Source organism: Mobula hypostoma, chromosome 26 (assembly GCF_963921235.1).
Source record: "Mobula hypostoma chromosome 26, sMobHyp1.1, whole genome shotgun sequence".
NCBI lineage: Eukaryota > Metazoa > Chordata > Chondrichthyes > Myliobatiformes > Myliobatidae > Mobula > Mobula hypostoma.
In genome coordinates, this window is record NC_086122.1 from 13,439,014 (window position 1) to 13,583,192 (window position 144,179).

The window sequence follows — 144,179 nt, forward strand, 5'->3', positions numbered from 1 at the left end:
CTCTATGGCAAAGATGTCTTTCCTCAGATTAGGGGACCAAAACTGCACACAATACTCCAGGTGTGGTCTCACCAAGGCCTTGTACAACTGCAGTAGTACCTCCCTGCTCCTGTACTCGAATCCTCTCGCTATAAATGCCAGCATACCGTTCGCCTTTTTCACCGCCTGCTGTACCTGCATGCCCACTTTCAATGACTGGTGTATAATGACACCCAGGTCTCGTTGCACCTCCCCTTTTCCTAATCGGCCACCATTCAGATAATAATCTGTTTTCCTATTTTTGCCACCAAAGTGGATAACTTCACATTTATCCACATTAAATTGCATCTGCCATGAGTTTGCCCACTCACCCAACCTATCCAAGTCACCCTGCATCCTCTTAGCATCCTCCTCACTGCTAACACTGCCACCCAGCTTCGTGTCATCCGCAAACTTGGAGATGCTGCATTTAATTCCCTCATCCAAGTCATTAATATATATTGTAAACAACTGGGGTCCCAGCACTGAGCCTTGCGGTACCCCACTAGTCACCGCCTGCCATTCTGAAAAGGTCCCGTTTATTCCCACTCTTTGCTTCCTGTCTGCTAACCAATTCTCCACCCACACCAATACCTTACCCCCAATACCGTGTGCTTTATGTTGATTTATTTTGAGCATCTGTTAGCAAGATGAGTTCTAAGGTATCGGAAAAGCCTAAAAGAGCTCTTAAGGGTGTTACACTTAACATAAAACTAGACATAATTAAGTGTTTTGATCATGGTGAACGAAGTAAGGACAAAGTGAGTTTGGCTTGTGGAAGTTGACAAAGATGGTGTTGAAGAGGTTTTGGCATCCCATGACCAAGAACTGATAGATGAAGAGCTGATGCAATTGGAAGAGGAAAGGATAACAATTGAAACCGAATGCAGTAGTGAACGGACCGAAAGTGAAGTTGTCCAGGAAATGAATGTGAAGCAACTGCGTGAGAGTTTTACTGCAATTGACAACAATGATTGCAGAAAAGTACAACTTTAATTTTGAAAGGGTACGTAGGTTTAGGGCATATTTGCAGAATGGTTCGAGTGCTTACAAAGAACTGTATGATAGAAAAATGCGTGAGGCTAAGCAGTCAAGCATACTGTCGTTTTTCAAGCCTTCCACATCAGCCACTGCAGACGACGAACCTGGACCTTCGATATCGAGGCAAGCAGACATAGAAGAAGATGACCTGCCTGCCCTGATGGAAACAGTCGACGACAAAATGACACCCCAGTGTCTCACCACCCCAAACTCTGACAACTCAGCCTAACACATCATCATCAGTGTGCTCGCTGAGTTCCCGGTTCCGGTAAGTGATACTACACTGTAGATACATTATTTCTACTTTATATAGGCTGTGTATTTTTATGTGTTATTTAGTATGATTTGGCAGCTTCATAGCTTAAAGGTTACTGGAGAGTGTTTTTGACGAGAGCGCTTGCATGAGATTTTCGCTACAAAGAACAGTGAGACAATGATTGTAAGAAAGTATTTCTACTTTATATAGGCTGTGTATTTATCATATCACTCCTGCTTTTACTATATGTTATTTTTATTTTAGGTTTCATGTGTTATTTGGCATGATTTGGTAGGTTATTTTTTGGGTCTGTGAACGCTCACAAATTTTTCCCCATATAAATAAATGGTAAGTGCTTCTTCACTTTACGACATTCTGGCTTTCGAACCATTTCATAGGAACACTCTACCTTCGGATGGCGGGGGAAACCTGTATTTCATGGTTCCCATCGGAGCTGACACCATCTCACTTTATCATATTTTTATTTATCACATGTACATCAAGACATAGAGTGGAACATGCTGTTTGCTGCTGGGGGCAGTCTGCAAGTGTTGACACACATTCTGGTACCAAAATAGCATGCTCCGAATATCACAAGTACTACAACAACAATAACAGCAGCAGCAAAACTAGCCCCGTTCCTCCCTCCATCCTACCATCCCTCTCACACACAGATGCAGGCCTCCAATCCCAGAATAGGCAACCTCCAAGCCTTTAAGTGTCCTGGACCCACAGACATACAGGCATCAGGACTCCAGTTTCCAGATGCGCCAGCACAGGGCTTTGACCATCAGGCAGCAACGTCCAGACCCATCAACTTCAGTCTTTGACTTTTGAGCTTCAACCTTTGGTATTGACCCCAGGATTTACTGATAATAGGACTTTGAACTCTGGGCCTCCAACTTCAACTCACATGGACTTCAGACTTTGTAATTTGATGTCCTGGGGTATCACCAGCCCTCCCGATTGACCATGGTGATCACAGGTCTTTGTCCTCCACACCTGCCAACCCAACATTCATTCACAGGGATGACTGGTCTACTACTCCGATCACTGGGTCCTGCCCCTGACTTTTATTTACTATCCCTGATGTCTAACCTCCCCCCCTTATCCCTGTCCCTAAATGTTAACCTGTCCCCTAAGCCCCGCACTGCCCCCAGAACCAGCACTATGAACCCTTAAAGCCACAACCTCAACGGACATGTCAGCTCATCGCCACCTTGACCCGGATTAACCGTGTCATTTGGACACGGGCTAAATCCAGGCAGAGGGCAGGCTCTCCAGCGAAATTCAACTGCAGATTTCAGAATGCTAAAGTAAATAAAAAAATACTGGGAAAAATCTCATCAGGTCAGACAGCATCCATACAAGGAGAAACAGATCTGCAGCAAAATGGTGAAAGATTGCAGACTCTGTTTGTGCAGATGTCACTTGACCTGCTAAGATTTCTCCAGTATTTTCTGTTTTTGTTCTTGACAGCTTGCCACTCCTTGTATTGACTGGAACTTTATACATTCTTATATAGGTCACCAGCAGCCCACACACTGAACACTAACCACACAGTCTCCTTTGTACAGCATAGACAGCACCAGACCATGCACTATGTGCTTTGAGGAGCAAATTCTCTTTCACAACCTGCTCTGTGTTTCTCTACTGGTGTAAGCTGGTTCACCCTACATCAGGGAGCCAGTTGAATGGGTAGGGTTAAGAATGCCACGTGCCGGTGATGTTTGCAGACCCTTTATAAGCTAAACTATATACAGGTAAATATTCAAAATTCAAAATTGTTCATTCTCATTCGTCAGTACACAAGTGTAAGGGAGAACAAAATGATTGTTATTCCAGATCTGATGTAGTATAAAAAACACAATAAGCATAAAGAAAACAGTAATAAAACAATAATATTTACACTATAATTCTCCACGAATGGTGGGTTCTCATTCTCGGACTTACCAGGGAGCCAGACACTTCAATACCTCCAACTGTGGCCTGGAAGACATTCACCTTCGGCGATGACCTGGATCCTCACAGGTGAAGCGTTGCAGGAAACTGAAACATCGAGACAGGTAGAGGGCGGTGCTTCTGGAAGAAGATCCCAGCGCTCGAGCAATTCTTCTCTCTCTTCGAAGGTGAGCGAGAGCTTGTCGGTCCTTGAGTCGAGGGACCCGGAGAAGTGATGCAAAAGATTGTAACATCGAAACTGCAAACTGCTGGTCTCCTGCTCTCATTGTTGTTGCAGGGGCTAGAGAGCCTGGCAGAGATACCGAAGTGTTGGGATGCACTGTAGTCTTTGATGGACTCTGGATCAAGGTCTCTTAGGGAACTTTGCTATTGCTTGCCTGGTGAGGGGGTGGGAGTCAATGTTTTTGTTGCTATTTGTGTGTGGGAGGGAGAGGGGCTTTGGGGTTCTGATGTTTCTGTTGTTCATTCTTTCTTCTTTTTTACTGTTTTGTAGAAGTCTGTGAAAAGTAAGAATTTCAGGTTGTGGACTGTATACATTCACTGATATTGAACTGAACCATTGAACCAATGAACATTAGACTATTTTGTATACACAGACTGAATATTCATGTACATACAGGAAGTTTTGCTAAGAACAGGGATGCCTGTACATAAAGTGACTCTGATGGAAAATGAGAAACCAGTGGTGGTGGGGAGTGTGGTGGATTGGGTTAATGGAATGAAGTGTTGATCAACCAGCCTGACAGCGTATCAAAGCAGCAGGGCCCGGATCCAAAGCAAAGAATGACCTGAGGTTTGAACGATTTAAGCACCGGGTCAGATTGTCAAAGCCGCAGGTGAGGTATGGGCTCGTTCAATCGCTGCTCAAAGAGCTTTATTCATCTCTGCGCCAAATTATGCTAGTAACCTGCAGTTATCAAAGTGCGGACTCACTTTTGTGAACTTCAGATCTGAATGCTATTTGCTTAATTCTATTGTGTGCACATTTTTTTCCTACACATTGGATACTCGACAGCTTCTTTTGTTAATTGGTTCCATTGGGTTTATTTGTTTTGTAGCTGCCTGTAAGAAAATGCATCTCAAGGTCGTATAAAGTACACATACGTTGATAATAAATGAACTTTGAACTTTGAGCTGGATGGCTTAGTATATTGACGACTTAATATCATAGGTAATTTTGTGGAAAACACAATTTGTTCGCTTTGAGCTTGTGGGTAGTGTAAACTGAAAAGCTGTGAGTGTCTGATAGATATATATTATATTGTAAAGTGACTTTTACAGAGCACATCCTCTTTTCTCTTCCTCTCTGGTGTGTGTTTGCTCGGCAGATCAGAGTTAGCTGAACGATGGCTTTAGCTTATGTCTTCCTGCTGAGAAAGCAAAGTTCAGAAGAGACAAGATCTACTGTGACTGGGGAGGAAATATAAATCAAGAAGGGGTTGTTGGGTGAAAATAAATTTTCGATTTAGCAACTTGTAGGTAGAAGGTAAAATACAGTACTGAAAGACAGAGATATTCTCTGACCTGAGTTCTGGTAACAAATGTGTTACTCTCTTATTCAAAATTTGGTTCTGTGCAGATTGTCTCTCATGCTGAGTTTGAACATGCTGAGATCAAACCCCATTTCAAGTCTAGGACATATGCTCTCTGCTTCACTCCAGCGCAGTGCCAAGGGATCACAGTATTACTGGGGAGTTAGCTTTCACCTGTTCTACTAAATAGATATAAAAATTATTTTGATGATGTGCACAGCATCTCCACACATTATGGCCACCATTATTAAGAAAGCAATTTTCTTCTGATTGTCATAATTAGGATCTGGTGTATTTGAATTGAAATGATGCTTCTCTTCATTAGACCCAAATTATGTACAGTGCTGTTAAAGACTGTCTGGAAGTTCTGAAAGGTGATGCATTCTATTAGAATAGAAAATAGTGGGAAGACTCCATAAATCTGGCATCATCTGTGGAGGGACAGCAACATTTCTCGTTGTTGGCAAATGAACTTCAATCAGGGCTAGGGAAAGTGAAAGAATAAGTATATTTTAAACACAGGAGATTCTGCGGATGCTAGAAATCCAGAACAACACACACAAAATGCTGGAGCAACTCAGCAGGTCATGAAGCATCTATCGAGAGGAATAAATAGTCAAAGTTTCAGGCCATGACTCTTCACCAGGACTGGAAATGAAAGGTGAAAAAGCCAGAATACAGAGGTGGGAGAAGAGGAAGGAGTACAAGCTGACAGATGATGAACCAGGTGCGGCGGTTGAGGGGAGGGGTTGGTGAGAAGATGGGTGGGTGGGGGATGAGGGATGAAGTGAGCTGCTGGAACGTGATTGGTGGAAGAGATAAAGAGTTGAAGAAGAAGGCATCTTATTTGAGATAACAGTCATCCATAGGAGAAAGGGAAAATGGAGATGATGGGCAGGGAAGGAGAAAAAAGTGGTAAGAGGGGAGTAGAAAGAGAGAAGGGGGAAAGCAGGATAAGTTACTGGAAGTCAGAGAAATTGCTGGTCACATCATCAGGTTGGAGGCTACCTAGACAGAACATGTGATGTTGTTCCTCCAACCTGAGAGTTGAAAATCGAATTCATTATGACAGTTGAGGAGGCCATATACCGACTTGACCGATTGGGAATGGGTAGTTGAACTGAAATGGGTCCACTGGAAAATCCCGCTTTTTGTGGTGGATGGGGCAAAGGTGCAGGACGAAGCAGGCCCCCAATCTATGTCGGGTTTTACTGACGTAGAGGAAGCCCACACTGGAGGCACTGGATGTGGCACATGACCTCAACAGACTCACAGGTGAAGTGTTACCTCACTTGAAAGGATTGCTTGGGAGCCTAAATGGCGGTGAGGGAGGAAGACTAGGTGCATATGAAGCACTTGACACGCTTGCAGGTTTATTGCTGGGAGAGAGTTTAATGGGGATGGATGAGTAGACAAGAATCTTCCACAGAGAACAGAGAGTGAGGGTGAGGGAGAGATAAGTCTCTTCAAGTTGCGGAAAAAGAAAAGAGTGAAGAGAAAAAAGGGGATGTCTGAACTGAGATGGAGATAAATACATTCCATGGGGTATGGATGGTGTCAGTTCTGTTTCAGTAATGGTAGTGAAGCAGTGTTTGTCATTGTTGAGATCGAAATAGAAGTCAGCAAATGAAAACTGAAAAGAGGAGAAAAAGCAATGTTGGAACTGTGAATTACAGAATACTGCAGACACTAGAAATGTGAAATAAATGAGAATGCTGGAAGCACTGAGCAGGACAGTTCTTTTATCAATCATTTATTAACATTGTTAGTGTTGTTGGAGAGAGGAAAAATGAGTCAAAATTGTAGCTTGATGACCTGACATTGACCATGACATGCCTGAATTCTATATTGAATCCTGAGCACTGTTCAAGCAAAATAAGATGCTGTTTCTTGAATTTACACCAGGTTTCACTGCATCATGGTAAGAGGCCAAAAGCAGAAAGGTCAGATTGGGGGTGGGATAAATTAAAGTTATAGGCAACTTGAAGCTCAGGGTCACCCTTTCAGAATGAGAGAAAAAGACTTGGAAAGAAGTCACACAATTTACTCAGGGGGCTCGTCCGGGATGATGAAGGGTCTCGACCCGAAACGTCAACTGTACTTCTTCCTAGAGATGCTGCCTGGCCTGCTGCGTTCACCAGCAACTTTGATGTGTGTTGCACACAATTTACTTTTGGTTTCTCCGGTGTAAGAGAAGATCAGTTTATGAGCATCAGGCACTAAGTTGGATGAAGTGCGAGTGAATCACTGCTTCACCAGGAAGGACACTTTGAGAACCTGGATTGAGGCAATTTTTTGTGAATTGGGAAGTGGTTGTTAGTGGAGACAAAAGTGAAGCTGGAAGATGCTGAAAAGAATGGGGAAGGGAAGGCAGCATCTCATGAAGAGGTCACAAATTATTATCTATTGAATAGGGAGTTTGGCTGGACTCAATAATGAATTAAACAATTTCAATAACCAACCTTTCCTGTTGAGTGCCAGTGTTGTCAGTTCTGGTAGAAGCTCATCAATAATATTAAGTCTGATTTCTCTCTCTACCAAACTTGCAGAGTATATTTACCATTCGCTCTTTCAGATCGTCTGAACCTGCAAAGTTCTGACGCTTACAGCATCTTTCTTCTCTCTTCTGTTCTATAAGACTGCAGGAAATAGGAGCGGAATTAGGCCATTCGGCACATCATGTCTGCCCCACCATTCCATCATTGTTGATTTATTATCCCTCTCAACCCCAATCTCTGCCTTTCACCCTGTAATCTTTGACAATCTGACAAAACAAAAACCTATCAAACTCCGCTTTAAGTATACTCAATGACTTGGCCTCCGCAGCTGCCTGTGGCAATAACTTACACAGATTCACTACTTCTCTGGCTAAATAAATTCCTCCTCATCTCTGTTGTAAAGGAACATCCCTCTGTTCTGAGACTATGCCCTCTGGTCTTAGACTCACCCGTCTCCCGTGTTCACTGTCTCCTAAGGGTTCCCTTTCCTTAAACTCCCTAATCAAATCTGGTTCATTACACATTACACTTGACCATCCAAGAATTTTCTTTGCCTTAGTAGGCTCAACCACAAGCTATTTAAAAAAGCTATTTATAGGCAGTCTTCAAGTTTCCTCTCTTGGCATCCAGCACCAACCTAATTTTCCTAATCCACCTCCATATTGAAAGCCCCCATTACTGCCGTAACTTTGCCCTTTTTACATACATTTTCTATCTCCCATTATAATTTATATTGCATATTCTGGATGTTATTTGGAGGCCTGTTTATAACTCCCATTAGGGTCTTTTTACCCATCGAGTTTAAATCTACCCACAAGAATTCTACATCTTCCAATCCAGTTTTCTAAGACAAACACGAGGAAATCTGCAAATGCTGGAATTTCAAGCAACACACATAAAAATTGCTGGTGAACGCAGCAGGTGAGACAGCAATTTTTATGTGTGTTGCATCTTTCTAAGGATTTGATTTCATTTTTTACCAATAGAACCACCCCACCCCCTTTGCCTACCTACCTGTCCTTATGATACAATGTGTATTCTTGGATGTTAAGCTCCCTATTACAATCTTCTTTCAGTCTTGATTCAGTGATACCCACAATGTCTGCCAGCCACTCTCTACTGTGCTACAAGATCAGCTACCTTATTCTGTATACTGCGTGCATAGAAATACTACACCTTTAGTCCTGTATTCATCCTTCCTTTCAATTTTCCTCCATGTTACACTTCAACTCATCCCACTGCCTGAAATTTTGCCCAATTGTCCGTTTGCCCTTACTCACTGTCTCACTACACATAATATCTATTTGTATACCAACTGAGCATCCCCAGCCCTATCGTTTCGGCTCACACCCCCTCCCCCACCCTGCCAAATTAGTTTAAACCCTCCCCAACAGCTCTAGAAATCCTCCCTGCAAGGTTATTGGTTCCCCTGTTCAGGTGGAAACCGTCCTTTGTAACTTCCCCAGAGGAGATCCCAATGATCAAGAAATCTGAAACACGGTCCCCTGCACTAATTCACCAACCATGCATTGATCTGCCAAGTGATCCTATTCTTATCATCACTGAAGAGTGGCTCAGGCAGTAATCCAAAGATTGACTGTCCTGGATGTCCTGCTTTCAACTTTCTACCTAACTCCCTACATTCTCTCTTTAGGACCTCCTTCCATCTCCTACATATATAGTCAGTGCCAATTTATATCAAGACTTTTGGTTGCTCACCTTCCCCCTTTAGAATAGTGTAGACCTGATCTGAGATATCCCCGACCCTGATACCTGGGAGACAAAGTACCATCCGGGTGTCTTTTTCAAGTCCACAGAATCTCCTATCTGCTCCTAGAAATATGGAATCCCTTATCACTACTGCACTCTTCTTCTGCCCCCCTTCCTTCTGAACCACAAAGCCAGACTCAGTGCCAGAGACCTGCTTGCTGCTGATTCTCCCCAACCGTATCCTAAATGGTACACTTATAATTGAGGGGAACAGCTACAGAGTTTCTCTGCACTGGCAGCCTATTCCCTTTCTCTCTCCTGACAGTCACACTGGTGCCTGTCTCCTTCCAACTTAGGGGTGATTACTTCCCTGTAGCTCCTATTTATCACTTTTTTATTCTGCTGTCTGACCCAAAGGTTATTGAGCTGCTGCTCCAGTTCACAGTCACTAAGGAGCAGCCGCTTGATGCACTTCACGCATATGTAGTTACCAGGGAGACTGAAGGTCTCCCGGAGTTCCAACCTCTCACACAAAGAACTCTGGATCTACTAATGGACAAAAAAAGAAAATTATCTTTCTGACTTATCTCCCTCTATTCACATCTGCTCCAAGCTGATAAACCAGAAATAACAAGAGTTCACTATCCGTTCTCACGTTTCACCACAGTATTTTTATCTGGATAACCCCGTCCTTCTTGTTATCAAAGTCCTCTGTTAGAGAGGATTTCTTTGCATCTTAAAACATATTTTAAAGGCAAAAGATTCTACAGATGCTGGGAATACAGAGCAAAATACAGAACTGCTTGAGGAACTCAACAGATCAGACAACATCTCTGGAAATACGTAAGAAGTTAACGTTTCAGGCTGAGACTTTTGATCAGCACTTGTACTGCAATAACATCAACCAAATGTTTCTGTTAACTGTTGATCAGTCCGGCACATCAGCTTGGAGGAATCTTAGGCCATTCCTCCTTACAAAACTGCTTCAACTCTGGGATGCTGGTGGGCTTCTTTGAGTGAACTGCTTGCTTTAGTTCCTTCCACAACAATTCTGCAGGATTAAGGTCAGGACTTTGACTAGGCCATTCCAAAACAGGAATTTTCTTCTTTTTAAACAATTCTGTTGTTGATTTACTCTTGTCTTTCAGATCATTGTCCTGTTGCATTATCCAACTTCTGTTAAGCTTTAGGTGACGGAATGCTACCCTGACCTTCCCCTGTAAAAAGTCTTGATAGAATTTTGAATTCCTTGTTCCCTCAACAATTGCTATCTGTCCAGGCCCTGAGGCAGCAAAGCAGCCCCAAACCATGATGCTCCTTCCACCGTGCTTCACAGTTGGGACGAGGTTTTGGTGTTGCTGTGCAGTGTTCTTTTTCTGCCAAAAAGTTCAACCCACACCTCTTACATACCTCTTCCAACAAATACATGCAATATTGGATCATTTTTCTCAATAAATAAATGAACAAGTGCAATATTTTTGTGTTATATATACACACAAGATTATGGAAATATTACTGAAATATTAAATACACACTTCTAAAGTCAACTGTACTTTTTTCCTATAAATGCGGCCTGGCCTGCTGAGTTCCTCCAGCACTTTGTGCATGTTCCTTGGATTTCCAGAATCTGCAGATTTTGTCTTGTTTGTTACACAACACTCTTCCCTACTTAGCTATAAACTCCAGCTCAACAGAGAATGCATTTCACTCATACACACAGTATACTATATAATGCAACTACTATACAGACATTCACAACATGGTAAATTTTAAATTATCCTTTTCACGCCTAAAGATTTAATCGCTGTGGAGGATTTTGTATTCTTGTGGGATAACATCTTTCCTGTCAATGGGGATCACCCTTCTTGGCAGGTAGGACTTGTGGCTGGGAAAACAATCTCATGTTCTGAGGCCACCTTTGTGATGGGTGTAGTTGACTTTGGGACTGCACCTTTATTTTTCTTTTCTCGACTTATCTCTCTAGATCTGCTTGAATCCCTATCTTTTTCTTACTCATGTTCTTTCTCTCTTTCTTGCCTTTCTCTTTCTTGCTCACATTCTTTCTCTGTATCTGTTCTCCCCTTTTCAACTTGTCTTTCTTTTTCTCACCTTTTCTCTTCTTTCTAAGTTGTGCAACTTGATCTTGCGAAGGTGTATTTATTTCACTGGAGTAATCTCTTATTAATCCTTCTATTGCTCCCTTTATGATCTGATATTTCCTCATGGTTTCCTCCTCCACAATATTATCTCATTCCACTGAGATGCAACACTAAGCATCATAGGAGGTCATTCCTGCCTGTGGCCATCAAACTTTACAGCTCCTCCCTTGGAGGGTCAGACACTCTGATCCAATAGGCTCGTCCTGGACTTATTTCCTGGCATAATTTACATACTACTATTAAACTATTTATGGTTTTATTACTATCTAATTATTTATGGTGTAACTGTAACGAAAACCAACTTCCCCTGGAATCAATAAAGTATGACTATGACTATCTGATGAATTACCTGTTTTTGTATCTCCATTGACACCTTTCACTTTGGTCTTCTGTTCATACAGCTGGGCTATGGTCTTCGCACCTACTTTTACAAGCTGTATGATTGCATCTTTCTTGAATCTCCTTGAACTCTCTTCCAGCTTAAATCTAAGCCACATTTTGCAAATAACTTTCTCTTTGATTAATGTATCTGAAGCTTTCACAGATATGTTGCCTACAAAAGCTGTTGCAGTGGGACTACTGCTTTTGTCACCTTCATGCTTTGTTTGAGCAGTTTGGTCCTTACTTGGTCCGATATGCTATCCAACCATGGTTGTCTGAGCCAATCATGCTCCAACAATACTGGTCCTCCTGTTTTCACTACACAGATGCTGAGTATGGCTTGTTGGTTGTTGTATTTCACTGCTACGAACATCATTCCCACAGGAGTTATCTTTTCTCTGGTATAATTTCTTAGTTGGATATCTCTAGGCTTTAGTTCAGTATCTTTGAAGGAAATAGGCAAACCAGTGTCCAATTCTATTTTAATTAATTTGTCATTCTTTCTGTTTGCTTGTCTATGGTTAGCTTTCACATTGTAAATCTCAAGGGTACTCAGTCCTTGTCACTCTTATCATTATCAGATTTTTCATCAACAGCATGCAGATTAGTATTCTTTTTGTTCTCTGTACAGTTCATTTATTTTTGTCTGCTGGCCATGCTCTTTGTATGTGCTTAGAAAGGCTGCTCTGTTACAGGAGTTGAACTGGACACACTGAAGGCTATGGTAGAAAAAGGAACCTACGGAAAATCCTGGCAATTCTGGACAATGTTTCTCACCCTCTGCATGTTACCTTGGCCGAACAGAGGAGCTCTTTTTGTAATAACTAAGCCAACTGCGTTGTTCTAAAGAGTGCTATATGAGGTATTCTTACCCTCAGCTATATATAACCATATAACAATTACAGCACAGAAACAGGCCACCTCAGCCCTTCTAGTCCATGCCAAACTCCTACCCTATCCTAGTCCCACCAACCTGCACTCAGCCCATAACCCTTCATTCCCTTCCTGTCCATATATATATCTAATTTAACTTTAAACGACAACATCAAACCTGCCTCAACCACTTCTGCTGGAAGCTCATTCCACACAGCTACCACTCTCTGAATAAAAAAGCTCCCCCTCAAGTTAACCCTAAACTTTTGTCCTCTAACTCTCAACCTATGTCCTCTTGTTTCAATCTTCCCCACTCAAATAGAAAATGTTTAACCACATCAACTCTATCAATCCCCCACATAATTTTAAACACCTCCATTAAGTTCCCCCTCAACCTTCTATGCTCCAAAGAATAAAGACCTAACTTGTTCAACCTTTCTCTGTAACTTAGGAGATGAAACCCAGGCAACATTTTAGTAAACCTCCTCTGTACTCTCTCAATTTTATTGACATCTTTCCTATAATTCGGTGACCAGAACTGTACACAATACTCCAGACTTGACCTTACCAATGCCTTATACAAATTCAACATTACATCCCAACTCCTGTACTCAATACTCTGATTAATAAAGGCCAGCAAACCAAAAGATTTCTTCACCACCCTATCCACATGAGATTCCATCTTCAGGGAACTATGCACCATTATTCCTAGATCCCTCTGTTCTAAATCATTCTTTAATGCCCTACCATTTACCATGTACGTCCTATTTTGATTAGTTCTACCAAAATGTAGCACCTCACATTTTTCAGCATTAAACTCCATCTGCCATCTTTTAGCCCACTCTTCTAACTATCCTAAATCTCTCTGCAAGTTTTGAAAACCTACGTCATCATCCACAATGCCACCTATCTTAGTATCATCTGCATACTTACTAATAGGCTCTATAATAAGTCAATCTTTCACTGGGGAAGTGATGACTCCCCCCTGTTAGACCATTTGAGGTCACTTATTTTTTGTTCTTTCTTCCTACTCTTCTAATATTCATATCTGTACACTTGTAATGCTACGCTGACAATGTAATTTCCTTTGGGATCAATAAAGCATCTATCTTTCTGCTTTGTTGCATTTTCTCAAAGTTACACCTTTAAATCCACCTTGATCCATATGTAACACAATTTGTTCAGCCATACCACTTTCTGTTTAGATATTGTAGTTTTGTTCATGTTCACTTTCATTCCTGACTGTTTCCATTGATACAGCTATTTCAACTGCTCTTTTAAATGTAAGTTGTGTGTCAGTTAGGGGCTGTTTTTGAGTGCTTTCTGGTAAGTTTCCACAAACTAAATGATTTCTCAGTACATCATTAAGCCCATCACTGAACTGACAATGTTAAGACAATCTTTTTAATTCAGCGATATATGATAAGCTGGTCTTTGCTTCTTTTTGATTCTGCTTATGAGACTTAAAGCATTCTGCAATCAATGATGGTTTTGTTTCTAAATGTTCCTGCATTACTTTCACCATATCAGCAGAACTCATTTCTATTAACACACATAAAAGTTGCTGGTGAATGCAACAGGCCAGGCAGCATCTCTAGGAAGAGGTACAGTCGACGTTTCGGGCCGAGACCCTTCATCAGGACTAATTAAAAGACTAACTGAAAGCTACTTCTTTCAGTTAGTCCTTCAGTTAGTCCTGACAAAACGTCTCGGCCTGCAACATCGACTGTACCTCTTACTAGAAATGCTGCCTGTCCTGCTGCGTTCACCAGCAACTTTTACGTGTGTTGCTTGAAATTCCAGCATCTGCAGATTTTCTCGTGTTTGTGTGTACTCATTTCTATTGGTTTTTTTTGGAATAGTTAACATTTGATGCAAATTACATGCCTTTAAAACCAATGCTCTAAGCAAAATTTGTACTTGTTTCTCATTGGCTATTCCATTCACTTCAAAATACTGTTCAGTTAGCTCAGTATACATGAGCCAGTTAGCCATTAAGCAATTAAACATTTATGATTACTATCACGGGCAATTTATTGTTTTATGAACATGATTTCTTTAATTTTCTGTCTTTTTTAAACTCGATCGTGTCTTCCCTTCTGAAGAACATGCACTGTGGTGCTTTTTTTTAACTCCAATGTCTCACTGCATTTCAGCAGGTCTTGTGTTCATTTTAAAAATACTTTGTCACCACTGTTGCGCTTTGTAACTTCAAAGAATAAAAACAATTCAAAGGAAAACAAGAGAGCTGAGAAATGCCAGTCTTGTTTTGTGTTTACTTTAAGCTAGGCATGCGCTTATAACATGGTAGTGTGATGACATATGCAATTCACATATTTTCATCTATAACCCATAATGGATTATTCAAACAAACAAGAATGCTTAATCAAACAATACATATCAAAGATTACTCAAATACCACTGAAATATCAAATGCACAACAGAACCAGTCTGCCCTTGACAGAAATTAGGATTCAGTTTGAAAGCAAGTATTTTACATGAATCACTAATGGAAGTTCTCATTCGAATATCATTCAAATCAGAGAAATTCTCACAAAGCATATTTTTTGAACCTTTATGCCCTCCTCACAATGTTATATTGCAAACTGAAAAACTGCATATGTGAGAAAACAGGAAAAAAAAAAGAAAACACCGGAAATACTAAGGATCTCATACCTGGGAAGTTTATTTTTCACTCTCCACAGATGATGCTTGAATGGCTGAGTGTTGTGAGATTTCAGGCTATGAGACAAAATGATTTAAAAATAAGAAAAATAAACTCAGCTGATTTCAAGTTATGCGCTTTTGAATTCTAACCCATATATGAATAATCACTTCACAATTTTCAAGTATCTGAAAGGAATTTGCATTCATAGCAGACAGGAGGTTATCACTATGAATTTCTCCAAAATGACTGAGTGGTACTAGATATGTCACAGAGCAAAGATTCTCACTGCTGTCTTTAAGGAATTTGTAGATTCCCCCTGTGACTGTGTGTTTCCTCCAGGTGCTTCAGTTTCTTCCCACATTCCAAAGGTGTACAGTTAGGGTTAGTGAATTGTGGGCGTGTTATAATGGTGTTGGACGCATGGCAATGCTTGTGGGCTGCCCAGCGCAATCCTCGGTGATCTGATTTCTTGCACAACAATGCATTTCATTGCATGTTTCAATAAACATGTGACAAATAAGCTAAATAAGTTTGTGAATGAGAGTGAATTGATGTGTAAGGTATAGCTAGTTGACCACTGGATATGTGATTACAGAGTGTTACGTACCCCGTAACTGGGTTGCCAAACCAGCAGAAATGGACCACTTAGTTGGAGTCTGGATTACTGGAACTAAGAAAGTTTTATTAAACATAGAAACATAGAAACATAGAAAATAGGTGCAGGAGTAGGCCATTCGGCCCTTCGAGCCTGAACCGCCATTTATTATGATCATGGCTGATCATCCAACTCAGAACCCTGCACCAGCCTTCCCTCCATACCCCCGATCCCTTTAGTCACAAGGGCCATATCTAACTCCCTCTTAAATATAGCCAATGAACTGGCCTCAACTGTTTCCTGTGGCAGAGAATTCCACAGATTCACCACTCTCTGTGTGAAGAAGTTTTTCCTAATCTCGATCCTAAAAGGCTTCCCCTTTATCCTCAAACTGTGACCCCTCGTTCTGGACTTCCAAAATAAACAACACAGTACTCTAATCAAAAGGTTATAAATGCAACAGTTTAACAATGATAAAACACACATGTACACAGAACTAGGATAATAGGATCAATCAAGCTCTATCGCAGCCTAGGGTAAAATGATCAGTCATCAAGTGACACAGAGTTCAGTTTAATTCAGTTCGCAGTAGTCGCCATTGTGTCGTTGGGGACAGAGAGAGAGAGAACGAATGAATATGCAAATCGGTTTCCAATCAGACCTTTGATATTCCTCGCAGTTAGCTTTCGGGCGAGCCGTTTGTAATGTCTTCTGAGGTCACCGACTGTGACCCCTCCGTTCCAGACACGATCGTTCTTCTGCAGTGAACCCGGCACTCAGGCAAGGGCGGACACACACACCAGGTTCCCGCCCGACCATATCTTTCCACCCTGTGCATCTATGGCTGGTCCCGCCTCCAAAAACTCCCACCAACTTGTGGGGGGGGGGCCCACCTCTTTCGGGGTCTCGTTACCTCGTGGAGTTGTGTGTCTGTTGCCTTAGCGAACCTGTCCCTTTTTATCCCCCTGCAGGGGTATCGCCTGTCCACCAAACTTCAAGCAGTTCAGGGTTCAAAGCCACCGGTCTCTGACAATACTCGGAACCGTGTCTCCTTTCAGTAATCTCTCTCATCTCTCTCTTATTAGCACCTTGCATGTTCCCCCATTGTCCTCTTATCGGCATCAATCTTCTGATAACTGGTTCTTTTGTCACAAGAGCAACATTCATAAGAATGGCAAACAAGCTGATATAGTATTCAGTAATTAATGAGCTCATTTGCCTTTAATTAAATAATGCTCCCAGAATAAATGAATAAAATGCAGGAAATAGTTACGTTGGAGAGAGAAGGAATTGGGACTGAGGAGAGAACATCTGAAAGCAATTGATAATGTTATGTGGTTCATTGTTGGACTTATTGCCCCTGTTGCATTGAGTGAATAATTCTAACTTGTTTTAGTAAGTCCTGATCAGTGAATCTAATTGACCACAGAGTTCAAGGCTTGCTTGAGTTTGTTACAATTAGCAACTGTGCTCATTTTCTCCTCTTTCAAAGTCTCGAGCAACAGCACGTTATTTTAGAAAGGTTCGGACTGAATGCTACCCCTGACAGTCATAAGGAGGTGCACTGGTGCAGTGCCAGATAACCTCAGCCTCCAAGTTTTCATTTTCCTTCTCACCCACGGGGGGGATCCCAGTTTCTTTTTAATACCTTATTTTATTGCATTATCATGTGGCTATATGGGCCGGATGATCCATAGAGAGGATCCAGCACTGCCCTTCATAGCCATGTGTCTAAATTACTTAGTCTTCTCATACACAATAGAATTAATCACAATCTTTTTCAAATATTTGGTTCGAGCAGAATGTTATTCCAGCAGGGTGTTGATGCAAAGGGTCTCTCTAATCCAAAATTATTAAGATTTTCTGACGTGAAATATTTAGCGACTTTGCTGAGTGTTGTAATTAGCACGGACACATCACAAATTGTCTATTAATTAATAAACATATTGCAATTTTTTTCAGCCTTGTTGGAACTGATTTAACACAATTAGCTCATTAGAATAAACTTTCTGAGTTCATTTTAATAACTTTAAACTTTCATTATACAAGTTTGCCTAAATGCATGTTCCAACACTCAATTTCTCTAGGAAACAGAATAAATCCCAATGTACAGAAGACTAAATAATTGCACACCTTCTCGAGCGTTACTCTTTAATAAAGTCAAACTCCTGATGGAATAAGTCTGTCATACCAAAAGGCGTAGAAAATGACTCAATTATAAAAACCTGATTATTTTGTTTTCCACATATAAGCTGTATATATCCTGTGGGACTTAGTTCGGGTATGGTATTTCAAATTAACAAACTGAAGATTTAATTGATAGGAACTACGTATGTCAATAAAAGCTTTTTACCTGGTTATTGGTGTGATGAGATAGAGCCCCACAGATGTGTCTTGAACCCATTAGAAAACTAGGAAAACCATCAAAACTTTACAACTAAGGAAAGAGCAACTTGCATGCCAGTTTATTAAAACTCAAATAGAGGGTCACCCATTCATTTCACAGTTTATTAAGTAATCTATTCATCTTATTAGCTTCCTCTCAAGTAGTCATCATTGTTCCAGAAAGACAACACACAGTCAAAGATACTTACAGAATTTTCTGATTATCTGGCTAGAATTTGTGTGTCCAGTGAGAGCCTGGCTTTCTAATTATAATATCTAAAAACAATTGGGCATTTGGAGCTTTGGATTTGCTGACCAATTCAATAAGCTGAAGGCCGAGCATCATTTTCCTGACTTAACCCCATATCCCTTGGATCTTGCAACATCCAGAAGTCTACCATATCTGTTTTGAATGCATTCAGTGAATATACTTACAGTATATAGTTTCCTGAAGGCACATCATCCTCTGTCCTTAAATCAGTCCTAAATAGCCTATCTCCTTTTCAAAGATAGTGCCACCCTGGGGTCTAGAATCCTCAATCAAGACAAACAACTTCCCATGTTATGTTTTGCAAGTTTCAGTTAAATATCGATGTCTTCAAATTTCATTATAACAAAAACAGTGGCTATTCATCCCACTGAATTTACTCTAGCTCACGGAACAATCCAATTCCCTCACCAACATTCCAGTGACCTGTTCTCCCTGCAATCTCATCAACTTCTCCTTGGTTTTATCACTCAGCTACACACTGGGGGGAAAATCACGAAGGGCAATTAACCTACCAACCCTTCTACTAGTGGAAGTTGAACTGGAGGAGTTCATAAAAGACTGCGGATGCTGGACGGAGTCCTGACGAAGGGTCTCGGCCTGAAATGTCGACTGTACCTCTCCCTAGAGATGTTGCCTGGCCTGCTGCGTTCACCAGCAACTTTGATGTGTGTTGCTTGAATTTCCAGCATCTGCAGAATTCCTGTTGTTTGCAGGTGCTGGAACCTGCTTACGTTTTGAACCCTGACATTGGATTTGGACCCAAAACATTGACGATCCCTTCCCTCCTACAGATACTGCTCAACATGTTGAGTTCCTCAGAAGGCTGCTTGTTAGGTCTGGAGGAAATGGACAGTCAAATAGACAACATGTAAACTGAACACAAATGATACCACAGGTCAAGATTGGACCTGAGCTGCTGGAGCTGCAATGTAGCAGCTCCACTGAGACACCTAGCTGAGTACTAGAGTAAAGTGGCAAATTCCACTCTTCTCATACAACCCTTACAGCTTTTTAAAATTAAATTTGGAATGCCCACCCTGGATTTTCAGAATTAATGCAGTGACGGTCAACCTGGTATCAGAGGTTATGGGGAAAACCTCACCTCCTTACCAACCTATGACATTCTGCCCAGCAACATCCTGAGGACAACAAATGGTGCAGAGGTTCAGGTTGGTCCATAGCTCACCTGTCAAGTTCAAATGATCCTGGAGCATCTAACGACCAGTCAATGTGTCCAATACAAATGTCCCATAAGAGTCAATGTGTACCATACAGTAGCATATTGCCTCGCGTAATGCTATTACAGCACTAGCAATTTGGGTTCAATTCTGCCTTCTTCTGTAAGGAGTCTGAACATTCTCCTCATGACCATGTGGGTTTCCTCCAGGTGCTCCAGTTTCCTCCCACATTCCAAAAACGTACAGGTTAGTAGGTTAATTTGTTACATGGGTGTAATTGTGTGGCACAGACCTATTGGTTTGGAAGAGCCCGTTATTCTGCTCTATTTTTAAATAATATATATATAAATAACCTGGTAGGCTAGATACTTTTGGAATGGAGATATTGGAAAGTCGAACAGTGAGTCATCAAAATCTCAGAGCTATAATTTTGCAGATGAGAGGTCATAGGAGCAACTTGTTGGATCTACACCTCTGGGTTTTCATATTAACCATGTATGGTCATAGAATTAGATCTGTTCAACACCTAAGCATACCTCCACCCAACTTTGCTTCTGCACCACATTCTGGTATTTCCACTGCCACCTCTACTGGGAGCTGGCGTTCCTCAGGTATTAAGAAGGGAGGCATCAATAGTTGGAGGGACTATCAGTTTACCAGCTATGGCCTGATGCCTAAGACACATTGATCTAATGAGGAATCTTGTACCTGAAATACTAGCTTAGTTTCACCTTCAATAAATGATAACCAACCTACTGAGTGGTTCCAGGATTTTCTGTTTTTATTTCAGATGTCATACATCTGCATTTTTTTTTATTTACAGGACCCAGTACTAGTTCTCACAATGTCACTCCTACACTGGAAGGCGGTATATTGAGTTATATTAATATAAAGAGCTATTATGAAACATAATTAACTTTTAAGAAAATATGCAGAGGTAGGTGATTTCCAAGAAAAATTGTGAGGTTTCACTATTTACTGTACCAACATTCAAGCAATAAAGTAGTTTCTTAGTTGAAAGACAATTAGAGTTGCATTGCAAGAAATGACACATGATGAAAGAATTACATTGGAAATCCAAATCTGTTGTCAATCATTATGAGGCACACACTCAACATGTGCCACAGAAGCCATTTATCGGCTTAGCCTTTCCTATTGTGATGTTTACCTTTACAAGCTGAATCCTGGCTGTGTGAAGAGCACTTAATCAACTCTACCTCCCACTAACTCCATGACAATTTCACAAGCTCCGATGAAGTGTCATTGACAAAACAATTATTTTGATTCTCTCCCTGCAGATGCTGCCTGACTTGGTTAGTTACCAGCATTTTCTGGTTTGATTCCAGCATCTGCAGCATTGTTGCCTTTTCTACCCGTGGAGGGTGTCTGCTTTCAAGGAGGTCGGCCCTGACTGTTCTGGGAGTGTTGGGCATGTGATACAAATGTGGCATGTGAAATAATTCTGCAGAAACCTCAGATTTCACGGGAATACTCATTATAAGTGAATTGAAATATATTTAGGATCAAAACTTTCAAACTAGATTAATGGGCATTTCAAAGTCAGAGATATACAAAGTTCAACAAGCATTCTATGTGTCACGCATTAGATTTGTCTATCTCCTTGTCTCGCTGTGTACTAAATGTGTTAAAAGAGAAAAATTTAACAATAATGTCATGACTTTTCTGTGTGTAGCTAACATCCTCTGTTTCAAGGTGAATGAAGGTGAGGAAGAGACGTCCCTGAGTGCACATAAATATTTATAAAGAAATGCATTTGTTTTTTTTCTAGACATTTGCATCAAGTTTTTTAAGTCATTCTCAGCTGCATGTCGGTGTTTGAAAGTGGTCCTCAAGGTACACGTCAGTGTCCTTGGTCATGATGATGTGTGCTCGTGAATTCAAATAGTTCTCAGCTATGTGATCAGATTTTGTAGGTGGTCTTTATTGGTGTTTCACTGTATGCAGATGATCATCAGGTATAGTTCAGTATTTGCATATGCTCAGGAAGGTAAGTACTGCTGTCTGTAGTTGATTATGAGGTTGTGTGTAGTATTGGAGTTAATCCTTAGTCATTGTTGTCAGACAGCATCAAGGTTTGTCCATGAGACAGAGGTGTGTTTCAATATTCAAGGGGAATTTTCTTCACATATAGGTTTGAAAATTATTAAAGTACCATTGAAGAAACTTCAGAAAAATTATTCACACTCCTTCACTAAAGCTTCTGTGCAAACTCAAAGGATTGAACTGACCAGATTCTGAGCTCACTCAGTTAGATTTACTTCCAGAATAAAAATCAGTGTATCATCCTAATATAGAAAATATATGTAGGACATCATAGAGATGTAATCATGTTAATTAATTTGGCATAATATGAAGAAACATCAGAGAGCAATGAACTCACCAAAGGTAACAAGACTGCACAATATTTTGGTCCTAATGCTGAAGACTTTCACTCCAGGATTTACCATGTCTCCAGTCAAGCTGTTCAGAGTTGCAAACATTTGGTCATTTATCAGTGAATGCAAAAGTTGCCCTGTTATGCTCTAAGCACAGAGGCAGGGCTAGGAAATTATCTCTGCATTGATAGCAGATGTTCAAAATGGTGATTCATCACCATCTTCCCAATGGCACTTGGGAAGAAGCAATAGAAACAAATTTTGTCAAAGGTGTCTCTGTCTGTTAATGAACAAAATGAAGGTCAAACCAAAGCAAGGAGGTAAGCAAATCTAAACCAAGGAGGTAATACCTCTGCCTTAACTATTTTTAAATAATCCTCATCGAGTATAAATTTATCAATGGACAATTCTCTTCCTGTCCTTGAAAACTCCTTCACCCATACAAATGTATGTTCTTCCATTTCTGGTCTATAGTTTTATGGCCCCTCATGACCAACTCCATCTAGATGCAAGTGAAGTCCAATGACTGAACATTTAACTGTGCGTCCTACCTCTCTCAAGTTTAACAGACAGTTTGTGGCTGATGATTCTCCTGTGAAGGATGGGTGATATTGTACTTGTTCAGAAAGCTAAAATGCACTTGTTCAATAAATAATGGGGGTGAATTGGCTTTCAACAAAAAGAATAATGCAAATTTTAATGAGATACTTATTTCAAATAAATTTATACTGTTATAAGTAGAACAATGAATATTGTGTCATTAGTTTATTTTCCAGGCAGGGTTATTTGTTTCTCTATCCCTTGAGTTTTCTAGTCTATATTTAAAGCTCAATTGCAGATTCCCATTTATTTATTTATTAAACTCCTCTTACTCAGTCTCAGATGTGTTTATGTAAAACAATTCAATAACTAGTCAAAGCGAATTAGCTGCATCAAGGTCTTAGATAAGAAAAAAAAATGATAGTTTACAAGTCCTAGGATCGCATGTATCACCTTCCATCAATGTGTTCCAGATAGCATTGTCATCTGGTGCTCTAATTCTGATTGAAAGAAGCAAAGGAAGGAGGAAAGATAGAAAGAGAGAAGTTATAAGAGGAAGTGCAGTGGGATCTGAACCCATTAATGGCAGTGATCCTTACAGTTAAATATTGTCATGACTTTAACAGACATGATCCAAGCAAAAGCCAAACATTTAATTATAGTGGTTGAAATGGCATGGAAGTGGGGACTTTATGTGTCCATCAGTTGAATGCCGCTGATGATACTTTGCTTTTCATCAATGACAGAAGCCCATCAGCACTTAATGAAGCACCAGATAAACAACAGTTCAAACAAAACACACACACACACACACACACACACACACACACACAATTAATGCTATGAAGCTGATTCTTGGAATAAACTGATCTTTCCATTGTTAACAGATCAGCTATTTGATGTGCTAAGTGATAGTATCAATCTAGACTGCAAGGTTCCTTGAACTAAGCAAGTTGGCCAGTGTTGTCTGATTTTTGATTCAAGTGCAATTAAATAACCTTATTATCTTACAGTGCAGTTCTTCAGCCAGTTAGCCAAGTGCTGTGGGCCAGCATCCTGTTCTATATAGACAGTGCTGCTTGTTTGCAAAGCTGTCCTTTTAACTTCATATTGATTATTGCTCTCCATTTACATTAGGAACTGAAGACTGGCTCCTGTTTTCAACAAAATGCTAAACAAAGAATTTTGCTTAGAAGTTTAATTTACTTAAAAACAACCCTTTTATCCAGTGAATATCCAATACAATTGCTGCCATTCTCAGCTGGGTAATGAGGCTGTCGATGTTGATCAGGGACATACTTTTAGTCTCAGCTTCTTCTGCCTTCTCCATGTGCTCCTGTTCCTCTCCAGGTTCCTCCGCATCGACCTTGGATTCGAGATCTCTGAGCTCCTTTTCTTCCTGAAAGCTAATGTTGAATGCAGTAGATGGTGATGAGATCTGCACATTGGCCTGGCATGGACTGCAGGAGACTGCAGGGAACAAAAACCAAGATGTTTCCCACATATTTGTGCAGCTCATGTTGTTTATGCTTTCAGCTGCTGTCAGTGGTGTTAGAAAGCACACTGCAAGTAGTTCTTGACTACCATCCCTCTGAGCAATGTGGCAGTGTGGAAACTCCAGATCCATAATTGTTTGCAGATCAAAGAAGGGAAATTTTTCAAATACATAAAGTGGGTTAATAAAGGAAATATGGTTACGTGGTTACATGCATTGATAGATTTCATAAATTATGTTATTTTAAAGTTGTATAAGATGTTGGTGAGGCCTAATTTGGAGCATTGTGTGCAATTCTGGTCAGCTACGTAGGAAAGATATCAATAATGCCTGTGCTGACCAACTGGCTGGTGTACCTTCAATCTCTGTCCCACTGGCACTTACACCCTCAGTGATAAAGTGTATAGAGAGGCTGGTGTTGAAGCGTATCAGCTCTGGTCTGAATGGTGACCTGGATCCGCTCTAATTTGCCTACCAAAACAACAGGTCTACAGCACAGGCTATCTCGTTGCTCTTCACACAATGCTGGAACGTCTGGACAGCAAAGATGCATACATCATGATGTTCTTTATTGACTACATTTCAGCATTTAACACTATCATCCCCTCAAAGCTAATCAGTAAATTCTAAGTCCTCGGCCTCAATACTCCTTTGTGCAATTGGGTCCTGGATTTCCACACTTGTAGACCCCAATCAGTTCAGATTCTCAGGAACATCTCCTCAACAATCTCCATCACCACAGGAGCATCACAGGGATAAGTACTTAGCCCCGCTCTACTTGCTTTACACCTATGACTGTGTGGCTAAGTACAGCTCCAGAACCATATACAAGTTTGCTGAAGACACCACTGTTGTGGGCTGTATCAAAGGGGATGATGAACCAGTGTACAGGAGGGAGATTGTAAACTTGGCTGAAGGGTGTAATAACAACCCCTTACTCAATGTCAGTAAGACCAAGGAACTGATTGTACACTTCAGGAGAGGAAATCAGCGGTCCATTAGCCAGTACTCATCGGAGGACCAGAGGTGGAGAGGGTCAGTAACTTTAAATTCCTGGGTGTCACTGTCTCAGATGACCAGTCCTGGACCTATCAAATAAATATTATCGCAAAGAAAGCATAACAGCATCTTTACTTCCTCAGGAGTCTGCGGAGGTTTGGCATGCCAATGAAAATAGTGGCAAACTTCTAGGGATGAGTGGTGGAAAGTGTGCTGACTGGCTGAACTACAGCCTGGCATGGGAACACCAATGCCTTTGAGTGGAAAATCCTACAAAAAGGTAGTGGATTCAGCCCAGTACATCACGGGTAAAATCCTCCCAACCATTGAGCACACCTACATAAAACGTTGCCTTAGAAAAGCAGCAACCATCATCAAAGATTCTCACCACCCAGGCCATGTTCTTCTCTCAATGCTGCCATCAAGTAGATGAATCAAGTGCCTCAGGACTGGCACCAGCAGGTTCAGGAACAGTTACTACCCCTCAACAGTCAGGCTCGTGAACAAAAGGAGACAGCTACACTCATTTAAGGACACATTTAAGGACTCTTGTTGTATTATTATTTCATGCTTGTTATTTAGATCTACATTTGTACAGTCTGTTTACAGTTAACAGTTCCTGATATTTACAGTTTACAGTTACTGTTCTATAGATTTACTAAGTATTCCTGCAGAAAAAAAAAGAATCTCAAGGTTGTATGTATCTGATCGGATAATAAGTTTTACTTTGAACTTTGAACTTTAAGATTGAAGGGCACCGAGAAAATTTACAAGGATGTTTCTGGGACTTGAGGACCTGACTTATAGGGAAAGTTTAAATAGGTTAGGGCTTCATTCGCTACAGATCTGATAGAGGTATGCAAAATTATGAAGGGTGCAGATAGAATAAACGGAAACTGAGGTTGGGTGAGACGAGAACTAGAGATCATAGTTTAAAAGTGAACGTTGAAATATTTAAGGGAAATTGAGGGGGGGTAGATTCTTCAGACAGAGGGTGGTGAGAGTGTGTAATGAGTTGCCAGTGGGAGTGGGCGATGTGGGTTCAATGTCGGCATTTAAGAGAAATTTGTGTAAGTACATAAATGGGAGTGGTACGGAGGGCTATGCTCCAGGTGTCGGTCGATGGAACCAGGCAGAGTAATGGTTCATCATTGAGGGCCTGCTTCGATGCTGCAGTGCTTTATGACTCCATTGGAAACTAGTAATATTGCCAAATCCTTTTGCCACCCACTCCCCCCCCCCCCCGAAATCTTCCCAAATGCAATGCCTGGTGAGCTCTCAGATACAGCAGCGAATGACGAACTGGGAAAAGCAGAGGTTTACAATCAGTTGTGAAACTGCTCACTGTCCGGATGGCTGCCGGACAGGAAATCAACCAAGTCCCCTGATGTTTGAGTAGGACTGCTCCACAAAAGACAAGCAATGCACATAAAATGCTGGAGGAACTCAACAGGCCAGGCAGCATCTACAGAAAAGAGTAAACAGCCAATATTTCAGGCTGAGATATCCTTTTCCACAGCTGCCTGGCCTACTGAGTTCCTCCAGTATTTTGTGTGTGTTGCTTGCATTTCCAGCACCGGCAGGTATGTGTTTGGTCCACAAAAGACAGTGTTGAACCTTTAGCTCTACCTTATGTGAATAGTGGTATTATTAGGTATATTCCTGACACTGACCCACAGTGGGTTTATAATGGCAGTGCCTGTCATTGGCATGATTCTACTCCAAAGAAATCACCAGTGAGATCTGCTCCAGATTAAATCCAGAAGTGCATTGCTTTGTGCTGAAGTAAGCAGCTCAAGGCAATCCAATTTCTTTGTTTGTACTGCTGTCCATTAGGATGAAAACAGACCACAGAATAGATTGTAGTTATATTGTTTGAGTAAGAATTTTTTCCTCACTTCCAGGTAGAATTTAAAGTAAAATTTATTTAATAGAGGTAAAAAAGTACTGTCATGCAGTATAAGTATACCACTGCCACTACTATCCTTTATTTCCTCTCTCATATCGACTACATACAAGTTATTTCATATAAATGTATGATGTGACGTGGTGGGAGGAAGTGGTACATGTCTCTGCTGGCAGTGGGAATCTACTTTAGTCATCACTGAGTGAAAGTGGAGGCAGCAATTGTTGAGCTGGGTTGGATATGAGCTGGAAACAAGTCAGTTGTTGTACAATTTGATAACGTATTCTGTGTTTGTTTGGACTGACATTGAATGTCAGATTGGGTAAACTTTGATGTCAAAAGTGAGGCTTGGATTGAAGAGACAGCATGTTGATTACTTGCAATTCAACAGTTCGATTCAGGATGGGCTCAAGTTTATATCTGGATCTGCACTGATTATGAACGTTGCATTGCAAGCAGGGTTCAGGATGGACACATAATGATAGAATGATAGTTAGGAGGTGGAATAACTGTGTGGGTCAGGTTGATAGTTCAAACTGGATCGAGTCATTGCTTCTGCCATAATATAGAGTCATAGAGCCGTGGAGCTCTACTGTGCAGGAGCAGGACTTTTTGCTCATCCAACCGATGTCAAACTGTTATTATCTCTAGACCCATTCACCTGTCCTCCATACCTCTCCCATCCATGAACTTATTCAAATTTCCCTTAAATGTTGAAATGAAACTCACATTCATCACTTCCGCTGGCAACTCATTTCACACTCTCATGACACTCCGAATGAAGAAGCTTCCTCTCAGATTCCCCGTAAACATTTCACCTTTCACCTTTACCCTATGACCTCTAGTTCTGGTCTCACCCAGCATCAGTGGAAAAAGCCTGCTTGCATTTACTGTGTCTCCACCACTCATAATTATATATACCTGTTTCAAATCCCCCCTTAGTCTCCGATACTTCAGGGAACAAAGTCCTAAACTATTCAATCTTTCACTGTAACTCAAGTCTTCAAGTACAAACAACATCCTTGTAAATTTTCTCTGTACTTTTTGAATGCTTTTTCGTGGAATCACTGAGGGACTGGAGAGAATTCATCTGGACCAGGACATATATAGAGCAGAGTTAGATTGGTTAACTGTTGTGTTCTTTTAATAGAACAAAACTAAAACTCTTTTATATAATGGAAGATCAATTCATGACTGCTTGTTTAGTCCACCCAACATTTCTACATTATTATTTAAAGCCAAATTGGTTCAACAGGCTTGCAGAGGCAAAGCCTCATGTTTGATGGATTTTATTAAATTTTATTTTATTTTATGTTTTATGTGGATTTTTTGAAACAGATCTGAACGTTTCATTGTAAACATTGGAAAACTGATCTTTGAGTTTGGTCAGATGGTGGTAGAGACTGAAGAAGAATTAGCAGTTGAGTTATAAGATGGTGAGAGGCATTGATCATGTGGATAGCCAGAGGCTTTTTTCCAGAGCTGAAATGGCTGACATGAGGGGGCATAGTTTCAAGATGTTTGGAAGTAGGTACATAGAGGATGTTAGAGGCAAGTTTTTCACACAAAAGGTAGTGGGTGCGTGGAATGCACTGCCAGTGACAGTGTAGAGGTGGATACAATAAGGTCTTTTAAGAGACTCTTAGATAGGTACACGGAGTTTACAAAAATAGAGGGCTATGTGGTAGGGAAATTCTAGGCTGTTTCCAGAGCGGGTTACATGGCTAGTGCAACATTGTGGGCCGAAGGGCCTGTAATGTGCTGTAATTTTCTATGTTCTAAATGGAAAAGAAAAAATATATACACTTATGCCACACTTTTATGATCTCAAAGTGTCCTAAAATATGCCAGAGCCAATGAAATAACTTTCTGACTGTAACCAGTGCTGTAATATAATAAAATATATTATTACTCTGTTCAGTATGGTATTCTCTGCCATGCTGACAGATGCCTTCCGTAACTACGAAGAAGGAATCCACGTCAGGTACAGGACTGACGGCAGGTTGTTCAACCTTAGGCACCTGCAGGCAGTTACAAAGGTGCGAGAGACTGTCATCAGAGACTTGTTGTTTGCTGATGACTGTGCACTCAACGCCAGCACAGAGCAGGAGATGCAGCGTGAAATGGACTGCTTCTCACAAGCCTGCGACAACTTCGGATTCACTATCAGCACCAAAAAGATCGAAGTTATGTACCAGCCTGCCCCAGGAAAACCATACCAGGAGCAGCGCATCACGGTGAAGGGCCAGAACCTCCAGGCAGTCGACAACTTCACCTACCTGGGCAGCATACTCTCTCGCGCAGTGAACATAGACGCTGAGGTCAACAACAGGATTGCCAAAGCCAGCGCCGCCTTTGGGAGACTCCGTGAGAACGTCTGGGAGCGGAGAGGACTCAGCCTTACCACCAAGCTGAAGGTCTACTGTGCAGTGGTCCTTACCACCCTCCTTTACGCCAGCGAGACCTGGACTGTCTACAGCAGACACGCCAAACAGCTCAACCACTTTCACCTGAGCTGTCTCCTCAGACTCCTCCACATCAGGTGGCAGGACAAAGTCCCTGACACGGAAATCCTGGAACGAGCTGGGCTCTGCAGCGTCTACACCCTCCTGCTGAAAGCCCAAGCCAGGTGGGCTGGACATGTGGTCAGAATGCCAGACAGCCGATTGCCTAAGCAGCTGCTGTACGGAGAACTGTGTCAGGGCAAGCGCTCAGTCGGGGAGCAGAAGAAACATTACAAATACTGCCTCAAAGCGTCCCTCAAAGGCCTAGGTGTTGACATCAACACGTGGGAGACGCTTGCCCTCGACCGTCCAGCTTGGCGCAGCAAGATCACCACAGGAGCCCGTGCAGCTGAAGTCAGGCGCATCATCGAGGCGTAACGAAAGCGTGCTGTGCGCAAGGCCCGAGCAGCATCCACTGCCACGACAGCACCCACCCACTTGTGTCCCACATGTGGGCGAGCCTTCAGGGTCTGGATTGGCCTCATCAGTCACCTCCGGACCCACAGCCACCAAACTCCCATTTGACTTTGAAGCCATGGTCATCTTCGACTACGAAGGACAAACAACAACAACAACAACAATAGTAAAATATAACCAATAACTTACTCACACTCCCTCTGATAGGTAGCTCCTTTTTAGTAGGATAAATAATACGAAATGAAACTTCCTTAATCTTCATAAATTAGTTAATGGGATCTGTAATTGTAAATAAAAATTCAGATTACTATTTCAGTCTGCCTTCAAAAATGTTAACCTGGAAAATGCGGTCATAGGTGTAGTGCCATGCTTGACTAGACAACCCTTTGATCAGAGGTGAGGGAGCCACTGCACTTACATTCAGAAACATTCTCCAGCAAAGAACCATAATACAGGGCCAACCCTCGAATGCAAAATATTAATGCTACGTGTGAAAGCAAATTAATCCACATGGCAGTAGGTAGTTCACCTCATAAATAAAATGAAGTTCTAAGAGTATTTCATACATTGGAAGTGCTTTTATCTGCAAGTCCACTGTAATTCACAATTATAGGAAGTATAATTTGCAATATAAGTCATAGGCACAGAGGCTTAATAATGTATTAGTTTGTGTAAAGTGGTAAATAATTTTAATTTTATTTTTTAACATACAGGCACATTTATCACAGACTTTTGTCTTAAATATCCCCAACTATTTTGCTTATCATTATAGTATCTATTCCCATAATTATATATGTGGTGCAAAACAACTTAGTTTGTGAAAGTGTTCACCATTTTTACAGTATGTATCCATTACACGCAGTATAAGTATATTTGGAATATATCAATATTATCCCTTGCAATATTTCACTGCACAATTGCATAATTTTACTGTACAAAACTCTGATAATTAAGATAAGCATTCATTAAATTATGTAACTGATTTAATTGTGCGATGTGTGTTTACAGATTTTAATTGATGTCCCAATAGCCCAATAATAGGTTACAAATAAAATCTCTTCTTGAGTTAATGCTATGCAGATATTGGTTTAGATCAACAAAGGTGTTTAAGATTAAGCCCAAGAAAAGAGCAGTAGATCTGATGTTTCAGCAGGGCATTTTATTTTGTCTCTAAGGCTTTCCCTCTTCTGATATAAGAGGCAATTTGAAGCCAAGATGATGATTGTGTAGACTCATCACTTCCTAACATTACCTCTGTTGTGTGCTGGGGATGGATTCTCTGACCATCATATTACCATGCTCAAACCAGAAGATCATTGGCACAAGTCCCAGATCTGAGCGCGTGTTTCTGGTAAGTAGCCTAACTGCAATGATTTGAAAGTGTTTCATCGTTAGCAATGGTATATTTCAGATGAGGTGTTGAAATGAGGCCATGGCATTATATGAAGAAGAGCAGGGTCTTATTTCTCCATGCCCTATTTACTCCTCAGCTTACACCTCGATTTGTTTATCATCTAATTTATGCAAAGAGGATGCTGTGCTCCTACATTGCCATTTATCAATGTAAAAATGTATTTTACTGTTTATGAATTACTTCAGCACATTCTGAGCTGCTGATAAATGCCATATAAATACAAGTATTAGTTTCCCTGAGCCCCATATCTTACATACTTCCCTGAACAGCATCCAGGCAAACAACACTATCACTTAGACAAACTTGGGGATATAAGCAGGACAAAGACAAGCAAGGCTGGGCAATAAAGTGGCACTCAGAGTAGAGCTGATGCCTCTTAGCCTCAGAGACCCAGGTTCAGTCCCGAACTCTGGTGCTGCCTGGGCAGAATTTGTTCATTCACCCTGTGACAGTGTGGGTTTCTCTATCCCAAAGGTGCAGGAGGAAGCTATTACCACTACTACCATCAGGCAAGAGGTACAGGAGCCTTAAGCCCCACACCACCAGGTTCAGGAACAGTTATTACCCTATGTCCATCAGGCTCCTGAACCTACATGAATAACGTCACTCTCCCCAACACTGAATTGATGCCATAACCTATAGACCCACTTTCAAGGACTCTACAAATCACGTTCTCATTATTACTTATGTATTTATTTTTAACTTGACAGTTTGTCCTCTTTTGCACATAAGTTGTTTACTAGTCTTTGCTTATGCATAGTTTTTCATCAGTTCCATCTTGTATTTCTTTATTTTTCTATAAATGTCTGCAAGAAAATGAATCTCAAGGTAGTGTATGATGACATATTTGTACTTCGTTAATAAATTTACTTTGACTTTAAAGTAGGTTAATTGACCTGGAAAGGTGGATGGTAAAAGTCAAGAGAGTGTTGATAATAATAGAGCACCTGCTTCACAGTCCCAATGACCCAGGTTTGATCTTGACCACTGGTTCTGCCTATGTGCAACTTGCAGTTCTCCCCCTACCTCCCTCGTGTTTCCCCTGGTGTCCTTGTTACTTCCCAGATCCTAGGTGGTTGGAAGGTTAATCTCGTGAATGTGCAGGGGAGTTGATGGAAAACAAAAAATGAGTTTGCTGCAGAGTTAGTGTGTGTAGACTTTTGGTGGTTTGTTTGAATACAGTAGGCTGAAGGGCCTTTTGTAAAAGCCATGATATTTGTGAGGGAATATGGATATTATATAAGGAAATTATACCTATTTAAATATGATGCATTGTGCTGTGTTCCTTAGGAAGACACTTGAGGCTTAATTTTAAAAGCTTGCAATGGTTCATGAAGTGCATAATCACAGGCACTTTCTTAAAAAAAACTTAATCAACACTTTTCATCGTTTTTTTTTGCTTGATAATGGACAATCTTAGCTCAAAGGTACCTAACCATGAACGACAATCACTACTGATAGCAAAGCTAGCATGTTGTTCAAATAACGAAGGCTACATTGAAGCACTAATTATATTATAGAACCTGTCCCTGATATCATTAAACCTGGGTGATTAGAATGGTGGCTGCTGTTTAAGTAATGAAAATATGCTGTCTTAATTTGCACAGCCAATCTACATTTGGCTGGCAATTTTAAAAACATAAATATACAGCGTCTATCAAGGACTAGAAAGTTAGGAAATATCAAGTGCCTGTATTTCTAAAATCTTAGATTCTTAATACATAGAACAGCTGTTCCATGCAGGGAAGAAATTCTTAAATGACATTTCTGATCTGGGGAAGCTGTTTTGCTCTCTGCAGGCTGCCAGTAAATGTCTCTGAGATAAAACACTTCCTGCTGTGCAGGCTAATGATCACTCCAGAAATGGCATTTGTATGCTATGAAGTTTAACTGCCACAGCATGAAGGTGGATCATGATAATAGTTTGACAATGACATACCTTCACTCCTGAGTATTAACTCTGAAATTTTCACTAGGGTATTCGGGACTATAGTGGCGGGAGAATGGGGAAACCCAGCAATTTAATACCAATTTTCCAAATTATAAAAGACACTGATATGATACTCTGGGTTCCAATTTAAGCTGCTATCCTGACTTTTTCTGGGCCACTGCTTTTGAGGTACCTGAGCTTACAGGACTGTGTAATGTCAAGTTGGTGTAGTAGTCAGTGAAACATGTTAACAGCTCTGGAGACTTGGGTTCAATTCCACTTTGTATGTTCTCCCCGTGACCATGTGGTTTTCCTCTGGGTGCTCCAGTTGCCTCCCACGTTACCAAGTCACACGGATTAGTAGATTAATGGGCCAGAAATTGGACCAGCATGGCCTACTTTGCTGTATCTCCAAAAAAAAAACCTTCAGAGAATGCTCTTTATTGTACATCTGCAAAGTGTAGACAAGGACTGCATCCCAAAAGACATGCTCGGTGCAAATTTGGTGAAAACTTATTTGATACAGTAACAGTTCAAAATTCAAAATTAATTCGAAATTAATTTTTCTGTCTGCAAAGCACTTTGGCAGGATTTAAGGCAACGAGAAATTGCTATAGGAATATACACTCAGAGACCCCTTTATTAGCTGCACGCCTGCTGGTTAATACAAATAACTAATCAGCCAAGCATGTGACAACAACTCAATGCATAAAAGCATGCAGGCATGGTCAAGAGCTTCAGTTGTTGTTCAAACCAAACATCAGAATAGGGAGGAAATGTGATCTTAGTAACTTTGACTGTGGACTGATTGTTGGTGCAAGATAGTATGGTTTGAGTATTTCAGAAACTGATAATCGCCTGTGATTTTCATGCACAACAGTCTCTAGAGTTTACAGAGAATGGTGTGTTGTGAAAAACAGAACAAAGAGCGAAACGCAGAATCAAATATTGCTGTGATGATTGTACATTCAAGTATCAATTGTTTGGTGATAATAAAGTATAAAGTATAAAAAAAATCCATAGAGCAGCAGTTCTGAGGGCAGAAGCACCTTGATAATGTGGGAGGTCAGAGGAGAATGGCCAGAGTGATTCAATCTGACAGAAAGTTCACAGTAACTCAAGCAACCACATGTTACAGCAGTAGTGTGCAGGACAGCATCTCTGAATGCACATCACCTCAAACATTGATGTGAATGGGTTACAACAGCAGAAGACCACACCAAGTTCCACTCCTGTACCTAATAAAATGCCCACTGAGTGTATATTCTTTCTAGACTTCTAGTTGTTTTTATAATGACATTATTGAGCTGTCATAAAGGCTTAGTAATTCTCAAAACAAGTACAGATTATTTTGCATTCTTCAGAGCCAACCATTTGGCAGAAATACTGCATCAGCTTTCCTATGATAACTGATTTGACAAGTTAGATTCCTGTGGTTAGAAATTTATCTTTGATCTACGATGCTAAACATGCATTATGGTAATGGATGACTTCAGTGGAACTGATTTTCAAGAGTTAAGTCATAATATTTTTGCCTGTCTAGTGCCACTGACCAGGAATAATTTCTAGACAAAAGTACCTTTCAGCAGATTGGACTGCAGCTGATGCGAAGTCTAAATGACATCTCTTCTTATAATATAGGAAAATGAGAATAATTCAAAACGCTGCAATAGCTTTTCTGACTTAGCTTGAATAGAAGTGAAAAGTTGAGCCAGGGATAGACAAGCGGCACTGTTATAATCTGCCCCTGATGGTATAAGTATCAGATTCTGTTGTTCACAAATAAGAGAAAATCTGAAGATGCTGGAAATCCGAGCAACACACACAAGATACTGGAGGAACTCAGCAGGCCAGGCAGCATGTAGTACAGTTGACATTTTGGGATGAAACCCTTCGGCACGACTGCTTTTCACACGGCATTTTTGCCATCTCCGTAGCATTCAATAGTTTTTTTTATGAGTTCAAGTTGCTAGCTTGATGCTTAACCCAGCACAGATGGAAAGCATGCAAGGAGCCGGCTGGTTTTGAACTCGGGACCATTCACCATGAAGTCCACTGCTGATGCCACTACAACACAGGCCGGCTTTCAGTGTCTGTAACTTTAAGTGATTTCTCCACCCTTCCCCCCTTCTCCCTTTTTTTCCATTCCCCTTTCTTGCTGGGCTCTTCTCCTCACCTGCCCATCACCTCCCTCTGTGCCTGTCCACCTTCCCTTTATCCTATGGACCACTCCCTTCTCCTATTAGAGTCCTTCTTCAGCCATTTACCCCTTCCATCTATCACCTCTCAGTCTCCTCTGTCAACCCTCCACCCACTCATCTTCTCCCTTACCTGCATTTACCTATAACTTGCCAATATGTATCCCTTTCCCTTCCCCCAACATTTTGAGTCTGGCTTCTTCCCCCTTTCTTTCTAGTCCTGATAAAGGGACTTGGCCTGAAACACATGATGAGCCAAATGGTCTAATCCTGTTCTTGTTTCTTATGGTCTTATGGACAGATTGTTGCTCTGCATAGATGCTGACTGATCTTGGAGTTTTGTATGTGTTACACCATTATAACCTGGTACCTTTTAAATCTACCTACTGAGAGCTGGCTTCGGTATCTAAAAAGGAGTACTTTTTAAGGCAATTGGAACTTCCCCATTACTGGCAGATAATATGAATGAGCATTCAACTCCTTCTGTACTCGTTACTTTGAGGGAAAATATTCTTGTCTAAAACCATTATTGACAGCACTTTTTCAGAGGTAAATTGTGGTAAATTATCGCTGCAAACAATGAAAAGGCTATGGGCCTACTCCGTCCGCTCCGGGATTCGGGTTTGCAGACTCATTCAGAATGCTGTTGTTTGCTTTTGTTGTTTGCATGATTTGTGTTTTTTTTTTCTTGTTCTCTACACATTGGGTGTTGCTCTTTTTTAAAATTGGGTTCTTTTGGGTTTCTTGCTTTGTGGCTGCCTGTAAGCAGACAAATCTCAAGGTTGTATAATTGAAACATACTTTGACAATAAATGTGCCTTGAATCCTTTGAAACAACTACAAATGCTGTTTATCTTCCAGTAGTGTACAATTGAAAATTAATTTATTTTTTGAAAATGCACTAACACGCACAATGGAAATCAGAGACTTCATGCAATTAGCTTGATGCCTTCAGTTTTTAATTATGGTTTGTTTTCTCATTGAAGTTGGAGTTGAAAATGACAGCAAAATACATTAAAACAATGTACAAATTTAGTACAACCTCAGTGAGTAAATTGTGTCCATTTCTGGGCATCCCATTTCAGGAGTGAGATGAAAGCATTGGAAAGAATAGGGAAGAAATTTGTCAGGTTCATTGTGGTGAAAGGGATAAATGCATAGTGAAGAAAGGGAGAGAAACAGAAGATCACAAACATGAGAAAATCTACAGATGCAGGAAACCCGAAGTAACACACACAAAATGCTGGAGGAACTCAGCAGGCCAGGCAGCAACTATTGAAAAAAAGTGAACAGCTGATGTTTCGAACTGAGCCCCTTCATCAGGACTGGAAAGAAAGAGGAGAAGTCAGAGTAAGAGGATTGGTAGAGGAAAGGAAGAATTACAAGGTGGTAGGTGATAGGTGAAACCAAGAGAGAGGGAGGGGTGAAGTGAAGAGCTGAGAAGTCGATTGGTGAAAGAGATAAGGTGCTGGAGAAGGGAGAATCTGATAGAAGAAGACAGAAGATCATGGAAGAAAGTGGATGGGAGAAGCACCAGAAAGAGGAGATGGGCTGGTGAAGTGATAAGGTGAGAAAAGGAAACAGGAATGGAGAATGGCGAAGGAGAGGTGGGGGGACAATTACTGGAAGATAGAGAAATCAATGCTCATACCATCAAAGTTGGAGACTACCCAGATAAATATAAGGTGTTGCTCCTCTAACCTGACTGTGGCCTCATTACGACAGTGAAGGAGGCCATGCATAGACATGTTGGAATGGAAGTGGGAAGTAGGATTAAATGGGTTTCTACCGAAAGATCCTGCTTTTTCTGGCAGACAGACCATAGGCGCTTGGCGAAGCAGTCTCCCCAATATATGTGGGGTCTCACCGATATACAGGAGGCCACACCGGGAGCACCGGATATAGTAGATGACCCCCAACAGACTTGCAGATGAAGTGTCACCTCCCTTGGAAGGACTATAGTGAGGGAGGAGGTATAGGGGCAGATGCGGCACTTGCTCCACTTGTACCAGGAGGGAGTTCAGTGGGGAGGAACGAGTGGACAAGGGAGTTGCCTAGGGAGTGATCCGTGCGGAAAGAAGAAATTGGAAGGGGGGAGGAAAAGATGTGCTTTGTAGTGAGGCAATGGACAGAAAGGGGTAAAGGTGAGACTGAAGTAGTATGGAAGAGGTTTGCACGTAACATTTTGGGTTCTCTAAGAACGATAGTATATGTGTCTGCTTAGAAGGGTTAGGAAGGGAGAGTCCTGATGGTGGAAAAGGAGTGGGACTACAGATTGAATATTGGAAAATGGCAGCAGAACCCTTCTATTTGACTTAGTCATGATGGGCTGAGTAGCATCCTTCAAAGCCACATTTATGTAGCAGTTGATTAGGTTTCAATAGTTTTGTCTCTAGACGAACACGTGTACTCTAAATCACTAATTAAAAACCACAGATGTGGTTGTTCTGGAAAATGGAGGACAAATGTCCTATTGACACTGTACAGGTGCATTCCCCAGGCTGGGCCAGCAGCTTGAATTTGTGCTCTACCTGAAGTGGAAAGCCGGCTAGTTGCATGGAATCATGAAGTATTCCTATTCCTGGAGCTAACATTAGCTGTGTGGATGAGCATAAATTCCTCATTTATAAAAAGATATCAGGAGCTTATGTTGGAGAGGCCAGCATCAATCAGCTAATACCCTGCTGAGTTTGTTCTGGTTTAAAAATGTAAACAAGTACATTAGTCAGCCAAGGAGCTGTAACTTAAAATGAACTGGGGAGAAAGGAGTATGTGAAACTGAATAACTCACAGTGTCAGCACTCTCTTCAAACACAAGGAAAGTAGGAACACAAAGCAGTTTTATATAAAAAAGGACTGAGTCAGATGAAATACCATGGGGAGAAAACATGAACAGACAATAGGCAGAAAAATATGTACAACTGTTAGGATTACTGAGGGATTGTTCAGAAGAAAAGATGTGGGCAGAAAGCACAGCATAAAGAATTCTAACTATCATACAGGAATTAACCTGAAAACTGAATATGTTGTATTGCTTCACATCTGTGTCCAGGAGTCTGGTTTTCATAGTCACTGCATTTTTGAAGGGAATCATGTAAATCCTTGTAGTTGCAGAAGTTTCCCAGTTCTGTGAAGCTAGAGGGCTTTGGTTTGATGCTTTGATTCATATTTTCAGCATGCATTTCAAGGATCCAAAAGTTGAAGCAGTGTTTTCTTCAGCTCCAGCATGGTGCTGAGAGGTTTAGGAAATGGAGGAATACAATATGTTATTCAGTCTGTATGAATGGAGATGGACAGAAAGACGAAAATAGCAAAGAACACAAAGTGAAAGGCTGGGAAGTAAGGGAGACAGGAGGACCAAAGATAGTTAAAGTGACACTGAAACCATAGGAGTAGTTGGAAGGCTATGAGAGAGTCAGAGAAAGAAAAAAATAAAGTGGGGGGGAGGGTGGGGGAGAGTAAGATTGAAAAATGTCAAAAGACCACTTATAGAAAAATATTGATAGGTCTTGTCATTTATCTGTGTAAGTTTCATCCTGCAAATATAGAAGTCCAAAGCTTGCTACAATTTTTCTGACCTCATTTTATCAGTGAACCTGTGTAACTTTTCAGGTGTCAGCCCTCAAGCACTGAGGAACTTCACAGCATCATAATAGATCTGCACAAGAATATAATCTAACTATTTCATCAGAGGTACTTATCCATGGGAGCCAAAGTTAGGTACGTAAATATTATTGATTTGATTTGTAACAATTTTAATTGACTCTTCAAAATATCTCATATCAAAAGTAATTGAAATCCTGAAATATACCTGAAAAATGCTTATAACTTTCGACACATTTGACAGCTGGATAAGCCAGTGGGTTTGACGTGGCTGCTTACCTATTTTTTTGTGCATATAGGCATTGCTTTGGCAAGACCACGTCACCATTTAGAATCAGGAATTTCTTTGGCGAACAAAGTTACAATGATGGATTATGAAAAGTTAAGTTTCTTGTTATGACGTACGTCAATGACAAGTTCTGGCATCATGTTGTCAACAGACAAAAATGGGGAAAAGTAGCAGATACACATAGGTAAACATTCCCATTGGCACGATAATCATACAAATGTTTAACATCCCTCTGCCGATCCTCCTGTGATTTCATGTACTGCTTTGCAAAGCTAAATGTGTCAAGCTTAAAACCACACTGAGTGATTTGATCTATTCATAGTGTTTGATAGGAGCACTGGGTGTGTGAAATTTGAAGTGTTTTGAGAGCTAACAAAAAATACAGAGAAAAAAAGTTTCCTGTTTGACCATCTGCACTGGTAGTTCATTCCATATGCTATCATTCTCTTCGCAAAACTTCTGTCAGAATTACCTGTTTACTTCTGTGTATCTTGACTTTATGATCTCTGGTTTGAAACTACTGATTATCAAATTCTTCAATTAGTTAATTCATCCTCTATGTGTGTTAAACATGCATTGATACAGTTTAAAGTAGTGCATAGGGCTCATATGTCTAAGGATAAACTATCTCGTTATTATTCTCATATAAATCCTATATGCGATAGATGTCACTCCGAGATACCTTCCTTAACATATGTTTCGGTCATGTCCTTTGTTGAAAAAATATGGTAAAGATATTTTTGATACTATCTCAACTGCTTTGAATATTGATTTACAATCTCACCCTATTACTACAATTTTTGGGTTACCAATGATAGAATCAAGTCATTTAACCTCTTCAGTTTGTCGGATGATTGCATTTCTTACATTAATGGCTCGAAGATCCATTTTGATGAACTGGAAAGAGATTAATCCTCCCACCACATTTTATTGGTTCTCTCAAACTATGTTGTGTTTAAACTTGGAAAAAATTAGAAGTGTTGATTATGATCCCTCTATTAAATTCGAAAAGACTTGGAGGCCATTTATTCAACATTTTCATATGGTGTAATTTGACCTTTTCCAAACTTATTCTATTTCTTTGTGATATATGTTGAGAGGAACGGAGTCGACAACACTAATGATTCCTTTTTTATGATGTTACATAACAGTCCATGTCTTTTTTTTCTTAGTTTAGTTGATTAACACTGTTTAGGTTAGGTTTTTTTTGGGGGGGTACATATTTTTTCCTTTTTCATGATTTTTTTTAGATTTTTTTTGTTTTATATCGTTCATCTGTATCCTGTATGATTGAGAGATTTAACACTCATGTGTCAACTGGGCTTGTATTTAACTATGTTAACTACAACAATGTAGTCCCAATAACTTTGTATCAATATTATGGTATGTTTGTTATTATGAAACTAATAAAAAGATTGAAAAAGAAAAAAGAAAGAAACTACTGATTATTATGGAAGTAAATAAGTATCCATCACTTTGAACTACAATAGTAACACTTTGCCTTAGTACCATTTTCTCTCAGTTAAGGTAATTAATTCTCTATTTTTATTCTAGTTCAATGGAATGTGATGTTAATTGTGCAGTCATTATTGTCCACTGTCTTGTATTTTGCTTAACTCCATCATTTCCAAAATTACTTTTTTACAAACTAGTTGAATGTCATATTGGGCAACCAGTCACAAAATGCGTAACATTTAGCAAGGGATAATTGTAGCCCTTGTGACAACCGAACCTATAGAGAAGAGCTACTCCAAAGCAAAAACTAAATTTTATTAGACTTTGCTGGTTCCCAGAGGACCTATATTTTCTCAATTGCTACACGCTTAAGTTATTCTACACACAAAAGAGGTCATTTTTAGTACATAACCTTTGCTGATATTAATTCTTCAACTGTAGATATTCAATCACATTTCAATTCTGTCACCAATATCTTTTAAAAGTTTGTTTACGAACTGGTTGACCAGTATACTGAAGGGTTATAATCATCTCAGTAATAATAAACACAAGAGATTCTGCAGATGCTGGAAAGCCAGAGCAACGAGCACAGAATGTTGGAGGAACTTAGCACGTCTGTCAACACCTATGTAGAATAATAAATAGTTAATGTTTCGGGTCAAGACCCTTCATCAGGACTGAAAAGACAGGGGGGAAGAAGCCAGAGTAAGAAGCTGGAGGAGAGGGCAAATGTTACTCTGCTGTTTAAGAAGGGTGAGAGGCAGCAGAAAGGAAACTATAGACCTGTTAGGGATGAGATTACAGAATACCTGGAGGCACCTGACAAGATAGGACAAAGCCAGCATGGCTTCCTGAAAAGAAAATCCTGCCTGACTAACCGACTGTAATTTTTTGAGGAACTTACAAGCAGGGTAGACAAAGGAGATGCAGTAGATGTGGTGTATTTGGATTTTCAGAAGGCCTTTGATAAGGTGCTGCACATGAGGCTGCTTAGCAAGACAAGAGCCCATGGAATTACAAGGAAGTTACTAGCATGGGTGGAGCATTAGCTGATCGGCAGAAAACAGAGTGTGGGAGTATTCTGGCTGGCTGTTGGTTAACAGTGGAGTTCCACAGAGGTTGGTGTTGGGACTGCTGCTTTTTACAATGTATCTCAATGATTTTGACTATGGGATTAATAGATTGGTGGCTAAATTTGCCGATAATATAAAGATAGGTGGAGGAGTGTGTAGTGTTGAGGAAACAGAGAGCCTGCAGAGATACTTAAATAGTTTAGGGAAATGGGCAAAGAAGCAGCAAATGAAATACATTGTTGGAAAGTGTATGGTCATGCACTTTGGTTGAAGAAATAAATAAGCGGAATATTATTTAGGTGGGGAGAGAATTCAAAATGCAGAGATGCAAAGGGACTTGGGAGATGCAAAGAAATTACTTTAGGCAGAGGGTGGTAAAACTGTGGAATTTGTTGCCACAAACGGCTGTAGAGGCCAAGTCACTGGGTGCATTGAAGGCAAAGATAGATAGGTTCTTGATTAGCCAGGGCATCAAAGGGTATGGGGTGAAGGCAGGGGAGTGGGGATGACTGGAAGAATTGGATCAGCCCATGATTGAATAGCGGTGCAGTCTCGATGGACCAAATGGCCTACTTCTGCTCCTATATCTTATGGTCTTATTGTCTAAGATATGGCAAACAGAACTTGAATTGATACTCTAGGAGTGGTCTAACCAGAGATGTATAAAAGCTCGGCATATTTATAACCATAAGATATAGAAGCAGAATTAGATCATTTGGCCCATTGAGTCTGCTCCGCCATGTATTATCCCTTTCAAACCCATTGTTCTGCCTTCTTCCCACAAACTTTGACACCCTTACCAATCAAGAACCCGTCAACCTCCGCTTTACATATATCCAATGACTTGGTCTCCACAGCTGTCTGTGGCAATGAATTCCTTAGATTGACCACCATCTGGCTAAAGAAATGCACTGTTCACTGTTAACCTTGCCAACTTTGAAGCGAAGGTTACAAGGAGATTTGAAGGAGGTTCACATAATCATAACTGTTTTAAAAAGGACAAAATAAAAGGAAGCTGCCTATACCCGTGGATATTTCATGGACCAGAGGATACCACTTAAGATTTTGATCAGAAATATATGGGGGATGTGAGGATCAAACTTTATTCTGTTTGAAGAGTAGTTACGATTTAGAATTCACTGTGTGCATGCCTGGTGGAAACCGAATCAATCAGTGAATTGGGTAGGCGCTTGAAAGAAAATAACTTACAGGAGTATAGCAAAAGAGGACAGGTAATAGGATTGGTAGGGTTACTCTCCCAGGATCCAGCATGGATTTTATGTGTGGATGGTTATCTCAAGGATGCTAATTGTAGGGAAAGGCTTTTTGTAATCTATTTGTCATCATGTTTAATCATATTGAGGAAAATAAAGCATACTTCAACAGAGGTACTTAAAATATAAGTATTTGAATAATTCAAGTCTGTACTAGTTTCAGAATATGCGTCTCATACTTATCAGTCTCTGTCTGGAGAATAAAAGGACTTTTGAAGATCTCATTAGAAGAAATGGAAGAGGTTGGTTAGCATGGTGTATTGACGTCTCTGGGATCTTGGTTTGATTCTGACCCACTCTGCCGGCTGCAACAGTCGTGAGTGAAATGAATTTCGAGCAGTCTTAGCCCAATCCTTCGTCATTTCGAGTGCATGACATGAAATTGCTGTAATTCAGCACAAATAGTTACTAAATTGGCAATCCGATTCAGAGGAGCAGAGAGGATAACTCGTGTGAGGAATGGAAATGTCAGCCCGGTACAATATGTTGTTGCTCCTGAGGCTCGGGTTAAAATGCCATGTTAGGGCAGGTAAATGGAAGGCTCTGCTTTCAATTTAAACCAAACTGCACCAGGCCTGTGAGTGATCGATGATGACACTTGATTTAGAAACTAGTGAGAAGTGTTATTGATGGCACATGATTTGATGAAGGAGATTCGTAAGGCCATTTTGAGCAGTTACTTGATCAAAGGCAGAAGGCACAGGGGCCAAGGTATTTCACAGCAACAATATAACAATTCTGCCCACAGAACCAATGTATGCAGAAGGGAGAAAGTTTCTGTGTGCTTGGTGAATTTCATGGTGCCATGAGAGTCCGGGGCATTTTAAATACTAGCCTCGTTGATGAGCCACACCAGGAAAATTAAAGAAGAAGAAGAATATCTTTATTGCCATTGTTGTGGAGCAATGAAACACAGTTTAGCAGCTCATTGTTTTGCAGCATGACAAAGAATATATACATAAAATAAACTCTAAACCTCAGGAGTGCAGTCCAAAATTAATAATATATGGATGGAGGTGGGTAGGACTATTGCACACCTGCCATTCCTGGAAGTGTGATGCATTTAGCTGCCGCCTTCTTAGGAGAGGGGCAGGAGAAGGGAAGGGGGCAGAAGAAGGGAAGGGGGTGTTATGCATTTCACTGCTTGTGGGTAGAAGCTGTTAAGGAGTCTCTTGTTTTCGTCCTTAATGCTCTGTATCTCTTCCCAGAAGGTAGAGGGGGAAATAGGTGATTAGTATTTTTAACAAGCTGTTGCACTCCCCTAGGTAGCTAACTTACCTTGTGTGTACGATGCCTAAATTTCCATAGGTATGACTTGTGATTTGGCTGAACGAGCTTTCACTGTCATATCAAGAGATGTGTGCATAGAAGTCGGTGCATAATGAAATTCAATATGAGCACATGTTTTACTATAAGTCAAGGTGTGCTTCACTCAGTTAGTTAAAGGTACATCTTTTAACTTGGCTTTCCAGTTTCTCTGCAGAAAATCGTGGTGAACAACTGCCACAGACAGTGAAGGGGCAGGAGGAGGTGAGGCTGGTTCAGGGGATGAGCCGTGCTGGGGTAAAGTGAGGCGAAATGTGTGCGAGCCACAGACGGAGACGCAGCGCAGTTGGAGATGGACTGAGTGATTTGGACGGTAGTCGACGCGGAAGAGTTTCGATGCCCGTCCACCTAACCCAGGTGTGAGGTTGGATCGCCCCAAATGGCAAGCCGATTTGGTGAGATTGAGAACGGCTTCGGGTGTATCAGGGCACCGGAATCCAGGTCCTAGAACGTGGCACTGTTCGGTACTTGGACAATTTAAGTGTTGGTCCAGACAGACTGGAAGCCCAAGTGTCGGGTACGGAGGGGAGGGTCAGGCTGAATACGTTCACTGTCACGTGACTGTTTTTTCTTTCTCCATGGCAACGAGGCCATGAACTAATCTGGCTACTGTGCATTACTGCCCCGCTGGTGTGATGTATTGGGAACCAAGGTTTTGGGCCTACTCCATCTGCTCTGAGAGCAAATCTGGGATTCAGTCTAGTCAGAGATGCTGTTGGCTTGCTTCTATTTTTTGGATAATGTGTGTTTTTTCTCTCTCTCTTGTTCTCTGCACAGTGGTTTTTGTTCTTTTTTATTGGGATATTTGGGTGGCTTGTTTTGTGGCTGCCTGCAAACAGACAAATTTCAAGCTGTATAATTGATATATTCTTTGATACTAAATGTGCTTTAAATCCTTGAATACATTCTGCCAAAAGTTGCAGTCCTGCCAATGATTACAAATAGATCACATATGTCAACATGGTAGTGGTACTTATGTGGTGAGCGCCAGGGCATAAGGTCAGGGGAGTAGAACAGGAAATGAGATTAGAAATGGTAATAAGGTTGATGAATAAAGGAGGATAAATTGAACCTGGATGAGAAGTCCAGAACGCCGTATGCTAATACTTAATAAGGTATTTCAACTCTGCAGGAGCTAGAGATTGTGTAGTGACAAGGATTTTAGTTTCCTCGTGGCTAGATTCAAAAAAAGCAGTGTACATGTTCAAAGCTCAAAGTAAATTTTACTAACAGAGTACATATATGTGACCACATAGAACCCTGAGATTCTTTTTCCTGCGGGCGTACTCAGCGAATCTGTAGGACAGTAACTATAACAGGATCAATGAAAGAACAACCAGAATGCAGAAGACAACAAACTTTGCAAATAAAAATATAAATAAATAGCTACAAATAACAAGAACAAGAAGCAGCAAGATAAAAAGCCCTTGATGTGAGAACATTGGTTTTGGGAACATCTCAATGGATGGACAAGAGAGTCCTGCCAAAGTTCCAGTCCTGCCTGGTGGTGCAAGTCTTGAGACTCTTCTACCTTCTACGTGATGGCAACAGTGAGAAAAGAGTATGGCCTCGGTGGTGGGGATCTCTGATGATGGATGGTGTTTTCCTATGTCAATGTTTCATGTAGATGTGCTCAATGGTTGAGAAGGCTTTACCAGTGATGTACTGGGCCGAATTCACTAACTTTTGTACTTGAAGGTACTTTGTGCACATAGAAGATAAGAGGAGCTGTTTAGCACTCACGGCTTTCAAAAATTTGGGTTATCTGTTGGGCAGTTAGGTGATTTTTTGCACCCAATAACTTCCATTAGAATGCTGGGAAGCAATTACCAAATATACTTAGAGCAGCACAGGCAATGTCCTATGATATAATGATCCTTAATTCTGCTTGTCTTGTGCACAGTTTCGTCAGAGTTCTTTACTCATTGCGATCTCTTGTGGAATTGAAATCTGGCAGTAAGGCTTCACCAATGACCTCTGTGCTCCTGACCTATAATGAAGGATGTTAGATGATCATCAGACTCAGTGGAAGAACTGGGGTCATAGTCGAGGATCTGAAATGGATAGCGGGGGCACAGTGATGGCCAACCTCGGTGTTGTCACCTAAGATCAATAAGACACAATAAAATGCTACAACTGCTATCAAAAAAGCCAGTGATAAGAAAAAAATGTTCTGATCACTTATCTTCAGATTTTTGGAGACTGATTTGCAGACCTGCTGAGAGTTTCCACATGTTATCTCACAAGTTCCACTGGATATTGTTAGATCTGGTCACTGATAGGTCAGGTACAGCATCAAGACACGTGGCTGCATTCTACATCAGGATGTCATCTTCTTGCCCTCATAGAGGCTCTGAGATGAGGACAAACCACGTCAAAGGAACCTCCCTATGCTTGACTGTGGAAAGCACATTGGCATCTTCTCAAACTTTTAGGAATTGTTTCCAGGCAGCAGCAGGATAAGTGTAAGACATGGCTGTGTGAAATGGTGAATTAAAATATATACACAGCTAATAAAACCAATATTTAACATGAAGAAAAAATTCAATTCATGTTGAATTTAGGACGAGTAGGTTTATTCATGAAGTGACTCTGCAGTTTAGACAAAATCTGTAATAAGAGAAAGAAAATTAATGTTTCAAGTCAATAGTGTTTCATCTTTGCAGGAGTACATAGGCATCCACTCATTTTATTTTATATGTTAATGTTTCCATCCCATTAACTAACCCATTATTTGAGAAAGTGTGAGATGCTTGCACTCACACCATAATCGGAATGTCTGATGACATTCATGTGTAAGTTGGAAACAGAAAGAGACTTCTGGCAGGTATTAAAGTATTTACTCTGCAAGTACCTGAGCAGATAAATCTGTTTAAAAATAGGGTCTACAATCTGCAGTAGAAAACAGAACTCAATAACTTATGAGAAAAGCTACATAAACAACAGGAATTCTGCAGATGCTGGAAATTCAAGCAACATACATCAAAGTTGCTGGTGAACGCAGCAGGCCAGGCAGCATCTATAGGAAGAGGTGCAGTCGACGTTTCGGGCCGAGACCCTTCGTCAGGACTAACTGAAGGAAGAGTGAGTAAGGGATTTGAAAGCTGGAGGGGGAGGGGGAGATGCAAAATGATAGGAGAAGACAGGAGGGGGAGGGATAGAGCCGAGAGCTGGACAGGTGATAGGCAAAAGGGGATGCGAGAGGATCATGGGACAGGAGGTCCGGGAAGAAGACGGGGGGGGGTGACCCAGAGGATGGGCAAGAGGTATATTCAGAGGGACAGAGGGAGAAAAAGGAGAGTGAGAGAAAGAATGTGTGCATAAAAATGAGTAACAGATGGGGTACGAGGGGGAGGTGGGGCCTTAGCGGAAGTTAGAGAAGTCAATGTTCATGCCATCAGGTTGGAGGCTACCCAGACGGAATATAAGGTGTTGTTCCTCCAACCTGAGTGTGGCTTTATCTTTACAGTAGAGGAGACCGTGGATAGACATGTCAGAATGGGAATGGGATGTGGAATTAAAATGTGTGGCCACTGGGAGATCCTGCTTTCTCTGGCGGACAGAGCGTAGATGTTCAGCAAAGCGGTCTCCCAGTCTGCGTCGGGTCTCGGCAATATATAAAAGGCCACATCGGGAGCACCGGACGCAGTATATCACCCTAGTCGACTCACAGGTGAAGTGATGCCTCAGCTGGAAGGACTGTTTGGGGCCCTGAATGGTGGTAAGGGAGGAAGTGTAAGGGCATGTGTAGCACTTGTTCCGCTTACACGGATAAGTGCCAGGAGGGAGATCAGTGGGGAGGGATGGGGGGGACGAATGGACAAGGGAGTTGTGTAGGGAGCGATCCCTGCGGAATGCAGAAAGTGGTGCAGTCTCCAAGCTTGATTGGTGGAGAATGTACCAATCATGCCAACAAAGACCAAAAATAGCAGCATCTCTACTTCCTCTTTTTTATCCTGCTCTTACTTGTCACATCAGAATGGGGTCACTGTTATTGACCAAAGCTCTCCAGCAGCTTGTTGTAAATGGAGTATCCCACCCCCACGTGGTCGGTTTTGGATAATTATATCTTGGCAGCTTGTTTTTAGCATTTATGTGTCCTTCCTGACACTAAATTGACTCCTTCATGCAGGCTGGGGATCCTGTTGGGGAGTGTTTCTGTGGTGACGTTAGTGGTACCACAACGTGCAGCCCACAGTCACTGTACAATGATAACACAAGAAGGTGATCAGTTGGACTTAATGATAGCACACACAAACTGCTGGGGGAATTCAGCAAGTCAGGCAGCACCTCCAGCATTTTGTGTGTGTTGCTCAAGATTTCTAGCATCCGCAGGATCTCCTGAATCTAGCATTTAGCAGTAAGCATTCTGAGAATTGTACAATTCAGCCAATAGACTATTTGAGAAGAGTTGTGGATTATTTGAGCGTTTAATCAGTCTCCAGAAGAAACTCTTGTCAATTTGAAAAGCATAGTGCACCCTTCATTGATGGAAGCTGTTGATGTCAATTCCGGGTCCTGATTCTTTTAAATATAATCACAGGATTAACATTAAATAACTTGAGAAAGTGGTGGTGACTCCTCTCCTTGAGATGCTGTAGTTTTCAGTTTGCTCATTCCCTCCGTGTTGCTCTCGGACTTTCAACTGTGTCAACAAAGCCAAGACGACATGAAACCCATGACTCCGTTATTCAGCCACCTAATATCCCTCACCAATCTGCCACTCAATCACCTGATATCTCTCGCCAATGTACGGCCTGTCTCCATACAATGATCCCAATCCCCCAAATAACCATTGATCTACAGACCACAAGAGATTCCAGAATCTGAAGTAACGCACAAAAAGCTGGAGAAACGCAATGGCTCGGACAGCATGTATATAGTGAAATGAACAGTCAGTGTTTCAGGTCTGTGGTCAGAAACCATCCCCCCAATGACTGTGATGGTATTGGGTTTGCTGACTGTGTAGTTCTGAAGTTAAATGAAGATCTTAGGCTCTATCTGATATAGATAGCTACAGGTACCCTCACTGAAGAGAGAACATACTTAGCCACCTACTCTTCAAAAACTAGTTCACTTCCCTGCTTATCCTCCACAGTGAGTTTAGCTGCCAATACCCACTATTTGAGTAGTGGACTCCCCTCCCTATCAAGAAAGAGGTACTTCCAGTTAATAAAGTAGATTAAATATGGTTTATTTATTTTCAGTAATGCAGAGTTAAATTTAAATAAAATTCTTAATACACATTTAAAACTCACAGAGATTTTCTATCTTATGAAAGATTTCCAAACTACAAATGATTTCTAAAACACAAAGAAATCTCTGAAAAGAAAAACCAGTGTTCCACAACACTGATACAATTCTTGTAAGCTAGGAAAACATACCAACGAGCTGCAGATAAACGAATCGCCCATCACAGAAAGCAATGGCAAGAGAATTCTACACCCTGCTTTTCTCTCATTCTTTTTGATGTTCTCGGACCATTCCTAAAATGCTGAATTACTCTCGTATATTTATATTTTTTTCTACCACTTGGGTGTTTTCACACACATGTAATATTTTTTCAGCAACACACATCAAAGTTGTTGGTGAATGCAGCAGGCCGGGCAGCATCTCTAGGAGGAGGTACAGTCGACATTTGAGGCCGAGACCCTTCGTCAGGACTAACTGAAGGAAGAGTTAGTAAGAGATTTGAAAGTGGGAGGGGGAGGGGGAGATACAAAATGATAGGAGAAGACAGGAGGGGGAGGAATGGAGCCAAGAGCTGGACAGGTGATTGGCAAAAGGGATATGAGAGGATCCCTTTTACCAATCCGGGGAGAAAGACAACGGGGGGGGGGAACCCAGAGGATGGGCAAGGGGTATAGTCAGAGGGACAGAGGGAGAAAAAGGAGAGTGAGAGAAAGAATGTGTGTATAAAAATAAATAACGGATGGGGTACGAGGGGGAGGTGGGGCATTAGCGGAAGATAGAGAATTTGATGTTCATGCCAAACTGTTGTTAATATTTTTTCAGATAGCTTTTTACACAGCTGATCTAAAAAAAGTTATAGGAGTAGAGCTCCCAGGTACCCACAGTTAATGCTGTAAGCTGACACTTTGAGTATACAAACCTTCCAACTATTTATAAATCATCTATTTGATGTGCTAGGTGATAGTACCAATCTAGTCTTCAAGCTTTCTTGAACTAAGTAACTTAACGAATGTTGTCTGTTTTGACACTAGCCAATTAGCATAACCTCATTGTCTTACACTGCATCGCTTGAGCAGTTAGCCCAGGTGCCTGTGGGCCAGCACCCTATATACTATATAGACAATGCTGTTTGTTTGCAAAGCGGATCTTTTAACTTCAGACTGATTATTGCTTGCAATTTACATTAAGTTCTGAAGACTGGCTCTTATTTATGACAAGGAGCTAAACAAAGAATATCTGTTGGAAGTCTATCTTAGAAGTGTTAGTGGTTGTGTTTAGAAAACTGACCTTGGTAAAAAGACCCATTGGCCCTGGAGAATGAACATCCATCTGGTGGCAAATGTTCTCCACTAACCACCAAACTATGGATACAGTGTGCTTTGTGCCAACTTACTTCTCAACCTTCTGTCAGCCACTGGCACTTGAGGGAAACCCCATCAGTGGGCTCACTCTGAAAATCAAGGTACCAGCTGACCCTAACAGATGGCCCAGACTCTCCCTCCCCAAGAGTCCCTTTTCCAGAAGTCCTTGCCCACCTTTGACCTGGATCATTAACCTTCCCAATCCCTTTTGCTCTCAAAGTAACGGACTTTCAGTTTGTGAAGTCTATTCTGCAGTGCACAGTTCTTGCACAAGCTGAAGTACAGATGTTTACTGAGGTGAGGTCTTTGAGCAAAATGTTTACTGGCTCTAAGTGGACTGATTTCTTGATATGCATTTTGTCTCTAGGTATACTGTATATGCCAAGTGATTGATTTTCTGTAAAAAGAATATTATTTAACTAAACTGGGGACTTATCATTAGAGTGACATAGTGGCAGAGCAGATAGAGCTGTTGTTTCACAGTCTAGTGATCTGGGCCTCTGGTACTATTTGCGCATAGCTTGTACATTCTCCATGTGAGTGCGTATGTTTCCCTGGTGCTCTGGTATCCACCCACATTGCAAAGACATGCAGATAGGGTGTTGTAAATCTATCAGAGAAAAATCAGGGCAAGACAGTGAAACCCCATTAATATGCAATCGTTTGGGTCCACAAAATGTCATTGCGAAAAAAGCAGGGCCGCGCTAAATAAAGGGTTGTTGTTACTGTAGAAATTAAAACACAAATTAATTTTTAGTAAAGCCTTTTAATACACAAAACAACAAATAAAGACATTCAAGAATGCTAGCAATTGTCTTTTCTTCATGAGATTTCCAGCCATGAAGTGTCGATTCCGGTGTCCCGAGGTCTCGTGCAACTTGAGTTTGACTTTTAGTCTTGATCGCGTCAGGTGCGTGAAACTTATCTTTCACAGAGAAAGATTTTCTTTTTCTAGCAGCTTGTTCTATTTTGAGCAAAAAAAAGGTCCAATGACTCAGACAAAATGCTGATGGAACGCAGCAGGCCAGGCAGCATCTGGTCGAGACTCTTCATCAGGACTAACGGGAAAAAAAGAGCTAGTAAGAGATTTGAAAGTGGGAGGGGGAGGGGGAGACCCGAAATTATAGGAGAAGACAGGAGGGGGAGGGATGAAGCCAAGAGCTGGGAAGTTGATTGGCAAAAGGGATACAAGGCTGGAGAAGAGGGAGTATGGATTGACATGGACATGGATTCCAGTGATTCATCACGTTATATCCAAATTCGCGTTAAATCGGGGCACGTAAAATCGGGGTTTCACTGTACAAGAGACTGAAGTTGATGGAATCTGCAGCAAAAAAAAACTACTCAAAGATTTCAGTAGATCAGGCAGCCTGTGTGGAGGGAAATGGGTAGTCAGAATTTTGACTTGAGCCACTTCATCTGAACTGATTGGCAGCTTCAAGAGGCGAGGGGAAAGGTTGGAACCAAAGCAGCAAGTACAAGGTGGATCCAGACAAGGAGAGATGATTGGCAGATGGAGTAGGGAAGAGTAGAAATAGCTACACAGGCTGGAGATGGGGAGGCAACAAAAAGCAGCAGGTGATGGAAGCTGATAGGACAAGGAGCATAGGACTATGGGGGCAGGGGGCAGGTAGACCAACAGAGGGAGGAGCAGGAGATGAATAGATGGATGGTAGCGGTATGGAGGGCTATCGTCCTGGCGCAGGTTGATGGGAGTAGGCGTTTTAAATTGTTCAGCCTGGACCAGATGGGCCAGAGTGCCTACTTCTGTGCTGCGTTTTTCTATGACTGTACGGAATCAGCAGAATTTTATTATCCTCTCTGAATCCCAGCTCCTATCCCCACCTTTATCACCTTCATCCAGGCCTTCCTCCCCTTCACTCTGACCCAAAAATCAGACCCACAATGCGCCTGATTGTCTCTGGAGGAAAGGCCATTCAACCCATTGACTGGGTTAATCCTGTTATAAAGTGTTCTTCAGGTCTTGTGCAGTGTCGACACCTTTACTGGCAAGCATTACATAAATCGCTTGTTGACCCGTTTTTCCAAGAACGGAACAATTTCTAGGCTCATGTTCTGTTTGTAATTGATGAGCACAAGGCCCGCCTCCACCTCAGTGATAAACACAGCCCATGAATTTGCAGCAGAGGAAGATCTGTAATCTGGAACTGTCCTGTTCCCACTCTTCACATGCTCACGAGCAGCAATCTGCTTTACTAACTGCATCTAAGTTACTTCAGGGCTCGGGGCAATGTGTAATGATAATAGCCCATTTCTTACTTTACGACTCTTTAATTTTGTTCTGCTATTAAGTTATAAAATTGTTGTTTTACACCTCAGCCACACTAGCCAACATTTGACCAATTTTTCCTTGATATCTTCCCAACTAGTGATCTCAGTCTTGCAAGATTCATTTATCTACAGGCTAAGTGGGAGTGATTTACATCAAGATATAGATGACTTGTAATTAAACTAATGAAACTATGTCTTCCCTAATAGAGTCAAAATTCTCTCGTTTTCCAGATGACAGTGAGTTGGAATGCTTGTTTTCTCTTGATTGTATTAAAGATTGAAGATTCGCTTTATGTGTCACATATATTTCAAGGCATACAGTGAAATGCATCATTTGTGGTAATGACCAACACTGTTTTGAATACAAGCTGTTTGTTCTTACTTACTTGCGTACAGCTTGTTATGCTGCTGTTGTTTAGGGCAGCAATGAAGATCCTCCATCTTTGTCTGTACAGAAGGGTTCTTCATCGCTGCTTCCATAACAATTTAATTTTAGCGATCAGGGTTGTTAGCCCTGAGCTGAACCGCTGATCACGGAGGACCGGTGGGTCACTCTTAGTCTGGCTTCTACCTTTAACCTGTTTGGCGTGAGTGACCTGACCAAGAGCCAACCCACAAGGACCTGGCTCCAGCCAACACAGCTCTCCAAGTCTTTGAGACATGCAAGCCTCCAAACACTGTGATCGAAGTCCTGAAGAAGGGACTTGGCCCAAAAAGTCAACTGTTTATTTGTAATATATAAATCTAATTCTTTTAGAGTAATGACTCCCCTCAGCACTATGCATGATCTCTTGTCTTTGCATGTGCATTGATCTGTTGTTCATGCATGTGTGTAGTCCTCTCTCTCTCTTCCTCGCTGCAATGTGAATACACCAATGTAAGACACCTCCCACGTGTGTTTATATTTAATTGATATGTAGTTGCACAGACGCAACAAATTGGTGATGAGTATGAACTGGAATGTCAGAATAACAGCGAGAGGAAAGAGTTAAATAGCATGAAAGCCGTCACAGATGCTACCAAAGGGATGTGTCAGTACACTGCATAGTACACAGTGAAAGACGCAACTAGCAAATTTAAAGTGAAAGTAAGGTGGTGACGGCTTTAGACGGGAAAGTTGATGAATTTGATGGTGCTAATGAAGGCTGGGAGTCATATATCAAGAAAGTGGAACTGTATTGTACTGTATACAACATGTAGGAGCAAAAGAAAGCCCCCACACTTCTTAGTTTAATAGTTCCTTGGATGTACATGTCTCTTGTGCAGCTTATAACCCCTGAAAATCCAGCAAGCAAGAAGTTCGAAGAAATTGTTACAATCCTAGAAAATCCCTTGAGCCCTAAACTGCTAGTAATAGCTGAGAGATTTAGATTTCACAAAAGGATCCAGTCAAAGGATTAAAGCATTTCTGAAAACATTGACAAAATGCGCCAACTTTCCCAGTACTGTGACTTTAGAGATGGACTTTCTGGTGCACTAAGGGACAGGCTTGGATGTGGCATGCATAATCAAAGCATTGAGAAGAGGCTACTGGCACAAAGAGACCTAACCTTAGCACAGGCATTGACCATTGCAATATTGTTAGAGACTGCAGCAAAGGATGCAGGAGAACTACAGAAAATGAGTTTAGAATGTGACTGTCACATGGGGAGAGTGCGCTGGGGTGGACCCAAATGCAAGACACAAACACGTTTTGTAGGATGAACTAAATTGAGTTTATTACTCGTTACAAGGAGAGCAAAGCAGAAGCAGGAATAAGTGGACAAGAACTCAGGCCCTGGACTCGGCTGGGACTCAGGATCTGGGCTAGGACTTGGAACACAGACAAACCTCAGAGCCAGGACTTGATGCTTGGAACCTCAGAGCCAGGACTTGGAACTCAAACACAGGACATAGAACACTGAACCGGGACTCCTCCTTTGACACAAGATATGGAGCCGGGACTCTTCGTGTTCATTGGACAGACTCAGACACAGGACATAAAACACTGAGCCGGGAATCCTCATTAGACACAGGACGAAGACGAGACTCTTCGTGACACAGAGTCAGGACCCTTCTAGGGTACAGGGCCGGGACCCATTCTAGACACAGGACATGGATACAGAGACCACACAACGATAGCCAGTACTATAACTGGGCAGAAATACGCTCCAAGCAGCGGTGAGCTTTTGAATCACCCTGGTGGATTAACTTTGACTGACCTGTTCTGGCAAGGGAAGGCGGTTTTCGGGAACTTGCTTTGGGAGGAGACTTGGCTTGCTCCAGCAAGAAAGTTAGATGGCACTGGCCAGATGACATTGGCTCGCACTAGCTTCAGTGGCTTCGTCAACGCTCTCGCGCCAAACGGCTGAAAGCCAGAGACTTATAAACTGCTGGTTCAGTCGAGAGTAAATTGCCTTTAATCACCAAGCCTGAGGGACATGGGAAAACAGGGAATTAAAGGGAAACAAGGAGTCAACGGTCCCAATTGTAACATAAACAAAGGAAATTTAGAGGGAACCCAATCTGGACCATGACAGTGACCTGCACAAAATGTCCCTGAATGGTGCAAAAAGCCAAAAGTGTTATTGGTGTGGCAAATCATCCTATGAGGAAGATGAGTGTAGGTTGAAAGTAAAGGTTTGCAGAAAGTGTCAAAGGCAAGGTCACATGAACAGCATGCAAGCCAGACAAAAAGCACTACCAACGATGAAAAGTTTCAAAATAACTGCATGAAGTGACTGAATGTGAAACAGAATCAGCAACACAAGATCGGACAAAGGTGAACTGCCATGCCTAGAACTGCCTAATATTACCGAAGAAGATCGCAAGATTATATGGATCCCAACAGAAATGTCTGTTGTAAGACTAAAACTGGAGCTGGATACGGTGTCAGCTTTCTCTATAATTTCAGAAGCTGACTACAATAGACTATTTTCTCAGCTACCATCGGAGAAGACTCGGTGATGCTATATAGGTGAAAAACTGTCTCCCAAAGGCAAACTGAAAGTGAACGTGATATATGGAGGCCAACCACGGCAATCGGAGCTCTATGTGGTGAAAAGTGAAGGGCCAGAACATTTCATACTTGAATGGTTGAGGAAAAATCCAACTGGACTCTCAACACGTCATCAACAGGCAATGGTAGCCCATATAGTAGCAATAATCAGACACTGCCACAGCTGCTTAATGCTAACATGAAGGTGTTTGAGAAGGGGATTGGTAAACTCAAAGGTATGAAGGCCACTATTGAACTGGATGAAGGAGCAAACACCAAGATTCCATAAAGAGCGTCCAGTACCTTCCAGACTACGTCCTAAAGCGGATGCTGAATTCAAGAGCTTGGAGGTGTCTGGAATTCGCTCCAAGTTTGAGTGGAGCACTTGTGCCACACCCATTGTTCTGGTGATCAATAAAGGGAAAGGCCAGAGCTGTTCACATATGTGGGGATTTCCTAGTGAGAATTAACCCAATGCTGCATATTGTGCAGTGCCCCCGGCCATGAATAGAAGACATTTTTACATCTTCCGCAGGCGGGCAGAGGTTTTCAAAGATTGACTTGTTACAAGCCTATCTGCAAATGGAGATTGAGGAGTCAAGCAGGAAGTTCCTCACAATTAATGCTCACAAGGGGCTGTTCCAGTATAATCATCTCATCTTTAACATCACATCAGCTCCAGCAATTTGGCAAAGAGTAATGAAGCAAGTGCTCCAAGATATCCCAGGAACACAAAGTTACCTTGATGCCATCATCATGACTGGCAGGAGTTATGAAGAGCACCTCCAGAACTGTGGTAAATTGCTTACCAGGCTGAGTGAGCATTGTCTGTGCGCCAAGAGAGAGAAATGTTAGTTTTTCAAGAATTAAATTTCATAATCCTCATAATCTAATCTAATCTATAAATTTCATATTGTGGACATGTTATTGACAAGAATGGCTTACATAAGTAACAAGAGAAGGTTGAAGCAGTACCACAAACACACAAACCAGAAACTGTGTCACAACTAAGGTCATACTTGGGCCTTGTAAACTACTACCACTGGTTTTTACCAAACGTTGCTACAGTGCAACAAACATTGAGCACACTGTTGCAGACAGGAGCAAAGTGGAAATGGTCAGAAAGATGTGAAAGAGCATTCAAGGAAACAAAGAGACTAACAATATCTGATGAACTGCTCAGCCATATGACCCATCACATTGGCATGCAATCCCTCTCCCTATGCATTGGAGCTATTTTGTCACACACTATGATAAATGGATCTGAACATTCAAATGCATTTGCTTCATGATCATTAATGAGTGCAGAACGCAACCACACACTGATCAACCTTGATCCAGTATGGGGAATAAGGAAGTTCCACCGCTACATGTATGGACAACAGTTTACACTAGTAATAGATCATTAACTCCTTGTATCCATTTTCAATCCCAGGAAGGGAGTTCCAGTGATGACTTCTACCTGGTTACAATGTTGGGCATTTTTCCTAGGAGCTCACTCCTATGACATGGAGTTCAAGGTTATCAAACAACACAGCAACACTTATGGCTTGTCATGTCTTCCACTGTTGGCCACCAAAGAATAAAAATCTTCATACTGTGACCCAGCAGAAGCGTTCCACACAGCACTGGTAGACCAGATGCCAGTAACAAACTCGGAAACACAAAGAGAAGCAAGGAATGACCAGAAATTGTCAAAAGTTTATGAAATCACCATGCAAGAATGGCCAGCTCATGGTAACCCTATGTTTCCCGAGTTCTCAGTGAGGTAACACCAACTGTCAGCATGTCAAAGAATGCTGATATGTGAATTTTGTATTGTGGTTCCCTCTAAACCGCATACCAGAGTGTTAGAGAATCTGCATGAAAGACATTTGGCTCTCACCCAGGGCGATGTTTGATGATGGAATTAGATTAGCAGATTGAAGACTTGGCCAAAAGCTGTTCATAAAGCCAAGAAGTTCAAAATGCATCCCCACAGACACTGTTACACTCGTGGGAGTGGCTGTCCTCACCATGGCAAATAGTGCATATTGACTTTGGTGGGTATTCATGGACTCCATCTTTCTGATTGTTGTGGATGCTCATTTGAAGTGGTCAGAGGTTATATCAATGAACTCAGCCACCTCAACAAAGACTATCTCTGCCCCGAAGGCTATCTTTGCCACAAATGGCTTAACAGAACAAATTGTGAGTGACAATGGACTACAATACATGTCAGAAGAATTATGACTGTTCATGAAGAAAAATGGCATCAAATAGTTCAAGTCAGTTCCTCACCATCCAGCAAGGAATGAGTTTGCTGAAAGGTTTATCCAAACCTTCAATAAGTCCATTCAAGGGATGGACAAGTGGACATTTCTCTACAGCAAAGGTGGACAACTTCCTTCTTGTGTATTGGAACTCTAGTTATGCGACAATGAATCAAACACCTGAAATGCGGTTCATGGGTAAGAATCAGAGATTTCACATTGACCTCCTGAAACCAGATCTGCGGAGGGAAGTACAGAATAAACTTTTCAGCCAGTTGCCAAGCGAAGCAGCAAGGAGATTCGAGATCGGACAGGAAGTCCTAATACGTGATTACTGAGAAGACAAGAGGACACTCAGTAGGATAGCTACAAGAACTGGACCACTGATGTACACAGTAGATGTTGGAGATCATGTTTGGAGATGTCATGTGGACCAGATATTGGATGCTCAATCGAAGAACACATCTGAGTCAAATGCATCCATCAAAACGTGCACATTGTAGTCACTAGACTTGCATCTCAGTGATGATGTCTCTGACGTCAGTGTGACTTTGAAAACCGAGAATATTGTCTTAGACAAGACACCTACCAAACCTGATGCCTCTCCACAGGCTCAGAGCCACTATTCTGAAACAAACTGAGTGCCACCCAAAAGACTAAATCTTTCAAATAGTGAAGTCAGTTGTGGACTCTTATCGTGAGAGCATGTTTACTTGAATATGATGTGTAAAAGGGAAATTAAATGTTTTGTACATGTACAGTTTTATGTTACATTAATCTAAAGGGCAGCAAGTGTAATGTATGGATCTATTTCTTTAAGACCAATGACTCCCCTTGGCACAATGCATGATCTGTTGCCTGCACATGAGCATTGTCCTCTCACTCACTGCAATGTGAATACACCAATTACAGCTACCTCCTGCTTGCGTGTTTTTGTTTAATTGATATGTAGCTGCACAGACACAACATTACTCTTTTTCATAGATGCTGCTTGACCTGCTGAGTTCCTCCAGCATTTTGTGCATGTTGCTTTGGATTTCCAGTATCTGTATTCTTTCTCATGCCTATGTAAGGTTGTGGGCGTCTTGGAGGAAAATATTTGTTCTGCCCTGATTTGTTATTTCCACCATGTCAATGATTTCCTTGTGTTGTTCAGGCATTGTAGAGTAACCAGAGAAAAGATCATTCCCCTTGTAATGAGATCCAGAGTTTGGGGTCACGTATGTAAGTCAGACTTAAATGAGTCCAAAGGGAACAAGCATTCACAGGGAGTGGTTGAGGCATACAACATGAGTGTGTATGTAAAAAGAAACTGCATAAGAGAATGAGGAATGGAAAGGTGGGTTTCGATGGATTTCAGAGGTAGAGATATTTTCTAGAGCATAGTATTAGTCAATTGGATATCTACCTTATTTCTATCCTGTATGCTTGCAGTGACTCCCTAAACATACCAATTTATAAACTTGTTTCCATGGAGATACTTCCTCTAGCCCATCTTCTCCTTATCATTATTCCTCATTCAATTATGAAGAGATTTCTTCCCATAATTTCTTTTTTTATTATTGTCTAAGTTTTTTTTTGTGCTGGCTAGATGTTGGTGCACATTTTTAAATTCAACTCTGGTCAGTAAACACAGCACAACCCAAGTATTTATCTTTGCACTTTCTTTTGTGCCCGAGTGAACTATTGGCTGAGGTTAAGAGAACGTTTGTAGATAGCAATGGCATTCAACCAATAAAATGTTTCAAAAATTCTGTTACTTCACCTGACCCAACAGGATATGTAAATCACAGTGTATTTAAATTGGTTCTCCCTTCAAACACCAAGAACATCATTGTTATTTACAGATCAACCTTATGGTTTCAAACCGTTAGTCCTAAGAATTTTTGTGCATTGAATGCAAAGTAACAGGTCAATTATTAAGAGGTTATTAAGAGGTACATAATACAAGTAGTTAAATACATTTAAAGATGAATATCCTGGAAACATTCAGCAAGTCATGCATCACTTTCATGAGTAAACAGTGTTATTTGAGGTCAATAACTTTTCATCAGAATTCAAAGGTGTTAGGGATAAACAATTCTGAAGTTGTTCTGAAGAAGTCAGTAAAGAACATTGTTATTGGTAAGCTGGTAGGAGCAATCAGTTGACCAAAGTAATGACAGAACAGGGCCAGAGAGGAAAGATGGGCCCAGGGAAGACACATATCATTACTGTTCAATACCAGATTGGCAAGGAAAGTAAATAAAAGCTGGAAAAGGCAATAAGCTCTATGGACTTGGAAAGGTGATTGAAATTGAACATGGAGACTATAGAGTTGGCCATCCAATTTTCTTTATTAGTCTATTATGTCATCTGAATCCAAAACTGACTTTTTCTTCAACTTTCAAAGTTCAGAGTTCAAAATAAAGTAAAAAGGTGCATATATGTCACTGTATACATATACTACCCTCATAACATATACTACACACAAAGACTGACAACACACCCAATGTGCAAAAGAAAAACTTTGCAAATATGAATAACTAATTAACTAACTAAATAAATTATTTTATTACCATTACCGAGAACATGAGTTAAAGAGTCCTTGAAAGTCAGTTGATAGGCTGTGGAATCAGTTCAAAGTTGAGCTGGTTCAGGAACCAGATGGATGAAGAGTAATAACTGTTCTCAAACCTAGTGTGGGACCTGAAGGTGCTGTACCTCCTTTCCAATGGCAGTAGCGCAACAAGTCATGGCTGGATTGTGGGGTGTCCTTATATGATGGATGCTGCTTTCTTGTAACAACACTCCTTATAGATGGCTCAATGATGGCGAGGACTTTTGCACCAAAGCAATGTGGGTCATGACCCTCACTCAATCTGAAAATACTGTTATTCGAACGGTGACCCCCCGTGTGGTAACGGGGAGGAAGTGGACCCCATCTGAAGCCGTTCAGAGTGCTAAATCTGCTCTTCGCTTCAGGGATGTGGTTGGCCAAGTCCAACATGGGAGAACCGGGCTTGGGCTTGTCCCAAAGGCTCCTCAGTGGCGCAAGGCAACATCAGTGCAGAAGAGACGACTCATGGTGGAGAAGTTGAGAAGACAGGAGGAAGCAGAGCGACATGCCAGGGACGTCTCAATGACCAAGCAGGGCCACCGGACTAATTGGGAGAGCCTGGAAAAGAGGAAACTTAGCTGGCATGATATCTGGGAGGTGGAGGGATCTCGGCTAAGTTTTGTCATCAGAGCCACTTATGACCTCCTACCCACACTCCAGAACCTGAACCAGTGGTGGAGAGAAGACCCCGCTTGCTCTCTTTGTCAAGCACCCGGATCACTAAGGCACATTTTAACAGGATGCACCACGAGCCTCACCCAGGGGCGGTACACTTGGCGGCATAACGAAGTTCCCAGACAGCTGGTATCAATTTTGGAACAGAGGCGAATCATCACAAATGCTCTCCCACAAACATCAACAGGAAATGTACACACTACACGATTTGTACCAGCAGGCCAACCTCCAGAGCATCATATAACATCAAAAGATGTAAGCATTCTGCAGGTTGCTCAGGATTGGAAAATGGACATGGACTTGGAAAAAAAGATTGTGTTTCCCCCAGACACTGCAGCTACAACACTCCGGCCAGACATGGTCCTGTGGTCCACAACAGCCAAGCTGGCATATGTTGTGGAATTGACAGTACCATGGGAAGATGGTGTCGAAGAAGCTTATGAGAGGAAAAAGACCAAGTACTCTGAACTGGCAACTGAAGCTGCCCAGAATGGCTGGAAAACCAAGATTTTCCCTGTAGAAGTGGGATGCAGGGGATTCGTTGCTACATCTATGACCAGTCTATTGAAGAAGATGGGGGTGAGGGGTCACTCCCTCCAACAAGCAATCAAGTCCTTGTCAAACGCAGCAGAAAAAAGCAGCAATTGGATTTGGATTAAAAGGAAAGACAACAACTGGGCTGCAAGATGAAGACAGGAGGGTATGGAACTGAGGGGGGTGTATCTGGGATGCCAGGTAGCACCGTTGAGCCCTCTGGAGATGTCGTGGGCTTATCAACGAAATGTCAAAGAAGGAGGGTGCCCACCTGATGACCGCGATGACGTACCTACCCTCCCTCCTTGTCACCACTCCAAGCCCAATGCCAACATCGAGAGTGCCAACTTACCATAGGGATTGAAACATCAAGTCCTAGTAGCTCTACTGATAGTCAGAGTTTATGTTTTATATTTTATTTAACTACTTTTTGTTGGCTTTTCTGTTCTGGGGCATTGGTGTTTCCATACTAGGCTGTAGTATAACCAGTTAAGATACTCTCCACTGTGCATCTATAGAAGTTTGCCAAAGTTTTAAATCACATGCCAAACCTGTGCAAACTTCTATAAACTTGGAGGGACTGCTGTGCGTTCTTTGTAATGGCACTTATGTTCTGATCCCAGAACAGATCCCCTGCTATGATAACTTCTAGGAATTTAAAGTTGCTGATTCTCTCAACCTCCAATCCTCTAACGAAGACTGGCTCATGGATCTCTGGTTTCATCCTCCAATAGTCAATAATCGCCTTTTTGGTTTTGTTGACATTGAGTGTAAGGTTGTTGTTGTGGCACGATTCAACCAGATTTTTAATCTCCTTCCCATATGCCAATTCAGCCAACATTAGTGATTTAATCTACAAACCTAAATATGGCATTAAAAATGTACTTAGCCTCAAAGTCATAAGTATAAAGCTAGTAGAGCAGGGGAATAAGCTTTGGGTGAATCTGTGTTGATGGTGATTGTGGAGGAGATGTTGTGGCGAGCCCACACTGATTAGTGCCTACAAGTGTGGAAACCTAGGAACCAGTTGCACAAGGAGATATTGAGAGCTAGGTTGTAGAACATAGAACATAGAATAGTACAGCACAGTACAGTCCTTCGGCCCACAATGTTGTGCCGACCCTCAAACCCTGCCTCCCATATAAGCCCCCACCTTAAATTCCTCCATATACCTGTCGAGTAGTCGCTTAAACTTCACTAGTGCATCTGCCTCCACCACTGACTCAGGCAGTGCATTCCACGCACCAACCACTCTCTGAGTTAAAAAAACCTTCCTCTAATATCCCCCTTGAACTTCCCACCCCATACCTTAAAGCCATGTCCTCTTGTATTGAGCAGTGGTGCCCTGGGGAAGAGGCGCTGGCTATCCACTCTATCTATTCCTCTTATTATCTTGTACACCTCTATCATGTCTCCTCTCATCCTCCTTCTCTCCAAAGAGTAAAGCCCTAGCTCCCTTAATCTCTGATCATAATGCATACTTTCTAAACCAGACAGCATCCTGGTAAATCTCCTCTGTCCCCTTTCCAATGCTTCCAATTCCTTCCTATAGTGAGGTGACCAGAACTGGACACAGTACTCCAAGTGTGGCCTAACCAGAGTTTTACAGAGCTGCATCATTACATCGTGACTCTTAAACTCTATCCCTCCACTTATGAAAGCTAATACCCCATAAGATTTCTTAACTACCCTATCCACCTGTGAGGCAACTTTCAGGGATCTGTGGACATGTACCCCTAGATCCCTCTGCTCCTCCACACTACCAAGTATCCTGCCATTTACTTTGTACTCTGCCTTGGAGTTTGTCCTTCCAAAGTGTACCACCTCACACTTCTCCGGGTTGAACTCCATCTGCCACTTCTCAGCCCACTTCTGCATCCTATCAATGTCTCTCTGCAATCTTTGACAATCTTCTACACTATCAACAACACCACCAACCTTTGTGTCGTCTGCAAACGTGCCAACACTTGCCAAACTTGTGGAGCTGATTGATTAGTTTCGAGGGGAAATGTATTGTTGACTGTAGAGATGTAGGCAATGAAGAACATCTGGATGTATTGTCCAGATGTTCCAAGGTTGTGTGAAGAGCCAGTCATGTGGCACCAGCTGTTGACCTGTTGTAATGTCGGCAAAGAGGACCAGATACAAGTCACTCCTCGGGCTAGGAGCTGATGTGCTCCATGACCAATCTCTCAATGCACTTCATCACTGTCAAACAGAATCTGAGACAGTAATTTGAAATTTTGTCTGTTTAATTGGATTAGACACTTTTCTATGGGTCAATAATATTAGAACTGGATCTCAATCAGCAGCACATTTTCTTTCAATAGTCAATACAGTTTTTAATTTGTTTGCCTGTCAATTCTGTAAGTTTTGCTTTAATTTTAAAAAGTAGAGTTAAACTCTATTTATCAAAAGAATTTGCACTACAGGGAATATGACTGTCGGACTCAGAATAAAAACAAGGTGAACTCTAATGCATTTAAGCTGTAAGAGTTTATCTTTATGATTCTGTGAAGCATAACTAAGATGGATATGGAGCAGAACTAGATTGTTTGAAGACTGATCATAAGACTGGAAATACATGCCACCCACACACAAACAAAAGGCTTGTGTTTAACATGTCTCTCACACACCAGATGTCACATTTTGCTATTGTTGAAAAAAACAATGCTAAAGAAAGAGAAAGAATGTTAACTATTTTATCGAAAATCTTCCTGCACTATAGTTTCCAAGCTTCTATTTAAATGACATAACCAGAATCACGGTTATTATAACAGGCAGCCCTGAAAAAGGGTTTCATAGAAGCATAGAAACATAGAAAATAGGTGCAGGGGTAGGCCATTCGGCCCTTTGAGCCTGCACCGCCATTTATTATGATCATGGCTGATCATCCAACTCAGAACCCCGCCCCAGCCTTCCCTCCATACCCCCTGATCCCCGTAGCCACAAGGGCCATATCTAACTTAAATATAGCCAATGAACTGGCCTCAACTCTTTCCTGTGGCAGAGAATTCCACAGATTCACCACTCTCTGTGTGAAGAAGTTTTTCCTAATCTCAGTCCTAAAAGGCTTCCCCTTTATCCTCAAACTGTGACCCCTTGTTCTAGACTTCCCCAACATCGGGAACAATCTTCCTGCATCTAGCCTGTCCAATCCCTTTAGGATTTTATATGTTTCAATCAGATCCCCCCTCAAACTTCTAAATTCCAACGAGTACAAGCCCAGTTCATCCAGTCTTTCTTCATATGAAAGTCCTGCCATCCCAGGAATCAATCTGGTGAACCTTCTTTGTACTCCCTCTATGGCAAGGATGTCTTTCCTCAGATTAGGGGACCAAAACTGCACACAATACTCCAGGTGTGGTCTCACCAAGGCCTTGTACAACTGCAGTAGTACCTCCCTGCTCCTGTACTCGAATCCTCTCGCTATAAATGCCAGCATACCATTCGCCTTTTTCACCGTCTGCTGTACCTGCATGCCCACTTTCAATGACTGGTGTATAATGACACCCAGGTCTCGTTGCACCTCCCCTTTTCCTAATCGGCCACCATTCAGATAATAATCTGTTTTCCTAATTTTGCCACCAGAGTGGATAACTTCACATTTATCCACATTAAATTGCATCTGCCATGAATTTTCCCACTCACCCAACCTATCCAAGTCACTCTGCATCCTCTTAGCATCTTCCTCACAGCTAACACTGCCACCCAGCTTCGTGTCATCCGCAAACTTGGAGATGCTGCATTTAATTCCCTCATCCAAGTCATTAATATATATTGTAAACAACTGGGGTCCCAGCACTGAGCCTTGCGGTACCCCACTAGTCACTGCCTGCCATTCTGAAAAGGTCCCATTTATTCCCACTCTTTGCTTCCTGTCTGCTAACCAATTCTCCATCCACACCAATACCTTACCCCCAATACCGTGTGCTTTAAGTTTGCACACTAATCTCCTGTGTGGGACCTTGTCAAAAGCCTTTTGAAAATCCAAATATACCACATCCACTGGTTCTCGCCTATCCACTCTATTGGTTACATCCTCAAAAAATTCTATGAGATTCGTCAGACATGATTTTCCTTTCACAAATCCATGCTGACTTTGTCCGATGATTTCACCGCTTTCCAAATGTGCTGTTATCACATCTTTGATAACTGACTCCAGCAGTTTCCCCACCACCGACGTTAGGCTAACCGGTCTATAATTCCCCGGTTTCTCTCTCCCTCCTTTTTTTAAAATGTGGGGTTACATTAGCCACCCTCCAATCCTCAGGAACTAGTCCAGAATCTAACGAGTTTTGAAAAATTATCACTAATGCATCCACTATTTCTTGGGCTACTTCCTTAAGCACTCTAGGATGCAGACCATCTGGCCCTGGGGATTTATCTGCCTTCAATCCCTTCAATCTACCTAACACCACTTCCCTACTAACAAGTATTTCGCTCAGTTCCTCCACCTCACTGGACCCTCTGTCCCCTACTATTTCTGGAAGATTATTTATGTCCTCATAACTATAGCTGGTTGTTCTCATTCATGCTATACAGTCAGTAGCCACTTTATTAAGTACACCTGTATACCTGCTCGTTAATGCAAAACCTAATCACACAAGCATGTGGCAGCAACTCTATGGATAAAAGCATGCAAGCATGGTCAATAGATTCAGTAGTTGCTCAGACTAAGCATCAGAATGGGGAAGAAATGTCATCTAGGTGACTTTGACCATGGAATGATTGTTGATACCAGAAGGAGTGGTTTGAATATCTCAGAAAATGCTGATCTCTTGGAATTTTCACACACAATAATCGCTAGAGATTAGATTAGATTATGAGGACACGTAGTCCTCTTTTATTGTCATTTAGTAATGCATGCATTAAGAGATGATACAATGTTCCTCCGGTATGATATCACAGAAACACAAGACAAACCAAGACTAAAAAACTGACAAAAAACACATAATTATAACATATAGTTACAACAGTGCAAAGCAATACCGTAATTTGATAAAGAACAGACCATGGGCACGGTAAAAAGTGTCTCAAAGTCTCTCGAAAGTCTCATCATCTCACACAGATGATAGGAGGGAGAGACTCTCCCTGCCATGAACCTCCAGCACCGCAAACTTGCCGATGTAGCACACTGGAAGCACCCGACCACAGCTGACTCTTGAGTCTGTCCGAAAACTTCGAGCCTCCAACCAGCCCTCTGACACCGAGCACCGAGCACCATCTCTACCAAGCGCTTCGACCCCAGCCCTGGCAACAGGTAATAGGCAAAGCCAAGGATTTGGGGCCTTCCCCTCTGGAGATTCTCGATCGCACAGTAGCAGCGGCAGCAAAGCGGGCATTTCAGAAGTTTCTCCAGATGTTCCTCCGTGCTTCTCATGTCTGTCTCCATCAAATCAGGATTGTGCATGGCATCCTACTTAACAAATACCGATATCATTTCAGAGCAACGGCGCACGCTGTGTCACGCCGCCGTCTTCTCCTCCCCTCTCCCATAAGAAAGGATGGTACAAAAAAAAACAACAAAAAAAAATCATCCAGTGAGTGGCAGTCCTGTGGGTGAAAATACCTTGTTAATGAATGAGGATGGTCAGAATGGTTCAAGCCAACATGAAGGCAAAAGTAACTCAAATAACCACGCATTTTATAACAGTGGTGTGCCGAAGAACACCTCTGAACACACAATATGTCAAACCTTGAAGTAAATGGGCTGCAGCAGCAGAAATCTACACTGGGTGCTACTCCTATACCTAATAATGTGGTCACTGAGTGTACTGCTTATATTTTGATATGGAATTTAATATTGGATTCATATTATGAATTACATTCTCCTTTGCTTTACAAATAGTCCAAAATAATGACCTTAAAGGATAAAGGTCAACATAATAATTAAATATCAAAACCTCTTAACATAACCAATCAGCATTTAGGAGGGAGATTGAAAATCTCTCTGAGTGGTGGTATAATAACAACCTCTCACTCAACATTAGCAAGACCAAGGAGGTGATTATTGACCTCAGGAGGAGGAAACCAGAGGTCCATGAGCCGGTCCTCATCAGGGGATCAGAGGTGGAGAGGGTCAGCTACTTTAATTTCATTATCATTTCAGTGGATGTTCCCTGGTTTCAGCATGTAAGTACCATTACAAAGAAAGCAGAGCAACACTTCTATTTTCTTAGAAGTTTGCAAAGATTTGGCTTGTCATCTAAAATTTTGACAAACTTCTATAGATGTGTGGTGAAGAGTAGATTGACTGGCTGCATGAGGACCTAGTCTGGAAACACTGATAAAGCCTTTTCCACCAATGAGCAAATCAACAAGAAGAGCTGTCGCAGGAAAGCATCATCCATCATGAAGGACCCCCCACCACCCATGTCAAGCTCTCTTTTCGCTGCTGCCATTTGGAAAAAGGTACATGAGCCTCAAGACCAACACCACCAGATTCAAGAACAATTATTGGCCCTCAATCATCAGGCTCTAAAACCAAAAGGGATAACTTCACTCAATTTCACTTATCCCGCCAATGAACTGTTCCCACTGAACTGGACTCACTTTCAAGGACTCATAACCTCATATTCTTGATATTTATTGTTTATTTATTACTATGAATAATGTTTCTTTTCTCTCTCTCTCCTTGTATTTGCCAGTTTAGCTGTTTCTGTTTTGCACATCAGTTGCTGAACGTCCTGCTGGGCACAGTCTTTCGTTGATTCTATTGTGTTTCTTGTACTTACTGTGATTGACCACAAGAAAATGAATCTCAGGGTTGTATGTGGTGACATATATGCACTTTGATAATAAATTTACTCTGCACTTTGCACTTTGAACCCACAGCATTGGTGATTTTCAGGTAGTGAAATAAAATGAAGCAAAAGCACAAACAAGATTAGAGATGAAAACTCAAAGAAGAGAAAATCTGCAGATGCTGGAAATCCGAGCAACACACACAAAATGCTGGAGGAACTCAGTGGACTAGGCAGTAACTATGGAAAAGAGTACTATCGACACCTCGGGCCAAAACCCTTTAGCAGGACTGACAAAGGGTTTTGGCCTGAAGCGTTGGCTATACTCCTTTCCATAGATGCTGGCTGGCCTGCTGAGTTCCTCCAGCATTTTGTGTGGGTTGCTTAGAGATAAAAACTATTTTGTTTTCCCTTCCAGAGATGTATGTGGGGGAAAAAACATAGCAAACTAATTCATAACCAAACACACAAGGCATTTAAAGTGATCAAATAGAGACAGAATTATTTCTGAATGTATCTGATACCATAGTATGTGAAAGTAGATGGAATGTGGACCAAACTGCTTGATAATTGTGTTACCCTCAAACTCATGCTGATTACCTTCAGAGGGTGGAAAGGAATTTGCGGGTTCTTTTATTTCCTACAAAGCACCCTATGGCTTTTATTTAAGCTATGCCTTTTTATAAATATTCCCTCATTTCATTCGCGATTTTATCATCCTCTGTTCACTCTGCAGCTGACAGGGTTATTTTAGAACTGTAGTTATTATTACAAAATAGGAAGTGAGGAAGCCGATTTGTGCACAGCACGGTTCCCCGAAACAGCAATGTGATAATGAACAAGAAAATCTGTTATCTTCTTAGTGACAACATGCAAAATACTGGAGCAACTCAGCAGGCCCAGTTTCTATGGAAGGAAATGGACAGTTGATGGCTTAGGTCGAAACTCTTCACCTGGACTGAAAAATAGAGGGATTATAACCACTATAAAAATGTGAAGAGAAAGGGTAATGTAAGAGCTGGCAGGCAATAGAGATATCCATGTGTGGGGGAGATGATAGGCAAATTGGGGAGGGGAGAGGGAGTAGCATCAAAGCTGGGAGCCAACAGGCAGGAGTGGCAAAGGGAAGAGGCTTCTGGAATCTGATGGTGGGAAAGGAAGGTGGAGTGTGGAATTAAGGAGAGAGGTGGGGAAGGCAAAGGGGAGAAGTGAGGGTTTGCAGTAGTGGGAGGAGCATGTGGATGACGGGCAGGTGGAGAGGGTGGGAGATGGTAATGCGACATGGCGAAGAGGACCAGGTTAATCAGGAGGTGAGAGACAAGAGAAAGGGACAAAGGGGGAGTGGTAGGCAGAAGATGAAAATACAATACTCAAGCCACCAGGTTGTAGGACACCCAGGTGTAATATTAACTGCGGTGCATCTATTTAGCATTTAGCTCAGCCTGACTGTGGAGGAGGCTAAGGATAGATATGTCGGTCTGGGAATGGAGAGGAGAAGTGGCCAGCAACCAGGAGATCCAGAAGGCCAAGGAGGACATAGTGAAGGTGCTTGATGAAGCAGTCTCACATATATGGAGGAACTTCCCTCAGCTCTGCACTCAGTTACTGGAGTCACATTTGAGCCCGATAGCTTCTGATTCAGAGAAAAGAGGAGTGGATGCTACTTTACGAGTCTTGTTGATCTGTCTTTGATTATCAGTATAGCAAATTTTAACATGATTTATAGACAGGCTCAATGAACAAGGCGACCTTTTCCTGTAAATCATGTTAACTGTTCAGGAAAATATTGATGGAAACTCGAGACCATTACTGTGGGTTAAATCTTTTAAGAACTCGTCAAAAAATGAAGTGCCAGTTCCTGTAGACCATGAGCAAAATTTTTCAAATACCCAGCCCACCTTTTAAGTCATCTCATTAGATTATAGCATGGACAAAATGTGGAACATGTAATGCCTTTGGTCATAATTATAACGATGGATTCTCGATGGTTATATTCACATTGTATTGTTTTTACTCAACTTTGTGGAGGGCTAGAAGGAACTCAATTTTTCTTAAGGCTTCACCTGTACCAATTTTATTTCTGCTGGGAGTTTTGAAAAGTAAAACACAGCATCTAAGCTGTCAAGAAGGGAGAACATGCTCAGCAGAATATTTTTATGTACTTATTGTTCAGGTTTTATCATACCCAGTCATGGCAAATATACAGTAACTGAAAATCTATTTTTCCTATTAATATGTCAAAATCCCAAATTGCAAACCTCCATCTCGTAAATCCACCTAAATTTTAGTCATTGAACCTAAAAAGATCAAAGTCAACTTACGGCAGAACACATCAACAGTGTTTCTGTAAGAAGCACAAATGATCCATTCCCGATAGTTTTTCTTCAACTGTGGAGCAATTTGAAGTAACCTATTGTCTTTTTTTCCATAACTATCAAATTTGCTCACTGGTGTGACTAACTACATCTTCTCACTTTTTTTTTAAATGAGAGACTGTTTATTCCTTCAGACTTCAGGTGTTATTCTGAATAGGTGCATTCAATGCGAATGCATAAGATCTCTTTTTATCTTGGGTCAGTCTATAAGAAGTCATGTCACAAAGGGTCAAATGGATACACGTACTGCACTTTGCAGTTGTGGTTATTTCTTATTTATCTTCATTTCCTACAAGTCTCTTGCATTTGCTGGAACAATTTTAATGCTGAAGCAGGTGAAGCCATTCATGTCCTACGAATTGTAATACAAATCTCAGTCAAAATACTGCACAGAGGTAAATTCATTAGAAGTTCTTTTAGTTTGGAATATTCTGTACTTCACTGTTATTAAAATGCATTACTTACTGTTCTAAGGAAACAAATTTTCTATCTTACCTATGAGATGTCATTGTGGGTTTTTTTTTGTTCTGGGGTCAGACAGAGCCCAGCTCCTGTATCCTGTTGCCTCATTTGCTTTAGCACCTTATATCAACTGTTATTAAACATTATGTTTCTTTTTTTTTCAGATTCAAGGGTGTCATTGGTGAGGTCAGCATTAAATGATGAATTCTAATTGCCCTTGATGAGGTGGTGGTGAGCTGTCTTTATGAACCACTAAAGTCTTTCTGGGCTTAGGAATTTCTACAATGTGGTTGGATAGGGGTATTTCAGGGGATAAAGAAGAGTGATAGATTTCTATTATGGGATGGTGTATAATTTGAAAGGGAATCTGTCTTATGTATTTGCTGTCCTTGGCCTTCTTAGACCATAAGACCATAAGAGCATAAGATATAGGAGCAGAATTAAGCCAACTGGCCTATCGCGTTTGCTCCTCCATTTCATCATGGCTGATCCAATTTTCCTCTCAGCCCCAATCGCCTGCCTTCACCCCACATCCCTTCATGCCCTGACCAATCAAGAATCTATTAACCTCTGTCCTACATATACTAAAGACTTGGCCTCCACTGCTGCCTGTGGCAACTAATTCTTCTTGATAGAGATCACAGAATTGGAAGTTCTGGACTACTAGGTGAGTACATGCAGTGCTTTTAGTAATGATACAACCATATTGTAGAATTTTTTAAAATTTATTTATTGAGATACAGTGCAGAATAGGCCCTTCTGGCCCCTTGAGCCATGCTGCCCAACAATCCCCGATTTTTTTAAATTCATTTATGAGATGTGGGCATCACCAGCTAAACCAGCATTTATTGCCCATCCCTAGTTGCCCTTGAGAAGGTGGTGATGAACTGCCTTCTTGAACCGCTGCCGTTCCTGAGGTGTAGATACACCCATGCTGATTTTAGGCGGGAATTCCATGATTTTGACCCAGCAACAATGAAGGAATAGCGATATGTTTCCAAGTCAAGATGGGGACCGACTTGGAGGGGTGGTGATGTTTTCAGGTATCTGCTGTTTAACCTTAGGCCAATCACGGGACAATTTACAATGACCATTTATCCTACCAGCCGCTATGTCTTTGGACTGTGGTAAGAAGCTGGAGCAGCCAAAGGAAACTCACGCATTTTGTAGGAGAACACACAAACTCCTTAGAAGCAGAGGTGGAAATCAAATCTTGGTCACTGGTACTGTGAAACATTGTGCTAACCACTACACTACTATAACAGATAATCTGGGTGAAAGTCAAACAGATTTCCAATTAAATCTCCAGTGGGTGTTTGGGCCTAGTATAAGCCCTTCAGAACTCCTGCAGTGATATCTTGCCTGACCTACAGCAACCGCACTGGAATCTTCCATTGTGCACAGTGCCAGTCCAACCAGTAGGATTTACCTCTTCATTCCCAATTCCAGAAGGCTCCTTTGTGCCACAATTGGTCAGATGCTGCCTTGATTTCTAGGGCAGTTACATTCAAAGCACCACTTGAATTCAGGGTGTGACGTTGTCCGGAGCTGAGCGATCCTAGTGAAATGGCAATACAGCATTGAAGAGCAGGTTATTGTTGAATAGATGCCAATATCAATACCCTACTGGAACAGCTCTGCTAGCAGAGCAAATATTTCTAGAACAGTTTGATATTTTGGTCAGGATGTTGTTCGGTTCTGCAGCTCTCTGTAAGTTTCCATTGTTCCCAGACTTCACTCAGTTTAACATGCATATTATTATTTACTTACTTACTTATTGTTCTCAGTATATTTATCTACTTTTTTGTATTTGCACAGTTTCTCTTCCTTTACACATTGGCTCTGTGTCAGTCTTCATGTGTAGTTTCTCATTGATTCTATCCTATTTACTTTTTTCTACTGTGAATGCCTGCAAGAAGATGAATTGTAAGGTAGTATATGCTGACATAAACGTATTTTGATTAAAAAAACTTACTTTGACAAAAGAACTTTTCAATGAATTGAAAAAACATAGAGGAGCTGAAGGTAACCAAGATAAAGCATCCTTGTGCTGTGAGTCTTCACCACAACAGGAGTCAATGTTGTGAACACCCAAAGTCCTGTCTGAAACCTAAGAGCCATAACCTTTTGTGTGTCTGTCCTGTCAGTTGAACAGGATACATCCTGGGATTGTGATCAAGAAGCCTAAAGAACTGGCTGACAGGTATAGTTCTATGAGTACGACTGTTTTCTCTCATCATCGGGCCTGGGAGTGACTTTGCCATGCATGAATCCGGTGCTGTCCTTGATGTCAGGAGGTCTGTCCAGTTTTCTTCTTATTGTAATTTCACGCAGCAGATTGAATTTAATCACACAGCTCTGAATTTACTTATTCGCTATAAACTGGGTAACAGTGATAGATTTCCTTCCCTGGAAGATACTGGTGAACCAGATCAGTTCTTCTGACAGTCTAGTAATTACATGGCCCCCATCAATGATCCCAGCTAATTGATTGAATTTTAACCTCCTACATGCTATAGTTTGGATTGAAACTCATCTCTATCATCCATTAAACCTTTTCAATGTATTAAACACCTTATTTTAATCATCTATGATAAGTGTGGTCAAATCCTGTGAAATTATCTCAATAGTTTAATCTTCTAACTGCTGGTATCATTCTGAGGCTTATACATCCTCCACGAAATTCATCATTGAGGTTGAACATCATTATGGTCATCTGACCATGGTTTTGAAACAAATTTACTCTATCTTGTCATGCAGTCCTTTAAGATAAAACTTCAACAATTTATTGGTCTTTTTGTTTTGCATCTGTCGCAATGGCATTTAATGTGGTATATTTGGAATTCTAAACTTCTTTGCAATTCAGACTTGTTCACAATATAGTACTATATAACTTTTCTTTCCAGAATCCAGCAACAAAAAACTGCTCTATTTTCCTCACTAAAAACCAGGGCTTTGAAGGTACTGTACTTCTGAATCAAAAATAAATTAAAATTCTAACATGAGTTTTTCACCTTTACACCAATCTCAGTTTTAAGATGCATTTTCAACTCCTGTTAACATCTTCTAAACTCAAAGGAATAAAGCTCTGTTTGTGATGCCCAGATAATAAAAGACTGCCCTAGATGGTTCAAATATTAAATATTTATAATGCTCCTCACTCTGAAAAAATATGTAATGCTATCGTTTTCCACCCTTTCTGTTCCAATTCACATAATAACTGAAATTTAAAAAAAACAAAAATCTTTATAGATAAGATGGTACCATGGAAACACAGCATGAGAGTTTATGCTTCCAGTTGCTGACCTTTAATCAGAACCTTGTTGAAGGTCAGTAACCTGAATTAACGATTCTTTTTCATCTTCTACTTACTGCCTGACTTGCCGAATATTTTTGTTTTCATTTTTGGTTTTCAGAAATCACTGCAATGTGCTTTGTTGTCATGTATTTACTGATTTCAATGATGGGAGGTTATCTGGTTGAAAGGAGAAAGGAAATCTTGTCTATGCGAAGGTTAAACACAGAAGCAGGTTCCAGTCTTCAGTCTTCTGTATGAGTAGAAGTACTTTTCTTTAAGTTCGACACAGCAGAACAAAACAACATCTTAATATGTACAATTTGAAAGAGAAGCTTGTTTACTTTACTTTACAGCCCTGATTAAGATATCCTTCCCAATAATTAGAAAATTTCTAGCTTGTGAACAGAAGTTATAAAAAGTGAGAGTTGGCAGCGTGAGACAGAACACTAACACACAGTGTCTGTGTCCTTGTCCTTGTTTAGGAGTAGGGGAAGATTTATGCCAGGCAGCTGTACTTGCTTACAACAGGGACAGCATCATTAGAGCAAGGTTCACTTCTTCTCATCTCAGAGCAAAAGTTTGTGCAGGGTCCTGTCAAAATAAAAGCACAGATGAGGATGATAAGGTCAGTGTTACCGTCCTTTCACTTTTCCCCTGGTACACTGACTGTTCAATGTGAAGAAAGGTTCATGTATAAAAGTAATGCATTAAATAAACGCTGCTAAGTGCTTAACCATGTGTACTTGCATACAAACACACACACATTCATACTCATACATGAACATATGTACTGACACACAGCACAGAGCAATACAGTAGCCTCGCAGCTAGCATAATACAAATACAGCTCCAGCAATCACCAATAGAGGTTCGATTCCTGCCACTGCAAGGGTTTTCCCCCCACGTTCCAAAGACATATAGTTAGGTTTAGAGAGTTGTGGGCACGCTATGTTGGCACCTGAAGCATGGCAATGCTTCTGAGCTGCCCAGCACAATCTTGCTGATTTGTTTTGCTGCAGACAATGCTTTTCACTACAGGTGTATGTGACAAATGAAGCTAATCTTTACAAACATTAAAAAATGCATCTGCACTAACATGCACAAACACACGGGCGTCCGTACAAAAAGTGCACAGGCAATCTCACACACACACACACACACACACACACACACACACACACACACACAAACACACACACACACACACACACACACACACACACACACACACACACACCCCCAACTATGAAGGAGTATGAAGAATGTGCAAAACATGATATTTCTGAAGCAAAGCAACCATTAAACTGAACAACCACTAACCTCACTTAAAGGTAGTCTGCCCTCCTGTGCTACGTGTTCACTTTATATGTAAATTTGAAAGCAGCTATCCTCAAGAGCATCCACTTCAGGTGTGCCCTGAGAATATTTTTGGCAGTCACTTATGCAATGTAAAGTAGGTCGGGTTAGCAAGGTGGCACTGTAAGCACTCGAATTGTGAGAGTCAAGAAATCTTCATAAGAGCACACGGAGAATGCATGAGGAGAGCATTACGTTCTCATTCTGAGGCTGGTCTGCCAGGACTCAGAAAACCATGGCACTTTTATTATGACCTACGCTCCAAATATTAAAGCAGAAATCTTCTCATACTCAATCACACCACGCGTGAACCTAGATTAAAGGCAAACAATTGCAAAAATGCTTGACCATGACACACAGAAAGGTCCATTTGATGAATTTTGTTGGGACTGAAACAAAAACTGTCTTTGATTTAGATCACAACTGAAATGGCAAATGCAGAGCAAATTAATGCTTTGTTAAAACTAGGTTGGCACTTGTGGGACAAAGAGATTTGCTTCAGGTCAAAGGTTTGAAGGATATAATTAATTCCTGTTTGGAGTTAATAAAAAAATCCTAGTAACTATTCGGGTCGATTCTAAAAGGAAATTTAAAGAACATAAATACAAGGGGTTCTGCAGATTGAGGTATCCAAAATTATGAGGGGTATAGATAGGGTAAATGCAAGTACTTTTTGCACTGAGTTTGGGTGGGACTACAACCAGAGGTTATGAGTTGAGGGTGAAATGGGAAAAGGTTAAGGGGAACATGAGAGGATACTTTTTTCACACAGAGGATCATGAGAGTGTGGAACAAGCTGCAAGCACAAGTGCTGCATTCGAGTTGTATTTCAGTGTTTACGAGAAGTCTGGATAGATACATGGTTGGTAGGGGTATGGAGGGCGATGGTCCCAGTGCAGGTCGACAGAAGTAGGCAGCTCAAATGGTTTGTCACAGTCTAGATGGGCCAAAGGGCCTGTTTCTGTGCCGTACCTTTCGATGACTGTCTGACTCTATGCTGGAAATCCAGACACAAAATACTGTGGGAACTCAGCAGGTTAGGCAGCATCTATGAAAATGAATTCATGTTTAGAATCACGACCCTTCATCAGGACAACATTTTCCAATACCTACTGCCCCTTTTCAATCACACAATTTTCTTGCCATGTTGCCTCGATTAATTATTGGATGAATGGAATTAACCCAGAAAAGATCAGTAAGGCCCCAATTTTAAAGATGAGGATTAGCTTTACTTGTCACATGTACGTCAAAAGATCGAAACATACAGTGAAATTTCTGATTTTCGTCAATGGCCAACACAGTCCGAGTATTGAACTGGTTCACAAGTGTCGACATGCTTCCCAAGCCCATATAGCATGCCCACAACTCACCAAACCTAGGAGGAAACCAGAGCACTCAGAGGAAACCAGAGCACTCAGAGGAAACCAATGTATCCACAGGGAAAACGCACAAACTTCTTGCAGACAACTGCAGGAATGGGACCCTGATCGGTGATTGTTTAAGGTGCATGGCGAATGTTCTAACCGCTATGCCACTGCACTGTCTACTAACAGCCTTGGTGTTACTTGCTGCTCGGGCTAAGCTGGCCCACACCATCAGTAGGATAGGACCTATTGGGTTCAAATTGTTGGTGACACTTAGCAATCCCTTCTGAAAACCTGCTTGTGTGTCTATTAAAGGCAATGCTTCCAATTTGTACATAATTGCCCCACTCAGAGCCGTTGTGTACTTAATATTTCGGTAATATTTGGGTAATTGTAAATACGTTTTTGATAAAGCATTCTTTATTTGCTTAAATAATTCATTGTGGGTTAAATGTAAAAATATGTGAATTGCGTATGTCATGACGCTACCACGCGATACGTGCGTGCTTCACTTAAAGCAACAACTGAAGTTAGACTCGCATTCCCAGTCCTGTGTCTTTCTTTTAATTAGCTTAATGTTTTGGAGCTACAAAACACAATAGCTGCCTCAGTTTAAAAGTGAAAGACCACCAACGTATAGATGAATGCAAATGTATGGATGATTTCAGGAAAGAAAGGTGTAGAGAGGAATAAAACAAAAATCCCCAATATTTCAAAAATACTTAACTGTTAACAATTTCAGAGTGTGTAGAAGGTGTGAAAATTATATGCATATGTATGAATTCCCTTTTTCATTATTCAGTTTTACACAGATCTGCAATGTACCCTGTGTCCCATAGATAGAGATAATATTATATTCATGTGGCTGCTCGAGCTAAAATTTATACCCTTAGAGAGCCTTTTGCAATTTAAAAGACTACATTGTCTTCAAATGCACCTTCTGCTTAGATCACCTGGGTATTATGGAGAAGGAAATAGTATCAGAATTATGTGGCTAAACTAACAGAAAAAACTTCAACATGGTGCCATGTGGTTTATAATATTGCCCTGTCATTATTACTGAGATGATGCACTTTTTGACCATAAGAACAAAAGATAGAGGAGCAGAATTAGGCCATTTGGCCCATCGAATCTGCTCTGCCATTTCATCATGGCTGATCCATTTTCACTCTCGGCCCCAATCTCCTGCCTTCTCCCTGCACTTCTTTCATGTCCAGACTAACCAAGAATCTATCAGCCTCTGCCTTAAATATACCCAAATGACTTGGCTTCTACAGCAGCCTGTGACACTGAATTACACTGACTAAAGAAATTCCTCCTCATCTCCCTCTATTCTGAAGCTGTGTCCTCTGGTCATAGGAAACACCATTGGAAATGTTTTCTCCACATCCACTCTGTCGAGGCCTTTCAACGTTCAACACGCACAAAATGCTAGAGGAACTCAGCAGGGCAGGGAGTATCTATGGAAAAAAGTACAGTTGACGTTTCAGGCAGGTCCTGCGGAAGGGTCGTGGCCCAAAATGTCAACTATGCTGTTTTCCATAGATGCTGCCTGGCCTGCTGAGTTCCTCCAGCATTTTGTGTGTGCTGCTTGGATTTTTTGCATCTGCAGACTTTCTCTTGTTTGTCCTTTCAACATTCAATAGGTTTCAATTAGATCACCACTTATTCTTCTGAATTCCAGTGAGTACGGGCCCAGACCCATTAAACACTCTTCATATAACAAGCCTTTCAATCCTGGAATCATTTCTGCGATCCTGTTTTGAACTCTCTCTAATGTCAACACGTCCTTTCTTAGATAAGGTGCCCAAAACTGCTTACGAGTGAGTCCTCACCAGTGTTTTATAAAGCCTTAACGTTAAATCCTTGCTTTTATATTTTAGCCCTGTTGAAATAATTGGAAACATTGCATTTGCCTTCCTCACCACAGACTCAATCTGCAAGTTAATCTTTAGGGAATCCTGCACAAGAACTCCCAAGTCCCTTTGCACCTCAGATTTTTGAATTTTCTCTCCATTTAGAAAATAGTTTACCCTTTTATTTCTTCTACCGAAGTGCACAACCATACACTTCCCGACACTGTCTTCCACCTGCCACTTCTTTGCCCATTCTCCTAACCTGTCTAAGACCTTCTGCAGCCTCTCTACTTCCTCAAAACTACTTGCTCCTCCACTTACCTTCCTATCGACTGCAAACTTTGCAAAAAATTCACCAATTCTGTCATCCAAGTCATCCCATTGCTATAAAATGTTATGTTTAGTTTTAGGTGTTGTAAAACAAAATCAGCAAACAACATATAACTTAGTTTCGCTTACATAGCAAAACTTGCGGCACCTCTGTTAATTTATACTGCCTTCCAATATTTAGGTGTATACCAATATAAAAATGAGCACAGTACTCAGGGAGTCCTGCATTTATGAAAATAGCATCCTACCTAGAAATCAACAATTCTACCCAGTCATATACCATCTCCAGGTGCCACAGTCCCACCTACCTTCCACGTGCTGTGCCTCAAGTCCGTCGTCCATGGATCAATCAACCCACCTGAGCCTACACCTCCAGAACCAAGGATAGTGGAAGATGGTCCAGTGTACACAGTTTGCTGGTTGATGGATTCACGTCATTGTGGATAGTATGTGCAGTACCTGGTCAATTGCGACTCCAGAGGAGAGGTCTTGGGTGCCAACCAGCTTCATCTTGAATCCATTACACACTGAAGAGTTCTGCTGGAGGGATGCACAATCAGGCACCTCCCAGTCTCCGCCTATCTAACAGGAGTCACTTGCCACTTGTTTCCAACTCATCACCTGCAGCCTATTCAAACCCAGCTCCCATCTATAGTCCTTGTTCACCCATCAAACCAGCCAGCCTCAACCAGTTGTTCCTAGCTTTCAGTATTTTGTTGGCTTGTCATGTTAAGTATCTATTCTCTCTTTTATGCCCCCTTGTGGCTCGATATTTTGCAGTTTATTTATTAAAGTGATTGCTTACCACTAAATCACCTTGGCTGTTCTGTGTATGGGCATTAACTAGTTATCAGTCATGCTGAAGGGTTTCAGCCTGAAACGTCGATTGTACTCTTTTCCATAGGTGCAGCCTGGCCTGCTGAGTTCCTCCAGCATTTTGTGTGTGTCGCTCGGATTTCCAGCATCTGTAAATTTTCTCTTGTTTGTAACTAGTCATCTTTGTTGTCAATGCTTCACTGCAGAAATGTTGGAAGGAGGAAACTTTTTGAGTCGCTGGGTAATTTTGATTATCTGATCACTTGAAACTTTGGTGGCATTCGCACTACAAGCCAAAGGTCTAGTGTTGGCATTGCATGCCTGACACCAGTGGAGAGGATATTGCTAAGGGCACCAACGTTCACCAGGAAGTTACAGTGTATTGCACATATTTACATGATATCAGTGCTGCCATTTTACAGCTCAAGATAATGACTTTGCTTAACTCCACCCACATTCAGTAACAGGGAGGCTGTACTCCCTAACTCCCGCACCACCACATCATTTTAATGGAGTGCTCAGAGGTCAGGACGATTGATCTTCAACACTCATAGCATGCTGAAGGAACTCAGCAGGTCAGGCAGCATCAGTGGAAATGATGAGTCGGCATTTCGGGCCGGAACCCTTCGGCAGGACTGAAGAACGAAGGAAGGGGAAGGATTTGAAGAATGCTTGTAGGTTCAGTTGAAAAACCAGTAATTTGAAAGATAAAGGGTGGGGGAGGGGAAGCAGGGACGTCATAGGCAGGAAAACAATTGGTAGTAGAAGAAGGAGGCGGAACCATGAGGGAGGTGGTAGGCAGCTGGGGGAGGGGGGAAGTGTGAAATAGGGATAGGGGAAGGAAGGGGGAGGGAATTACCGGAAATTGGAGAATTCTATGTTCATACCAAGGGGCTGGAGACTACCTAGACGGTATATGAGGTATTGCTCCTCCAGCCTGAGTTTAGCCTCATCATGGCTGTAGAGTGGGCCATGTATGGACATGTCTGAATGGGAATGGGAAGCAGAGTTGAAACGGGTGGCTACCGGGAGATCCTGTCTGTTGTGGCGGACGGAATGGAGGTGGAGGTGCTCGATGAAGCATTCCCCCAATTAACCTGGTAATTCCCTCCCCCTCCCTTCCTCTATCCCTACTCTGCCCCCTCCCCCAGCTACCTATCACCTCTCTCATGGTTCCACCTCCTTCTACTACCCATTGTTTTCCTGCCTAAGATGTCCCTGCTTCCCCTCCCCCACCCCTTTGACTTTCAAATTACTGGTTTTTCAACTGAACCTACAAGCATTCTTCAAAACCGTCTCCCTCCTTCTTTCTTCAGTCCTGACGAAGGGTTCCGGCCTGAAGCCTTGACTCATCGTTTCCACTGATGCTGCCCGACCTGCTGAATTCCTCCTGCGTGCTGTGAGTGTTGCTTTGATCCCAGCACCTGCAGAGTATTTTGCGTTTATGATTGATCTTCACCAGTTCCTGCCCAATATCCTCAGACTTCAAGGAGTGGAGTGCCAGATGTGTTCAAACTCCAAGGCCTCTGTGCAATCCAGTTGCTTCCATTCATGATGGACTCATAGCTATTCCCCTGAAAGATGGTTATAACTGGTAACAGGAGCGCAGAATATATCATAACGCTGGGGGTGAGGGTTGGAGAAATTGTGTTCAACTGAGGCCACTTCCACCTGTAGCTTTCAACGAGTAATTTCCTTACCTGAACTCCAAGGGGAACAGCATGTACTTTGTTGTAGATGTCTTCAGTAGTAATCAATGAATAGGGCAAGGATCACGCAAGGAAGTCACGGAAGCTATGAACATAAGCATCAGGATTCTACCAGGTAAAAATGAATCCTAGCATAAACAGAGCCCATGGCAAGGCATTAAGGTAATCAACGTCACAGTTAAGGCTACCTAGGATGCTAAAATAATGAAAGTGAACAGGCAACACATATTCCCGGTGGAAAGTTACAGAGTAATTGTGCATCATAATCTCAGCACAGCTTCTCTCATGATTGACCTCAAGCTCTGAATGAATAAGTGAACCAGATGTCACTGCGTCAAAATGTCTTCGGCAGTTATTTTTTATGCAAACACAAGTTGTTTTAAAAAGTCAATGGGAACATTTCTTTCAGCCAGTAAGTTCTCATTACAATAATTGTAACAGGACACAGGAAATTCCAACGAAAGTGTTTCCTCTTTCTCTAACCCTTGGGTAAGCAGTTGAAAAATCACACCCATCCACACATAGTCATGACAGCCTGTCCTGGGACTACCTGATATATCTATATAATTAAATACAGGCAAGCTATATTACACTCCAGCATGTTTTCCATCAGAGAGTATCCTTGTTAGTGTTGCCACATCCTCCACCAACACCTTGAAAGCAGCCGGGAACTCTTGGAGCCTGGATTCTTTGTGTAGTGCCAATTTTTCATTATTTTCTACATAAGAATGAGGTTGAGAGTGATGTCCATAGACTTAACCTGTCATAATTTACCTTTGCTTTAGGAGGTACAGGTTGGCTTTAAGTTGACGAAGCTAGCTTTAGTTGATGCTAGGCTTTCACAGTCTTGGGACACCTGCCGAGCCAAGAGGACACATAAGGTGCAGTTAGAATTGTCTATACACTGCCTACACCCTACAAGCACACAAATTCTTATATGTTGGCCAGCTTAGGAGGACGATGTCACCTAACGGCGACTCCTTTGATGGCATCTTTGGAAACAGCTCTATTTCTATCTTTGATATCTCTTTTATTCCTTTTCAAGGTTCTCTTGAAGACCCTGACCTGGAGTCACACACTGACTTTGGCTCGTTGTGGAAATGGGACCCACTCTTGGGGCCTTATGACCGGCCACTTTTCGATATGCCAAAGATGTGGCCTGGAAGACTAGCGCACCTTCAGGATGCTGGATTTTCATGGCTCTGGAGGCGGGTGGATTCGAGACTGGTGCCATCGCTGCCTGATGGGAGACGGAAGATCGAAAGCAGTGAGCTGGCTGCTGACCTGAGTTCTTTGGGCACAGAGCTCAGAAGAAGACTTATTAACACCATAAATCAGCAAGTTTTGTTATGTCTCCCCTCTCGCTATGAAATGGGGACACCTCCTTTTCCCTTATCAGTGAGAGAGAAAGCCTGGGTTATGTCGAATAACCGGGTGAACGAGTCGTGCTGCAAGTCTGTGTCTTTATCGGTGCTTTGCTTCACGCTTGAGTGCTCGGAGGGGCGTGCCGAGGTTTTTTTGCTGGTGGGGGAGGAGAGTGTCATTGCTTTTCTGCTGCTTATCCATGAGAGGGGGGAACATGGGGTGCCTTTGGGGGTTCTAACATTTGACTGCCATTCATTCTTTGGGGCACTCCTCTGTTTTCATGGATGTTTGCGAAGAAGAATAATTTCAGGATGTATATTGAATACATGTTCCTGACATTAAATATACCCATTAATCCTAATGATAGCGCAATCGTACTAATGTTAGAGTGAATAGCTGAGTTCACCTGTGCATTTTGATGTTTCTGATGTTTCCAACACGGCCTGCCATTTTAGCTTGTTTGCCTGGGCAAACCCTTTCACTATTTCTCTCACACTAAACTTCCAACAGCAGTATTCCAAACTCAGAGTTAATGTAGTATGTTTGGGTTTTCTGTGTTGCTGAAGAAAACACAACAAGACAGTAGAAGAGCTCTAAACAGTAGAAGACAGCAAACCTCAACTAAAAGGCACTAGTTGATGCAACAATTTATTAAAATCAAATTGTACGCTGAATTCTGTTCTGAAAAGAACTCATGTTTATATACAATGTCTGTGAAATTACCATGTTTTACCAATAACTTACAGTATATCTTACTGACCTTCCAGAAATTACTATTGATCAAATGTTATCAAATTACTGGTTTTATAATTCCATATCACAAGAATTACTCCTGATAGAGGTAGGAAAGTTCACATTTAATTTCCCAAAGGTAGCTATGTAACATCCAGTCTGCTGGAGGAACTCACAGGTTGAACATTCATCACTCTCTCAGTTACCAGGACACAAGGATCTGGAATTCCCTCCCTGAACATCAATGTGTCTTAGTCTTTTGTTTCATTTATACTTCTGCTTCTTCCTTTAAGGCTTGGCTAACCTTGGGGTGGTCTACCTACATTAACTCTTAAGTGGTTTGGTGAAGAAAGATCCATATGGATAGATGTTGAATTTTAGAAGAAAACAATTCTTCCAGTTGCACAATATCTTTAGGGACTTCAAGAGGTTTTAAAGAGCTATGAGTCCAGATGGTCTTTTTGAATAACCATTACGGTTTTAACATCTGAAGGAATGGCAGGATCCTGGGAGTTCTCACAAGCAGCAGTATGATAATGATCAGAAAATCTTTCCTTGTGATAATTCTCAATAGCTAAGATTCAAGATGTAACTGTTGTTCTTTCAGAAGTATTGTGCCATGTAATACTTTGCATCGATCTGATAGTGGAGATGCAGCACTCCCTCAATTCTGCACCGGCGTTTCATTTTCATGCTCGGCTGCTCAGATCGAAGGTCTCAATTTGGTTTGGAATATTGTTGCACTTCTTTTATTTGCAAGATTTCTGTATTTTTCTCTTTCTCTGCTCATTAGGTGTTTGTCTATTTTTAAAATTAGATTCTTTTGGATTTCATGTCTTGTGGCTGCCCGTAAGCAGACAAATCTCAAGGTTGTATAATTTATACATACGTTGATAATATGCACTTTGAATTTTGAATATCTGACAGTGACAGTGCAGTCTCTCCCTCTCTCTCTATCTCTCCCTTTCTCTCTATCTTTCTCTCTCTCTCTATCTCTCCCTCTCTCTCTCTATCTTTCTCTCTCTCTATTTCCCTTTCTCTATCATCTCCACAAAAGTAAAGGAGGAAATTGCTGTTAAGATAGACAAACAAAGGACCAATCATAGCAGGTCTTTTGTGCCTGCAGAACTTTTCTTATCAATCAAAGATTCATCAGAATCAAGGGCATTATACAATATGTGTGAGAAAATACAGGCACAGACCTGGATCAAATAACCCCAGGACGAAACTGAAGCAAATATAACTGCATTATAACACTGGAACTGAGGATGATGACACTAATGCCTGTTGGGTAAATACTGCTGTTGGACTGTCGCATGCAGTTGGCACTTTTAACAAAACAGGAGAAAATAAAAATACTAAGCTACCAATATCCAGGATTGATTATTGTTCTGCTGAATTGTGAGTAAATAGTGGACATCACCATTAGATATTTAAATACATGCTAATAGATTTGACAAGGAAGCAACCCATAATGATGAATGCAGAAACCTTGTACATAGTTCCCCTGGCTATGAAGAAGTTAAGCCGGTGAAAGAAATGAAAATTTGATGAAAATAGAATCACTTTGATAAAATTTGATAAAAATAGAATCACTGAGAAGCCCTTAACTCTGCAACTTTACAAAACACTGGTTAGCTTGCACTTGGAGGTTTGAGCACAGTTCTGAGCACAACACTATAGGAAGAATATGGTTGCACTTGAGAGAGTGCAAAGGAGATTGCCCAGGTGCTTGGCAAAATGGTTGTCTCATATACACTTCTTTTCTCCAGTGTTTAAGAGGCTACATTGTCATGATCACCATATGTAGTAGACCGGGCTGAAAAAGGTGCACATAAGCCTCTACTGTACTTTTAAGGGCTTTGTAGGCCTCTGTCAAGATGGTGCTGGGAGGAGGGGGTGTGTGAAGAGACAAATATTACCCCTCCTGTCGTTATAGGGAAGAGCTTGTAATGGGGATGGATTTATTTATTATTAATCACGTGTACATCGAAATGCGTCACTTGCATTAACACCCGATAAGAATAAACAGACCGGGGAGTCATGAAGAGAGTGGTCTCTGCAGGAAGAGAAAGTTAAGGTGCGGGTGGTGGGGGAGTTAAAGATATGGCTGGTGATGGGATCAGGTTTTATTTCATGGAAAGAAGCAAAGCATTTTCTTTCATTAAAATGCCATTCAAAGTATAATTACTTTCTAGCACTGATGATTAAGATTAGAAATTTTTTAGAAATATTATAACCAATTTGCTGACCTCTTCATCTCCCATCCACCTATAATTTGCAAATCTTGTTTGCCTTTTTCAACAAATGACTCTTGACCCAATTGTAATGCTAGACGTTTTCCAACCTCTTCATTCTAGCCTTTGCTGTCCTTGGATTTAAGATCCGATTGATATCAACATGCCTGTCCTTAACAAGCATGTATGAAGAATGGGAGATTGCGGAGTGAGTTGGAGACAGTTTCTTGTAGACTTTACACACCAGTTGTAAAAAGCAACCAGTGTCTGTCGGGGCTTGTCTGCAGAGCAGGAGATTGCTTGGGTTAATAGTAACTAGTAGTAATTAGCATGGGACAATAAAAAGAAGTGGGATTAGAGCAGAGTGGCCATTATTGGAGTGACCATCATGTGAGTGGACAGTGTTAGACTGGTCGGCCTTCAGTGAGAACAGGCGCAGGCTAGTACTTAAGTTTGAGAAGTTTGAGAAGTTGGAGGAATTGTAAGTGTAGGCGAGATGACAGTTCAGGCAGTGGAATTCTCCTCCTGTGAGACGTGGTATTTCAGGGTACCTAACGGTCTCTCTGATTGCTGCATCTGCAGGAAATGCATCCAACTTCAGCTCCTGACTGACAAGGTCAAGAAACTGGAGCTGGGGCTGGATGTCCTCGGGACCATCTTGGGAGGCTGGACACTTCAAAGTTGAGTATTTTAATGAAGTAGTTACACCCAGAGTGCAGGCTTCAGACAGTAGACTGGTGACCACCAGGAGAATTAAGGGAAATAAGCTGTCAGTGCAGGGTTCTCCTGTGGCCATTCACTTCAGCAACATGTTTACCCCTTTGCCTGTTGCTAGAAGGATGACCTATTGGAGTAGAGCAGCAGCAGACGTGCCAGTGGCATTGTGACTGGCTCTGAGAGAGGCAGTGCATTAGTGATAGGAGACTCATAAGTTAGGAGAGCTCACAGAAGGATCTGTGGCTGCGAAAGAGAGGGTAGGATGTTGTGTGCCTCCCAGATGCTTGGGTCCAGGATGCCTCAGAGCAACTGCAGAAGATTCTCAAGATGCAGGGTGAGCAGCCAGAGGTTGAGGTGCACATTAGCTTTAATGACATAGGTAGAAAGGGGAAAGAGGTCCTGCACAATGAGTATAGGGAGTTAGGGAAAATCTGAAGAACAGGTCCTCCAAGGTAATAATATCTAGTTACTTCCGGTCCAACGTGCTAAACAGTCAGGAATAGGATAATGGTACAGACGGATATGTGGCTGAGAAAGTGGTGCAGGGGCTAGGTTTTCAGATTTCTGGATCGTTGAGATCTCTTCTGGGATGAACTGGCAGGTGATAGGGCAAAACGGCAGTCAGAGCACTGAGGTGAAGTGTAACATGGGGCAAAATTGAGAAGGGTGATGAATGCAGGAATTAAGCCATTATGTTTGAATGCATGCAGAATGCAGAATAAGGTAGATGATCTTGTAGAGCAAATAGAGATTGGCATGGATATGTTGTGGGCCTCACTGAAACGTGGCTAAAAGAAGATCATAGTTGGGAGCTTAACATTCAAAGATACACATTGTATTGAAAGGGGAGGCAGGTAGGCAAAGGGAGTGAGGTGACTCTGTGGGTAAAAAATAAAATCAAGTCCTGAGACAGGGGTGGCATACTAAGATCGAAAGCTATAGAATCCTTGTGGGTAGAGTTAAGGAAGTGCAATGGTAAAAAGACCCTGATGAGAGTTATATACAGGCCTCTATACCACCTGGATGTGGATAAAGGCATGTAATTCAATAGGTTTCAATTGGTACCTTTAATGTCAGAGAGATGTATACAATATACATCCTGATATTTTCATTTTTGCAAACATCCACAAAAACAGAGGAGTGCTCCAAAGAATGAATTACAGTTAAATGTTAGAACCCCAAAGCCCCCCTCCGACTCCACACTCACATATGTAAACAGTAGCAAAGCAATGACACTCCCCTCCCCCACCAGCAGAAAAGCATGGGCAACCCCCCACCCAATCTGTGCAGCAAAGCATCAACAAATACACAGACCTGCAGTACCCCAAATACTACTCGTTCACCCGGTATTCAACATACCACAGTCTCTCTCTCTTCCTAATAAGGGAAAAAGAGGTGTCCCCATTTTGCAGCGAGAGGGGAGACAAAACAAAAACAATTTGCTGACTTATGATGTTAAAAGTCTGTTGTGTAATTTTTTTCCGAGCTCTGTGCCCAAAGAACTTGGGTCTCTGGGCACACAGCCAGCAGCCCGCTCACTGCTTTTGATCTTCCATGTACTCCCATGACACATCAGGCGGCAGCACCAGCCTTAATTCAGCCCACCTCCAGAGCCATGAAAATCCAGCACCCTGAAGGCAAGGTAGCATGCTAGTCTTCCAGGCCGCGTCCTTGGCATATCGAAAAGTGGCCAGTCGTGAGGCCCTGAGAGCGGCTTCCAGTTCCACAAAGAACTTAAGTCAGCGTGTAACTCCAGGTCAGCATCTTCAAAAGAACCTTGAAAATGGATAAAAGAGATATCAAAGATAGAAATAGAGCTGTTTCTGAAGATGCAAGTATAGCCCCCTGGTAAGCCTCAGGCTCGCTCAACTCACTTTAGTCTAGGGGGAGCAGGCTTCGGCCCCACCAGTCTGGGTAATCAAGTTTGTGTGGATGCTGTGTAATGTACCCCACCCTGCTAAATAACAGACAATACACCATATGCGATTAAATGATTACAATTTATAGATCTTGATGGAACTATGTAATTAATAGAGATAAAATATAAAATGAAAAAAAAAGGCCCCAAACTTATCAAAGTTCAACCACTTCATGCACAACTGTTGGAGCTCAATTAATGGAGTCTTCTTTCCACCGTTCAATCCCCCCGACCCCCTCAACCCACCGCCTGGGATGAACCACGGTGGTCGACCAGACGCTCCACAAGAGTCTGTCTTCATCTCCTCTCCTCGCCGAAGACCCTGGGCCTCAGACTCCCGCTCAGGGTTGGTCCCGCCGCCCAGGGTCACTGCATCATGTCTCCTCTCTCTGTCCCCATCGCGCCTTCTCCCCCAAAGCCCGCGAACAATAACTTACAGACACACAAGAAAGAATAACATCTATCCCAATTGGTTAGCAAATGAATACAATTCTCGTTATAACCCAAACAAGCTGCTAGAGAGAGAACTTTCTCAGCAGTTATTATTACAGAAAAGCCATTTTAATTATCACATAACAAAGAAGCCATTTTGTTAGCCTTCACAGTAACATAAAAGAAGAAACTCTTACACAAACAAAGAGTCGCCATTAGGTGTCATCATCCTCCTAACCTCCACCCACCAGATAATGTTACAATTGTCATGGGAATTTCAATATGCAGAAACATTGGGAAAATCAGACTGGTGCTGGATCCCAAGAGAGGGAATTTGTAGAATGCCAACAAAATGGCTTTTTAGAACAGCTTGTAGTTGAGCTCACTAGGGGAAAGGCGATTCAGGATTGGGTGTTGTATAATGAACCAGATTTGATTAAGGAGCTTAAGGTAAGGGTATACTTGTGAGGCAGTGATCTTTATATAATAGAACTCATCCTACAGTTTGAATGGAGGGAGAAAAAGTCAGATGTATCAGTATTACAGTGGAGTGAAGGAAATTACAGAATGATGAGCGCTGAGCTGGCCAAAGTCGATTGGAAAGGGATACTAGCAGGGATGATGGCAAAACAGCAATGTCTAGTGTTTCTGGAGCACTTCAGAAGGTGCAGGATAGATGCATTCTAAAGATGAAGAAACATTTTAATGGGAGAATGGGGCAACTATGGCTGACAAAGAAAGTCAAAGATAGGATAAAGGCAAAAGAGAGGGCATATGACATATCAAAAATTAGTGGAAAGTTAGCGGATTGGGAAGCTTTTAAAAACCAACAGAAGGCAACTAAAAAGCCATATAGACAGAAAAGATGAAGTATGAAGTTAAGCTAGCCACTGATAAAAAAAGAGACCAAACGTTTTTTCCAACATACAAGAAGAGTAAAAGGTGAAAGTAGATATTGAACCGCTGGAAATGATGCTAAAGAGGCAGTAATGAGGTGGTTGCTTTGAATTTCCAGCATCTGCAGACTTTCTTGTATTTACAGATTTTAGGTATTGCATCAGCTGAGCTTCTGGTCAACTGCAAAATCCAGGATGCTGATGGTCTGCAGTTAGTAAAGGCAATGATATTAATGCAAAAGGTAAGTTGTTAGATTGTTTATTTAAGATTCTCAGCACAACCCTAGTGATCGTAGCATTTGGGATGTTGGCAACTGGCTGTATCATAAAACCATCAGCAAATAGAGTCACTCGCGATTTAATAATGGATGGAACGGATGATATTTGGACATAGGTTATTGTTTGTGGAAACTCCTGCTGCAAAATCCTTGGCTCTAATGACTGACGTTAAGTAATCAAACCAAGTACCCACAATCATTTAAGTTGCTGGTGAACGCAGCAGGCCAAGCAGCATCTATAGAAAGAGGTGCAGTCGACGTTTCAGGCCGAGACCCTTCGTCAGGACTAACTGAAGGAAGAGTGAGTAACTCTTCCTTCACTCACTCTTCCTTCAGTTAGTCCTGACGAAGGGTCTCGGCCTGAAACGTCGACTGTACCTCTTCCTAGAGATGCTGCCTGGCCTGCTGCGTTCACCAGCAACTTTGATGTATGATGCTTGAATTTCCAGCATCTGCAGAATTCCTGTTGTTTACCCACAATCATTTGACAATTTACTCCCTATCTGACCAGATTTCAATTTATCAAGACCTGCTTGATAACCTGTTAAAATCAGGCTGTTCCTCCTTCACTAATTTCCTTCTAGGTTATCCACTTGCCTTGTTTTTCCTCATATTGACACAGAACATTTCCAGTTTAAATGCAGGATTATTTGGAGCTAACAGAAAACTGGTGTGAAAGCTAGCATGTGGTCTAGAATTTCCATTTAGCTGATTTGTCTTGCTGACATTATTTCTCTGATGTTGGTGTAACTGATGCATAAGATTTCAGTTGCAATACAGTGCAAGTTTTCACAGTATTTTGCACAACTTAAACATATCGTGATCCTCCAGACTTGTCCACGAAACGAACAATACATTGATTAAATAATTGTTATGTGGATTAATTTTAATTGAGGGTCCTTTAGGGAGCTTTAAAATTTAAACTGAAACTTTTGGGTGCAGCAATATTGGAATGTACATTTGAAGACCTTGAATTTTCGTGAAAATATTTACTTTAGAATTTCAGTATTATTTCTGGACATTAATCAGAAATAGTTTTACCTATCTTTTATAGTCTTTCTCAGGAAATATAATGTGGACTTTACAGGTTCTCTCTGTGGGTTTCTCTGGCTTCCTCTGATTTCCTTCTAAATCGCAAAGGCATGCTGGTAGGTTAATTGGCTACTGTAAATTGACCCCAGTGGAAGTTAATACCAAAAGGAATCACAGGAGAGTTGACAGACATGAGAGAGAGAGAGAGAAAGAAAATAAATTGCAGGTGTACAGGGAAATAAGAAGAGAGAGCTGAAATCAGTGTATTCTGTGCTAATGTGATTTATTAATACGTTTGTTCCCTCTTACAAATCCATATTCAACTGTATTAATCAAATTGCTCCAATTCACTGGTATTATATAAGGATTACCTGCAAGTCATTTGTTTTTTTTTAAACTAGTAATTGTATTTTAAAACACAGCCTACCTAAGTGCTACTTAACAGTGGATTTCTGTTCAGTATGCAAACACATTTGAACTGATGCACCAGTACCTAGATTATGGATGGTGTGGCACCAGTTTCTTCTTCTGCACTAATTCCACAAACATTGAGTTAGATCATTCTAGTAATTAGAGGTGCATAAGATGATGAGAGGCATTGATTGTGTGGATAGTCGGAGGCTTTTTCCCTGGGCTGAAATGGCTAGCACAAGAGTTTTAAGGTGCTTGGAAGTAGGTACAGAGGAGATGTCAGGGGTAAGTTTTTTTTACACAGCGAGTGGTGAGTGCGTGGAATGGGCTGCCGGCGATGATGGTGAAGACAGATTCGATAGGGTCTTTTAAGAGACTCCTGGACAGGTACATGGAGCTCAGAAAAATAGAGGGCTATGGGTAACCCTAGGTAATTTCTAAGGTAACAACATGTTCGGCACAGTTTTGTGGGCTGAAGGGCCGGTATTGTGCTGTAGGGTTTCTATGTTTAGTCAGTTCCAATTTAAATACCTGCAACAGGAAATACAGCCCAGACATTTGGTGCTCTATTGATGCTTACAAGTATGCTGTTTCTCCAGCATCAGACTTGCAGCTAATTACATGATTATTAGTACTAATTCCTTAGCATCACAAATTGGATTCCTTACTATGTATTATTACGAGCACATTACAGTACTGTGTTGCTTTTTCTTTTATGCAGTGGGATATTCGGCTCAGATCAGAAGATGTGGTTATGCTGCTTTGAAATGACTACAGGTAGTCCAAATACCTCCCAAAGTCCATAAAATGTGGATAATCTAACAGATTGTTCGCCACAGATTCCGTTTTGGAGAGTTGACAAAACTACCCCCAAATTATTACTGAAGACTTCAGTAGAACAATGGAAATCAAGTATTTTGCAGATGATGGAAATCTAATACAATCTGCCGTTGACGAGTCTGTTAGTTTTTTCTGTGCGAGTGGCGTAGGGGCTTTGGGAGTTGATGTCCTTGTTGCCGTTCGGCGAGTTTGTTAGTTTTTTGTGCGTGTGGGGGCGGGGGGGGCGGGGGGGGCACGGTTGGCGGGTTTGTTTTTGTTGCCGCTCTTTGCTGTGCAGGGGGTAGGTTTGATGTTTCTCTTTGAACTAGTTTCCATGGTTTTTCTTTGCTTTGTGGCTGTCTGGAGAAGATGAATGAGAGTTATACACTGCATACATGCTTGGTTAATCAATGAAACTTTGAACCTTGGAAGCCTCTTAATTGCTGAAGATGCTGGAAATCCTCAGGAGGTTGGTAAGCATCTGTGGAGAAAAAAAAGAGTGAATGTTTCAGGTTATAGATCTGGGAAAGAGAAAAAAATAAGTTAGTTTTAATTTGTAGAGAGGGTGAGTGAAAGATAGATAGGGCAAAGGGAACCTCTCTGATAAAGCAAGGCCAGGATTGTGGTGGAGATGAGGTGTAGAGAAAGCTATGTAATTGGTAAGTTAAAGTTAGTAAGGGAAGTTTGAGAGGGAGAAAACACAAAGGAATATACAGTATAAACTAATAAATGCAGGACCGTAGGAAGTGTCCAACAGGTCAGACTGAAGCTTGTGAAAGATAAAAGAGCACCAGGAGCAAGAAGAGGGGAAGAGGAAAAAGGCCACTAGGAGTACAACACTGTCGGCCTCATTTTCCAAATGGAAAAAAGAGGGAGGCATTACAGGCACAAATAATGAGGGATTCACTGAGGAATGTATGTGTATGTGCATGGGGGAATAAAGGAATAGAGGCTTGCTTTGCCGTTGTTTTGTTGTTTGTTGTGTTCTGTATTGTTCTGCCAAGCATTGTAGGCATGCCTTATTGACACTGGAATGTGTGACACTTGTGGGCTGCCCAAAGCTCACCCTTGGGTGTGTTGATTGTTAATGTAAATTACCCATTTCACTGTATGCTTCAATGTACATGTGATAAATAAACTTGAATTTTGAATCATAAGTGGCACTTTCCACCCCAAGGTCCTTGACAATAGCATTATGTATCAATAACAACCTGCAGGACCCCAGAAAATAATCCTATTGTTCCAATCCACCGGAGCGAAGTGAAACACCACAATTTCCCCCTGACTCTACCCTGTTAATGGCCAGGGACAAAAACAATGCACATCTCCTGTTGTGTGGCACCTTGCTGTAACCAATATGCATTATGCACACAATATATTTTCCTACTTCAGTTCAGCTCTGCAGGGGAAGCATTGGTCAGAATAGCTGGTGATTCAGCAGCAGTGCCGCCCCAGCCGCTTTGAATAATACATCAAACAATGTGTTGATCCAGCTAATGTTCAATAAGTAGAGAGATAACATTGAGAGATTAACATTGTGAAGTCAGTACTCATGCAGCACGGGGAAATTCCTCAGGAGACTTCCATTCATGTTGATCATTAGTTCATTGATCATTTTGAACACAGAATGTTGAACAATACACAGAGGAACAGTTCCTTTAGCCCACAATATCTGTACTGACCAAGTTGCTAATGCAAACTCCTCCCATCTGCCTGCATATAGACTGTACCCCTATATCCCCTACTCGTTCAGGTTCCTGTCTAACTACCTTTTAAGTTTTGCCTTTGTATCTGCTCCCAGCACTAGTTCTGGCAGCACATTTCAGGCACTTACCACTCTCTGTCAAAGTCAGAGCCATACAAGGCAGATCCGTCCCCTTCAGGCCCAACGAGTCCATGCCCACCCAGTTAGTTCAGCCCATATCACTCTAACCCTGCTGCTTATGATTATTTGCATGACTGCATGAAAAGGTTGTCCCTTGGGACCTTTCTAAATCTTTTCACTCTCACCCTTAACCTGTTCCCCCCATTTTTGGATTCCTCATACTCAGTGAGTAAAGATTATTACCGTCTACTTTATCAGTGTCTCTCATAATTTTAAAAATTTCTATAAGGTTGTCTTTCATTCTCCTATATTCAGAGGAATAAAAACCTAGCTTAACCAACCCCTCACAATAACTCAGGCCCTCTAGACCTGACAGCATCTCCATGAATCTTTTCTAAACTCTTTCCAGATTAGCCATGCCTTTCCTGTAGCAGGGTTACTCAGTTTATACACAGTGCACAGCTGCAACCTCACCAGCAACTTATGTAACTGCAACAGAATCTCACAACTCCTATACACAGTGCCTTAAATGATGAAGGTCAGCATGTTAAATGCGTTTTTAACCACCCTGTCTATCTGTGGTGCTGCTTTCAATGTACTATGAGCTTGTATTCTCAAGTCCCTCTGTTCCATTACACTCGCTCGTGCCCTACTATTCATAGTAGAAGTGATACGCTGGTTTGACTTTCCAAAAGCATCACTCACACTTATCTATATTGAAATCTACTCGTCACTCTTGGCCAATTCTGTAACAGGTAGTAATCTCTCTGGTATTCTGTTAATTCTCCAGTCTGAACAATACCTCCTAATTTCATGTCCTCCAACAAAGTCACCGATTAAGGTTATGCCTCTAAATCCAAATTACGTATATAAGTAATGAATAACAAAGGTCCCAAGACCAATACTACTTGTCACTAGCCTCCATTCCAAGAAACAGCCTTCAACCACCATTTTCCGCTTCCTATCTCTGAGCCAATTTTGAATCCACCTAGCTAGCTCTCCTCAAATTCCATGGAACCTAACCTTCCAGACTGGCCTGCGAAGTGGGACATTGTTGACGGCCTGTTAAAGTCCAAATAGTTAACATCCAATGCTCCACCCTCATCTACCCTTTCAGTTATTTCTTTAAAAAACTCCAAAAGGCCCATCAAGCGCAATTTTCCACACTTAAAGCCATGCTGACTTCTTCTAATCAGATTCTGTCTATCCAAAAGCTTGTACATCCTAATGCTCAGAATTCAATCCAGCAAATTCCCAGCTATGGATGTCAAGGTAACCAGCCTGTAGTTGTTAATAAAGAAAAAATAATTTGCCCCATAAATTTCCTTTAAGCTTACTGTCCTCACCTTAAACCTATGCCCTCTAGTATCTGACATTACATCCCAGGGTTAAAGACTTTGACTCTGTCCTACCTGTGCCTCTCATAATTTTATCGGAATGTCTCTCAGCCTCGGAGGTTCCATCGGAAACAATATAACATTGTCCTACCTCTCAACAGCTCATACTCTCAGACCTAAAGTCTCCAAATCCTTTGTGTAATGGGGCAACAAGAAGTAGGCACAATACTCTAAATGAGGCGTGACTGAGGTTTCACACATCTGCAACATGAATTTCGGTTCTTGAAATCAATACTTCGGTTCTGTATCAGCAGTCCTCCAGTCCTAAAGTAAGCATATGACATACTTGCCCTCATCTGTTGCTGAGTTATACTTGAAACATGTTCCTTCTTTATCACTAAGTGACTGCTGATACAGATTAGATGTAATCCAGTCTTGGTCAACACCATCTTGCCATCTTGCCATCTTGGTCAATGTCTCCCATCCACTACATAATGTATTGGGTGGGCACAGGAGTACATTCAGCCGGAGACTCATTCCAAGGAGATGCAGCACTGAGCATCATAGGAAGTCATTCACAACTCCTCCCCTGGAGGGTCAGACACCCTGAGCCAATAGGCTGGTCCTGGACTTATTTCATAATTTACTGTCATAATTTACATATTACTATTTAACTATTTATGGTTCTATTACTATTTATTATTTATGGTGCAACTGTAACGAAAACCAATTTCCCCCGGGATCAATAAAGTATGATTATGACTATGACTAATGGGTTCAAGAACTGGATCTGAGCAATGTAGTGCCAGAATTTCTCAATAACACTGTCATCTAATCCTGCCATAAGGAATCACTTGAGATGAGAGTAGTGGGCTTTCTCCTGCTGTTTGTCCACCAGTGGGAGTGTTTTTATGGCCAATGACCTTTTCTGAATGGTGCATAACCAGTCACTGGCAGCTGTGATGTTGGCTGTCTCTATGCAAATCCCATTTCAACACATGACTCTTAAAATTAACCACCTTATTACATTTACAAAAGCCTTTTCTGCCAATTTTAAGATTTGTTGCGGAGAAACTGAATGACTGTCAGATTAGGATGCAAAGATAGTTATGCTGACCAACAAAGGGTGAAATAAATGATTTTAAAAATTAGCAAAATTTTGGGCACAATTTTTTTTTGTCTGACATGTCAAGCATGTCTACCATAGATATTCTGCATTTGTACGGATTCCTACTTCAGCTGAACTTTTCATGGGGGATTGATTGGCAGGCTTTGAATGTTAGCTATTTCCAATCTTGGAACTCAGCACCTTAAACCGTGATAAAGGACACACTTCCAACGGGAACACCAATATCACCAGTAACATCATAGCATGGCAGCCACTTGGTGTAATTCATGCAGTGGTCCTTTACTGGGTGCCTCAGTAAATCAATTCAACTATGCAATTAACACAGCCAATCTTCTTGCAAAAGGCCACTCTTGGAATCCTTTACCTCAGAGGGTTGTGGAGGCTAGATCTTTGTAGGTTTATAAAGAGGAGGTGGATCGATTTTTGTGAGATTAAGGACCTGAGGGCTATAGAAACTGGCACAGAGGAGAAGTCGAGGCCTGGGACAAAAAAGGCATGAATATATCAAATAGTGGGGTAGATTTAAGGGGCCAGGTGACCTATTCCTGTTTCTCCTTTCTTGTGTTCTTGTATTTATTCTAGTTATACATTTGATCAAGTTGTTCACATGATAATGTGAACTACATCTTGGATACAGGTGACGAACAGGCTACACCCCAATGGAGCAAAAGTCAAATTGCTGGAGGAGCTCAGCAAGGAGAGCGGAATCTGTGATGGAGGGGATGGAATTGTTGACATTTTAGTTCCAAGACCTTGCACCTCTGATTCAGTGTTTTAATTCAAAATGACAACAATACCTCCCCGCACACACCCCCAAGATGCTGTCAAGTTCTGCCAGCAGTTTACGTCAAGTTTTGCTCCAGATTTCAGCATCTGCAGTCTCATGTGCCTCCATATTCCTCAAAAGGTTGGAGGAAGGAAATTGATATTAGTTGGTAGAGAACTGGGTGTAGCAATTAGCGTTGTTATCTCTCAGTTCTGAGGACCCATTTTCTCTGTGTGTGATGTCTGCCTATTCTCCCCTTTGATCGTGTGGGTTTAAGATAGATGCTACAGATTTCTCTGGTATCCCAAGGACATATTGGCAAATTAGTTGGCTATTACAATGGCCCTTAGTGGACGTAAGTGGAAAAAGGGGAGATGATGGTCTTGTGAGGGATTTTAAGGTGCAGGGATGCAGTTAAATGAGAGAGGGACCAGAAATAGTGGGATTGCTTGATGTGCTGGATGCTTTCTTTTAGTGTTTCAGTAAGACAGATATCTATCTTAGACAGAAAAAAAAATACACACACACACACACACACACACACACACACACACACATACACACATACACGCATATGTAATCTGAGTGTACATAAACTGACTTAAATCTGAAATGTGCATACACACACACACACACACACACACACACACACAAACTTACATGTATATATGTGTATATATATTTTATATATATACACATCCCTGTGCCGAAGACGCCATCCCCCAGCGGCCTCAATGACTACAGACCGGTGGCATTGACCTCCCACATCATGAAGACCCTAGAGAGACTTGTTCTGGAGCTGTTCCAGCCTATGGTTAGGCCATACTTAGATCCCCCCCAGTTTGCCTACCAGGAATTGAGGATGCCATCGTCTACCTGCTGAACCCTGTCTACGCCCACCTGGACAAGCCAGCAAGCACTGTGAGGGTCATGTTTTTTGACTTCTCCAGTGCGTTCAACACCATCCGCCCTGCTCTGCTGGGGGAGAAGCTGACAGCGATGCAGGTGGATGCTTTCCTGGTGTCATGGATTCTTGATTACCTGACTGGCAGACCACAGTACGTATGCTTGCAACACTGTGTGTCCGACAGAGTGATCAGCAGCACTGGGGCTCTACAGGGGACTGTCTTGTTTCCCTTTCTCTTCACCATTTACACCTCGGACTTCAACTACTGAACAGAGTCTTGTCATCTTCAGAAGTTTTCTTATGACTCTGCCATAGTTGGATGCATCAGCAGGGGAGATGAGGCTGAGTACAGGGCTACTGTAGGAAACTTTGTCACATGGTGTGAGCAGAATTATCTGCAGCTTAATGTGAAAAAGACTAAGGAACTGATGGTAGACCTGAGGAGAGCTAAGGCACCGGTGACCCCTGTTTCCATCTAGGGGGTCTGTGTGGATATGGTGGAGGATTACAAGTACCTGGAGATACGAATTGACAATAAACTGGACTGGTCAAAGAACACTGAGGCTGTCTACAAGAAGGGTCAGAGTCGTCTCTATTTCCTGAGGAGACTGAGGTCACTGAGGTCCTTTAACATCTGCCGGACGATGCTGAGGATGTTCTACAAGTCTGTGGTGGCCAGTGCTATCATGTTTGCTGTTGTGTGCTGGGGCAGCAGGCTGAGGGTAACAGACACCAACAGAATCAACAAACTCATTCGTAAGGCCAGTGATGTTGTGGGGATGGAACTGGACTCTCTGACGGTGGTGTCTGAAAAGAGGATGCTGTCTAAGTTGCATGCCATCTTGGACAATGTCTCCCATCCACTACATAATGTACTGGGTGGGCACAGGAGTACATTCAGCCAGAGACTCATTCCACCGAGATACAACACAGAGCGTCATAGGAAGTCATTCCTGCCTATGGCCATCAAACTTTACAACTCCTCCCTTGGAGGGTCAGACACCCTGAGCCAATAGGCTGGTCCTGGACTTATTTCCTGGCATAATTTACATATTACTATTTAATTATTTATGGTGCAACTGTAATGAAAACCAATTTCCCCCGGGATCAATAAAGTATGACTATGACTATATATTTTATATATATATATTCATATACACACACATTCATAAAAAATCCTCTTGCACTAACGAATACAAACACACAAACATTCATGCAAAAAATACACAGCCGCATGCACACGCACACACATAATTCAGCATTGAGAAAATTTGGCAAGTTCACAGGTTCTGCCCTCTGAACGAAGTCACTTGTCATTTCAGGTGACAGAAAAGATTATACTGGAGCTCAATGAAACACAGGAGAGTTCAATATAAAAGGAACACAATCGAAATATTAATCTCATTGCTGTTAGTAGGATTTTGCCAATTGGATTCTGCACTTATCACATAAGAGCAACTTGCCTTCAAACAATTTTTATTGTCTTAGAAATGCTTTGTTATGGAAGACACTGTTTCACTGCAAGTCTTTTCACTCTTAGTGCACACTGATAGGGTGCTGTTAGGTTTAATCTATGATATATTCACAGTAACAAGTACAGTTAATCTCCAATAAAATTATGCAGCAACATATGAAAACAATAGCAATGGTATCTTGGAGGTCAGACACACCACAGCCATTGCACCATCAAGTATCCAATTATACTGCAACTACGACCTTGCTGATGAGATACAACAAGATCGTAAAAAGCTGCAGTAACAAATTGTGTCAATCCAACTGTGCAATGCACAAATATGGTAGCCCATGAAAAGAAACAAAGAGATCAATCCATTAATTGTATTCCCTGATGGGAGCCCTTGAGATTATCGTGAATGGCAAGAGGAAATGCAAAACTCTCATCAGCAATTCATAAAGGTAACCAACGATAAAGATGCACAGATGCTAAGATGTCACAAAGTTCCTGGAAGCCTCTGTCAGATGCCCTCAATAAGTGTGGGAAGTTCAAACTACATTTATCAAAGTATGCATACTCTATGCAACCTTGCAACCTTGAGATTCAATAGAAATAATTAAAAACTATAGAATATGGTTTGGTTATGTTCAGTGATTCCAGAAAGCTCCAGCAAAGTGTGAAGGTCCATGAGCCAGGATTTCTTACATCCTACTGCAGTTAGCAGTAGGGGTTCTACTGGAGATTGGTGGGCAAATGAGGCAAGTTCTTCTGTGGTCCAGAAAGGGCAATATTATTGTGGATATGGAACATCCAGAATGTGCTATCCTAGAGCAAAAACATTAGACAACAATTTTTTTCTTAACCTCAGGATTTTTTTATTTATGATAGATCACTTTTAGCTGAACACTCATATAATTTCAGACTACTTGTATCACTCAGGAATGTGCAGAAACAAAAAAAAATTAACATTCATTGAATATAATGTGTTTGATTGCATAACGGTGCTGATGCTTTGCAATAGTTCAACTAAGCTACAAATGTTTTCTTGATGATTTTGATTTGTATTCAGTGTCAGGCTCCTCACTTAAGCGACCAACAGTAATCAACCAGTACTGATGGATCCCGGCTACCCTGATACCGTCTTTTCATGACTGTAATGCCTCGTGAAACCTTTCACCATGCTCATCGCTGACAGTGATAAGGTTTGCAGGGAGGAAGTCGAACTGGGAATGCAGAAAATGAATCTTTAATGACATGTTGTACTTCATAGTATTCTATGCTTGAAGCATGGTGTCAACTAGCTGCATGTAGATTGGTGCTCTGGTGCAAAGCAAATCTCCAGCAACATCCTTGAATGCCTTCCAAGTGGCTCTCTCCAGTCCCACGAGAAGTTATTTAATTGTCTATCATTGATGACCTGTTTGATTTGTGGACCAACAAAAATGCCTTTCTTAATCTTGGCATCAACTATTCTGATTTGAATTATGAACTGAAGTAACAAATATAAGCAATTTCCAAAAAATGGTGCATGATTAGAAAGTTTCAGGGTAATTTTCATGATCAGCAGCCAAAAATCCATAAGACACACTCTAAAGTATTCAGGACGCTAAATCTTTACTGTCCAGTGTAATCAAAAGATTTTCTGACTGTAAGCAGTGGTGGGTTTCATTCATTCCACAGTTAATTAGTCACCGAGAAATGGGATATCTGCTAACCACAGATTTACTAGCAATCAGATTTCCCCAGCAATCCTAATACAAACAGATCAACGTCTTACGAAGTGGGGTCACAGTAAAACAAGAATTGATATAGACACACAAGACTACACTGGTTGAAGCAACAAATAACCTGCTGTAGACTCTCAATGGATCGAGCAGTATCCACTGAGAGTAAAAAGGGATGATGGAATATTCAACTCAAACCCTACATGAGCACTAAGGGTGGAGACGAAAGGTAGACTGCATGGAGAGGAGGGGAAGTGGTGAGATGGGCCAGTAGATAATCACCGGACTGAGAGGGATGAAGGGTAATACACAGAACGTACAGGTATATCGTGGGGGGGGTGAAGCTGGGAGTTAGGGAAAGATAGATGGTGGAAGGCCAAGAAAAAGGACAAATGGAGAGAGGTGCGAGGAGCAGAGGTGAGGATGGAGGATGATAATCATGAACACAAAGGCTACCAGTGATAGAATCTGCTTAGCAGGGAATATGGCAATGGGAACCATGAGGAAGAGGTGAAGGGTAGATAGAATTAGAGCTAGATGGGGACAGGTGAAAGCTCAGAGGTTGAAATGCCTGGACAGCTTGTGCAGGGAATCAGAAGAAAGAGGAGGATGAAAATGGTTTATTTAGGGATTAAAAATAATGGGAGGACCAGAAGGGGATCAGAAGAAGGTTTTGGGAGCAGGGAAAATCCATGAAAGGCAAGAGTTACTTGACTACTGGCCATAACACCACTGGCTTTTAGGGCAACTAAGAAGATGCTCCATCTCTGGCAGTGTTCATGGCTTCCTTCATCATGTCAGTAGCACACAACCCTCCAAGCCACAACAAGGTTGTGGTTCTCTTGGGGGAAGAGTTACTTGAAATTGTAAAATTCACTGTTCATATCACTGGGTTGAAGAATACACAGGCAGAATATAGTTCATTAGTTCAATCATTCCATTCAATGCCAGAGAAATGTATACCATCTACATCTTGCAATTCTTTTTCTTGGCAGACATCCACAAAAACAGAAGAGTGCCCCAAAGAATGAGTGACAGTAAAAACGTTAGAACCCCAAAGCCCCCCCGTTCTTCCCCGCCCACACACATGCAGCAGCAAAACGATGAACCTTCCCCACTCCCACCCACATCCACAAAGAAAAGCATCAACATCCTCCACCCACCAAGCAAACAATAGCAAAGCCCCCAGGTGAGACCATGATCAGCCGTACAACAAAAACTAATCATTCACCTGACAACTTAGAAACCATAGAAAAACTACAGCATAGAAACAGGCCTTTTGGCCCTTCTTAGCTGTGCCGAACCATTTTCTGCCTAGTCCCACTGACCTGTGCACGGACCATATCCCTCCATACACCTCCTTGACATGCCTCAGGCTCTTGCTCTCCCTAATAAAAGGAAAAAGAGGCATCCCCTTTCACAGGGGAGACATAACTAAACAACTCGCTGAGTTATGCTACACACATCAAAGTTGCTGGTGAATGCAGCAGGCCAGGCAGCATCTCTAGGAAGAGGTACAGTCGAGGTTTCAGGCCGAGACCCTTCATCAGGACTAACTGAAGGAAGAGTTAGTAAGAGATTTGAAAGTGGGAGGGGGAGGGGGAGATCCAAAATGATAGGAGAAGACAGGAGGGGGGAGGTGGAGCCAAGAGCTGGACAGGTGATTGGCAAAGGGGATATGAGAGGATCATGGGACAGGAGCCCCGGGGAGAAAGACAAGGGGGGGAACCCAGAGGATGGGCAAGGGGTATAGTCAGAGGGACAGAAGGAGAAAAAGGAGAGAGAGGGAAAGAGTGTGTGTATAAAAGTAAATAACAGATGGGGTATGAGGGGGAGGTGGGGCATTAGCGGAAGTTAGAGAAGTCAATGTTCACGCCATCAGGTTGTAGGCTACTCAGACAGAATATAAGGTGTTGTTCCTCTAACCTGAGTGTGGCTTCATCTTTACAGTAGAGGAGGCCGTGGATAGACATGTCAGAATGGGAATGGGATGTGGAATTAAAATGTGTGGCCACTGGGAGATCCTGCTTTCTCTGGCAGACAGAGCATAGGTGTTCAGCAAAGCGGTCTCCCAGTCTGCGTCGGGACTCGCCAATATATAGAAGGCCATATCGGGAGCACCGGACGCAGTATATCATGCTGAGTTATGCTGTTAGAAGTTTTTGCTTCAATTTCTGTGGACTCGGGAATTGGCAACAATCTTTCCCCCACCGACGAGAGAGAGAGCAGTCAACTCATCAGTGCAGAGCCTCTGGCAGTGATTCTACAGTTCCCAATGTCCTTTTTTCTCCTGTGACACTTCAGTTAGTAACACTGGCTAAGAATCAGCCTATCCCCAGGGGCGCAAAACCTCAAAACCTCAAAGATGCTCTCGCCTTCTGGGCCGCGTCCTTGATATATTGAAAAGCAACTGGTCATGAGCCCCGGAGAACAAAGAACTGAAGAAGCTCCAGGACAGGGTCCTCAACAGAACCCCATCCACCCAGAAAGGGGAAAGAAGAAGCATCAAAGGTAGAAATTAAGCTGTTCCATAGATGAACATGAAGGAGTCGCAATTTAGCGCCACCATGGCTCTGTTTCCGCCTACGAGTCCTTATGTTTCCATTAGGCCTCACACTGACAGTAAAAGCAGAGGATGGGCACGTCAGTGAGGGATTGGGAAAGGAAATTGAAAAGGATAAATGCTAAACAAGAGAAAATCTGCAGATGCTGGAAATCCAAGCAACACACAAAAAATGCTAGAGGAACTCAGCAGACCAGGCAGCATCTATGTAAAAAAGCATAGTCGACGTTTTGGGCCGAGACCCTCCAACAGGATAAATGCTGCTTGCTCTTGCACTGCTAAGTATGGGATGACTGTTAATTTCCATGAATTGCCATGTATTGGTATGGGAGATAATAATCTTAAACAGGCTTCGTAGCTGTTTAAAAAAAAAAGGCAAGTTGAAATTTATTTGGCAATCTGAAAGGAACTATGTAACACAGGAAAGAGCCAGGAAGAATTTTTAAGAAATTGGAAAAGGCAAAGATGAAAAATCAAGGCAAGAAGATAATCTATGTTAGTTAATTTCTCATGGAGATGGACAGACTATAGAAGATACTTCCTGCTTTCACAGCTTCAACTGGCAAGGTGCTAGTTATCTCTTTTCAGCACTATTCATAATCAATAATATTTTTCTCTTGGGCTTGCCGAGTTGCAGCTCCCTCTTTCTGTTGAACAGACCTTCATTTCTTCATGTATATACTACAGAAGCACTTTTGAAGTTATTCACAAGCTTATGAATGTGCACAGTATAGTTGTCTAATTCGGAAGGAGCCTTTGAGGTTTATACAGGCTTCAACTGCAATGAATAGAATCTGGAGTGAGTGACCATCATCAGGTGTTCTAAATTCCCATTTTTCCCCTTGGATAGCTTGGGTGCACACGAATTTCCTCATCGTAAGGGAGTATTGACTGAATTCATATTTGCCAGTGGTTGCACACTGGCTGCTTAGTTTAGGAACTCACAGGCAAAATAATACTTGTGCGGGAAATGTAAAGGTAAAACACAAAATGTTGGAAATGCCCAGCAGGCCAGGCAGCTTCTGAGAAGACAGAAGTACAGTTAATGGGCTGAATAAGGCTGGATCCGGTACACATCTTACATCCTCAACTGCATCTGAGCCCCATTAATATACAGTATGTACCTTTTTGCATCAGTGCGGTTTCTGAGGTCTTACAGATGCTGCTACAGCAACCCTTCCATAACGACCATGACAGCTCTTGGCGAATTTTTCTACAGAGGTGGTTTGCCATTGTGGTCTTCTTGGCAGTGTCTTTGCAAGACAGGTGACCCCCAGACATTATCAATACTCCTCAGAGATCGTCTGCCTGACGTTAATGGCCGCATAACCAGGACTTGTGATAGGCACCAGCTGAACATATGGCCATCCATCACCTACTCTCATGGCTTCACGTGACCTTGATTTGTGGGGGGGGGGGGGGTGCTAATCAGGTGCTTTACCTTTCCCAAGGGTGACCTGCGGCCTAGCAGAGGGAAGGAGTGTCTTACACCTTCTTTGGTAGAATTGTATGTCCCACCCCACCAACCGTTACTGTTAATCAATGATATTTAAAAGCAGTAAGAATAAATGGAAATACATGAAACGATTAATAAGATACTCAAAGTAATATCTTCCCTTGCTAAATCAATTTAAAAATAAGAATATTAATTCAAGGACAATAGTCCAGCTAGCAGAGCTGCTGCTGTACAGCTCTGGTAATGTGGGTTCAAATCTAACTTCATTCAGACACTGTCGGGCTGGATTTCTCCCAGATGTTCCAGTTTGCAAACACATCCCAAGGATTAATTGGATTAATTGGTCACTGCAAACTGCTCCTAGTGTACTGGTGAATGACAAAACGTTTGAGAAATTGATGGGAAAGAGAGGGGAATAAAATGGGATAGTGCAGGATTAGTGATAAAAAGGGAGTTCTTGATGGTCACCACTGACTCAATAGGCTGAAGTATTTGTTTTAGTGCTACATCTCACTATGGCTCTGGACGGACTCCAATCACTCACCTCTGCTTACATTGGCAACTTTAATCAGATGAATGGGCCCTGCCAGTTGCACTAAGAGAGGTAGCTGTGAAGCAGGAGGTTCAGTTACATAGAGGAACTGGTTCCCAAGTTCAGCAAGGTTTAGAATGCTCTTGCACTCGGTATTAAGTCCAAGGATGGAACAGGAGATCAGGTGTGCCTGTTTAACACCTCCAGCTTGTTATGCATTTCTTTGCAGGAATGGAAATCTGGAACGAGCTGACAAAGGCAATGTGCAAAGCTGACAGCTCCCAGTGTAACTGTCGGATAAATGTCAGTGGATACATCCCAATGTCTCAACTGATGACCTTTCATTAAACTAATAATAAGTAAGATATCTACATCAACCTGACACAATAACCTAATTTCTCTCTCCACAGATGTTCTTTAAGTTCTGCAGACTATTTTAGACATTTTCTATCTAATTAGAAAAACAATTCTGTTTGATAATAAACATGGGAAATTTCATGCGTGTGACTGAACTTGTGTGGGATTACAGAATTTTAGGGAGGCTGCTGAACCACTTGACTAAGAATGAGAACTGGTCACTCTGCTTAGAACTTTTGCACTGAAAAGCAAGAAAAAAAGAAACTCAGATACTGGAAATCTGAAATAAATAAAGAATGGTGTAGATTCTCGGCAGGGCCAGTGGCATCTGTGGAGATAGGAAGAGATTTAGCATTACATGCTGGTATTCTTTTGTCAAACTGAACGATTAACTCCATTCTCTCACTACAGTTCTGCCCCACCTGCTGAGTGTTTGTAGCAGTCTCTGTTTTTGCTTCAGGGCATTTATCTGCTATGATTGTTACTTCCAATAGCTTCATTAAGCATTTCTACCTTAACGTTCTGTCTCGTTAAATAAAACACTTTTTTCCTCCTTCCTTTTCTGATTGACAATGATCATCGTTTTTTTTTCCTTTCAGTCACCAAACTATTTTTTCCAACCTTATAATCCTTGACGACCATCATCATTTGAGCTTCTCCAACTAATTGTCTTCCAATGAAAAGATCTCCAGTTTTCCTTGCCCTTCTTTCTAACGATAACTTATTTTTTCCTGGGATGATCTTGACAAATCTCTTCTGTAAACATCCCATAAATTGAAGATCATTCTTAAGGGAGGTACAGTGGTACAATTATTTATGTAGATTTAACCTTAATATCAATGCATGTGGCTAAATGATTCATGAATGATTCCTGTCTTGATGTAGCCAGAAACCCAGAACAGTGTTTTTTTTTGCAGGTTAATATATCTGTGTACAGAAACGTGGTGAGTAAGATATTGAAATAAAAAATAAAGCATCTGCAAAGAGAGAAGCAAATTTAATATTTCTAACTAATCACCTTTTGTCAGAATGAGGAAAAGATAAAAATCAAAACATGTTTTAAGTTGCAAAGAAAGGGAAAAGGGCAGAGAAAGCAAAGGGACAGGGAAGTGAAGGCTTGATAGGGTGGACATCAAGAGCGACTAAATGACACAAATGGTTTGTGGTTCTGCTGGGGGGCGGGGGGGGTGGTGGTGGGTAGTGAAGGCCTTTTGACCACAACTGACCTGCCTGGGATGAGTCTAAGCAGAAGGAGATAAATGTGGACAGACGAGAGATAAAAGACAGCATAGTGAGATAGATATAGAAAGGAAGAATGCAAGAAATCTGAAATCCTCTTCAGGCTGCAACTGTGGAGATAGTAAGTTTAATGATTTTCCAATGGAACTGTTCTGAAACAAACTTGAAAGTGTGGTTTTCTGGAATTGTTTTAATGCTCCACCCTCTCTACTTTTTGACAAAAACTATCCTCGTCCCATTCACTGCACCAACGTAAGAGTCAAAACACAATATGGAGTAGCGTACAGAGGCAAGGTCTGAACTGACAAGCTGCTTGACAGCTGGAACATGACTCACTGCATAGACAGCAAAGAAATAGACGTTGTGTTGACCCACCTTTGATGTGAAGACCTGGGGGTTTTCAGCACTGCAATGAAAGACTTTGAGCGACCCAGATTTTAATTACCAGTGTCCATCAAAATGTATGTAGTGTCCCGAGAGGGATCGCCGTGTCAGAGCAATCCTCAGTACAGGCCCAGGTCACAATGTAAGAACATGTTGAACACGTATATAATATTTATGTGAAAACTCACTTTAATTGACAGCAAGATTTTTTGTTTATTCGTTAAATAAGGGATGCTCGATGATTAATCGGCTGAACAGAACTTGTCTGCATGCTTCTTATAACATGAAAAAGTTGAGTAAATTCCCTTCTGTGAGAATAAATAAAAGGCAGGAAGACGCTAGAGTTGATTCCTCACGTGCTGAATAAGCTGATTTTTTATCAGAGACAGCTTATTTAATAACTTTATAACACTGATACCTTTGACATAGGACAAAGCTGTGACCCACATAGTATCTCCATATGATGCCATCCAGACCTTCCACAAGACAATGAGATAGACACTCGACGTCCTGCCCTGATAAATGCTGGCATGTGCGATGTGGTCACCATAATCTAACACCAAGCGTTTTTGTAGAGCACAATTCTTCACATTGCCTCTTCAGGAATGGGGTAAGACTATTGAGGCCTCCAACCTCGCTCGATACACAGTGACGCCTGATAGAACGTACACAAGGCCAGACATTGAGAATGAAGTAGACATAAAGCTCCCTTTCAATGAGTGAACAACCTGATGTGCAGGGTTACCAGTCTGATGAGACACCGGTAGGTTGCAGTGATACAGTGAGTGGTGCTGCCTTTCATTTTCAGTGATCCTGCTCAACCCTGATCTCAGGTGCTTTCTCCATGATCTCCCCGTGACCATATGTAATTTCCTTAGGTTCTATCTGGCTTTTGTATCTAAAAGTCCTGCTGGTTAATTGCTTAACATGAGCTAGTGTAGCTGTATAGAAGCCATGGATTTAAGCTGAGGGGGAGAGTTCAAAGGAGATACTTTTGGAGGGGAGGTAGACCCACAACTTTAGATACTGTTGGAGGGATGAATCTTCAATGGGGAAACTGCAGTAACCAGGTCTCTGACACTGAGTCCGGTCCCATGACTCAGAAGAGGAGTGCAGTGGCAACAGGGGTTTCAATAGTTAAGGGAGCAAAGACAAAGATTCTGTGTATGTGCAAGAGTCACACAGTTGGTATGTAGCATCACAGGAGTGGAGCACCCCTGCCAGGGGTGGTGATAGAGATAGATACATTAGGGGCATTTAAGAAAATCTTAGACTGGCATATGGTTGATAGAAAAATGAAGGGCTATGTAGGAGTGATGGGTTAGATTGATCTTACAGTAAGTTAAAAGGTTGGCACAACATTGTGGGCCAAACAGCTGTACTGTGTTTTAAGTTGGGTGTTCTACGAGATGTGCAGAGTAAGTTTTGTTTTTACACAGAGAGCTGTTGGGGTGGATATGACAGAGATGTTTAAGACATGACTATGCAGGGGATGGAGAGATATGAGCCCTATGCAGGCAGAATGGATTAGGTGTCACTAGCTTAATTATTTTGACACAGCATCATGGACTGGAATGGCCATTTCATCTGCTGTACTATTCTATGCTGTGTGTGGTTGGAGAATCAGGGTGGAGTTACTGATTTGTGGTGATGGTAGGCACGTGGAAGAGAACTGGGTGGCTGAATAAGATTGATGGGATTGCTCTGATAGCTAGCATGGCTCCATAAGACCAAAAGGCCTTCTGTGCTATCAGCCAAAAGAGTATGAATATGAAAGAATGTTATCATGACCTGATTATCCTCCAGTTAATCTGGGGCATAATCTTGATAGATATCAAGGGTTGATTATAAGGCCATAAGATGTAGGAGCAGAATTAGGCCATTTGACCCATCAAGTCTGCTCCACCATTCAATCATGGCTGATCTATTTTCCCTCTCAGCCCCAGTCCCCTGCTTCTCCCCATATCCCTTTATGCCATGACTAATCAAGAATCTATCAACCTCTACTCAACGACTTGGCCTCCACAGCTGTCTGTGGCAACGAATTCCACAGATTCACCACCGCTGGCTAAAGAAATTCCTGATCATCTCTAAAGGACATCTCTCTGTTCTGAGACTGTGTTTTCTGGTCTTAGACTCTCCCACCACAGGAAGCATCCTCCCCACATATTGAGGTGTTTTAACATTCGATAAGTTTCAATGAGTTTCAATAAGTATCAATGATAAGTTTCAACCTGTCATTCCAGAGAGTAGAGGCCCAGAGCCATCAAACACTTTTCATTTGACAACCCTTCAATCCCAGAATCATTTTCACGAATCTCTTTTGAACCCTCTCCAATGTCAGCACATCTTTTCTTAGATAAGGTGCCCAAAACTGCTTCCAATACTCCAAGTGAGGCCTCACCAGTGCCTTATAAAGCCTCAACATTAATTACACCCTTGCTTTCATTTTCTAGTCCTTTAGAAACAAATGCCAACATTGCATTTGCCTTCCTCACCACAGACTCAACATAAATGAGATACTGAGGCTCAATGAGGCATGGGAAGTTAAAATGTTGGATGAGGTTCCAAGGGTTAAATAGGGAATATCTAGTTTGATATATTGTGACATTTCATGAGACATTAAAAGAACCTTAGTTTGATAATGCTGTAAAAAAGTGGATGGAATGTCTGAATTTATCATGAAGTGTAGAATATTAAGGCCAAGAGGTAATGATTACTAAGTGTAAAAGTTAATAAGATTTCAGCAGAAGTTTTATGATCAGTATTAGATTCCACGTTTTATAAAGGATATTAAAGTTTTAGAGAGCGGTAAAAAGAAGATTCAATGGAATGTTACCTAACATGTGAAACAGAAATATGAAGACTTTGAATATGAGTCTTTTTACAATTGATTAAAATAGATTATGAGCCATATGATACAGATAAAAAATTATGAAAATATCGGACAAGATAGAAAGAAATTTCATGCAATTTGTGGGATCTACAATGAAGGATCGTAAATGTAGCAGATTCAGAACTGAGGGAAGTAACTTCTTCGTATGTGGAGATGGGAGGTTATGGAGCTCATTTCCAGGGCTAATGGCAGTGACAGAATCTAATTTAGCATCAGAAATGAGGATTGGCCCGTGGACGACCTAATATGGAAATAGAGTGGATTAGCATGAGGAGTGCAATTAAGTTGTCTGGAGGGCAACATGATGAATTTTTATGGGAGAGTGTCTGTATGCTGCAGTTTCTATGTCAGACAAGGCTCAGTTCGTGTGGATGGGCTGAGGAATGAGAAATGGGGTGAACTGAAGGAAGGTGGGAAAGGGACAGTGATTCACTGTGAACATATCCCTAGACCCTGGCTGTGGGAACAAAGCTCATTCTCTTATCATATTACCATGATTTCAGGGTCAAAGCAGTGTAGATCAGGCTGCTCAACGCCTTGGTGCTCACTCCCACATAACACCTGGTCCTGGGTTGAAGCCATGCCCTCTTTAAGTGAAGTCGACCATCCCTCATGAGCAGTTTTGTAATATTGCAGCAAGGCTGTCGGGGCAGCAGGCACAGCTCTACCTGGTGAGCAAAGCTCATTGAACCCAGTGTAAAGCGGCAGCATGCAGAAGATCATATATATCCACAAGAAACTATGCATAAGGTTGTAAACAAACCTTTTGGCACATTGGTCTTTGGAAATCAAAGTACTGAGTACAGGAGTTGGGATGTTATGCTCAAGTTGTATAAGATATTGGTGAGACCTAATTTGGAGTATTGTGTGCAGGTTTGATCACTTACCTCCAGAAAAGATGTCAATAAGATTGAAATGGTGCAGAGAAAATCTACAAGGATGTTTTGCTGAGACCTGAGGACCTGAGTTATAGGGGAAAATTGAACAGGTTAGGACTTTATTCCCTAGAGCATGTGGGCATGTGAGGTGATCTGACGGAAGTTCACAAAATTACGAGGGATATAGGTAGGATAGATGTAAGCAGACTATCTCCGCTGAGATTGGGTGAGACTAGAACTTGAGATCATAAGTTGATGGTGAAAGGTGAAATGTTTAAAGAGAACATGAGGGAAACTCTTCACTTAGAGAGTGGTGAGTATGTGGAGTGAGCTGCCTGTGGAAGCAGAGCATGGGGGTTCATTTTCAAAATTTAAGAGAAATTTTGATAAGTACATGGATGAAAGGGGTATGGAGGGCTATTGTCCGGGTTTAGGTCGATGGGACTAGCCAGAAAAATAGTTTGGTGCAGACTAGTTGAGGCAAAGGGCCTGTTTCTGTACTGTAGTGTTGTATGATTCATGGACGCCGTCAGAATTAATACCAGAAATTAAGCCCCAAGTAACATTGGTGGAATGCTGAATAGATCCTCACTGAAGTTGTCAAGGTCAATGTCAGGGGAGGTATCATCTACCCTGATCTCTTAACAATTACACCTTTTGCTTCACACTAGTCTCCTGCAAAGCATCTAGTTACCTCCTCTACGAATCACAGCTTCAGTCTGATCAGATTCATAGAATTACCACTACTCCAAAACAAAGGTCAATGTGTCCAAGTCTATGTACGTGCATTCCTGGCTGTTGAAATCTAGCAGCCAAATCATCCAGATGCATTACAAGACACTGAAGTACACTTCCCTCTCTCTTGTAGGAGAAGCAGACATACAAGCAACAGCAGACCCATAGGACACAAATTCATAACAATCGAGCCAATGCCTGGAGGTTAAAGTTCCCAACAATTCTCAGTGGCCTTTACTAACTCAATGGTTAGGATGAAGTTAGTTTAATTCCATCCACTGGTAAACTGATACTTAATCATTCTTCTTGCATTCAGCCTCTATTATTCTACAATCCCTTCTGACCAACATGCTTCACCTGTCTCCAAACTCTTTTCTGACACTTGCAGCTGCCACATTCTGGGTGTGGAACGCTGGGATCTGGTTACTGAGGGAGGTCTGCTTCTTTGGTAGAGATGGCGGGTTTGCGAGGTGTTACCGAGTTGCAGCCTTGCATTTTGTTGACAGGACTAACTACAGCCGTGATGTACCAGTTGTATACAGAGTAGGTGTTCAGGGTGATATATGAGCTGTGAATTCAGGTAATGATTTTCTGTTGGAGAGTATGGGTCTTATTGTGTTTTGCTGCAGGTGCACTCATCTTGGCAGGTGGAGAATATACCATCCACTCAACCATGGTTTTCGGTCGGGTGCCGGGTGCCCAGAGAGATTCTGTGCGGAGGGGTGGATGCCCGGCGCTCGGCCAGGGACCGTGGTCGAGTGGTTGGCAACTTGGGCCAGCTCCCTCACCAGAGCCTGATGAGGAGGGTGTGAGGACACCCAGCAGGACTGAAAAAAAACAAGACCTGACAAAGGATGGATGAGCTCCTTGTGAGCCAACGGCCATCTTCCGTGAAAGAGATTAAAGCCTCACCATGTATCTACGAATCGTATGCTATGCACCTAGTTAGAAGAGACATGATGAACTTGGGCGCTGCACCGTGTGCCTGGACCTTCCCAAGGCCTCCGCCTAAGGAAGGGCCAAGCTCAAAGAAGCGGCCGCGGCTGGAGGCCGACGCGGCCTCGGGCTCGAGTTCGGTGGGGGCAGCGGCGGGCGGTGCCAAGAACAAACTGGAGGAGAGGCTGTACTCAGTGCTGTTGCAAGATCGAAGAAGGTGGAGGTGCATAGCTGCCAACCCTGGATTCAGGACGGCATCCACTGACTGACTGACTGACTGCTGATGACCCTTATGGATGAGGTAGAAAGCCTTTGTGAGTGAGATGGGCAAACCTCAGCATATCACAGAAACCAAGTATAGACAGAGTCCTCCTTATTCTACCACAATGTATTGCATAATGATTTGATCCGTAAGACTAGCTTTACACTGCATTTCGGTACATGTGACAGTAATAAACCAATATCAATACTACTTGAAGTACACCCAGTCTCTGACCTTTTCCAGTAGAAGCTGCATCTTACCATCTATCCTGGTTAGGTTTGTGGTTGCCGTTGATCTCTGAGGATATTGGTGATTAGGAACACAGTGTTATATTGATGTTGAATGCCGTGGGGAGAACCTTTTGTTAGTGATGTTTGTTACTTTGCATGGCATTGCTTGAGAAGCTGATAAAGGAGAGGATGGAAATGTCATATTCACATGGACAAGAACATATGAGGATGTAGCCAGGACTCGAGAGAGGTTGGCCAAGCTAAGTCTTTATTCCCTAGAATTTAGGAAAATGAGGGGTAACCTTATCGGACAGTTTAAAAAAAACATGAGAGGCATCTTTACCCCAGGATAGGGGAATCCGGAAATAGGGGGCACAGGTTTAGGGTGAGAGGGTAAAGATTTGGAAAGGACTAGAGGGACAACTTTTTCACACTGAGTAGAGAGTATAGAGAACGAGCTGCCAGAGGAAGTGGCTGAGGCAGGTACAATAGAATCATTTAAGGAACACTTGGGTAGGTACTGTATATGGAGGGTGTAGGTTAGAGGGATGTAGACTGAATGCAGGGATATGGAACTAGCTGAGTGGGCACCAAGGCTAGCATTATCTGGTTGGGCCAAAGGGCCTGTATCCATGCTGTATTTCTCTATGACATCTATAGGCAACTTATTCTGCTGTATGTAGGCACAGGGAGCTTTGTCATCTGAATATTCCTCTCTGGAATCACCAGACAATGAATCTTTCCCTTGCAGTACAGGCAGAGAGGTGCTTCCACGGTATCCCCCTCACTTGCTCCGTCACCTCTTCCTCTCCCCACTGTGAAACAGTCAGCTTGGTCAAGGTGGTGGCAAGACGAGGCAACAAATGTTCAAAGTCAAGAGGCATACTTAGTCTTTACTAGAATATGCCTCCAAACAGTGTTTGTAGTAGAATAATGGAACATTTGCTTCCATCTGCTGATGGTGTTATTATAAGCGACTGTATATTGTTATAACTGCATTCCATTTTCAGAATCAGAATCAGATTCAGATTCATCACGACATACAGTGAAATGCATTGTTTGCATTAACAAGCCGTGTGCCTAAGGATGTGTTGTGTCAACCCACAGGTGCCACCCCATATTCCCACACCAGTCTAGTGTGCCCTCAATATTCAATACAATATAACACAACACAGCACAGAACAACACAAGCACTGACACTAACAACAACAGAAGAAATTAAGACAACAAATAAACAAACCCATTTCCACCCTCCCACCTCCTCACAGATGCAGGCCTCCAGCCCCAGGACTGGCTGCCTCCAGGCCGCCAGTCCTTGGCCCCAGGCTCTCAAACTTATGGACATCAAGACTCCAACCTCCATTCTGTAGCCCAAACTTGCCCTTTATCTCTAGATTCGCCTAGATTCAGACTTTCTACCTCAAGACTTGCCAAGCTCCGGATGTGGATCTTGGGTTTTACCCTCCAGACTTCACCAACTTGTGGGTATCAACCCATCCACTTGCTGATCATGGGTTTAAAGTTTGGACCTCAACCCTAGAGTCATAAATCATGGGTTTGAACTTTGAGTCTAGTCTGACCCAATCTCCTGGATCATTGAGATTCCACTGCACAGCACCTCAGGGCTCAACATCTGGACTCGCATAGACATCTGATCCCAATGGCCTGGGGTGTCACAGATCCTCATAACTCCCGCTCATATGGACCTCCAATTCGATGACCTGGGAGTCTTTGTTTCCTCAGTGCCTGTCAATCTGACCCGACCTGACCTCTGGATCACATAGTGTTCCAATTTGAACTCTGAACGGAGAATCCTCATCTGACTCTTTATTCTCCCTCATTCCAATCCCTAAATCCTAACTTGAATTCTAAGTCCCTTCACAAACAAGAGAAAATCTGCATATGTGTGGAAAGCACTGCCAGTGAAGGTAGCAGAGGCGAATACAGTGGGGTCTTTTTAGAGACTTAGATAGGTACATGGAGCTTAGAAAAATAGAGGGCTATGTGGTAGGGAAATTCTAGGCAGTTTCTAGATTATGTTACATCATCGGCACAACATTTCAGGCTGAAGGGCCTTTAATGTGCTGTAGATTTCTATATTTCTATGTTTCTATGCTGCAAATCTGAGCAATGCACACAAAATTCCGGAGGAACTCAGCAGACCGGGCAGCATCTAGGAAAATAGTACAGATGACGTTTCAGGCCGAAACCCTTTGGTAGTTCCGTGTCCCAAACCATTCCCACAAACCTAAAAATAGCAACCACGTCTGAACCACGACATCGATCGACACCACAGTTCGGCACCAACTCAACTTGAGCATGGTCTCCTGCCCCTAACACTTCAGCTAGTGTCCCTGACCTCTAATTCACCTTCATCCCTGTCTTCGAGGCCAAAACCTGACCCCTAACGCTCCACACAGTCCCCCAAATCATTGCTACGAGCCTAGAATCGGTTAGGTCTGAGCCACGATATCAACGGGCATTGCTGCTCGGTGCCATTTTGCGTTTTGCACAGTTTTCTCATTGAAGTCAGGACTCGGCTGCGAAGGGAATAACCCTGGTCCTGATGAACACAATTTAACGGTGCAAGTGGAAGCTTCCTGGGTGAGTTGCACTGACTGTAGTGAATTGTTGATGGGTACTGATGAGCTGCAATTTTCAGGCAATGTACTCTTGCAGCTCGAGTCCAGTTCCACTTCCTAAATGTGATGCATGAGCACAATCTCATTTGTCAGTCGTATGTGTTGTGCTAAAAATAACACCTTGCCACCTGCAAAAGCAACTGAAAGGAAATGGCACCCAATATATTGACACATTGAAACGCAGCCCAATTTCAGGGTTTATGAGCAACATTTTGAGGTTTTTCTTGGTGATATGACAAATACTTCTCTATCCCTCTTTGAAGAAAAAGAGGAGGGTAACTTCTAACACTTCACTCATTTTCAGGTAGTTTTAAAGCTAACCAGAAAAAAGTATGTTTAAAGTGAACTTCTTGATTGAAGTTGACATTTCAGAATAAGAAATCCACTTTACTATGAAGTGGTAGAAGATGGAGATTGATTTTTAAACATAATCACTTACAATGAATATCTGCAGGTTAGGCAGTTCTTTAAAAAGTGCAAGTTTAAAGTGATCCAAAATGCTAAGACATCACCATGAGCTGAGAGTGTGTTGAAATTCTTTGTGGCTGAGGTACAACCAGCTGAAACAATGAACAACATCTCTCCAAGTGTACAAGGTCAAATAAGTATCGGTATGATAAATCTTTTTATTCTACATCACTACTCAACAGACCACAGGAATCAGGAGACTAAGAGCTCAATTCTGCACAGGACAGGAACTCAATCCTGAAGATCAAAAATTGCTTTAAAGTTGCTTTCATGTTAAAAAGGAAATTTTAATTACGATTTTAATTTTATATCTCTGGAGCTGAGAGGCATGAGCAATGCTTGTGAAAGATGCATCATTTTATGGAGTGCTGACTGCAGAATACTAATAATTTTTGTAAAATTAACCCTTTAATGATGATGCACTCCATTGGTTGGGGTTGAACATGGATGTTTCATATTAGTTGTCAAAGTTGATACGCAAGCTCAGAGCCACATCTACCCGAAGCATTTGGTATTAAGGTTCCAATAACCCGTCTTTGCACCTTCTGCTGTCAGTAGAGGTGGTTCCACCAAGCTTAGTAGCTAAACTACACGTGAATGCCAGGAGCTGGACTTGGCAGTCAGAGGCTATTTGAGACGAATGCTATTGGGAGTATTTAATAGGTAGTGGGAGCTTTTCCCCACTATCCACCTCCCCATCACAAACAAGAGAAAATCTGTGGATGTTGGAAATCCGAGCAAGACACACAAAATGCTGGAGGAACTCAGCAGGCCAGGCAGCATCCATGAAAAAAACACTGTCGTTGGTTCGGGTCGAAACCCTTCGGCAGTGTTGTGTTCTTTATACGTACCGTGGGTTACTAAGAACAAACCATATTCTGGAAGAATTAAAAGTAGAACTTTAATTTACAACAGCAAACAGCAACCGCATTTTCACCATACAGTTTCCAGATCATTCTGTCATTTCTGCGCATGCTCCGAACTCTGTCGAATCACGTTCTTATACGTGACACGTTATACTACCACATCTTCCTTTCTTTAAAAAGAAAAACAATTACCAACATTAATCAAAACAAATGCATAATTTAACATGTCTTTATCAGTCTCTCTGGGGGTTTACAAACACAAGTAGACCTTCTAAGTAGTTCACACAATTCTTGTGTTTCGTTGTTATTTTCATATTTCGTTTGATCTGTGTCAGTTAACTGAAACTCTGAAGTTGGCTCTTTCTTGAGGTCTTTACAATTTCTTCTTAACACTGCTCCTTCTTCTGTTTGGACCATGTATGTTCTGGGTTGTATTTCTTCAAGTACCATAGCTTTCTTAATCCCCTCCACTTCCATTTGTAATGAAATACGAATCTTCTTTTCTTAATCTAATTCATCCATTACCTGTGTTATCTGTTTCTTATGCTGAGACTTCATCATTTCAATAAAACTTTTCAATTCCATCACTTGCACTTTCACTTCTTCAACTGGATCACGATCCAGCACTAAATCTCTTTTCACCAAATTCAGTCTCTCACAGGCAGATAAACCCAGTATTAACTGTACAATTTTTGGCACGACCACAAATGAAAGCGTGTGCACACTATTTTTGTGTGGTACTTTTGCCACACATGTTCCTTTAACTGGAATGTCCACACCTGAATACCCAGTCACTTTTATATTTGTCTGATATAACTTTGGTCTTGGCTTTAATGCATTAAACTCAGATTCTGCAAGAACATTTACTTGTGCTCCAGTATCAAGTTTAAACAGAATATTGTTTTGATTCACTTCCAATGGAATAATCCAATCATTCTTACTTTGCTGTTTTCACAAAGCACATCTATATAAAACTCCTCACATTCATTTTCAAGCAATGCATTTACTTGTTTTATTTTATTTCCACTTCTGCAACAGTGTGAAAAATGATTACTCTTACCACAGTCATTGCACATTTTCCGATACGCTGGACACTTTTTTTGGTCGGTGCTGCCACCCACAGCGATCACAAAGTTTTTTTCTTTGTCGTTTTCATTGTTGCTTCATTATTTTTTCTAATATGTTCACGCTTTACAGCATCTACACAGCTCTCAATAAAAAGCTCTTTTGCCTGCGTCATCACAGTTCCCGAAGCTTTGCAGAGCCTCAAATCTTTTTCCACATTGATGTCTTCTTCCCTTAACAGTTTTTCTTTCAGACCGTTATCCCGAATGCCACAAACAATTCTGTCTTTAATGAGAGAGTCTGTAAATTCTGCAAACTCACATGTTTTACTGCAGTTTCTTAACTCCGTGACAAATTCATCAATCGTTTAACCAGGTCTCTGTCGACATCTGAAAAATTTGTACCGTTCATACGTCACATTGCACTTTGGTATACAAAATGCGTCAAATTTGCCCATTATTGCTTTGAAATTTAAATTCGCTCTATTTTCAAAATAAAATGGTTATATATCTCGCAACATACATCAAAGTTGCTGGTGAACGCAGCAGGCCAGGCAGCATCTATAGGAAGAGGCGCAGTCGACGTTTCAGGCCGAGACCCTTCGTCTGACGAAGGGTCTCGGCCTGAAACGTCGACTGCGCCTCTTCCTATAGATGCTGCCTGGCCTGCTGCGTTCACCAGCAACTTTGATGTATGTTGCTTGAATTTCCAGCATCTGCAGAATTCCTGTTGGTTATATATCTCAGTTGTGTCATCCCCTATTACGTGGAGTAGAACTGCAGCATGCGTTTCTTCCGATTTTTCATCTGCTCCGATTGCCGATAAATAAATTTCAAAACACTGTTTAAATCTTTTCCAGTTATCAGCTGCATTCCCAGTCATCTGAAGTGTTTTGGGAGGCTTCAACACTAGCACACCAAACAGTTTGGTGCTCCTTTTTTTCCCCGATTATCTTCGATTCTCACATTTCCTTATTATTCTTCCAGACCGACGTCTGACACCATGTTGAACAAACCATATTCTGGAAGTATAAGAACTAGAACTTTTATTTACAACAGCAAACAGCAACTGCGTTTTCACCATACAGTTTCTAGATCATTCTGTCATTTCTGCGCATGCTCCAAACTCTGTCCAATCACGTTCTTACACGTGATACGTGATATCACCACAGGCAGGACTGGCTCCATTAGGCATCCTTGGCTATGACAACCTGAAGGAATCATGCCTCAGTGCTGGATGATTTTCTCTATCTTTGTCTAGATGGTTGGACACAAAGCAGCAACCTGGCATCCAAAGACTGGTGCAAGATGGAAGCAGAGGCACCCAAGTCCCAAACTGCCAAATGCTTAATGGGGCCTGTGTTGCATAAAATGCCTGTCTTTAACCTACTTGGGAAAATCAACTGGGCAATGAGACATGAAAGAGTGCGAAGATGGGGGGACAGAGAAAGAGAGCAAACAGGGAAACGGAACTGAAAGTGTGAAGATGAAGAAAATGGAGATCAACTACTGAGAAAGAGAGGTAAAATGAAGAGCTGCAAGACCAAAGGACAATGGGGTGGTAAACGGAAATGGGAGAATGAGAGAGAGAGAGAGGTGAGATAAAGAAGGGAATGAATTGACAAAGAAATGAAAATGCGAGAGAGAGTTCATCCTGACAGCCTGAGCTACATTCAAACTCTCTGCTGGAACATGAAGTGCATTAGCCTATTCAATTTCCTAGTTCCACTGCAGTTCTCACATATACACATACTGGTAAACACATTGATAGATATAGTCTAAAGAATTCCAGCTGTCTGGTGTGTCTTTTACGGAACCAAAATGTATTGTTGTCAGTTAATTAGACCCTACTCTATATTCCAGTCACACTGTTTAATGTGCTATTAATTCCACCTCTAGGCTTGTTTGGTCTAATTGATTTTCAAATGGAAGCATTTTTGTTGGCCAATTAAATTGCTGCATTTGAGGGTTCAAGACCACAGTGTGTCATGAAAATGGCTATTTCAACTGCACATGTCATCAGCTCACTCCATCAGAGTTTTAAAAATTACTTCAGTCTTTGCTGAGCAGCAGAAGTAATTTGTTTTATTCAACTAAGAGGTGTTATTTATTGTGCAGTGTTTTACTGGTGGTATTGTAAGAAACAGATGGCTTTTTGTGGAAAAAAATTTCCCTGTAGCTTTAGGAAACTCCCCATAGGAAGGTCTGAGTGAACACATGCTTGGGGTCCGTGACCTTTTCATGCAGCAGTCCTTCTGATGGCATTGAAAAGGGACAATTATCAGTGGCGATGAGTGTTGCTACAATGAGACAGCAATCAGATAACAGGCCCACAAACCTGCATTTTCAGCTTGCTGCTTTGTGCATGTTCTAAGCTATGATTTTAATGGCAGGTTTGGGCAGCGTTACAGAACCTCGCGCATATGGTTTCTTTGGACAAATAAAAACCCCATGCAGGATTTTTGGAATTGTTCCTAACAGGCATCACATGCATTTCTCCTGTAAGTCTCTAGCTACGGCTTCTTCTCATTAATTCTCAGGATACTAACAGTTGGGTGTAGGGACTGTTTGATGGGATGCAGCAGGTTGCCAATTGCGGTTAAAGAAGCTGAAGAAGATGATGTAAATGTAATTAAGATATATCACGTCGGCGGTATCCCATCTCTGACATATTTAGAATTGTTGCATACTGCTTTGAAATATAGTTTCTGTGCGAAGAATAGTTATAAAACATAATTAGAATATAGAACATGTATAGTACATGCCCTTCGGCCCATGATCTTCCACCAACTTTATAACCAACTCAATCTAACCCTTCGCTCCTACAGCTTTCTACCATCCACGTGCCTGTATAAGAGTTTCTTAAATGTCCTTAATTAAACTGCTCTATCACCACCGTTAGCAGGGCATTCCATGCACCCACTACTCTCTGTGTAAAAAATTTACATCTGTCCTCACATATATAGAAGCTGTTTGCTGGGGTGATGTCAATATGCCCTTAAATTTCCAACCTCTTATTCTTTTTCTGTGTGTTTGTTTTGGAAAAATGAATTATCCTGCCAATCGCATAAGAATCCTAAATATCTTAATGCCTTGTGGCTTCTATGTACAGCCAGATTGTGTTCAGTCAGAAAATAACAACTTCAGCGTTTGCCAGATAGCACCACAATAATGTCCACACCAGGGGCAAGATGTGGCAAATGGCCTAGAACAATCTGTTGCCAAACATTTCATGAGATTTCCTTGGTATGTACCTGTACAGCTGCACATTCTGTTGCATGCAGGTGTACAGTTAATGGAACTAAACACTGGAGGGGCTGAGTGGGTCAGGTAGGAAGAATATGGACAGCTGACCTTTCAGAACAAATCCCTTCATTAGAGCAGCTCTGTTAATGGCAAAGGGTTAAAGTCGAGTTTATTGTCATGCACAAGGACACGTATGCAAAGGTGTATAAACTTAAATAGTTACCTGACTGAAAGGTAATATGGGAATTCTAAACTTGTTGCTATGTCATCTGAAGACTAGGCAGGGCTGTGTGGACCTCAGCCTCCATATCTGGTGCTCTTTGCTTTATAAATGGTTAATTATATTCGCTGCAGCTCCTGAAGTGATCCTGCTAAGCATTGAGGGAGGCCAACATATTATCACAGTTTCAAGCATTTTTGGGAGGCCTTTAGTAAGACAGAAGACATACAATTGATATTAGGCTGTCCAATTCTCAGGATCCACGTTGAATGAGACCTTGTTCATGCTAGAAGGAGAAAGTGGAGAACTTGTTCTCATACAGTTCACTGATGTCAAACTTTCAGCCTGGATGAGAAGGGTAGAAGATCTTCACTATTTCTCACTAGTTACAATACTGCTTTGCTTGCTGATCACTTCAACTTTAAGGCAAACTGTAACAGTGTGCATCTCCTGCCCACCATCATTCAAGACATTCTTGACTCTGACTAAGTTTATAGCTCAAAATAGCCAATCTGTGCCCAGTGATAAACCAATAGGTTTCAGCAGGTACACTTAATGTCCGAGAAATGTGTACAATATACATCCTGAAATACTTTTTCTTTGCAAACATCCACGAAGACAGAGGAGTGCCCCTAAGAATGAATGGCAGAACCAACATCCCACAGTATGTCGGATGACATGACTGAACTGGTGAAACTAGGAATAGGAATTTATGCTGACTCCATTCAGGTTTTTGTTTAGTACCTTGAGCACTGTGTCTATTCCTGGTTACTGAAAAATGAAGACGCTGTAGAAGCCCAGAGTGGAACAGAGGGGAAAGCCATAGCAGTGACCCCCATTCTCATGGATCAGGGAACACCAGTAAATTGCTATTCATCAGCCTTTAAAGGAAACATAATCTAACAAGGAAGCATGTCGGTTCATCTTCAAAGAACAGGCGTGGAGATTATTCTGTGTTGTCTGTTTTGCTGTGGTGCTGCTAATGCAGTAGACAGTCATAATATCATGTAATAACAATCTGCTGGAGGAACTCAGCAGATCAGGCAGCATCTGTGACAGGAAGGGAACTGATGTTTCAGGTTGAAACCCTACATCAGGACTGAGGGACAGAGACATTTGTCTCACCAGTACCACCCCCCCCCCACCTCTTTATACTGGCCATCTCACCTCTCCACTCAGTTAATTAGTTTCCAGCACCTGCAGTCTTTTGTCTTTTGTGTCTTTGTGGAGCCATACAGCAGGGAAAAAGTTCTTTGGTCCACCAAGTTTGTGCTGAGCATCAAGCATCCTTTAAAACTCTGGCCAATCTTTCCTCCACTGTATCATCTCGCAGGTGGTTCCACATTTTAAGGTTTTAATTAGATCTCTAAGATCTGCAACATTTTACTTTGTAGAGAACACAGATAGCCTAGACCACATCGTTAAAAAGCAGAAGAGAACAGTATTGACTTGTGAATTGGGGTGTGGAAAAGGAGGACAAATCAAGCACCCATTTACCTTAATCCCATTTTATTCTCTCCTCGTTTCCACCACCTCTTCCCTGATTGAGGAAACAATTCACAGTGGCCGGTTAACCTACCAACCAACATGCCTTTGAGGTATACTGTGGGTTGTTACTTCAGAACCTGGAGGAAATGCACAAGGCCACAAGGAGAACAAGCAAGCTCCACCAGAGTTTAGGATTCAACCCGAGCGTACAGAGATATGAGGCAGCAGCTCCATAAACTGTGCACCCTATCCTTTGATTGACTTTTGTATTTAGAATGGAGATTATTTCCCTCTGATTATGGATAAAATAATAAAGGCACCAAGATTGGAGACATCGTGGACAGTGAGGAAGGCTGTCAATGGGATTTGAAATAGCTGGAAAACCGGACTGAAAAAAATGCAAATGGAATTTAATTCCAACAAGTATAAGGTGTTACACTTTGGGAGGACAATCCAGGGTAGGACTTACTCGGTGAATGTTAGGGCATTGGGAATACAGTAGAGTCAAGGCGCCTGGGAATAGAGAACTATGATTACTTGAAAGTGGCTTCAAAGGTAGACAGGGTCATAAAAAGAGCTTCTAGCACATTGACCTTCATAAGTCAGAATATTCACTATAGAAATTGAGATGTTAGGGTGAGTTTGTACAGAACAGGATGTCTGTGAGACCTAACTTGGTGTATTGTGTGCAGTTCTGGTCATCTACCTACATGAAAGATATAAGTAAGATTGAAAGATTACAAATAAAATTTACAAGAATGTTGTCAGGGTTTGCAAACCCGAAGTATAGGGAAATGTTGAATAGATTTGGACTTAATTCTCTGGAGTGCAGGAGGAGAGGAGAAGATGGCAGCGCAACACAACACGCGCGGCCACTCCGGTGATAAATATATGTTATTTGTCCAGTAGGGTGCCGTGCACAATTCTGATTTGATGGAGGCAGACGTGAGAGCACGGAGGGACATCTGGTGAAACTTCTGAAATGCCTGTTTCGCTACCGCTGCTACTGTGTGACCCAAAATCTCCGGAGGGGAAGGCCCCGAGTCCTTGACTTTGCTTGTTGCTTGGCAGCCGGGACGGGGGTCGAAGCGCTTGGCAGAGATGGTGCTCGATGCTCGGCGTCAGAGGGCTGGTTGGAGGCTCGAAGTTTTCGGACGGACTCAGAGTCGGCTGTGGTCAGGTGCTTCCAGGGTGCTGCATCGGCAAGTTTGCGGCGCTGGAGGCTCATGGCAGGGAGAGTTTCTCCTTTCTACCATCTGCGTGAGATATTGGGGCTATCGGGACTTTGAGACTTTTTTTTACCGTGCCCATGGTCTACTTTTTATCAAATTACTGTATTGCTTTGCACTGCTGTAACTGTATGTTATAATTATGTGGTTTTGTCAGTTTTAGCCTTGGTCTGTCCTGTGTTTCTGTGATATTATACTGGAGGAGCATTGTATCACTTTTTAATGCGTGCATTTCCAAATGACAACGAGGACTGAGTCTCCTCATAATCTAAAAATCAGGGGAGAATTGATAAAGTTATACAAAATTATGAGGAGTATAGATAGGGTAAATGCCAGCAGGCTTTTTCCACTTATTTACCTTGATCCTTACCCTAACGCTCTCTTGTGCTTACCTTGTTTCGGCTACCCACAACAGCAATGCTGATCAGACAGCAGAGGAAGGTGAAAAAGAGGGGAGTGTGAAAGAGGAAGCACTCTCACTATATTGGACACAGCCCCCAGGTTCTGGGAATGCATAAACAGTAAGTTTAGGGAGCATTGTAGAGCAGAAACCTGCCTTTTGTGAGTCACTAGATTGCAGGCTGTGGGAGAAGGCAGGACATGGGACAGCAGGTCCCACTGCTGAGGGGAGTTCTGTTGCAGCAGGATCATTTGATAGTATGGGTGGTGTGGGCTACAGAAGAACCCTGCTTTAGGAAGACTGCTCTAGCTGGCTTTCCAAAAGACTCCATACAATGCCAATATCATGGAGGCATTGAAACTAACTTGGCTCAGGAATTTGTATAGATTTTGGATCTTATTCTCTGGCAGATGGATGTGGTGATCAACACCATTTGCACACTTGTGAACCCATTCATGTCGCCGTGTCCAGCAACAGATGTTGCAGCTCTGAGTCCAAAATCAGTGCTTTCAATATCTAAAGCATAAGCAATACAGTACCTGGGGTAACCCTGGCTGTGGTATAAAATAATTTCTATGGAATAGATTTTTTAAAGGGCAAATGGAAATTTTGTTGAAAAGACTTACAATCATTCTGGATGGATTACCTGAAATGGGCCATATAGCATCCTTCATTCTCAGTGATGACATTTTCAGAAATTCTTTGATAGGGAATTATTTCTCTACTTAGCCATATGTTTTATTGACTCTGATACCTTACCTAATTGTTGCTGACCATTAAATCCAACTATTATTAGTCCTCTTGATTGTAGGGGTTAACACAAACATTCCTCATTCAACATCCAGGGACTACTTATTTTCAGCAGGAGATGCAATATAGTACAGTAATAGAAGCAACATTGGTTACTATTTGTCTTTACAACACTGAATTCACGAGATTCCTCTTAACAGTAGCCTGTCTAAGGTCACTATGGCTGAAGAATCACGCCTGCAGCCTTCCATGGCTAATGACAGTGCATTTTGTTAGTTAACAAATTTATCTTCAAAGTTTTGCATTTCTAGTTTGATTGTTATTTATTCCTATGATGACAATGTAACCCACTTTTTCTCATATCAGTTGAGTACATGCCTCAGGTTGCAATTCATTCAGGAAACCTTTGTTCCCAAACACGCTGTTACGTCCTTTTTCTCAATGCTGCACATCCAACACAAATAAATTATTAATTTCTTCCTTATAAATTAGCGCAAACAATCCGTGCATCTTCTGGCTTCCCTTTGAAACTTCCTTTTCACTGTAATGAAAGTAAATCGACTATAACTGCCATGGAAACTCATTAATGTTAGTTGCTTCTTGTTTCATTCTCTTCAGAACTATGTCTTTATTAAAAATAATGTTTTAAATATGAGTAAGAAACACATGAATGTCCATTAGTGAAGGCAATTATTCAGGAAGTGTGAGAACAATATTACTACATTAGTATTAATCCATTCAAACATCCAATCAGTGCAAATGTTCAAGAAACTTCATAACTATATCAATTTAAATAAAAATGCCTCCCTCCAAAACTAAAGGGAAAAGAAAAAAATAATTTCATTTCCTATGCCCAAAGAGGTAGTCTGTCATATCCAACAATGACAGGAAAGTCTGTGCAAGAGTTTTTAAAGTGGAAAAGCCATTGCACTAAGGCAGTTCCATTCTCTTGGCCTCAGAAGTCCAAGTCGAGTGGTACGAAAAAGCATCACAAACTGGGGTCTTCCTTGGTTGCAGTGATGACCATGATGTCTTCTTTGCCTTGTTATACCCTTCGCTCTCCATGGAGCGTTGCAGTGCTGCCTTCTTGGCCATTGGATCTCACTGTAGATCTCATTCACCCAGCCCGCCGGAGCTGACTTCACACGTTGGGACAGGCATGGTCCTAACTCATCAGGGTATGAAGCCACTGGCTATCTTCACTTGGTTTAGTTGACCTGTCAAAGCGGTGTACTGGGGTATGGCCACCGTTGCATGCAAACAGCTACCTGGAGCCGCAGGTGAGAGCTGAGTGTCTGACACGGACCAAATGTGAGTGAGCTGCCCCAGAACGAACACGACAAGCCCATACACCAGTGGTGCTACCCCTCCCTGGACACCCCATACACCCCTTATGTATTTATTGATATTTTGGGCTCTGCATATGGTTAGCAACTGTGAAAAATTGCACAACTATACAGAGTAGGTCTATTCCACCAGATATATACATCACCTCATCCACAAGGCAAATTAAAGAATGCTCCTCAGCTGCATGAATAGATTTTATCTCTTTTTCCCCTAAGCTAGTTGGAGGAGGTGTGGTAATAACGAAGGAAAACTTAGGAAGTGGGCTCTAACACAATGTTCAAAGGTACGCCAAACCAAGTCTTGTTGACACCCACGTTAGCAACAATGACTTTATTTGTAATACACAAAATTATGAAAAACCTTTTCCCAAAATGGACGTGTCTAAAACTGGAGAGCATGGATATAAGATGAAGAATAAGTTGGTCGGAGGGATTAAGAGAAAGAGGAAGAGAATGGCTGGAAAGTGGAACTCACTGCCTGCAAACGCAGTGAAAGGAGGCGCTTACTCAACACGTGTAAAGTCTGGATGAGTAATTGAATGGGAAAGGCAGGTGGATGCAGATCCAGTACTGGTAAATGGGGTTGGTATAGTGGTATCTGACGGTCAACATAGTTATGGTGGGCCAATAAGCCTGTCTGTGCTTATATCTCTATGACTCCATGATTCTATGTGGCTTACCCGACACCTTGCAGGATTCTGATCGGAGAATGGAGATGCATTCCTTTCCTGGAATCTTGATTCATTTCATAACATCCCTGAAGCAGTTGATATTTTTTTTAATAGAAGACAATTGCAAAATATCTTGCATTTAGTCTTCCGATGTTTATGTTCCTATGGCCACTTGACTTCAATATACTTGATACATAAGTATCCTCCACCTACTTCATCCTGAATGTGGATCATAAGAAGAGTAATAGAGTCTCCTTATACTCAGAAAATACCATATGGAGGTAATGTGTTAAATTTATTTAAAATTTTATTTATATTAGTTATTTTCTTTCCTCATGTTTTTCTTGCCATAGAACCATAGAACCATGGAAACTACAGCACAGAAACAGGCCTTTTGGCCCTTCTTGGCTGTGCCGAACCATTTTCTGCCTAGTCCCACAGACCTGCACACGGACCATATCCCTCCATACACCTCCCATCCATGTATCTGTCCAATTTATTCTTAAATGTTAAAAAAGAACCTGCATTTACCACCTCGTCTGGCAGCTCATTCCATACTCCTACCACCCTCTGTGTGAAGAAGCCTCCCCTAGTGTTCCCTTTAAACTTTTCCCCCCTCACCCTTAACCCATGTCCTCTGGTTTTTTTCTCCCCTTGCCTCAGTGGAAAAAGCCTGCTTGCATTCATTGTATCTATACCCATCATAATTTTATATACCTCTATCAAATCTCCTCTCATTCTTCTACGCTCCAGGGAATAAAGTCCTAACCTATTCAACCTTTCTCTGTAACTGAGTTTCTCAAGTCCCGGCAACATCCTTGTAAACCTTCTCTGCAGTCTTTCAAACTTATTTATATCCTTCCTGTAATTTGGTGACCAAAACTGAACACAATACTCCAGATTCGGCCTCACCAATGCCTTATACAACCTCATCATAACATTCCAGCTCTTATACTCAGTACTTTAATTAATAAAGGCCAATGTACCAAAAGCTCTCTTTATGACCCTATCTACCTGTGGCGCCACTTTTAGGGAATTTTGTATCTGTATTTGCCATTTCATTGTAAAATATTTCTGCTTGCTGTTTCACTGAATTTTATCACCAGGATTCTAGTTATTGTTTATTTTGCTGAAAGTTCCCAAATCATTTGCTAGTAGTTCCAAATGAGTTTGTTTCTGGAAGAAGAGGAATGACAAGTTGGGCTGAATGTTCGGCTGGTGACGTGTGACGAATCTTATCTCCTAGAAGAGAAAAGTTAACTTACTTTACTGTGTACAGAGGGTCCTTTAATGAAATAAACTTAGAATACAGACACAAGAGAGAGAGGAGATGCTGGAAATCTGGAGTGATGTGTACAAGATGTGGAAGAACTCAACAGATCAGGCAGCCTCTATAGTGGGGAAATAAACAGTCAACAATTCAGACCGAGACCTTTCCTTAGGATTGATCAGGTGTTCAATACAGTGGGCTCTTCTGGAAGCCAGCTTTGTTGATAGTGCACAGCTGAACGTCACTATGAGTTAGGAGGAGACAGACAGGCTAAAGGGGGATAGAAGCAGATTAAGTGAATGACCAACGTTCCCTATAATGTGTAATGAAACTTGTGCACAAAAACCTTGTGCTGCACAATTTTTTTTCCCAGTGGCAAAAACACGTGCATACTGAATAATTTCTTCAATAAAAACAGCATAAGTATGCCAGTTCTAAAGTCTGCAGACAAATCATCACAAGCTCCATGTTGCCAACACTGGCCGCATCAGAAATCGGAAAAAGAATTGTGATTGGGTACGATCGTGAAATATACTTAACATGCCCACAAGGTAGACGGTGACAACCTTTTGTGCACAGTTTACATTCCTCTGTGTGCTGGCCCCAAAAAATGCCCACAGACGCACACCTTAGAGGGAACATTGGAGATGATATGGAGGGTGGATTATGACATCGATAGAATATGACATAGACAAAGTTGAAGTCATCTACTTTGGACAAAGGAAAATGGAAAGGGAACATTTTTCTTCAATGGTGAGATTGAATACTGTTGATGTCCAGAGGATTACAGAAAGGCATCCATCAGATACACTAAACTATTAAGAAAGTAAATACCAGTCTTTATTGAGAGAGGAATTAAGGAGAAGAGTAAGTATTACAGCTAATTTTTAGGTCCCAGTGGCAGCAAAACCCAGTGTTTGTGCACAGATGTGGACTTACTGCCTAAGGAAGCGTGTATCTTTGAGAAAGGGAGTGCAATGATTAATTCCTTTACATGGAGGCAACGGGAGGATCGTTTTCCTCAGAGGAAAAAAAAATGAGCAGATGGACCTATAATCTCCAGAGTTTAGAAGAAGATATTGCCGCTTCATTCAATCATACTAAATTCCTACAATTCTTGATGTGTTGAGAACTAGGGGTCATATGTACAAAGTAACAGATCAGCCATTCAAGACTGCGAGGAGAAGAAGTTCATTCAGCTGAAGACCGGTGACTCTATGTAGAGGGCAGTGGAGGCTATGTTCAAGAACAGGGACCAACAGAATTCTGGATTTGCCAAAGGCAAGAGATATAGAGATATAGTGGCACTAAGATAAAAGAAAATTATGTGGAGCATCAAGTGATGGAGTGGACATGCGAAGTGGAATGTCCTATTTCTTCAGTTTTAAGACACCTATCAAAATGATTCTTAACTTCTGTTGTATTAAAAATTAAAGCATATCATAGTCTGCTAGCATACTAAATTATCATTTCTGTCAAGTCAACACCAACTATCCATGCAGAAATGGACAAACATGACTACTTTGAATTGGCTGGGAAGAAGTGCCCTTTTCGGATCAGTTTTCACAATGAGTACCTTTAGCAGCGATGTTAATGTAAACCGAACAGATATTAACTAGCTAGTAATGGTTTAATTGGCCTCTTTCAGGTTAGCATCATGACCATCTCAGCCTACTTAAATGCTTCTGTGGGAAATTATATTTGCTTTAATGTTCCACACAAAGCCAAAGAGCAAAAGCCTGAACAAAGCCAATTTTACACGTGTTTGTTATTCGGTTGGTTCATCTGGAGGTCAGGGGTTCTTATTTGCCAATACATCGTAAGCCTTCATAGAAAATTTTACAGAGGATCAACAAAATCATTTCCCACCCTGGGCAATAGTAAGTGTTGGGTAGGCTGCATGCTGTGAAAGTGGACTTTCTAGAGATTCAACTAATCATTACTTAAACAGTGAAATGTTATTGATTTTTTCATGTCAGAGAGTTACCAGTGTCAAATTCCATTACAGCAGAAACAAAAGAATCAATTGATCAAAGCTACTGGTGGTTAAATTGGCTAACCTCTGAAAATTAGCATGTGGATGATGGTGTGTGATTAATCCCTCCTATACATTGCGTTAAATTGATGCTTCATGTTGCAGTACATGATTTCTGTGGGCAGTTTTTTTTCTACCATTTCATTGTTCTATGTCTTTAGCTGTGTTTAGATCACACAGGAGGCTAGCAATTTTTAAAATCAGCTTTCAAATCTTCAAGCACTGGCAGAGAGGACAGGTTGTTTCATAACATGGTGAGAGTTGAATGTGAAATGAATCTGGATTGCCTGAGTAAAATGCTGGAGGAAATCAGTAGGTTCGTCGACATCTATGGAAACATAAAAAAAGTCAATATTTCAGGCCAAGACCAAAAGTTGTACACTTAGTGTGCGTTGCTCTAGAGTTCCAGCATCTGCGGAATCTCTGAGCATGTGTTTGTCTTAAAAATCATAATAGTTGTTTAGATAGGAAGTTTGACATTGATCAAAAACTCATGGGAGAATATTACGAGAGATAAAACTCCAACTTTCCTCTTGGAATTCACAAGAAGTGAAGCAACATCAATACCCTCTCATAAGCCAACACAGGAGGACCTAATTACTGTCCAACAGTCTTAGACACACACACACACACACACACACACACACACACACACACACACACACACACACACGTACACACACACACACACACACACACACACACACATATGTGGAGCTATGATGTTGTGGACGTTACAGAGACTTGGATAGCTCAGGGGCAGGAATGGTTACTTCGAGTGCCAGGATTTAGAAGTTTCAGAAAGGACAGGGAGGGAGGCAAAAGAGGTGGGGGCATGGCACAGTTGATCAGAGATAGTGTCATGGCTGTAGAAAAGGAGGAAGACATGGAGGGATTGTCTATGGTGTCTCTGTGGGTGAAAGTTAGGAACAGGAAGGGGTCAATAACTCTACTGCGTGCTTTTTAGTAGACTACCCAATAGTAACAGGGATTGAGGAGCAGATAGAGAGACTGAGTCTGCAAAGATGTAATAATAACAGGGTTGTCGTGGTGGGAGATTTTAATTTCCTAAATATCGATTGGCATGTCCCTAGAGTGAGGGGTTTAGATGGGGTAAAGTTGGTTAGGTGTGTTCAGGAAGGCTTCCTGACACAATCTGTAGATAAGCCTACAAGAGAAGAGGCTATACTTGATCTGGTATTGGGAAATGAACCTGGTCAGGTGTCTGATCTCTCAGCGGGAGAGCATTTTGGAGATAGTGATCATAATTCTATCTCCTTTACAATAGCATTGGAGAGGGATAGGTCAGAGAAGTTAGGAAAGCATTTAATTGGAGTAAGGGGAAATATGAGGCTATCAGGCAGGAACTTGGAAGCATAAATTGGGGACAGATGTTCTCATGGAAATGTACAGAAGAAATGTGCGAACTGTTCAGGGGATATTTGTGTGGGGTTCTGCATAGGTACATTCCAATGAGACAGGGAAAGGATGGTAGGGTACAGGAACTGTGGTGTACAAAGGCTGTTGTAAACCTAGTCAAGAAGAAAAGAAGAGTTTACAAAAGGTCCAAAAAACTAGGTAATGATAGAGATCTCAAAGAATATAAGGCTAGCAGGAAGGAGCTTAAGAATGAAATTAGGAGAGCCAGAAGAGGCAATGGAAAGGCCTTGGCAGACAGGATTAAGGAAAACCCCAAGGCATTCTGCAAGTATGTGAAGAGCAAGAGGATAAGACGTGAGAGAATAGGACCAATCAAGTGTGATGACGGAAAAGTGTGTATGGAATCAGAGGAGATAGCAGAAGTACTTAATGAGCACTTTACTTCAGTATTCACTACGGAGAAGGATCTTGGCAATTGTAAGGATGACTTACAGCGGACTGAAAAGCTTGAGCATGTAGCTATTAAGAAAGAGGATGTGCTGGAGCTTTTGGAAAGCATCAAGTTGGATAAGTCACTGGGACCGGACGAGATGTATCCCAGGCTACGTGGGAGGCAAGGGAGGAGATTGCTGAGCCTCTGGCAATGATCTTTGCATCATCAATGTGGATAGGAGAGTTTCAGGAGGATTGGAGGGTTGTGGATTATTCAAGAAAGGGAGTAGAGATAGCCTAGGAAATTATAGACCAGTGAGTCTTACTTCAGCGGTTGGTAAGCTGATGGAGAAGATCCTGAGAGGCAGGATTTATGAACATTTGGAGAGGCATAATATGATTAGGAATAGTCAGCACAGCTCTGTGAAATTCAGGTTGTGCCTTACGAGACTGAATTGAATGTTTTGAGGATGTGACTAAGCACATTGATGATGGTAGAGCAGTAGATGTAGTGTATATGGATTTCAGCAAGGCATTTGATAAGGTACCCCATGCAAAGCTTATTGTAAAAGTAAGGAGGCATGGGATCCAAGGGGACATTACTTTGTGGATCCAGAACTGGCTTACCCACAGAAGGCAAAGAGTGTTTGTGGATGGGTCAGATTCTGCATGGAGGTCGGTCACCAGTGGAGTGCCTCAGGGATCTGTTCTGGGACCCCTACTCTTTGTGATTTTTATAAATAACCTGGATGAGGAAGTGGAGGGATGGATTAGTAAATTTACTGGTGACACAAATGTTGAGGGTGTTGTGGATAGTGTGGAGGGCTGTCAGAGGTTGCAGCGGGACATTGATAGGATGCAAAAGTGGGCTGAGAAGTGGCAGATGGAGTTCAATCCAGATAAATGTGATATGGTTCACTTTGGTAGGTCAAATATGATGGCAGAATATAGTATTAATGGTAAGACTCTTGGCAGTGTGGAGGATCAGAGGGATCTTGGGGTCCGAGTCCATGGGACACTCAAAGCTGCTGTGCAGGATGATTGTGTGGTTAAGAAGACATACGGTGCATTGGCCTTCATCAATCATGGGATTGTGCTGAAGAGCCGAGAGGTAATGTTGCAGCTATATAGGACTGTGGTCAGACCCCACTTGGAGTACTGTGTTCAGTTCTGGTCACCTCACTACAGGAAGAATGTGGAAACTATAGAAGGGGTGTAAGGGAGATTTACAAGGACGTTAAGTGGATTGGGAAGCATGCCTTACGAGAATAGGTTGAGTGAACTCGGTGTTTTTTCCTTGGAGTGACGGAGGATGACAGGTGACCTGATAGACGTGTATAAGATTATGAGAGGCATTTAAGGTGTGGATAATCAGAGGCCTTTTCCCAGGGTTGAAATGGCTAGCATGAAAGCACACAGTTTTAAGATGCTTGGAAGTAGGTTCAGAAGAGATGTCAGGGGTAAGTGTTTTTATGCAGAGAATGGTGAGTGCGTGGAATGGGCTGCCGGCGACGGTGGTGGAGGTGGATACGATAGGGTCTTTTAAGAGACTCCTGGATAGGTACATGGAGCTCAGAAAAATAGAGGGCTATGGATAACCCTAGGTAATTTCGAAGGTAAGGACATGTTCGGCACAGCTTTGTGGGCCGAAGGGCTTGTATTGTGCTGTAGGTTTTCTATGCTTCTCTGTTCCTATATATACATACTGTACATATACATCTAGGGTGCTTAATTCTTTTGTACACTACTGTCAACGTTTGTCAACGTTTGCCGCATTTGTCAACATTGAGCTGAGAGCAAGTTTTAAAGTGTGGAGCACCATGGGGGGGCTGCGGTATGGGACTGATGGCAGAGAAAGAGTGCCAGGCAGGGGACTGGTGTGGACACACCCAACCTTGAGACATCAGGCAAGGTAATTTGATTCCAAACAATTGATTTATTGGTCATTAAGGAATATCTCTCTGGTGCTTCTCACTTCTCCTTTCCCAACCATGATTTCCCTCTCCCTGCCCCATTCTCAGTCTTTTTTATGCAGCAGTACAGTGCAATACTTTGTTTGCATGGATATTTGACTCCCCGAAAGAAACATCTATTCAACGATCTACATCGGAAGAGATTACCAACAGTCCAGTGAACAAAGATTCCAGTGTGCTCTGACTTGTCAATGGATCCCTGAGAATCACTGGCTTATAACTTCTCAAAGTGGAGAAAAAAGAGTTCGGATGATTCTGAGATTCTTCCAGTATCAAAACAGCAGAGATTGCGTGTAAGCTCAGGAAGTGTATACAACTCACCAACCACCCACTTATCTACCTCGTAATCCTCCAGCTTCTCCATCTGTAAAAGAATTTGCTGTTCTCACATTGACTATCAAAAGCTGCAATGTCACTTTGGGTTGTGGTGCAAATCTGACAACAGGTGGAAAGTGTGGGATGGTAAAGTACGATAGAGTACGTGCATTAAAGCTTTGAGTATTGATTGAGAGTGAATTTTGACTGGAGTGAATTAAAGTGGTGGGTTCAGCTAGAATGCAGATACCTTTGGTTTCCTCCTGCATTCCAAAGTGGTATGGTTAGAGTTAAGATTAGTGAGTTGCAAACATGCTGTTACGAGACTCTCAATCATGTTTTGGGCACCAAGAATTGAGTAGTTGATGAGAGTTGGTGCTCAATCATAAGCCCTACTAGTGATTTCGTCTAGCATTTATTTTGTGCTCAGCTCTCAACCCAGTTTCACGTCGTGTCTTGAGCCTTGCTTCAGATACTCGGACGCTTGTATCCAAGCCATCCTCATCAAGGACTCTCGTCACAGTACGATTGAGCCCCCCATCAGCTGTGGCCTGTCACAGTGAGAAAATTTAAAAGCAGAGCCTGGAGATACATGACCTGCAGGTCTCCCTGTGCCAACTATTGCAGGGAGAAAGCCAAAATCACTCGGGTGAGGCTGCCGGTCATGCTGCGAAGCCAGTCCATCTTCCAACCCCGGAGAGATTAGCGGACTCACAGCACCTGGTCCATCCTCTGTCTCAGTCTCCCGCCTCCTGCCCCAAAACCCCACGCATACAATATCTTACAGACACACCGAAAACATAACAACTATTCCAATTGGTTCATTCATCCTCTTATCAATAGATAATCCAAAACAATCTGCTAGCGGGAGGACTTTCTCAGCAGATAACATAACAAAGAAGTCCTTTCAATTATAACATAACAAAGGAGCCATTTTAATTAGACTACACAGTGACATAAAAAAAAAAGAAACCCCCTTACACTTACTTGGAAATTATCTCCATATCCTCGTCTACTTGGATGATATCCTAATCTTCTTGAAGTCCATGGAGGAGCACGTCACACATGTCAGGGACATTTTAAAGAGGTTTCTAGACCATGGATTTTATGTCAAGTTGGAGAAGCCCGAATTTCACACTAGCTTTGGAAGAATGGCGTAACTGGCTTTTATTGTTTAGACTGACCACAAGAACCTGGTTTATATTTAGAAAGCTAAGAGGCTGAATTCCAGGCAGTTCAGGTGGTCTTTGTTCTTTAACCACATTGAATTCATCTTGGCCTATCAACCGGGGTCAGATGCCCTGTCCATCAGTCTGATGAACCGGAACAAGAGGAACGGCCTACCACCATTTTGCCCCAAGACAGGGTGGTAGCACCAACTCACTGGGGTTTGGTGCTTTTGCTCACAAGGCCCAAGTACAAGGGAAGATTCCTAAGAACAGTTCTCTGGGTTGGCTGTCCGTCCCATGTTCCATCCAAGTTCAGTTATTCCAATGAACCATTCATTAATAATGACTACACACCCAGGGATTGCCAGGACCCTCGAGTTTATCAAGAGGAAGTATTGGTGACCCAGAGTGAAGAAAGAGGTTCGACAGTACGTGCTGGCATGCAGAGTGTGAGCCTGGAACAGGGAGCACAAAACTGACCTCAAGGGCTCCTCCACCCTCTACCTGTTCCAGAAAGACCATGGGCATATATTTCCTTGGACTTTGCAATGGATCTCCCGCCATTTAAGGAAAAGACGTGTAACGCTCAGCTATATTGGCTTGTATATATCTAGGGGAAACCCCGTCCGGCGCCTGCCTGTATGCTCCCGGTTGTGTCGGTTGCTGTACAATCAGCTTCAAACGTCAATCATCAGCCAGCACACACTGTACGTTTTACCAATTGCATTTTATAGATATTACTAAGTCTATGAAATTAATATAACTTCAATACAAAAAAAGGGAATGGAAAAGGCGCCAGACTTATCAAAGTTCAAGTTCTTCGTGCACACGTTGAAGCTCAGGAATTTCTTTGGGACCCCTCTGACCCCGGCGACTTGCAGCTCGGGACCACCGGGAGTGATCAACCTGAGCTTTCCCCGTACGTCTGTCGTCCTCACAGTCTCTCCTCCGACTCCCCGCCAAAAGCCCCTGGTTCCTAGTCACGTGAGACAGCATATCACCCCAAGAAAGAATATCATGGACACCCATTTGCTGATAGTACCTCTGCTGTCTGTAGTAACCCAACCAAATTTCTAGCTGGAGACTTTCTCAGCATTTAACATAACATAGAAGCCATTTTAATCCACATACGCAGCAGTTTAAAAGACCAACATAACAAAGAAGCCATTTTAAATTTAACGTAACAAAGAAGAAACCCTGTACAGGCGGTTATCATGTAATTGTAGTTTCGAAAGCCTGCGAGTTCATTGCCTTAGAGAAGCTACCATCTGTGGTGGTGAGGGCTGCAATTGTCATGGACCAGGTCCTCAAGATCCACAGATTCCCACTGGACATTGTCTTGGTTTGTGGTCCATGATTCACATCACAATTCTGGAGGGTATTCTGTAAGCTGATAGGGGCAACAGCAAGCCTTTCTTTTGGGTTTCACCTACAGTCCATTGGCCAGATGAAGCGGACCAACCAGATTTAGAATGTACCCTAAGATGCCAGGCGTCAGAAGGACCTGATGAGTTGTGAGGCCCTTTGATATGGGCAGAGACCACCCACACCACCTTACAGCATTTAGCACTTGGGATATCACCATTTGAATGCCAGTTTGTGGATCCTCCTCCACACTTCCCGGAACAGGAGGCTCTAACTCTCCAGAATACGGATAACTTGTGCAGCTCCTGTAAGGGTTCAGGATCATCCCACTAATTGGCAATCATGTTTTGGGTGCTACGAATTGTGTATTTGTGGTACTCCTGAACTCAGGTTCAGTGCTCAATCGTAAGCCTACTAGTGATTTTGTTTAGCATTTGTTTTGTGCTCATTTCTCGATCCAGTTTGACACCGTGTCTCGATCCTCGCTTCAGATACCCCAGCGTTTGGGTCCAAACCGTCCTTGTCAAAGACTCTCATCACACATGCAATATCAGTGAGGAAGCATGCTGTCACTTGTGGGCAGCTCCAGCACAATCCTCCCTGAATTGATTTGGCACATTTCACTGTATGTTTCATTGTTTTGATGGACATTTGACAAATTAAGCTATTTAAAAAAAAAATGCCTGGAATACATCCAGGGAATCAGGTGGGCATTAGCCCGCAGGGCCCTGTGGTGTTTGGGATAATCACCAGAATTGAGATGGGATACGAGAACCAGCAGGAATTAAAAATAAACAGGATTTGTGAGGTTGAAAGGAATTCATAGAGTTTGTGCAGCAGATGGATTTGATGGCACATTGCTGAACCTAGAGCGGGTCGGGACCTAGGAATATGGATAGATAATTTACTCACTTTTCACGCCAACTAGGTGCTACCTTGACTTGTCACCTTACAGTTGTGTTTAAAAAAAAATGACAAGTCAATTATAGAACATCGAAACATACAGCAAAGGAACTGGCCTTTCAGACCACAAAGTCTGTGCCAAGCCTAATGTCAGATGAAAGTAAATCTCTTCTGCCCACACGTGATCCATACACACGCCCTCCAATCCCTGCAAAGTCACGCACAGTGCGAGAGTAGTGTACCCACTCTCTACCCACGTCCCTCTGCGGACTCTTGGTGTGGAATTCATATCAGGATCGCTGAAAGGGAAGTGCCTGACCAAGTTTTCTCAGTGAAGCAAGACAACACAACTAGTCATGATCATCATTCACTCTAAGAAGAAATTAAGTTTTCAATGACATACTGTCATACAGAAACATTTCCTGCCATTGAATTTCCAGGCATATCACAGCAAGCATTTGAGAGAACAAACAGTATCTCCACATTTGTCAGACAATTCCCAGTGGAATACTCAAACTTTGATCAGCTACAGGAATATATTATATGAAATATATATCATATTGCAGTAACAACCAGAAGAAATAATTCAGTGAGAAATAGTTAGTGTTTCAGGTTAGAAACAGGGTCATTGACCTAAAATATTGGGTCTTACCCTCCCTCCATGGATGCTATCTGATCCGCTGAATTTTTTCTCAATATTTTTCATTCCATTCTTTCAAGTAGCATTGGTGAGGTTCCTTCATTTTATTCAGCTTGCCCAACGGCTTGGGCCAGCATTAGGTGCAGGGATTGAAGATGAATGACCAATCTCAATTGTGTGCACATGAAGTAACACAATCATCTACAAGCTGTGTCCCAGTGTTGAGTGTGCATGCATAAGCGTTGGCATCAAGATCGTGCTTTTGCACCACCCGTCACAATTTTGCACATGCACCACATTAGAACATCAGAATACAAGAATCAGGGGCAGAAGTAAGCTATCTCAGTTGCTCAGTCATTCAACATTTCCTTGTACTATCTGCATATCTCTTGAATACTTCACAACATTTTGACCAGTATATAAAACCAATACATCCCTGTTTTAAATTAACGATTAATGAGCCTCCATCACCCTATGAAGGAGAGTATTCCCAAAACTCACCCGTCATCTAAGTGAAGAATTTCTATCTTATACTTGCCCAAAAATGTCTTGACTTCCATCCTGGGTCTTTAGTCTCCGATTCCAGACTTCTCAGCCAGGGGAAACATCTTTCTGGAACCCATCCTGTCAAACCTTGTAAGATTATAGTCAGTTTCAATTAAATCACCTTTCACTCTTTTGAACTATACAGGCCTCGTCTACTCAATCTTTCCTCAGAGAGAAAACATTCTAGAAGCCACTCAAAGGTTCAAAAAGGTTCAAAGTCTCAAAGGTTCATTCTATTATTAAAATAAGTGCAAAGAATACAACTCTGAGGTTTGTCTTCTCCAGATAGCCATAAAATACAGAAAAAAACATGGATATTGCCAAGAGAAAAAGACATCAACCGCACCCCCTCCTTCGGGGAGAGCGATAGCTCGAACTCAGTCCTTCCATGGGGAACAGCTGCTGACTTGCGGCTTCAAACCATCACCCCAACACGGCCTTCGTGGAGAGCGACTGCTGAGATGACGTGGCTTTTGTGCACAGTGACTGCCGACCGGCCTTCTCCGCAGCTCTAGGAGTTCCTTGCTGCAAGCCATCTATAGTTGATTGTTTGTAGGCAAGGAGACAAAACCAACACACTGTAGTCCAGATGTGTTCTCATCATGGCCCCATGTAATTATAGTAAGGCATCTTTGGGAAAGTTGCAATCCTACCATCATTAAAGCAGGCATAGCAATATCTATCCTGGTTGCCTGTTGTCTCTGTTTTGTATTGCTCCAAATATAGCATCATCTCACTATCCTAAGCACATAAATGAACTGCAAGTCTAATTCCATATGGTCAAGTAACGCTGATGTTAGGATAAGTTACCAATCTCATGGAGCCACAGAGTTTCATCCTCTCCCATGCATATTAGTAGCCGATTTTTCTAACTGCCTGTGTCAGGAGGAAACCTACAGCTTGTGATTGATAACATGCAAACTCTACACCCTCCCTGGTGTCAGCAGTAAGCATTAATGTGTTTCATGTTCCCAATTGGGATAAATAAGTAAGCAATCAGGATACACACACAAAATTCTGGAGGAACTCAGCAAGTCAGGCAGCATCTATGGAGTTTTGATTTGCCCGAAACGTCGACTGTTTATTCCACTCCATAGAAGCTGCCTGACCTGCTGAGTTTCGCTAGCATTCTGTGTGTGTTGGTCTGGATTTCCAGCATCTGCAGTATCTCTTGTGGCTATCAGGATAATTTAGAGCAGCGTAACTGAGTCAGAGGGTTGAGAAGGGAATGTCAAGTCACCTCTAACTTGTAATCATTTCTTCTCGAGGGCGAACTCACAGAAAGCTTTGAGCCCGAATCCTTAGACCCTTTGTAGATCAGCTGGCAGCTGCTGACATTTTTAGCCTCACCCTGTTGCAGGCTGTGGTCCTTTCCTGCCTCAAGATTACCATTATCATCCTGATACCCAAGATAAACAAGGTAACATGCCTTAATGACTACCGCTCAGTTGCTCTAAAATATATTATCATGAAGTGCTTTGATAGGCGGAACATGGGCACTCATCCTGACCTACTGCAATTTGCCTATTGCTGAAAGAGGTCTGCATTGACACCACCTTCCTGGTCTCACCGATCTCTGGAGAACCTGAGAGTAAAGACACGTACATCAGACTATTTTTTTATTGACTGCAGTTCTGTTATCAATACTATTATTCCAAGCCAACTCATCGGCAATTCTTGATCCTGGGAGTTAATGACTATCTCTGCAACTGGATCCTTGACCTTCTGACCAACAGACTGCAATCAATAAAGATCGGCAGTAACACCTCTCCCATGATTATTCAAAGCACCGGTGCCCCACACGTTTGTACCCTCAGATCCCTATTCTACTCCTTGTGCACTTCTGACTGTGTAGCCAGGCTCTGCCACTCTCTAACTCCATCTACGAGCTTGTAGATAATACCACTGTAATGAGCCACATCACAAATAACAATGAGTCACAGCACAGAAAGGAGGTTAGCGTAAATGGTGTCATGACAATAACATTTCCCTAAATAGCAATAAAACAAAGGAGCTGGTCATTTTCTTCAAAAAGGGGGCTGTACTCTTGTCCACATCAACCATGGAAAGGTTAAGAGGTTGGATGTTTGAAGTTCCAAAGTGTGAGCATCATCAATATTCTGTTCTGGTCCAAATCACATTGATGTCATGACCAAGCTCACCAACACCTCTACTTCTACAGGTAGCTAACGTAATTAGGCATGTGCCTGTCATATCTTATCAATTTTTGTCATTGCATCATAGAAGGCATTCTATCTGGATGTGTATCGGATTGGTATCACAGCTGCTTTGCATGAGACTACAAGCAACTGCAGCGAGCCTGTGGGCACAGCATGCACATCACAGGAACCAGCCTCCCCTCCATGTACTCTGATTATATTTCTCACCGCCTCAGTGAAGATGCCGACATATTCAAAGTCGCCAACGATCACAAACATTCTCTCTTCTTCTCTCTCCTATTGGGCAGGAAATACAAAAGCCTGAAAGCACATACCACCAGGCCCGAGGAAAGCTTCTATTCCCCTGTTAACAAACACTTGAATGGACCTCTTGTACAATAAGATAGAATCATCGCCCCATAATCTACCTCATTATGATCTTGTACCTTACCCTTTACCAGCACCGGATTTTTTCAGACCCGTTAATGCTTCATTTGGAGCTGTTATTGTTTACATTACTCTAGCACAAAGCACTGTGCAATGATTTGACCTGCAGAAACAGTATGCAAGACAAGCTTTTCACTGTCTCTTGGTATTTGTGACAGTAGTAAACCA